Here is a 144,179-nt window from a genome sequence, read left to right on the forward strand (position 1 = left end):
TGGCAGGATAAGCATCTGCAAATACATTTTATTTGATGGCTACTTAACATAAAATACTTGAGTCCCTGAACCCAATGTCCCTGGGTGAAGTAGAACCAGGGTCTTCCATCACTCCCTGGCTGAGCTTCCTACTCATGAAACCAGCAAGTCATGCCACCACCCTATAACCCAATAATTACATTTGCAAAATAATGTGAGGGGGAGGAGGAGCACCTTCAGTATCCTCATAGAATAGTCTCAGCTTCAGAACACCGTATAGCTTGGAGCAAAAACATTTTCCTGGGAATAGAGTGGCATGGTTTTGAATGCCCTTCATCCTTGAGGCTGAATATGCTCCCCGTAGTGCTCATGGTGATGACTCTGCTGCCAGCCTGTTTGCTGTGAGTTATTCAGAAATGAAACTTGTCTTTCTTAGGTGTGGCCTGAACACGGCCGATTTATCCAGCCTCTGTGGCATCTGGGGCAGTAATGTCTTGCCTGAGAATTTGGGCATATTTTAAGTACCATGATCCTGGTTTTACCAAGATGGCAGCAATTCTAAGCACAAGCAAAACAGAAAGAGGCTGCAAAGCAAGGGACTGGCAGAACCTGGTGGCCTGAGGAAGCCATTTGGCAAAGCACATGCTGGGACTGGGCAGGATTTATGCACCTAAATTCTACCTAAATACCTAATTTATGGATCTAGGCCAATATAAGTCTAGCTGTGCTGCATGCATTTCTCTGCTTGTGAAAAAAATTGATTCTGCATACTGGAAGGTATCCACTGTTCGGGGGATTAAGAGCACTTGCTCTACGCTTTACTTAGGCTGTGTGGGGAAATATTAGGGCATGAGCACCTCAGGAGCCCCAAATGCACAGGATTCCCACCTTGCTGTTGTCAGGCAGCTTTCCACAGCCCTTCACAGGAAGAGCCATTACTCACTTCACTCATCATCTAAGGGCTCTTTCTCTTAGGAGAGAAGGGAACTGTTTATAGAATAACTTGTGTTTTCCCCAGAGTATTGTTCCTCTGGTAGTCTATAAATCTCAGGTGCTGTCAGTGCTGAGTGGAAATGAAAGGTATTGCTGGACAGGGAGGAATTCTTATCTTGCATCCAGTTACTTAAAGATAACTCCAGATCTTCTCATATGGCTGCTCTTCGTATCTGGAATATCTTGTGTGGGACAACAGGGATTTAAAGTTTTGACCACATGGCACGATGGGGACCAAACAACAAAACACAATTTTAGTTTTCCTAAGGTGTTCAAAATGGGAAAGGGGGCAAAACTGCCTGTGCAAAATACCGTGAATTACAGATGTGGACATGGGAATGCTGCAAGACTTCCCAGCTTTAGTGCTTATTCAGAAAGTGGTATTGCAAGGCAAGGTTCCCTTAGAAATATCATGGCCAGGGCACAGTGTTTTTTTAATTTACATTTGTCATGTATAAGTTAAATCGAAGGGGTGCATGGCTATAATACACGTGCAGTAGGGTAATTTACGTGCATTAAACTATACACAAGGGCACAGAGAGTCATTTCTGCAGTGGGTTTTACCTGAATTACTGCCACTTCCCTGAAGCACTGAAAACACGCACCCATGCCATATCCCAGAGCTCTTTCGCAAGTGGGGCACAAAGCACAGATAGCACGGTTTGCGTGAAGGAAAAATATGCCACTTCTTTATACTTTGAGCCTTTACGTAAGAAATTTCAAAAACGCCTGAAGCGGAGGGTGTGAGAAGAGCGCATTCACCCGGGGAGGAAATAGGACAAAACTTTCAATTTCCTTTGTCCTTACGGACCCGATGAGGGGCTGCCAGGGGCGCAGCCACGATTCTGGAGTTGGCAGCGCTGGGGTGCGAACGAGCGGAGCCGGGGCCGAGGAGCCGTGCCCTCCTCTGGCAGCCGCGCTCCGACCGGCCGCAGCTCCCTCCCTCCGTCCGTCCGTCCGTCCGTCCGTCCGTCCGTCCCTCCTCCCCGGCTGCCGGCCGCACATCGCCTCCCGGCCCCGCGGGACGGCCCCGGCCGCCTCCCGGCGCTCCGTCCATCCCCGCGGCTCCCTCCCCACACGCCGGAACCCGCCCCCGCCGGCCGGGCGCGCCCCCGCGGCCAGCGCGCCCCCGCGGCGGGCGGGGCGGGGCGGGGCGGGGCGGGGCGGGGCGGGCGCTGCTCCCGCCCCTCCCCAAGGTGTTGGCGGCGGCGGGGACGCGCTCGCTGCTCGTGCCCGCGCCGCCCCCCCGCCCGCGCTCCCCTCGGCTCTCCCCGGCTGCGGCTGCTCGGCCATGGCGGAGCTGAGCGCGGAGCGGCTGCGGGCGCTGCCCGGCAGCTGGAGTTACGGGATCAGCCAGGGCGGCCGCGTCTTCTGTGTCCGTGTGTCCGTCCCCGCAGCGAGGAGGCGAAGAGCACGACCTGGCTGCACCCGCTCACCGGCGAGGCCGTGATCACCGGGCACCGCCGCAGCGCAGGTAGGACCCTGCCCGGAGCCCTGCCCGGAGCCCTGCCCGGAGCCCTGCCCGGGGCCCCCGGCCCTGCCCCGGCTCGGCCGCCCCCGCCCGCCCCTGGCCCGGGCGGGCTCAGCCCGGGGTCCCCGCGGAGCCGCCGCAGCCCCCCGGGACAAGTCCCGATCCCGCTTTCCCCGCACTTCGCGCAGTTGTTCCCCCGGGGTGAGCAGCGCTGCAGCCGCCGGGCGCTCCTGCGTGTCCAGCCTGCTCGCCAGTTTCTTCGAGCGCCTTCTCCCCCTGCCCCCGAGTTGTGCCTGTGTAATGTATCTGTCTCCGCTTTCCCTCCGTTGCCTTGTATCACCCCTGCGAGGCTGTGTAGTTACCATTAGAGACCGCCTCGTTCCTCTCGTGCTCCTTGCTGGCTACCCCGGTTATCCACCTGCATAGCATCCTTCCTCACTTGAGCACGAAACCTTTCGCCGTATTTCTGTTTCCAGCGGTACCTAGATTGAACCACGGTAGGTGTACTAGAAATGTAGAGGCTGATTTCGCTAGTCACCTAGAAACCCTTTTTCTCCCTGCGCTTCCATCTAGGCTGAGAGTCTGTGTGGTTTCCAAGTGACTGTGAGAGGTGGAATAGGTAGGAGGAAAAGGGACTTGAAACATTAGAAATAACTTGGAGGGAGGAGGGTGGAATCGAATCTTTGCTTCTGCTGTTTGCTCCACTCTGGAGAAGTAGCAGCAGGAGGTGCTGGAGGAGGAGGATTTACAGCAGACACTCTGGAGACCCGGAGCCAACTCTTGACTGCTGGAATTGCACACAGGCTGCATATGCCACTGGGAGGTGGTGGAGTGTAGTAATACGTGCAGTTGTTTTTATGTGTATAATCACTTGGATAATCACGGGGAAATAATCTGCAAGTGAATTGGTCTGTATCAGATTATCTGCTTTCATGTTTGGTTAATACTTATGCATTAAGGAATCAGAAACAGCCTTTTAGAAAACTGTGGACAGCCTTTCTTTTTTTTTTCTTTTTTTTTTTTGTAGTTTTTGAGTTGGGAATAGTTTAAAAACCACAGGGTTCTGTTTATTAGAACTCTACAGTTTGATTTGCAGCAAAGGTTCTGTTGTTTAAAAGAAGTCATTTAATGCTTGGGAGTAGAACTACTGATTGCTGTCAGGCTCCTCTTCCTCCTGCTCTCAGTGCTCAGAGAGAGTGGCCTTCATCTACAGCAATATGCATGGGGGCAGATGTGTGTGAAGTGCTTTTCTCATTCAACACTGGCATTAGCTGAGTATTAATTCTTTTTTTAAACTATTCCCACTGTCTCTGTTGACTGATGATGATTTCCCGGTAATTTTCCAAGTGTCTCATTTGTTTCTGCTGTTAAGTGCCTTCGAAAGGAAATGCAGTTTGCTTTTGAGTGTCTGGAGTATTGTGTATAACAGAGTAGAGTTATCATCAGGTAAATTAAACTTATTTTTGAACACAAGACTGAGACATGACCTTGGATACATTGGCCATAATTCATCAATCAGATACCAAAGTGTCTAAAAACCAGATCTGTTCCTAATGTTTTCCTCATTCACAAGTATGTAAATGAATCTCTCCATACACAGATATAATCAAACAGAATTATTCTGAGGTTTATCTCTTCTTTTGCTCTGACCATTGTTTTGGAACCTAGTCAAAATATGTTCAAAATGCATCTATCTTCTCTTAAACAATTTTTGAGTGAATGGCACTTCTTTTGCAGATGTATATTATTGCAAAGCTCTCTGTTAAATAATTCTGTGAGGCATGTTCTAGACGGTGAGGAGAGCTTTGTCCTCCATTATGAATTGAAGTGCTTTTTATTCTTGCAGCTATTCAGCACTGGAAGGGTATTTTTTGCAAAGTTCTTATAGCAACCATAAATACTTCTGCTGGAGAGACTTCCTGTTTGCTGTACTTTGCCCCATTGTCGAAATACACCTTGATTTTTTGTTCTGCAGAAGACGGGAGCGAAAAAAAAAAAGCAGCCAGAGCAAATAAATAATAAGGAGGATAAAAACCACCACATAACCCAGACTGATTGCTTTCTTTTTCTTTAGGAATGCATTCTTGCTTTTATAATTCAATGAGAGAGCTCTATGTATCAATCATTATTTTTATTGACAGGGGCAAACTTTTAAGGGTGGTGGTGCATCTAGAGGTGCAATATCTCCAGAGCTTCAATCACACCAGGAAACTGTTAGTTGAGAGATTTTGACCATTAGTGGTATGGGTTTTTTTTATATCTGGACTCCTGACTCCAAAGAGTGGTAAAAGAAAGGAAGAGATATGCCCACATTCTCTACTAGATTTACATGGAAAATGATTTTCATGTAAAATGCAATAGAGTTGTAAACACTGCAGGAACACTTGTTAGTCACAAGAGTGGTGGAATTATGCTAATACAATGCTAATGCTCTGGTATAGTTGATATCGTGCCTCTTCAGGAGCTTCTGACTTGCATGGAACTCAGTTAGGTGGATTTTTGTTTAGATCTCTGCCTGCCAGGTAATGTGATGCTGCTCAAGTTCAAGGCAGGGAGATGTGGCGATGACCCCGAGTTGCTGGGCAAAGGGACCTTAAACAAGGGCACACTGAAGCCATCCTTGTTATTATTTGAGAACAAGAAAGCCCAATCAGATTTTCAGGCGTGCAGCTTCTCTTGGCTCACAGAATTCACACTTAGGCAGTCTTGTGAGTCAATTCTGAAATACTTGTTTCTGGGACTAAAGGTTTCGACATGTGGAATCAGACACCGTATTTCAACTCCCTCAGTGTTAGGGAGTAGACCAGTATGGCTAGCATCATTTCAGAAGGTAATTGGAATGTTTTGCTGCTTGTTTTCCAGACTTACCCACAGGTTGGGAGGAAGCATATACTTTTGAAGGTGCAAGATATTATGTAAAGTAAGTTGAATGTTTGTCACATTACTATAATTTTCAATTAGTTTGTCTGAATGTCACTGTAATTTTGAATGCGTTCCCAACTGAACTTGAGTGTTGTGCTGTCAATCCAAAAGGTGCATTTAAATTTGTCATAGGGTATGTAGCCCTTTTTTTACTGAATTCTGCACAGCTAAAACAATTTCTTGACTTTTTGTGTTTATTAAAGCTGTTTGAGGATGCAGATTCAAATGCAGTTTCTGCTATGAATGTAACCATCTGACAACAAATATCCTTGCAATTCAAGAATACCTGGAATTTGTCTGTTTGCTTGACATTTGTGTGCGTACCCTCTTGTGCCATAAATGCTTTCACAAAGGCAAGATTTTACTTCATCACTGGGAGAAGAGTTGATTTCAGCCCTGTTGGCTAATTACATTGTTTAAAGCCACACTGAAGGTTTAATTTGGCCATTTTCTTTGCAGACCTCCTGCTTCTGCTTCTAGCATTGATTTCCATTATTTCTTTCTTTTTTCTTCTGGTTTCAGTATGTTTTGAGGAGCACGTTCACTGTGGTAGCCTTGCTGTGTGTATTGTCTTCTTGGATGAGAGACATGAAAATCAAGCTCTTGTGTAGAAATCCAGGGGGTGTATTGGTTGGATCTGTACAAATTTCTTACAAGCTTTTCCCCTCCAGATAGTTAGTCCATTATTCCTTATCTGGAAAATTTTTAAGTGGCTAAAAATACACTATGTATATTTGGTTAATATGCTTCTTTTTCTTCTATTTAACAATTCACAGGCTTTTCTCAAATCATTCAGGAGTTTTTGCTCACTGCACTGTGTTTGGTTTGCTGTCTTTAAGTTAGTAATGTCATTAGTGGGGTAACTTTTATGAGTGAACTTTACAGATAGAGTTTATAGGCTGCAAGTAGGTTTTTCCTGTGTTGTAGTGTTGAGCACAAGGTTGCTGCTCTGTGTAAGAGGCATTGTAGGTAGCGTGAGGTGACTGTTACATGTGTGTTTCATGGTTTATTTTATATGAGTGTGTTTGATTTGGTCCTAAACAAAAGTTAAAATAGAGAGCATACAATAGAGCATAATGCTCCCAAAAATCTGACCAGAATAGGCACTGTGCTGTCTACGAGGGCAGATTATTTGTTAATAAGCAAGTTGTTTTTCTGTTCTGTTCCGCCTTCTTGCAATTTACATTGCAGGAGTGTTGTGTAGCAGTTGACAAGAAATACACCAATCTGAGGACAAGGATCCATTAAAAATTTCACCTCAGGAGTACTGTGCAGATTGTTAAATGATGACAAGTGAGAATTAAAGAAAGCTGTGTTTGTGTGTGTATACAATATGAAAAAAAAAATATTCTTCTGGACTTTTATCATGGGTTAACTTCACCTTTAAAACCGAGTGAAAAAAAAAAAAGAGGAAGTTGAAGCTACTGGTGACTGATGAGAGTTTTTCTTCTTGACCAATGATCAGTCATTTCAAGAATTGACAGCAGATCTGACCATTAAAAAGTGAATTCAACTTGTAAACACTCCCTTAAGAAGTACACTCAGAGCTGTCTCGTTCTCTTTTTGTTTCCGGCTCTGGAGAGGTAACAAGCTCCGTCTTGGCTTTCCCCCCCCCCCTCCCAGGCCCGGGACAAGGCCGCAGGGAGGGGGGGGAAGGAGAGAAAGCAGTTTAGCAGTTTTGTTTAGTTTTCAAGGTCTGTTGCTAGACTGAAACCGGACACTATGAACTTTTGTAGCTTTCTTCTTTTAACTCCTTTATTACCTAGATAAACAACAGATTACTCCTTTTTCTTAGAACAGACAGAGAAAGAGAGACAATTAACATGTAAGACATCATAAACTTACCAGAAACAGTGAAGAAAAGAGTTAAGTTTAAATAAGAAAGAGAGAAAAAGAAGATGCTTGTTGCTGAAAAGTCTTTCTGTTGCAGCTATGGAGATGGACAGTAGTTTAAAGACTCCTTTAATTCATAGCTAGAGTATGAGAGGAATAGAGTATTCAAAGTGTGGACTTTAAAGAAAAGAAAAATGATTATGATCCTGTGAGTTGCTGGAACTTGCGAGTGAAGATTTTAAAGCCTTAAAGGAGCCAGGGAGATGGCTGTTTTCCAGGAGAGCTCACAGAAACAACTGAAAAAGATTTCTGCTTTGAATCACTTATCCTTAAAAATAGCATCCCTAGATTCAATTTGACCCATTGCACACCTCAGAGTGGTGTGAGATGGGAGGAGTGGACTCTAGAAACTCCATGGATTAGCAGAAAGAGACTTCTGTTTTCTCTACGGGGACTGATGAAAAGACTCTAAAATTGAAACTGTTTTTGACCACCAAGATTATAAAACTTTTTTTTGTCTCTATGTTGTTATGTGTACAAAGAAATGATCAGGTAGTGAAAAGTAAAAGAGTTCTCTGAAAGTTTATTTTGGTATTTTTATTCTAGTAGTTTGTTAATAAACTGTCTTTATTCCTTTTAAGTTTTAAGCCTGTTTTGCTCTTATTTTAATCCATATCTCTAGCAAAAAATAAATAAGTTTTTATTACTAGCTTGAAACCACAACAACTTTGAGATGGAACCTTTTCTTGTAGAATAAACCCATGAACAGAGTGTTGGCTAGCTGTAGTAACTGGAAAATAGCAACTTGAGTTTTCCTGAATAAACAAGTGTGTGAACAGCTGTTGTACAGTAACTGATGCTCTTCTGGCCAGATTTACTGAGTGCTAAGTTGGTTGTGCACCCTTGTCCTTCCAAGATCTTGTGTTCAAGGTGCTGCCATAACTGTGAGGATGTGCATGGAGCTGATTGTCTTGCTGACAGCCAACAGAAAATAGCTCTGTTTGTGTTTGGAAGTTGTGCTGCCTTTGAAAACATGTTGCACAAACACTTCTGTGTGGTTTGAGAGCTGTAGGAGGATAGCAGGGATGGTGCTGTCAGGCCTGCTGAAAGGTTCACGTGGTCTGACCAGTTTGGCATCCTAAGTTAAATACTGGTTTGTTGTGTAGTGTCTCAGGCTGAATTTGAATTCCTGCCCGGTGATAGCTTCTTTTAAAGCTGTCTCGCATTCCCTCTCTGTGCTGGTGCTAGAGAGGATGTGAGAGCTAACGAAGACAGGGTGACAACGTTATAATCACTGTCTTCTAATCCCAGGCACTGTAACTCTGGGTGATGTGTTGATTATAATAATTCTGGTTGTCTGAATTTTAACTACTGTGGGGCTTCTGCATGAGGGGCAAACAGCACGGGCTGTTGTGACCTTCTGCTATACAAACACCCCCACATGTGGATTTTTAACCATAACCTGCTGATTTGTGTGTACTGATTTGCTGAATGTTATTAATACCCAATTACGGCGTAATAAAGCTATGTTAAAAACTAAAAATATTGAAATCTTGTTTGTGGTTCTGGAAGAAACAGATCGTTTTATGTTCCATATGAGTTACAAAGTTACAATGAAATGAATTTTAATGTCATGCTTTTGGTGCTTCATCCGCTGGAACCTGTCTGTTGGATTGCTGCAATGTTTCCAGTCAGAGTTAGACAAGAAGGATAGTCAAGTTTCCTGATCACATAAATAATTTGACCTAAGTTCTGAGGCACAGCTTCAAATATGTGGGTTGAATAGAAATGTTTAACAACCTTCCTTTGTGGTAAGTTCTTATGCTAGACTGTGTTTGAAAATAAAAACCTTTTGAAAATTATTCCTCTGGTTCTTTAATAATAGGTCTTCAGTGTTCCAAGTGGGTGTGTTGCTGAATCTATTACTGTGCTTTTTTTGGCTTTGATGTAGTAAACACTGTATAATCAAATTGGGATAATGTCGAGGAGATAATCGTCAGCTAAATCTTAGCATTCCTTGGACTGGCATTTCAAACAAATGACTCAGTTTACAGACTGCATTGAAATGTGATTATTTTTAAAGGACACTCTATTTTTCTTGGGATGTGTGCACTCGGTTTCAGAATAAGTAAATACCAAACGGTGACTATTTGACACTTTTTTTTTCCTCTCCCATGGCATTGAATTTGTTCTAGTTTTAAGCTGGAAAGATACACTATAACAGGGAGAGATAAGGGGTTTTTCCCTTTGTATACTGTGGTTTTCTTTTGGTGTAGGGTTGTCTTAATAAGTTGATGCTAGCTAGGACTTTGACCTTTTTTGCATGTTATTTTTTTGGGTTTTTTCGAGTAGTAGAATATTTGCTAATGACAGAACCATTTCCCCACATCCTCCTCACCTCTAGTAAACCTGAATGACAAAAGGTGTAGTTTGCTATTTGGAGTTAAAAAGAATGTGCAATGTGGTGATACCTTGTGTATGTTCTCAGGAGAGTGGTTGTATTGTTTAGGGGTTTTGTCCCTTTCAGAGTGAGAAGTCTGGGTTTGTTTAATTTACATTAGACCTGTGCACTGACACATTAGCCCTTCACTGGCACTTGGTGGGAACTCCAGCAATAAACTTTGCTGAAGTAGTGCTTGGTTTGGTATTTATACAACTAAACTTTTACCCAGAATATAGGTCCCCTGACTGTAGAACCAAGACATTCAATTACAACATTTGTTATTTTCAGTTAAGTATTGAATCTTCTGAAGTAAAACTCATGGGGCTTGAAAATTGTGATGCAGCAAACTTGATATTCCTTTTGTCCTGCTTTGGGTCTCTCACTGGCCTGGTTAATTGTGCTGAGTGTATTGTGCACTTTGAGCTCTGGAAAGTTAAGGGCTTTACTCCCAAAACACATCTAAGCTGGAGAGTAGTATGGGGAGCTTAAGTTACTTATGTTATTTATTAGTGCCTAAGGAAAAGGACCCCATGGGACAATCCCATTGTGATCCTTCCCAGTGGAGAAGACAGACCTGGTCACGGGCCACAGACTCCTCATCTAGTAAGATCATTGAGAATTTCCAGCTTGATCTTTTTAGGATTTTGTGATGACTTCATAATCTTTAGGCACCGAAGCACTGGGTTTGAGTACTATAAAATTACATAACTGTGTATGTGCATTTATGTATTTTCATAAGAAACCCCTTTTGGTGGTTAAAACGACCCAATGATCTAAACTCAGGCACTTGCTTCCTGTTCTTGCAGTTTTGGTTCTCATTGCAATAGTTCTGAATACATGTTCAATATTTATGTAATTTTTTGTTTTCCTTTCCAAACAAGGGTTATATTATATTATTTAAATTGCTAATTTGTCAAATAAGGTTGTTCTAAAAATCAATCCAAATACAATATTTGTGGAATTTTGCATCAGTTTGCCTAGGTTGGCTTGTACAGAAGTACTATTAGGTAAGCTGTTTGGATGTTAGAATTTGATTTTTCTCAACTTTGCTGTAGGACTGACACTTTTTGGGCAGTAAAAAAGCTGACTGCAGAAGTTCTTAAAAACTCAAAGAATTAAGAGGGTTGAAGTTTCATTTTTAGGGTTTGCTCTTGAAGTTTACCTTTTTCTGTATTCATCAGAACAGTTTTTTCCTGTTGCTAGCTGAATCAAGGCATTGGCAAACCCTGGCCACAGCCAAGGTGAATGCACTGTTGCATCAAACAGAGGTTTTGTGTGCTTTTATAGAGGCTTTTTGTCAGTGCAGGTTTGTTTATTGTAGACATGTAGCTTGAAAATTGGGAAGGCAAGAAAAATTTATTAAGTGATTAAAAGGGATAAGATCTCGTTCAGCTCTGAGTTTCTATTGTTTACTAAAATAAACCTGTGCTCATTGAGAATTCAGCTTTCATTTGAACCTTTGTCTTTTATGTGCATTCTAAAGACCCTTTCCCATTCAGATGAGACTTTCTCCAGAAAAATCAAAGAACAACCAGTAGTGTTTGCAGAGAAGCCCTTTCTTGAAAGGAAATTGGACTTTGAGAAAAATATGAACAGATCAAACAGTTTTTCTCCAGGACTAAAAAATCGCAGTGTTCCTCCTGGAAATTTAGTTCTTGTTACCTCTAACCTTTATTTTACTAAAATGAAGAATAAACTCAATTCTTTTTCTTACATGGTATGATCTGTAGGTCAAATAATGGTGTGTGGGTGAACTGGGACGTAGCTACAAGCTATCCTGTGCCTTTTGTAGTGAGCAAAGCTGTTCAGATAAGGAGAACTTTTTTGGGAATGCCTGCACATTTATTATCTGTTTTAACATTTGCTTCTTTCTTCCACTGAAATATTTTGAGAACCAAAAATACTGCAAAGCTCAAGCTGGGTGTGGAGGTGGAAGGATTCTAGGCACAGGAAGAGATGGGTGTGGGTCAGAGGAGAGGTGGGACTGCATCCAAAAAGCAGCTTCTTATGGGTTGGATGTGGAAGGACAAGGCTGTAGGTAGTGCTGTAGTGCAGGGGAAGGCTAAAAGGGTGGGAGAAGTTGCAGAAAGGGAAAGAGTGGAGAGACAAGCAGGCAGGAAGGAGCAGTGGCAAGTCAGGAAAAGGAGTGGGAGCTGATTTCCTAGGAGCAAACTTAATGGGATTTCTCCCAGAGGGAAGGGTGGCAAAAGTTCACCCTGCAAAAACAAGTTGTCTGACTCGTGTGCAGGTCTGGAAGGGCCCATTATCCCTGGCTTAGGAGTCTGTTTCAAAGTTAGTCTGGGAGGTGGAATACCAAATGTGAACGTTAGGAATTGCTGTGCTTCTAAAGGATCTTTTTGCCTATGACGTCTGTGGTTGATATTTGGAGCTGTCTCTTTCCTGCAGTGTGTTTCTAAATTGGGCAATACCTTAAATGCTTCAGTTTCACTGAGAAAGACTTGAAAGCATAAGAAAACTTACTGATTTTTTTTAAAATCTTTACCAAGTTTTTCAACACTTGTAAGAATTGACAAGTAATTATTTAAAAATACAAAAATACCTATACATGAGTAGTCACATGAGATACTGGAGTCCATGAGAAAGATATTGAAGACACTCAAACTTTTTTGATATTTGTTAACAAATTAGTAAATTGGTCTCTAGCTTTAGATCCTTGTTTTTGAAGTGGAAAGATCTTTTCCCTAGCTTTGGTCTTTTTTTGGTGATTAAGTACTACTGGCAGATAAAGTGGATATACTCTACATTTATTACAGTGAAGTGAATTCTTGCATGGTCTTTCATGTGTGAAGGATCGCAAAAAGCAGAGGAAATGCTCATCAATCAAAACTTTCATGTAGGTGGTTGCTGCAGTGTTTAATAAATACAGTAGTACATTTTTTTTCCCCAAGCCCTCCCCCCTTTGCAAAAAAAAAAAAGATAACTGATGTGCCTTCTTCAGACTGATTTTGGGGCACATACCTGTATTTCATCTTCCTGTTGTGTCTGGGTGCTGCACAGGTTCTTTTTCTCTTCCTCACCTTGGTACCATATCCTGCAGCACCCGGAGCTGAGGGACACTTCCATAAACCTCACCTGGTGCCTTGTGAACTACTCGTTGTAGCTCTGTTTGCTAGAGCTTTTACAGGTCCAAATTTTACCTGGTGCCTTTTATGTTCTGCTTTTGCTTTAAAGGAGTTGCACCCACTTTTCTTTTTTAACCCTGTGGTCTGACGGAGTTTTGTTGTGCTGATCAAACCCGGTGTCTGTTGTGGTGTTGCGCCAAGCCTGTTTTTCCTGCACATGTTTATGTTACCCCAGCTCTTATTCTAATGAATTAGACTTCATTAAACCTGAGATACACTCGGGCTGGCAGTGCAGAGCACTCCTCAGTTCGCTTCTGTGTGCTTGTGAGAGGGGGAGAAGGCTCTTGTGGAGCTTCAGGCAAAGAAATCCTTGCTGGAAGCAAAGCTCCACAGCCCTGACTGCTGGGATTCCTGCCAGCGTGGTGCCTGGATATGTGTTCTTTTCTGTGTTTCAGTAAGTAAATACCTAAATTTAAACTCTTTCCCCTTCTCTCTCTCCCTCCTCCCTTGCCTTCTTTCTTTGGAATGTGTGAGATAACCATGCCTTGCAGCTCTCTCCTTGCATTTGCTTGAAGGTGAGGTGTTCTCTGACAGTGATGGTGAGGAGGGAAGAAGCTGCATCAGTGGTGGCCATCAGAAGTAGAAATTTGGGGATGGGAACTTGACAGCAGAGGCACTCCAGTAAAACTCTGCTTCCCAGTGCTGGGTAGGACAGGGAGGTCTGGTTAAATGCTTGGTTGAGAAGTTTCATCTCTTCTTCATCTCTGCTCCAGACCTATGAAACTTGAATACTTATTTGAAATCTATGGGGTGGGGAAAAAAAGGGTTTTTAAGACAGTATTTTGAATTTCAGTGCGGCCTGTGATTGTCTTGAAGCTTTATAGAAGCAATTAAAAAAATACTTGCATATTCAGGAGGTTCCACAAACTTAATTCTTCATGGCTTTCTCCACTGTGATTTAGTAAGAACAATTATTTGTAAGGAAAGGTACATTGCCAAGCAACCTAACCTTTAAAATTGGCTCTCTGTTTTTACTTCTTCCAGAATCTATAAAAAATCATGTTTAATAGAAACAAGTGCTTTAAAAATAAATCTTGTGTTTTATTAACTGGAAATGTTTCAGTGTGTCAGACCATGCAAGAGAGGTCCTACTAGGAAAAGGTATTTGGAAGCAAAATGCCTGGTGAAAGCTCCAATTTTCAAATGTCATCTTTGCCATCTTTCCACTCCAGTATTTCCTGGAAGCTTTTATCATCTACTCCCTGAATAAGTAGGATACCGTAATTGCACAAATCCTGCAAAAATACAGCTTTGGATTTTGTTCTGAGCTGTACTACTAGCAAAATTCTGTCATTTTGGATTTTTTTTTATTCCCTATTTTTTTATTTAATCCTGAAGATTATGCAGCTCCTGACCAACGTCTGTAAGATTTATCATTTTTGAGACTATTTTTGAGATGAGTAAAAACATGTGATGTATAATCTAAAAATTTTTTTCAGTGAACTTGGTTTATAAAAAGGACAGAAATCTCTCTTTTAAATAAAATTTTGTGAGCAACAAGAATAAACACGTGATGCTCTCAAATGCTTACAGTGAAAAACAAAACCTTTTAATCTTATTTACTTGAATGCCTGAAAGAGTAACTTGGTTTCCTCTTGGCTAAGACTGTGAGGTGGAGGGTTTTGTTGTGGATTTTAAATTTTGTTCACACCATTTTGTAGGGTTACTTTTGTCTTTTTTGATGTATAAGGAAAATCCTCTAGATGAATATAAAACTCTTTGGTTGGAAATTTTTGTAAGGTTTGATGCAAAGGTTGACAAAGAAAGTTGCAAACAAAAATACATGTTTGAGCAATCAATGTCGTAAGATCAAGTGTTCATTTAATGATGAATTTTAATCAGAAGAATGATGCAAGCTAAACCTCATTAGATATTCATATCATCTGTTCTGATCTGAAATCTCTCTTGTGGTACAAACTCATCTTCTCTGCTTGATGTGGGGATCCGTTGCTTACATGGTCTGAAACACTGAAATATTTTCAGTTGGTAAAGCACCCAAATGTTACTATTTTTTTTTTTCAATTAATAGCATTTCAGCTTGTGCTGATTGATCCATCTTCTTTGTTGTATCAGCAGAGTTAAAATAATTTGATTTTTGAATCAATAAAATTTTAACTTGTTTAATTGAAACCTGAAAATATCCCTATTACAGTGAATTTTGGAGGAATATGGCACTAAAGTTACCCTAACCCACCTCAACCTTGCCTTGAAATGCTGTGAGGATGAGGCTGGAAGGAGGCAGAGTGTGAATTTTGCTAACCCTGCTGCAAAAAGTGTTTTATTTCCTTTGTACTCCTCTTCCTCTTGTATTTCTTCATCTGCAGCTCCTGTCTGTCTGACGATTCAATAACTAAATGAAAGGGTTTTTTCCTGTAAACTGAATTTAAAAGTTTCCCAGGTTTAGGATTGCCACATTAGTGATTGCCACAAGGAGGAGGGTTAAAGGAAAGTTTTTTGTTCTTTAGAGCAGATAAAGTGACAACAAAACCATTAAATTTGCCTACTTTCCTAGCTGAATATACTGCACAGTGCATAGTACACAGCATAAAAAGTGTCATTTTAGCATTATTTAGATGAGTGATGCCTAGTAGTATGGTAAAGTGACTTCTGTTTAAATGCAAATCTAATGAAAGGGTATCCTTTTGGTCTTCCTGTTACCACTAGTGTTTATATCTTACATCTATATGTATATATATACACACATATATATATACAGAACACATTGTTCTTTATGCCTCTTTTACAGACCACCCACTCCCAAGTTTCGTACCTGGAACATTTGCATTTTACTTCACTTTCAAGGTATAATAAATATCTGAACCTTTTCCTGAAGTGCTCTTTATTCTTGCATTCGAAGCTACACACTTTGCAATGTGCTTCAGAACTGAGCTCACCCTGTGGTTTTCATCCAACTTCAGGTGAAAAGTGCCAAACCTGTCTAACAAGAAATTCGGGATTTCTGGTGCCTCTGATTGCTCATTTTGTGGTTCAAAACAACAAAAAGTGCTATCAAATTCAGCAATTCAAATACCAGTCTTTTATCCTGTTCATTATAATCTTTTGTTTGGGTGACTGCTGCCTCAAAACATTTTTGAGTTCAGATATGTAAGTTCCTTGAAAATCTTGCTGTTTGGTTGCTGAAAGAGAACTAGAAGTGAGACATAAATAGAAAACAGTCTGTTGATTAAAGTGGTGATGTCCTATTAGGCTCTAAGTGGGGTTTCGCAGCCCTTGATGATTTAAGCAAAGATTGCATCAGGCTGAGGAGTTGGAATTATCAGCATCCTGGTTTTAAATAAGAGGGGGAGGAAGTCTTTTGCTCAGTAATGGAGTTGTTTTTTCTTTCTGACTTTTAGTGATGCTGTTTTTATGTCATTAGTGCAGACAGAGACTTCTCAAACTTTTAATGAGGATTGAAGGTACCATCATTTTTGTCAAGTATTGCAACCATTAACTTACACAAGAGCTCTTGCTTTTATTATTTTCCGTGAAAAACTGCATTGTGCAATTTGAAACAGGGTTTTAAAAGGCGTTCTGGTAACTTAAGGCTTTTATTTATTTTTTCAAGGAGCTGAAGAACTGAATCTGGCTCTGGTTCAGGACCTGTGTGTCTCATACACTTTCACCAGGCCTGATATACAGGAGATTATGTTGCTGGCAGAGTGAATCTGTAAAGAACAAACAAAATTTTTCACTTGTTTGAAGATGGGTTAAGCACCTCTAAGAAATATTGGAGTAGAATTTGTGGAAAATTGGCTCCTGTATTCCTGTCTAATTTCTTTGCAGCAGTAGGAACCTGAATTGCAGTGAATGGAGGTGAGCAGGTTTTGGATTTAACAGCTGGGTTCACCACGTGTCTCTGTTAGGAGTGGAGAGGGGATGGTCAAAAGCAGAGCTTATGGAGGATTTTATGGTCTGGGTTGTTTTTTTCTGTCCAAATTTGACATAGACATGTCAACCACAACAAAAAAATTCAACACAATGCAGACAAAGCTACAGTTGGCAGCTGTTAATTTGTTTTGATCAGAGGCAAATATTTCAAGTCTTCTGATCAGTTTATTTTCCTTGAGCTAAAGTAATTTGGTTTTTTAGTAGTCTGAAAGCCTCTCTGCACCATTGGTTTGGAAAAAAAAAATAAGGATTTATTTATATCAGAAAAACAACTGTCTCCAAGTCTTTGTCTCTTCAGTTCTTCTCCTCTTCTGCTGTTTGACCTTCTCTTTCTCTTCCTTTTTATTTTATTTCTGTGTACATGCCCTTACTGTTCACCCTACTATTTTCACTGTTACTCTGCTTGCTTCTAGCACTGGTAGCTCAAGTAGTGTTAGACATGATCTTCCCCAGTTGGACTGCATGCCAGATTTTCCTGAGGGGAATGTAAATACTGCGAGGTCAGTGCAGTATCAAATGCCTGCAGCCTGAAATGAACCCAGCAAGATTTTCTGCTGTTCAGTCAAAATTAAAGCCTGCTCAGGATACGCTGCTAAATGTTGAAGAGTTGAGACTTTGAATTGTATATTCAACTTTACAGATTTTTAATTTTATTTTTTTTTATTTTAATTAAGCTTACTTTTTTCCCCTAAAGTAAGTGTGCACTAGGGACTACTCACTAGAATTGTGGTAATTAACAGATATGTTTAGAAATCTCTCTCTGTAAATTGATGGATTAGATTACTTGATTTATTTCTGAAAATGAGGAAGAGGTGTATGTATGTGCATGCTCACCTGCAACATATTTAATACAGTGACACTTAAACATTCAACTAATGTGCTGTTAATAGCAAATAAAATCTTCAGCCCATCTATTCCTCTGTTTTTCCCCTCACCTCCTTCACTCTTCCCTTTCTCCCTGGACAAGGATGGAGAGGGGTAAACTCACATGGCAGAGCAAAAACAAATCGTTCTTTATGACTTTCTCCTGTACTTCAAACAACCTGCTGGTCATTCTTTCCAGGGAGAATTGCACCCTGTGATTCCTTCAGATCAGTGATGCTCTTTAATTTGCCATATGATAGTTTGAATTGCTTGCTAGGGGCCAGTACTTCTCGTTTTACAAGGAGTGGAAGTAGAGATTAACAATTGAACTTGAGGGGTTTTTGCTTTGTAGGGCTGCTGTCATTAGACTGACATACTTTAATTCTATTTGTCTTCCAGACTGTTGTCTGTGAAAGACTGGCTGCTATGAGTTTGGGGAAGAATCTGTCTAATTGAAGAAATTAGAAGAAAATAACCTCTGAAGGTTAATAGACAAGCCAGGGGTTGAGTTGTGTTTTGGTATTTTCTGTTGGCACACCATGGCAAGACTGATTCTTTCTCCATTTCTCTCCAGGTCTCTTAGATGTCTTGGTAATGTCACTGTGATAACAGAAAAATACGATTTGTGGTCAGGGAATTTTTGTTGGTTTTTTTTTAAATCAAAGCTGTTTTCTTTTTGGGAGGAGATAAATAGTGTTGTAGTCATTAGATAAGTCCTTACTGCTTCACAATGTTTTTGTTATGTTCCTGGTAGAGTTTCATGTTTTTGTCTTGGAGACTTCATGATGCTCAGATGAAGGAATATTTGGTTATTAAATACAACACTTTGATTTTCTCAGTGGATTGAAGTGGGTATTGAAAATAACTGTTAGAGGTATTGATGAAAAACTACAGTGCTGAACACAGAATAAAACAGATTTTAAAATGAAAAGCATTAGTAGCTGTCATGTAAGCAAAGTAGTGTTAAGTTCAAATGAATACATTAGGAAATACTCCTTCTGAAGCAAAGATGAATGCATTATGGAGTGTAAAACTATCTTTCAAGAATAGCACTAAAATACGTTCCTTGAACAGCTTTATTAATACTTAGTTTTGTGCCATTGGACAGCAGCATTTTTTCCTAGAAATGATTTACTTGGGAGATCAACATTTCATACCTTTTCTCTCTAAAAATTAAAAGATAAAACACCTGTGTGCTGATAGACCCTTGCTTAAAATATTCAAGTGAAAACTCAGGCTATTAGATGTGAAGGAGTAGGAACAGCTCATCTATCAGTTCTTTCTTTTAAAATAAAATTAAAAGCTATTGATGGTGCTTAATAGAAGAATATATATGTGGTGTTTTTGTTGTTGTTTATGTAATGATATAATAGGAATTCCCAATGTCCATTTGAAAACGATGGGAATTTCATCAGCAGGATGACAAGAAGTCTGGCATGTGGCTGGCTGGGATTTGTGAGGTTGGTTGGTTTGTTTTTTACAACACTGTTGAATTGGGTTTTGGAAACACCAGTAAGTGCCTGACTTCACCATCTGGATTGGCTGAGGTTTGGGTTTTGCCTGAGTGAACACCACGATGTCCCTTCAGCTCATCACTGCATCACTGATTTCCCTGGTCTGATTCTGTAACCCCAGCGTTTCTTTTGGGAAAGATCCAATATTGTTGGCTGAGATGTCTACAAGGGAATGTAGTTTCCAATGTTTGTTTGGTTTTTTGGGGTTTTTTTTCAATCAAGTAGAACATTGATCTTTTTTAGAGGCTTCTTTTGAAGTGTTTAATGATTCCTCCTCATGAGGTGTGATGATTAAACATAGCATCCCTGTGCATCATTAAAACTTGAAAAAAAAGTGCTGATACTTGTTTTTCATTTCAGTAGGAAAGGGTGGTTGCATCTGCTGTCTTTTGTACAGCTCTGTGCCATGCAAGGCACGGTTTCTTCTCATTGCTGAGTGAAAAATACCTGGTGAAAGGCTCTGAGAACAACAGGGGTTCCGTCAGCGCGTCCACTGAGCGGGCTTTGGGATGACTTTGGAGCATCACCTCTGTGGTTTTGCCTCTCTGCAAACCACTGGCAGCTCTGAATGCTCTGAAATCTGTGTTTAAGCAATTTGTCTGCACCCCTTTTCTGTAGGTTAAGCTTTTCCTGGTCAGTGAAGATGAATTCTGAGAGTTTTGGGAGGAAATTCTCATTTTCGAGAAGGTGGCTGCAGCACCTCTACTCCAGGTGCACTGTCAAGTTGCATCTGTTAGATTTTGTCATCTTAAATAATTGAATCCAAAAGGAGAAGAGTTCTTTAGCATCCCTAAAATTATCTGGAGCTTATTGGCAAGTACTTTCCTCATATACAGTTTTTTAATAAGTATAAACCCAGCTTTTTCTTTGGATGGGGAGAGTAAACTGAAAGCAGATAATTGTTTCAAATCCTGATCACACCGCAGGCAGTAAAATCTTATGTCTGAGCAACCACTAGAATATCATCATGGAAAAATTAAAGTTACAGGAAATTATGTTGCTGTGGAAAAAATAATTTACTTTATTCCCACAGGCACTAATTATCAGGGCTCTAAACTGAAACTTGTACTTTTCTGCAAAGGATCATTGTAAGGAAAACATAATCGAGAGCCACTAAAATCTCTGGTCTTGTTTTAAGAGGTAAGTTGTGCCATTTCACTGGTTGCTTTCCAAGTTATGTATTGAAATGGTAAAACAAAGCAAAAAATTTTTGCTTGACTGAATTCCACATAATGGTACATTCTTAACACCCAGCACTCAAATAAAAGAGGTGGAAATGGAGAAGAATGTAATTTCATAATAATTTCCATAATTTAGCAACTTGAGTTTACTATGTTTTTAAATATTTGATTTTTTTTTTTTTAATTTGCATACGAAACCACTGCTCGTGTTTGCTCACTTTTCAAAGCATCTCAGCTTTTCATGCTCTTTAGGCCATGTTTTGTATTGCACAAAATACCATGGAAATGTTAGTTCTAGAGTTCTCTGGTGACACTGCTTTGAGCTATTTCTGATTGCTGTTCTGGTGATTCTTTGGACCACCAAAAATTATGTAAGACCATTGCTAGTTTGTAAGTTATCCTTGGACGTTTAATAAATTTATATATATATATTTATTTATTTATTTATTTACTTGCTTGAGGCGTAATAAAGAAGAGTATATAAATATTGTGTGTGGAATGAATGATCTTTGAAGCTAGGATTTTGTTTTCAGTAATTTGCTATACTCTTCCAGTGCTCTTACTTTGATTCACCTGGTGCTAATGGCCAGGGTAATAATTTGGGGAGAGCTGACTCATGTAAAGCTGAGGAGGTGCAGCTCCCAAAAAAAAAGAGAATGGTATAGAGTAGGAGCTGATGTGCATTGGTAACTTTAGAGATGTAAATATTTTGTGAGTTACAGCAGTAAACAGGGAGCTCTTGGGGAAGAGGCAGCATCCCTCTGAATGGAGACATTTCTTCAAAATAAAACTTATAATGGAGGAAAGAAAATATCTACAAGAAAGATTGTTTCTCCAAATGCTCAGGAGTAGGATTGATGAGCAGTCCTGGCAGCTGAGGAGAGAGTGATGAACACCCTACATGAAATTAGGACAGGAATTTACATACAGGAGCTGTTTCCTTTAAGCTGAGAAGAACAGCAGTGTTTTCAAGATATGACCTGTCTTGGCAGTAGATGAACTAAATAGTGTGAATTCATCAAAAGTTTATGTATCTTTGTAACCTGTTTTGAGGCTGCTGAAGTGGTTGATGTTAAATATTTTACATGGCTCAGCTCTCCCTTTTAAAGGATTTTATTTTTATCTAACCAAAATTAACCATCTGCTTGTCAGAGATTGTTTTGCCACAAAAACAGATTAAAGCTTTTCATTGTGGTGCAAGATTAATAGGTGGAAGAATATGAAGTTAGAGGCCAATTAAAATATTTTCTTGGTTACCCTGTATAGGTAGTCAGCATTAAAAAAAAAATAAAAAGAGATGTGTAATGACATTCTAGAGAGAATTTATTTTGGTAAATGTTTTTTCCTCTTTATATACTTGTTCATTTTGACTACTTAATTGATTTTCTTCTATTTTCTTTATTTTTATTTTATTTTCCCATTTGCCTGGGGGGAGGGACTTTTTGAAATTAAAATAATAGCCAAAAAAAGCACATCTATGTAGTGTTAATACTGGTTCAAGGTTTTTCTCTATAGCTGACACGTAGGGTTCATTCTTTAGGTACTGACTTGAACACTGAAATCCCTTTCTTTGCAGATTTTACCACTGGTTTCTTTAGAAAAAGAATTAAAAAAATATAAGAATCTGTTTCTTATTTAAGATAACTAGGAAGAAAACTGGCCTCTCACTTTAAATGTGTCAAGGTGAATACTGAGTTCAGCAGTAACACAGAGTACAGAGGAGTATCAGCTCCATATTCTTTCAGACTTTCAAATTTTTCAAATATATCCCAACTGTTGTCAATTGTGGTACAGATTTTTTTGTGAAGCAGGCACTAAAATTAAAATTTAATTTTGAGTTAAACAACAGCTTGTGCTTGTTTTTGGGTTTTTTTGGTTTTTTTTTTGTTTGTTTTTGCCTGATGTGATTTGAACCTCTTCAGAGGCAACCTGCAGATAATAGATGCTATTTTATCACTTCAGCTTATGGAGCCACCAGGTCTTAAATTTTAGTGATGACTTTCCAAAGGTGGATGAGTTGGAGTTTGTGTTTTTCTTTTCTTCTTTATGTCTCCTTTTGAGCCGGTATCTTAATTGAATCTTTCATTTCTACTTTGCTAAAATTAGCTTGGAGCAAATGTTGCTTCTTTAATGGCTACTCCTCTGGTTTGAGCGAGGAAATTCTGCATGCATTTAAAAAAAAACTTTACATGCAATTATATCAATTTGTTGCCTTATTGGTATTTCTAGTTCTTAGAGAGTCCTAAGCTATTCAGATGAGTGGGGATTTTTAATAATTTCATTTGAGAAGTAAAAAGTGCTTTTTGATTCTTAGGTGTGCTCTTTTTTGTCACAATGCCACTGCTTTTCACTGACCTTTTCAAGCAAGGATTTCTGGCTCTTTTTAACAAGATTTCCTTTTCCTATTTGAAAGGCAGCACTACTTGCTCAAATTCGATTGATATCTTCGTGATGCTAAGCTTATGAATTGACAGAATTGCATGCCCTCAGGATAGGAAAAAATGTAATCTATTGATATTTGGATGATATTTTATCACTTTCATTTAGGAGAAGAAGCAGAAGCTATGGCCTTCATCCACAGTGCAGAGAGAAAACAGGCTTCTTAAAATCAGACTCCAGCTGGAAAAGCCATGTGGCTGTAAAGGCCTGACATCTGAAATAATATTGTTCCAGTTCAGCGAGCTTAGTTTTATGCTAAAGTAGTACTGGTTTAACAGGAAAATGATATAACAGGACTGGAGACCCAGAGGAGTTTGACAAGGGTGATCAAAGATGGAAGAGCTTCATTTGAGGAATGCCTGCAATTCCTCACTGAGGGCTGATGTGGAGAGTGCAGGTCTTCAAAGTTAGAAATAGTAAAGTGAAGAACAAGTAAAGAACATGTTTGCTGTGTGTTCCACTAAGAGAGCTACCAGGAGGAATCACAAATCAAGAAGAGCTGGCCCTTGTGGCTGGTGTTCCAAAGGTCTGAAAGAAATGCCTGTCATTCAGGAAAGTGGCTGAAAACACATGGAAAGTGTAGCTGGGGATGGTGTAGGCTGGAAGTCTTCAGTCATGGAATCCTGTGGTCACTCCTTTCGTTTGGTGTCCCACTTGTGAACATTGGAATTGCCAAAACAAGGCATCCCTGTGCATCCCTCCCATCCTGATGGGCTGTCCCAGGTGTTTGCTGCTGATCACAGCACTGCTGTGTGGATCTAACCTAGTTCAGCAGCTCTGGAGAGCAGTGTTAATTACCAGGGTATAAATATTAATTTACTAGGAGTAAATGAGAGGAATGTTGTTTTAATTATGGCGCTGCAGGTACTTAGAAATGGTCTTGCAGAGTATCTCTGGCTGGTATCTTATCACTAAAGCTTTGATGGATGCTGTGTGTGCACAAAGCATGGCTGCATGCTTAATAGTTTGCTTATAGTAATGTTTTGGCTTTAACTTGTTTTGAAAATAAACTGTGTAAACATGAAAACCTTACTGATCTTCCTACTGAAGCTTTACTACACACACAGATTTAATGAGAGAAACATAAAAGTTATGAAATCATTAGATACTGTCTGCTGGCTGAGTATTGATTCAGACTGGTGTAATTGACTTTTTGCACAAAGGGGTTTGGGTGAATGAGTTGGAACCTGGCAAAAAGGTTTTAAAGCTGAATTGTTTTTCAGATTATAAATGGATTTGAAGTATTAAACTTGTACCTGCTTTCAGAAATCCTATGAGATCATTTTAGAGATAGTAGGAGATTAATTTAGATGATACAAGCTTGGGGTGTGTAGAGTAAGATGCTTACAACAGTCTAAATGATGAAATATTTACTTACTTGAAAAGAAAATCTTCTCTTTTTCTCTCCCTTTCTTCCCAAAAGATCCATTTTATCAAAGCACATGGGCATCTGAAGAATGATTTTTCTTCAACTCTAGATCAGTACTTGGATTATTAGGAAGTAACTATCTTTTCTATATTATTCTCTAAAGAAATAAATTGTTTGGAAAATGTAACAAGTGGGATATAAATGTTGTAGAGGTTTAATTATAATTTAGACAACATTTTTCTCTGAAGTTATGGATTTGGATTTTTTTCCTTATAACTAGTGAAGCTATGAATTTATTTGAGTAATGAATCCAGAAGCTTTTTTACATATGGATCTCAATGTTGGTCAGCTCTGAAAATGAATTTCTGTTTTCCTAAGAAAATAGTGTCAGAATACAAAGTTGCATATTCCTAAAATCTGACAGCCAAATACTTACCTTAGTATTGCTAATAGTAAATCAGTGTGGGTTGTATACACACAACTCCAAAAGGGTTTGGAGGACAAGAACCCTCTGTTAGAAGGTTCTGTGAAAGGTTTGATGCTTTGGGCTCAATATTATTTCATGTTATCAAACAGAACAGAAAACCTGTGGTGTTTTTTCCTATTTAGATGTTTGGAAGAGTGGAAATACAGATTACTGGTCTGACACAGATTATGGGTTTTGTTGTTAAACTGTATTTGTGGGGATAGACTTGTAAACTTTCTCAAAGGATGGGAATCAATTCCTAAATTTGCTGGATGTGCCACTGGAATATCTTTAAAATATGAAGAAAATGCTATGAAGAGAATTTAGCTGGTAAAAGCTGCTTAGTGTACCACCAGCTGGATTCCCACTGTAGGGTTTATGTGCTTTTAATGATTTCTCATTTGGGTTGGGAGGAGCAAGATTAGGAGCAAGTATCTAAGAGTACTGGAAACCTGGGTTCTCATGTGATCTAGTAAACGAGAGAACTGAGTAACAAGAATATTGGAAACGAATACTTTTTAATTCAAGTTTGTTTCTTTAAGTTGTTCATCAGCAGAAATTAGGTTGTGAAGCTTCTACCAACACTGCCTGAATTAAATCCTACCAGGTATTCAGCAAAGCTTTTAAAGCCATTTGGTGGCTTTTTTTGCATGGTTGTCCATTTCTGAAGAGAGAATAAGAAAATAACAAAACTGAAGAATAGCCGAGTGAGTTTCCAAATGCTGATAAAGATCTTGCCATGCTTTCCCAATTTTCAGGCTCTTTAATTTGGACTGGTTTGTGACTACTCCTTATCCAAAAAGAAGCCTGTTTAAATCCCGAGGAACAATAGAAGAATTGTTTGGCAGAGAAGCCAGCAGCCAGTATCTTGGCACTACCTTCAGCTTTTTAAGCCAGGTTGCTGACAGCAAAAGCACGAACAGAACTTTGAAAAAAAAAAGTTAAAGATCTCCAGTCTTCCAGAAGCAAGTCTAAATGGAAAATGGACTCCACTCTAGAGAGACTACAGCTTTCTATGCAGTTACTTTAAAATTCTTCTGCATAAAATAATGACACTTGAAAAGTATTTTTATCTAAAAATAGTTTTTGTTTTATGTGCAAGCTTTTCAGCTCACATAATTGCTTGCACCTAATCTAATGTGATGGCCTGTCTGCATCAAAAATTATTGGGGTGCGGCTTTCTAATTTTCATTCTCTACAAAAAACTCTTGGGACCTAACTCTTTCAGAACTCTTTGTAATAGCTGAAGAAATTGGAATGCAGGAAACAACACAAGGAATTTGACATAACTTAGAAGTTATGTCAAGAGCTGCATTTGTCAAAGCAGCATTTGCTTTCTGCCACTGTTTGATGTGTAATTTTTGAGCAAGCTTGAAGCAATGGTGAATTGAGGCCACTTTAATTGCTGACAGTATGAAATGTATAATCATATTGAAAGACCCCCGAGCTGTTCACCAGTCTTCACAGAAGTAATTGTGAATGCCGTTTATTTCTGTCTTTAGCACACCTTTTATAGGGTTCTACAGGGTCTGCAGGCAGAGCAAGCTACTATTGGCTAACACACACAGTTTACATTTTTTCTCTTACACACAGGGATATTGTTTTGCTTTACTCTCTCTTCTGCATGAAGGTTTCAAGGACTTTAGCCCTTAATATCACGACTTATTTCAAAGGCTGGTTTGTGCATACAGGCCTTTACTAATATATAAAATATAGCAACATAATCAGAATAGGGGAAAGATGATAATGGATCTTCTTCAGGCTCTGCTGTACAATTATGTATTGTAGAATGGCTTGGGTTGGGAGGGACCTTAAAGACCATCCATGGCAGGGACACCTTCCACTGTCCCAGGTAGCTCAGGACTCCATCCAACCTGGCCTTGGACACTTCCAGGGATGGGGCAGCCACAGCTTCTCTGGGAACCCTGTGCCAGGGCCTCACCACCCTCATAGTAGAGAATTTTTTCCTAATATCCAATCTAAACCTACTCTCTGTCAGTCTGAAGCCATTCCCTCTTGTCCTGTCCCTCCAGGCCCTCCATCTTTCCTGTGGGCTCCCTTCCTGTACTGGAAGGCCACAATTCGGTCACACCTAAGCCTTCTCTTTTCCAGGCTGAACACTTCAAACTGCAGTCAGAGAAATAAATAGAGTGGATGTGGCTTTGCCAGGCTCAGGGTTAATGGCTCAGTCCAAGGGTAAAAGGTGTTCAGGGGTTTTTATTTGCTTGTATTTTCACTGTACCTTTGGAGCACTTTGCCAGGATTGGTTCATCTTGGCTGAGATTGGCTTGAAGCTATAAAAGTTATCAGTGCCACAGATTCCTTTTCCTGTGGTCATGAAGTCTTTCCTCTCTTGCAATAATTTTTGCAATCATGCAGCCATAGGGCAAGTCTCATCAAAATGAAAATGTGTCATTTGTAGTTTACAGTGAGATATGAGCTGATGTGGACCTGTATCACTTTCCAGAAGAGCTGCTGCAAATACCAGCTCCTCAGACAGTTTCAGCTATTCAGGGAAAAGACTTTTGTGCTGGCATAGGCTCCATCTGCCTAAAGAAGGTTTGTTAATGCTGAAATGTTTCTCACCAAATATCATGCTGCCTGGTAATGCTCTATGGGGGGAAAAAAATCTGACATGTAGATTTGCTTATAGTTTTTATACAGTATTTTTATGTGCATACTTGAGTGATGCCAGCTCAGTATTTCCCTGCAGTTCACTGGTGTTTCTATTTATGCTTACAGTTTTCTTTGATTAACTAAAACAGTAAGTAGGTGCTATTTCTAGCATAGAAGGCATATTGAAATAAAGATGTGGAGATATTCTTTGAAGTCTGCCTCCAAAATCAGCAGAAACTTTAGAACCCAGCAAAATTGCTAATACTGCTTATTGGGTTGAGCGACTTGCCTGTCCACAGAAGTTTGAAAAATAATGTTGTTGGGTACAGCTGAAATGGAAGCTGAATCAAGTTAAAAAGTAACTGTACTGACAGGAATGAATCAGAACTGTAGAATTAGCTGCTCTGGCTTAGCAGTGTGTGTTGAGATCTTAAATAACTAGAACTCTCTGAAACGAGTGTAAAACCTGTGGATTACACTTGCCAGGTGCAAGTCTAAACTTCTAGGTGCTTTCAAAAGTGAACTTTGGCACTGGGGGAAGGCTGATTCCCCTGTGTGTTTTCTCTTGGCTGTCACGTGTGTGCACGTGTGTTTGTATGCACATGAAACAAACTTTGGTATTTAGTATAGTTTCCTGCCAGTTTCAATATCAAAAATTCAGGTCCTCTCTTGGACTTACAGATCATATCTAGAGACTAAACTATTGAAGTTAACATAGGAAAATGAGTGCCAAGCTGACTGAGCAGGTAAAGATTTGTTTTTCAATCAAGGAGGGAAGCACCAAATATAAAATAATGGCAAAAGGAGTGTTTACCTTGGCAACAAGTTTCAGGGGGAATTTGAATCTTTAAGTTGTCTTTGATTCATTACTATATTTGATTAAAACTAAACAAAACAAAACCCCAAAATAACAAAAGAAGTTGACTTCAGAAGTGATTCAGCAAGTCATTTATCATGTTGATAAAATAAGGGAAAAGACCATTCATTTAGCTGACTTGTTCGTAAGCACTGTGTTTTCTCCATGGATTATTTGATGTGTCTGCTGCTTTTAAAGGCAGAAAACGTATTCTGCATTTGACCCACCTGTTATCACAGCATAGCAGTAAATATATGGACCTCTATGCCATGAAATAGAGGAGGTATTTCTGACTGAATACCCAGAGTTCTGTCAGTTTTGGCAAGATGACTTCAGGAAATGGTTGTGCTTTGAAAAATACTGTCAGAAACAGTTTTCAGTGCAGAAACTCTGTTATTGGGCATTGACAGCTGCTGCTGCTGTTGCTGCTAACTCTTCCAGTGCTATTTGACGTAGTAATATTAATATCATTTTGTCAGCAATGGCAGGGGCTTTTGCCAGCTCTTGATGATAAGGAAATGTAATTATCCTTGAGAGGAGCATAATCTGTGACCTGCTTCATCTCAGCTTTAGACCAGAGGGGCCGTGGGGTCTCTGTCTTTGAAGATTGTTGAAACTTGACTGCACAAGGTTCTAATTAACCTGAACGAGGTTTGAGGCTGTTCCTGCTTGGAGCACGGGGTCAGAATAAATGAGCTCCAGAGGTGGCTCCCAGCCTAAATCATTGGGTGATGTTTTGTCAGTGAAGCAGTGGCTCTTCCATAAGATGATAACATTACAGTATTTTTTCCCCATGGACATCAGCTTGTGGCTGAGATATGGAAGCACTAAGAATAAATGTGAGTGCAAACACAGATCTCAGTTCTGAGAAGTGAGTGATATCAGGGTGAGCAGAGATGGGGATTTTTGATGCTTTTGTGGTCGCCAGTATAGTTGTAGGTTACAGAGAGCTGGAAATGTCTCTGAAATTGCAGTTTGTTCAGTAATGATAAAAACTGAGCACCTTTGTGGATCTCAGTACCAATGAGAGGTGACTTTCAGTTTAGCCCCCTGAACTAAAAAATCAAGACACACCTTAAATGTAGACTTTAAAGTCTTGGCTGTGTGTACCTGGGAGGGAACTGAAGCTCAGACTGAGGTGGTTGACTCAGTTCTGAGCTGCCTGATGTGATGCAGTCTGGACTGGGATGAATACTGGGAGCAAGCACCATGCCCAGGCTTCTCACAAAAGCTGCATTTTGACTTTGTTTGCAGTGTTGGGGTTGGCTGTGATGTTAAGAGAAAGCTTAAAGACCCCCCCTCATATCCCAGTGGATGCAATGAAAGATTAATATTTGAAATACAGAATAAAAGTTAATGGAAGTGGGTTAAGGCACCGGCTTGTCCTGAGCTTGGTGAACTGTGAAGGAGAAATTTATGGTGCTTTTACTGTGTTTAGTGTTTTTAGTGGGTTTTATTATGCTTGTGGATTTTCTTTTATTTTTTTTTTTGGTAGCAAGGATTATTTCTACTTCATATTAATTTGTATATTTTGTTTGGAAGTGCTACAGTAATTATTAAGGAAAATCTTCTCTATATCACATTGAATTTGGAACGTAGCACTTTTCAGTTTATAAAAAAATGTTGAAATGAGTCTTAGTAATCAAATTACCTCTTCTTCCAGGATGCAGATGTGTCTAGGACAAGGCATTTTTCCTGCCTTGTGCTTTAATGGCATCTCAGGAATAAATAAAAGAGTAGAGGGAGCTTGGTAGTGTCTTTGAATTGTCTAAAAACAGCAGCAGCCAAACAAAACAATCCAACACTTGTGTACCTTCTTGGGATAGCTTTGTGGTACACAAATGAAAATATGCAGGAAGGTTGCAGAGCAGTGTTGTAAGTTGCTTCATTTCTGGTTTGGTCCAGTAAAATATTACTTCATAAGAGAGAGGAAAATCTCTTTTCAATCCCATGGATGATGATAATGATAAAGTGTTTCTCAGTTTGGTTCATGTTGTTTTTTTTACTTCTGGGTAGACAGCAAAAGAACTCAAATATTAAAGTTTGTTCTTTTACGTGTTTTTTTTTAAACTTGTAATTTGTTTCTGTGCTTTTATATGGGCTTGTCCATGAAGAATTTGATGCTAAATCATTTAAAATTAAATTGGAGGATAATTGAGTGTGACAGCATTTCTGGGTGTTATCACACAAAATAAGTTTGATTTGATAAAGCATAAATCAAATAAGTTGTTTGATATTTGTTGTTCTTGTTTGGTTGTTATTTTTAGTTTTGTTTTAAATTCAGTGGCAATTGAATATTTACTTGTAATTGTTATAGGCACAATGCTTGCCTAGATGTTTCTGGTTTGCTATGTGTAAAATAAGTAGCACTGCTAGTAAGAGTAGGGCTCCAAGCACAAGTGCAGATGTAAGCTACCATTATATGTTTATTTTTTGAATTGACTCTTGATAGAGTACATTCAAACAAACTGTATGTTATGAAGTCTCAGGAATGTGTAGGTTTTTAGGTACCAAACATCTCTCTCCATAATATGATTGTACTATATATCTGTATTTATATATATATATTTATATATATATACACCTATAGATGTGATACATAGGTGCTTTCATTTTTTTTCTTTCTTTTCTTTATTTTCTAGACCAAGAAGTCTAGAAACCAGTACAGTCTTATTTTTTACATTTTGCATGCCTGTTTTTGCATTAGTTTTAATTTATGTAGTGTAACTGTGAATGTTACTTGTAAATATGATAAAAAGAGGCAGAACTTCCTTAAATTTGGGGAGCCTAAATTTATAAATAACAACTAAAGTTGTTAGTACTTGCACTATTGAGGGGTTTTTTGGTGGTTTGAGTCTGTTGCAGTGTGTTACAAATAATCCTGGTTTAATTTATGCTTCAAATCTAATTTAAAAATTTTACAATTCCCTCTATTAAGTGGGAATCCAAAATGGGAAGAGAGAAACAGGGACTTTTGTAGAAATTACAGACTCATCTTTATTTTTTTTTTGTTTGTTCTAGAGCATCTGTTGTGGAAATTTGATAACAAATGTGCTTATTTGGGGAGTTTTGGGGTTTTTTTTAATTTTTGCTGTCTTTTGTAACTACTGCCTTTTCATGCCAGTAGATGAATTTCCTAATCTTATTTCACTGGGACGTGTTTCTTGAAGAAATAATTGCAGGGAGAAGCTTTGGCCTTGTGACTGTGATCCCACACAGACTTGTAACTCGGTTGAGGTCACTTTTTTGGATTGACTGGGTTTATGCACTCTCTGGAAGCATCAATTAGTGCAACTTTGCCGTGGCAAATGCAGATGACCTGAGAGAAAAACAGCTTTGCCTCTTTATGTGGGAGAAAAGCACCAAGTATGGGGTACAGCTACCCTCGGAAACTTTTGTCCTCTCATTGTCTCTGTTTTCCTTGGTGGTCTCTCTTGCCACTGCGTTTAAAACCTCAAACCTTGTAGCTGTTGTCACCTGGGCAAGGTCATTGTGTCAGCTTGAGAGCACTGTGGGGTTCTTAGTGGGATGTTGATTTAGGTGGTGTTATCCTCATCCTTGATTTTCAGCCCAGGGGAAGCCAAGCTAACAGGCACAGGGTTCAAATGTGACTGTGAAGAGATGAATTTCTACATGTTTATAAAGGCATTTATCTACTGTAAGTAATTTCAAACATGCCTGGTGTGGGTTAGAGCTCAAACATGATTAATCCCTACAAGGTTTTGTGTAAACAGATAGAAGCATTTATTCTGTGTGGAGAAAATATAATGGAGAACTTCAGAAATTAATTTTTGTGTGATACGCTATAGAATCCACTACTTAAATCAAGAAATCTTTCCTGAGTGAATTTTCTGGAGCATAAAAAGATTTTCAGATTGTTTGTTTTTCATCTCTGGCATACTTCTGTGCTAGTTCCAGACCAAAGCAGCATTGCTGCATAGTTCTGTGTTGTGTGCAAGTATTTCCAGTTTGATGGCTGTTAGAGATTTCCACTGTGCTTTCACAACTTTAACGTGTCCTACATTTCTTGACATTCCCTGGTAGAGCAGAGAGAAGGCTGCCTAACCAGATGCCTTCCAAAGTGTGGTGTTTTCCAGCCTTCAGAAAATAGAGCAAGCATGAACTTTGGGCACCTCCTTGAGTGAGTCTGTGTTGGTGAGATCATCGCTGCAGTTAATTTTAGTTCATGTGTCTGGAAAAAAAAACCAAAACTTGGAAGCAGGGATGAAGAAGTGGTACAATGAGGAGCAGACTGGAGGAAATGATAACTTTTAGGGTGCATGGAGTGAAGCTTCATGTTTTTGTGCAGGCAACCCCCAACTTCCTACCCCATCATGGCAGTGTAGGGGGAAATAAGTTGTAAAAGACACTGGGAAAATTCTATTTGACTGCCGTGGTTTCATCTGGACAGGAGAAACTATTTGCAAGAGTAACAAGGATTCTGTAAGCAGCTCATTTGAGGAGCAGGATATTGAGAACACCCTACCTGTTGAGTCTGCAACTTCTTCACTCGGTCAAACCTGTTTCTTTAAGAAGCAGAATGAATGTGAGTCATGGCTGCAGTTGTGTCACCTCATATGAGAAGCTTTGATCTTTTATCTAAATCATGCTAATTTCTTTGACAGTGGTTTTTAAAGCCAAATCAGTGTACATTTGTTGTGGGGTTTAGGGATAGGTGTTTCTCGTGGTGGGTTTTTTTTGAGTATTCAAATAGTGCCTTTCTATTAGAAATATTATTTAGGAAGAAAACTGCAGTAGTTAAAGCAGAGGGCAAGGAACCACTAATACTGTACTTAAAGGCTGTAAATGATGCAGGGTTATTGAGGCTTAATGGGCTCAGAACCTTTCTTCTAGACACAGAGATTGTAAAAATGAGGTTGCAGCCGCCTGTTCCTGGCGTGAGTGATGTCCCTGTACTAAAATAATGATCCAGTTCTGACTGTATTGGTTTGGGTTTGCTTACCTAGAGACTACTCTTAACTTTGCAGCTTGACTGCTCAGGAGGGCACTAATTGCCAGGATCAGAACTCTGAGCAAGAGTAATTTGGGAATTTAGGACACAGATTGTTTTTTGACTCGTAGAAGCAGAAGAGAAACAGAACTCGAGCTTCTTGTTGAAGTGACCCACATGTTAAACTATAGCCCTCACCTTTTCTCTCCTAGGGCTGACATAGGTTAAAAGGAAGTGGAATAAACACTTGTATTTTAGACTAATAATATGCTTCAAAGCATAAAGCAAGACTTTTCATCTACGGGAGAAGGAGTCCTGTTATTAAGTCTGTTGTGGCAATGTGTGAAAGTGCCTAATTTTTTTGAGCTTCAGAGAGCTATCTTGTAATATTTTCCTCTATTTTTTTATAGCATCTGGATGTTTAATCACTTTCCCAAATTAAGAGAAATTCCCCCAGATATCATTCTTAGACACCTCTCAAAAATGAGCAATCCTGTGTCCAAAACCTCAGTATCTTTCTCATCTGACATCATGAAATAGCAAGTGCCTGTAAAACGTCTTCCATAGGTGCTTAGCATCCCTTTGGATCCCTTATTTGCTCCAACATGAAAACCTCATCTTTGGGAGCAAGAAAAGAAGTCAGTTGCTTCTGTGGGAGTCCTTTTACCAGAACCACATCAAACAATGGACAACATTCATCAGCAAAGTTAATTTATTGCTTTTAAGACCCACAATATTGTAGCTATCAGAAATTACCCAATGCAAGCTGTGGTGAACGTGGGGTTGAGTGAGTTTTGTATGAAGTTTATTAAGTGTGTTGCACAACGTTGTCCATGTGATTTTGGCTCTCCTGGGCGGTGGTGCAGGTGATGAACTTAGAGTTTACAACAGTTTACAACCAGTTTAGGACCTCGTCTTTCAAGTGTAGTTGAACAGGTAATAGCAATAAAATGCTGGCTTAGGTGTTTGTGTTGCTTTGATTTGAACACAGTGTCTCTTAAGCTTTTCACTGTTTTGTTCCACTTCTAGCTTGAAACACATGAGTAATGCTGGGGTGGAGGAGCTTTGGCAATTAATTATCTTACCTCGATTATAAATGATCAAGGACTAACACAGAAGGAAAAAAAAAAACCATCCTTTCTGTGCACCACTGCTTAATTGGAGTGTGTTCTTCCATGTTAAACTATGAACTTTATGGTTGGTGTGGTCAACAAGAAAAACTTGTTTTAGGCCCCAGGGTGAGTAACTGATGAGTGCTGTGAAGCTCTTGAGGGTTTTCTTTTCTTATTTCTTTATTTTTTTTTCTCCATTTTCAAATAATTTAGGATTACGCAAACTTTAATGCTGGTGTTGACTTTTTTGCTTCATTGAGAAATAGTGTGTTATGCCAGTATGAAAGAGTAAAAATCTGTAGGACTTCACAAACACAGCTTTGTATAAGTGGGATTTATAATTTTCAGGCCAAAATATTTAAATAAATTTGGCTTAGGGAGATTAAAGTTTAATCTTTTAGGAAGAAGATTCAACAGTAAGATATAACAAAAATCCCTCAAGGCAGGAAGTAGTTTCATGAATGTGAATGTGTGTTGATTTTTAACATGGAAAATGGTGTATCACATTGGTACCTACCAAAAAAATTATAAGTTGAATTTATTGCATGACAACTCATAAATTAAACTAAATGAAAACAGCAACAACAAAACTAAGAGAAGAGCAAGAGCAGAAGGAATGACTCAATACAGTGCTAATAAAAGTTGTTCAGCATTAAGGATTTTTTAGATTTTGAGTTTGTTGCCTGGGCAATGGGGCAGAGTCAAGCATCTCCCAAGGCTTTTGGTGGTTAGAATTCACCAGCAGCAGTGATAAGAACATCAGAACTTCTGAACTAATGAAGTTGAATAGCTGTCACAAGTGGTAGGTACTTCAGGACTATTTGAAGTCGTTCTTCTGGGTGAGAAGGTGCTTGAAGTGGCAGATGCATCCTGAAACCCTCAGTGCAATCTGAATATGGCAGAAAATGGACTACACTATATATGTTACATAAATAAGTGTAAAGAACCAAGGTAGGGGAATAATGATTGGAAACTTGCAAGATGTGGAAGCTGAGCTGATCCTTTAATGAGTCTACTTTCATATAGACTTCAGCATTTTACAGTGGTTTAAGAGGTTTCCTTGCTTAGATGTTAAATTTAAGAGGCTGCTTTACTTCTACACTTTTACCAAAGGTATTTTTGTGTCATTCTCTTAGGAGAGTCAATGCAGCAAGAGATGTTCCTGTTATTTATAGCACATCATAAAGAAAATCTATAGCTTACAGTCCACAAATGAGCACGTATTTTAATGTGTCTTAGTTCTTGAATTGCCAGAGTGCATCCCTGAGCTGTCAGGTTATCAATTTTTAGATATTTTGGGAGGAGGGGATGCACAGAAGTGTATTTGAAAGTCTTCCCATAACCTCAAGTAACCCTATGGAACTAATAGTTTCTTTTTTTTCCAAAAGTAGACAGGCATTAATTGTGTATATAATATATGAGAGGATTTTTCTCATTTGTATTTTATCTTTAGTAGATATCAACTGGCATCTTAATCAATTAGTTACAGATCCTTATCAGCCCTTGATTCAAGTAGCTCTTACATGTGAAAATACTGAAGTGTCTCGCTTTTTCTTCTGAGAAATGTTAGGAACATAATTTTGCTTCTGCAAGAATTTCAAGTGCTAAAAAAATATAAAATCCTGGTAATTTTAAAACTGGTAGCTGCAATATGCATGCATGTTATGGATATGATTAACAGCCACCTTCTTCTTATCTTCCCATCGACTTGAAAGAGAATCTCTTGGAAGTCTTCTGTCTGTCAAAAAGTAATTTATAAATGAAGCCAGGATACTGAAGTCTGCATTTGAATTTTACTGCACCTTGGGGGCAAGAGGAAGAGCCCTTTTAATTTAAATCCACATCAAAGAGTTCTTTCACAAATTGTCCGGAGTCAGGATGGTCACAGCTTGACATTCACACTTGTGACAATGAATAATTCGCTCGTGTGGTTTCATATGGAATTATGGAAAAGGATAAGATTTAGCAGTGCTGTGGATTTTTAGCAGCTTTTAAACCCAGAAAAAAATTATCTTTTTTTCTTTTTTTTTTTTTCCAAATTAGTGGAATCACTGTGAGATGATTTTCAGCTTCTCTGCCTGCTGGGCAATAAGGGTGTCCCCTCTGCTGGTCTGTTCATGACCTGTAAGCAGCCTACTAATTGGAATAGATTACAAATTTTTTTTAATTTTTTTTTTTTTAAGTGATCATATTCAACTGAAATGTCTCAAATAAAACCAAACATCTTGCCACTTGCTTGCCTTAGAATCTTCTGTTTGTTGGATTTTTTATGAGATAATGTGACATTCCCCCATTTTTATATAGCCTGGCTGCTGGCATGTTTAAATTCTGCTTCCTACAGAAGTGAGAATAAGTTATTCCGTGTGGTTGGTTTACCTCTGAGTTTTATTTTGAGACCAGCAAGACTACCATGCAAGTTTGGCCAGCTCCCTCTGTTGGAAACTGGGGAGATTTCTGTGCTGAGCATCTCTGTGAGCACCCTTTCTTCCACAGATCATCCCTCCAGGAAAATGTGGGCCTGCAGCTCTACTCTGTCAGCCAAGAGAGGCCATGGAAGCAGAAATAGTAGCTTAAATTTTCCTTTTCCTGTGCTCTGTTTCAGGTGATAACCTATGGGAGTAATTTGTAGCTCCTCAGGAGTGTTTGAAACCAAAACCAAACCTAATGTGTAGTGTCCTTGGCACCAAGGGTTTTGCTTTTAAAGTTCTGTTCCTGTTTCTTCTACTTGTTTCTGTAGTCAATGACTGTAAAATGTGCTTGTTATGATCTTTTAATTGCTCACATGGTTTTAAAACAGGCTATTACTTATTTATCAGCAGGAAATGGACAATATTCAAAATAGTATAATCAGTTTCTGATGTATTTCCCTGCTTGTTTTCCCATCTGTTGAAAAGTTTTTATGGATTGTGTCTGCTCAGGATTTTAAACGTTTTGTGATGTGCCTTCTATCAATTAGTGAATCTTTTAATTGACACTTCTTTCCTTTTAGAAAAATCTGATAGTCTTTGGTCTTGGAAGAGTGCCTTCCATTATGTAATCCTTTGCTGCTGCTTTCTGCTCAGAAATCTCCAAGTTTTGAAATGCCAATTAAGGCAGCAAAGTAAAAATTCTTAGTTTTTTAAACGTTTACCTTGCACACCATTAAAAATGGTCATGAAGGCCTATTTTTCTTGCCTTTCCTGTTTTAATGAATCCTAGAAACCTTTTCAGCAAAGAGAGTCACACAGGATGCATTGCAGTTATACAATTGTTATATTAAACACTTAATATCCGTAATCTATAAATTTTATGCAACCTCTGGCTGAGCATAGGTGCTTAATTTGTACGGGCTTCATTTGAATATTTCATGTAGAAATGGAAAAATAATTCACTATCTTTTATTTTAGCGCATAAAGACTGCCAACATTAGTTTTAATTGTAACTTTTACAGCAAAAGTGACTATTGTGGCACAGACAGCTGTAAAAATACAGAACAAAAATATGAAATACGTCATATTTTTCTCACTTCATTATGAAGCAAATTGCTATGTCCATGGTATAGTCCATAATACCTGTGTTTTCACAAAGCAAACTGACTTTTCTTTAAGGAAGAATTTACTGCAGGCAGAGGAGTTGTATTTAAACAGAGATGCAACCAAACTTTGGCTGCTGAGTTCCTTAAAAGATTGTGATGTGAGCCCCAAGGTACTGGCAGGAAGGGCTTAGCTGAATTACTGTGTAGGAAAAGGGGTCCCTGCAGGTCTGAAATACAAGTTCCAGCTGTCACACAGGCAGGTGTTGGTTTGAATTTGCAGTGTCTGCGTTCTGCTGCAGCAGAATCACTGAACTGAAATGATTTGGACCCTGGACACAAACTCCCTGGCCAGTTAGATATTACTGGGAAACTCGCAGAGGCAAGAGGAATACACAGTTGTGTTTTGCAGGAAGCACATGGAACGTGTTTCACAGTAGAAAATATTTCTTTGAACCTTTCAATTTTGTAAATGGGAAAATGGTTCTGGTTTCAACTTCCTCAGTACAGGAACTGAACTGAAATAAATCCAGAAGGGAAACTTGTACATTATAGCCCAACTAATGCATTTCCACCAAAAAGTTGCTTGTACTGTGTGCTTAGCAATTACTCTGTGTTTAAGTTTTCCTTGGAAACATTTGGATTCAGTAACTCTTCTGATGGGAGCAGTATTTTGATCTCATCAGAAGTCCAAAACAGCTTAAAAATAACAATACTGTTAAAAAGAAATCTGTTTTGCTAAAGGTATAGTCAAGGTGCGTAATCCTGAGATCACGAGAACTGATTGAAGCTGCATTGTTCTCTGGGGATATTATTCTTTTCTTTTTTTCTGCACAGGAATTAAAACAGGTCTGAAACAGCTTAAATATGAAGAGTTTCTTAAGAAAAGTACTAATGCATTGAGATCTCTTCTTGCCTAAAGCATGCAGAAAGTTGATCGCTATGGATCCTATAACTTGTGGAAATTTACAATTTTACTGAAAAAATGGTTCCCTCTAAAGAAAAATAAGAAGCGCCTTTGTTTGTACTTCTGATCTTCATCTTCAGATGTATTTCATGTGCAGATTTTAACATTTTAGACTTGGAAGGTAGTCGTAAATGGAAATGTAAAGACATTCTGCAACCACATGTAGAATACTTCGATTTTTTTTTAAAGCTTGAATATTCCTGCCAGGTGTTCATCTCTACTTTATATCCTCAGTTATCCTCCTATGGTTTCCTATTCCCATTCTAAGCATTTCTCACATTTCCTTACCTCATGTGAGTGCATTCATTTCCCTACGACCCCCCACATCTCCATATGAAAAGACTGGCAAGAATGTTAATAGTTGTTTAAGCAATAAGCAATTTATGAGGGTCACCCCATCCCTCAGTATTTCAGTTTTTATTCTTGCCAGTAAAATGTTTTTTGTTAACTTCTTTTCCTTTTTTGTTTGTTGAGAAACAAATGATGGAGAATCACACATGAAAATGTCATTGTTTGGAGGGTTGGACTGTCAGTGTGTTTGAGTGTTAAACAACTCTGGTTTGTTATAAATGGAAATTCAAAAGAAGTGATAAACTTAAAATGCATAGCAACTCGTAGTTGCCATGGTGCTTCAACTTGAAGTAATTTTCTTCAATATTAAAATGCTTTTGGGGTATCGCTTTTGCTTTTAAGTAGTCACTCTTTAAGAAGGAAATGGCTCTGGGGAGAAGTAACGGGAAATTATTTCGGAATATTTGATGTGACAACCAATGAAGAAGTGTCAAGAAAATTCCTCAGTGTTCTAGAATGTTTGGGACCTGTGGTTTTTTGGCAATGGAGGCTTTTATGGCACAACTTCACAAAACTAAAGACATTAGTTCTAGACATTAGGTGGGTTAGCGCATTCTTGCTCCCAGTTAGGGAGAGGGTCATGAGTCAGTTCTTCACGAAACAAATACGAAGTTGAGTTTGTCAAATTCAGGAACCTCAGTCCCCAGTGTGTCCTGTCCCTTTGTGTCAGTCAGTGGATGAGCGCTTGTCCTTCTCCTCCCTTCCATCCACGATGTTCGCCTACCTGCAGCGCTTCCTTCTGCGGTAATCAGAAAGATGATTTGTCTGGATGTGCCACTTTGGAAAGACTTTAAACTTCTCCCAGAGCTGTGATGATGTCTCACCTCGGGAATATTCGGTGCCAGAGCTATTGAAGTGTTAGGCTTGGGTCCCCCATGTGGACCCGAGCTGCACTACGGCTCCAGCTGCTGGATTTACTCTTTATTTTTCCTGCCTCTCTTTGTTTCAAATGAGCACCTTCCATATGTTCTTCTTGCACGAGACCTTTGACTTCTTAACAAGATATAAATAATGAAGAATTCTATCAGTTACTAATCATTTTATTGTGTTCTTGGAAACAACAAAGGCGTGCAAAAGCCTCCAAAGTGGTGCATGACTTTGATACATAAGTAGTTATAATCCCAAACTGGCAGTGTAGAAACTGGCTGTAAATGAATTTGCATTGAATTTCATTTAAGGAGTTCTAATACTGAGCATTTCTCTCTGACTCTTTAGCTTCATTGCATGTAAAAATCAGTAAAAGTGTCTCAGGAAATAACTGCAGGAAGTTGTTGGTTTTCATCTTTCTTCCATAAAATACTTTCTATTTTAAAGGCATAACATTTGATTTTTAAAAAATAGAGTTTAAATCTGCTCCTTTGCTGTAGTCACACAAAGACTGCAGCTGGTGGAATCTTCCTGTACAGTGAACAGGCCAATTAATACAAGTTGCATAATATAAACTTCAGATTGCAGCACTGGCTTCTTTAAAGAGCTTGCATCATGTTCATTCAAATGATCAATGCTGTGTGAACCAAACATGTCAGTTAACTCAACATGACCATGTTCAGAGTTAATTTGGGCCTCTGTATTTTGACTCCTGCTGTATAGCTTGGAAACTCAAGAAAAAAAAAAACCACTGCAGCTTGTAGCTTAAAAGTCTTTAGTTAGGGTTCACTCTGCTTCTTAGGGAACCATCAGTAGAGAAGTAAAATAACTTGTTTTTCTAGGAGTAAAAAAAAATGTTGCCTTGGGTGTATTTTAGAGTATTTTGGTTTTTGGTTGGGGTTTTATTGGCTTGTAAACAACAAGCATCTTTCTTTTCTAATTAGTCACTGAAAACATAACAAACTAAATATAAACAGAACAAACTAAATATAGCATGTTTTGAATGCCATTATTTCAGGCTGAGGCATAACAGGGCAGTGATTTTCTTAACACTAAAAGATGACCTCTCCAAAAAAAGCAGCATTCTGCAGCTGTTCAAAGCAACCTAATGGGTAAAGCTGAAATTCGTATGCAGCTTTATCCAGGACAGTAGGGCAATGAGTGGTTATTTACTCTTGCTAGAAAGCTCTGTGCGTTCCAGCAAGGTTTTAAACAATTTCCTCTCAAAAACAAGCAATAAAATTTTGCATATTTTACATCTCCACGTTGGGTTCAGAGCTGAGAAATTATCTGGGAAGCAGTCAGAAAAGCCGTAGTGCACACTGCCTTCCAAAGAATGCCTTTCTGACCCTGTCACATCCCTGCAGCGGCTTGTGATGAGAACCAGAATGTTTACGTTCTGCTTCTCAGTCTAATGCTCCACCAGCTCAGGAGCTCTGTCCTCGTTTCCAGAGTCAGGAATAAATCACATCACTTCAGAGAGCAGGTCGGTTTTTGAAATGTGCCTTCAGATTAGTCTTTCTGTCTGTCAGCAGTCAGCACAACTTAAGTTGCTTTTTACTCAATTAAGGTGACGTAACCCAGCAGTGCGGTGGACGTAGCTGAGCAGTCTGAGAAGTTTGAGGTAATTTGCCTGCCAGCAAATCCTGCTGGAACCTCCACATCAACAATACTCGAGTTGTTATTGTGAATGGGATAGTGTTTTGAGTTAGAATTCCTAAGGGATTTAGTCTTGTAGCTTCAGGCACCTCAGAAGTTATTTCAAAAAGGTTGCCTGTGTTGGCACTTACACTGTGTCCTAGTGATTTCTGGGCTGACTTTTTAGACTTTCCTTACACACCAAAAGTGGTTAAACCAGAGAGAAAGATAGAACTTGACATGTTTTTGAAGCTTTCTTCCCAATGCCTCTGCTCTGCTTTCACCTCAAAATTCCCTCTGCAGTTCCTCACTGGTAATTCCTATGCTTTTATAGTTTCAAGTGTGTTACCTCTATTGTGTCAGATTTTAGGAAAGGGAATACAAGGCTCTTCTGTGCTGCTGCTGTTCCAGTGAAGCTCATAGTTATAAGAACATTTAGCAGCTCCTTCATTACCCATCTGAAGTTGTGTATTCTGTCCTGTTCAATTCCAAATGCTTCCATAGCTTTTAGCAAGACGGCTTTGTGTTTTGTGCAGTAGAACTGTAAATTAAATAATCTCATTCATGTAGCTTCTCTAGTCGAATACCAGATGCTTCCAAAAGGTGCTGTTGCTCAAGGAGCTTCTTACAATGAGAATTTTTCAATTTATCTCTTGTTCCTGCTTGCCAGCAGATATCAGTGATGACAAACACAACCTAAAACTGTGAGAGTTGCTACCAGATTGACACCACCGGAAAGCAGTAGATTTTTACCTAAAGAAATGTCAGCTAGGACATTAAATCCTGTGACTTCACTGTAGCTGCTGTGTGGAGCCCGTGGATCTCATTGTCCTAACAGCTGAGTCTGTAATACCCTCATGATTGGGTGTTCTTTACCAAAACAATCTGCAGTGTTAAGTGCAGCGTGTGGTTGTGTTGCTGCTTTAAAAACAGGCAGAATTCAGTTCAGGACATCTTCACATCAGCATCAGAATCACCATCAGTTTCAGGCTTCTGTTTTTATCTGCTCTGTGGATCCCTGTGGCACTCTGGTGTAACTTTGTGCAGACAGAAGCCTGTTTCCACATCTCCTAAGTGTGTTCCAGCTGGCTTTTGAAATAAAACTGATGCCTTGAGGAAGCTACTACCAGTGCCTTTAGGCTGTCACCTTGGATTCGTTCCATATGAAGTAAGACCTTGTGTCTTGACTTTGGTTGCTTTTTGTTTGGTGTTTGTGTGTTTTTGAGGTCCCACTGAGAAAAGATGCCAGAGACTTCTTAATGTCAGGGAAGGGGTGGGGGATGGTGTTTATGAAAGGAGTTTCATTTCTCAAGTCAGAAGTAATCATGATCTCTTAAGAAGTGTGTGAGGAGTAATAAATCTTAATTTGTGTGAGATGAGAGGCAGTTTTGGATGTACTCCAAGGAAAAATGGTACCTTTAAAATGAAATATTTACTTCTAATCTTTATTTTCTTTGCAAGGAACCTGTAGAGGTTGTTTGGATTCTTAATTTTTAATATTAGGGTGGTATCAAGAGGACTGAACCTGCTCTAAAAGGGGGTGAAGTGAGAAGAGGCAAGTTAATACAACTGTTTGTCTGACACAAAAAGGGATGCCCTAACTAGGAGAGTTAAAACAGTCGTAGAGACATGAAATGAAAAGTGAGAATTCAGCATATAAGAAGAGAGAGTGGAGAAATCCAGAAGGGAAATAGGAATACATGTTATTTTGTTAAGGTGACTCTTACAGGATATGTATAACAAGCATTTAATATCTAATGTAGTATTGGTAGGGGAACCCTGGACAAGGAAGTCTCTAAGTCTGGGAAAGGTCTTTGAAGCGTGAAATAATTGGGTAGTTTGGCTGGGGGAGCTCCAGAGTGTTTTGACAGCCTAATGCAGTCTGAACTAATTGGTAGTTTATGAGCTTGATCCTTGTTCCATTTGAGAGGAGGGACTGGCATTGAGTGAATTGTCTTTGGTAGTGCTTTGAACTGCCTCTATGACTTGTTGGAGTTCTTCCAAGTTATCTCCAGCTTATTTCTTTATAAATACGGCTCATTTTGTCATACTTGATGTCCTCCTCTGAGAGTGTATGCATTCTTGTTATGAGATTTGGTGCCTCAACTTGGAATTAGTGGCAAGGCCAGATTTGCCACTGGTGTAGTCTGGCACATAACCCATTCTTCTTTCTTTGTATTCATTTTATTCTTCTCTTGCTCTCCCTGCCTGGCATGTCAGGCAGGAGAAGGGCAGGAAAGCTTTCAGATGCAATGGATTGCTTCAACTCCAGTAGGGCCATAATGTTTGGTCTTTTGGAAGACTTTTGAGTCTGTTTCCTTGCTGAAGCTGCTCCTCTGTCATTCTTAGGAGCATCCTGGAAATGGACTTCTCTGGTCAGCCTTGGTTGCTGTAGAAGCTCATATCCAGTCAATTGATACTCAAGTCCTATTAAAACCAGTCCTGTCTGAAGTGCTTTTGGCAGCAAAGAATCTCTGAGTGCTGCAGGGGTTGGTACTGAAGATTTCTGTGTCTAATTTTTCCCTGTATTCTGGAATTATGAAGCACTCACATAAATATGCAAGTATACATAGGTAAGCTGTAAAATATTCCAGTAAAGAGGAAATAACTCCTTATTTAAATTGCAACATTATCTTATTAATAATTTATTCATTACATGTAAATTGATCCTATATTATAACTCTCTCCATGGACAAACTGTTCTCTTCCTTTTTGTTCCAAAATTAATTTTTTTTTTTCAATACTGAGGCACTGGTAAAATGGACAAGTTGGATCAGTACCCCTGTTGCTCCTTTCCAAAAATACTATGCCTACAAATTAATATTGGAAAAGCTTTTTTTGTCTAGTGCTCATTACAGTTACTTAGTTCAGGATTGACAGTGGTTATATGGGGGAAATTATTTGGTATTAAAATGTGCAATTACTGTAAGTTCTTATTAAAAATATACACAGGATGAGTAAAGAAATAGATATAATTAGATATTCAATCCAGTTAATGTTTTTGATGCCACAGTTATGAAGCAAAGCCCATTTGGGTATGGACCATTCCCAGTCCATCACGGTGGCTTGTTTTCAGTTCTCCTACAGTTTTATGGTTTCTTCATTCTCAGAAAACAGCAAGGAAGGAACCTCAAAAAACACTCTATCTGCCTCATTAATGGAAAGATTTGAGCCGTGACAAAAGTGGTGCAGATGAGGAGGCTGTTTTAGATGTTCATGCAACGATTGTTGCTTTGGAAGGAAACTCTGAGGCAGATTTTTGGGGCTTGAAGGATAAAGTAAGTATTTCTGTACAAAAGGGAAGTTTATTCCCAAGTTGTAAGTACTGTGGTGACATGTTTGCTTTGCTTAAAAGAAAGTGTTGGTATTATTCTAAGATCAACATGAGATTTCTCTGTAATACTCTATCCAGTAAGATTTCCTTGTTGCAAGATCACTTTCAAGCCCATATGTAATTAACTGGCTTACAAAAGCATCTTGATTTCCCTGTCAGCAATGCAGTAGTTTTATGATAAGAGCTTGCTAATTCTTATGTCCTTGCTGGAGGACAATCTTGTTCTTGCATTCTCTCTTGCCAGGATTTGGTCATCCTGGATAGAACTGGTAACTGAATCTTAGGGGTTGCTCTACAATTGATCTGTTTTATTGTGAGAGTGCTGCAGAGGTGCATCCTCAGCCATAGAGATCAACTAAAAATACCCCCAAATACTTAAATACTGAAGATATGGAGTGTGCCTGTTGAGGATGAGCAGGGCTGGTGATTTCATCCATACTAGGAATTTTGGATTGTGAAAGCCCGGTGTCCCCAGTTCCATTTATTAGAGTGGAAACCTGGTTAGGGTGAATGAGCCCCTGTTAAAAGCAGTAGTGGATTTCAGAACATGCACATTTCCACTTTCTTCAACTGTCACACATCAAATGTACTGCAAAAAATAGTGAAAAGGTTGTAAATCCATGGGTGTACCACATTTAAGCAATAATCCGGTAAAATCACATGCAGCGGGTGCAGACTTTGAGATAACAAAAACTGTGCAAAGCGATCAGAGAGTCAGGGAAACACAACCTGTAAGGAGAGATTATGTAGCCTACAGAAGAGGGAGCTGGAAGGAACTCCAGAAATACACTAATAAGAGCTGCAGCAAAGTGAGAGCAATTGGTTTTCTGTGTCTGGTAGCTGGGACAAGTACTAATGCTCTGAAGCTGGAGCTGGGAAATAAACAACGTAAAAAGAAGAATATTCCTGATAGTTTCAAAAGCCTTGGTGGGACAAATTACAGTTGCAGTCTGTGTTTGTAGTCATGGTGTTAACACACATCCAAATGATTGTTTTGTTTATTAAGCATGTGATCAAAGCATTCAAATATCTAGCTATAGCCTAGATTTATTGGCTAAGAATGTGCTCTGCATGAGCATTTTTGTTTTTATTTTGAAATTATTATGTCACTAATAAGTTGACATGTGTTAAACTTTCACATTTATTTTTGAATCAGTGTTTGTTCAGTCTTGAGATTTTTTTTTTTTTGTTTGTTTGGTTTTTTTGGTGCTGCAGTCTGCATTGTGAAAGACTTTACAGATGCGTATTACTTTTAGGATGGATTTATTAGCTTTCCAGTAGTAATTAATCAGGTACATTCTGTTGCATATTGTCTGCATTTTTTGGTCTATTTTTCCCCTCTCTGAATGTAAATCTCATTGAAGTTTCATTCTATGCTTATATGGATGATAAGATATTAATCCTTGACTGAGTTTTCCTTTATCATGTGTAGCGCACAAATCAAAATACCACTTGGTTTCTGGGCTAAGAAGGGGATTTTCTCAGGTAAAGCTGAGGCAGCTGTATGTGTTTATAATGGTACCAGGTATCAGAGCAGCTGTATTATGTGGTAGCTGTGTTCTGTGGTATCTATTCAATGGTTATTAAAGTGGTTATTATATAAATACTGGAACCAGTATTATGTACTATAACCCACTGTCTGTTACCTTTAGGAATCTGCCTTGCTTTGCATGCTAAACCAAGTGCTTTCTTTGGGGAGCCAAATTTTTTTTATTTTCCTTTGTTCATCTAGTTACCAAGATTTTACAAGTAAATGCTCCTGCAGGGAAATTAATTTTGTCTTTTGGGAGTTAATGCTGTGTTTCTTAAAAATATGTGTGTAGCAATGGCTGAATGGACTGCCTGGGAAACGAGTAAAGAGTCTTTTAGTGCTTTAGCACTCAAGAGTTGTTTTCTGTGATTGCTGGCAAAATTCTTGATGGAAGGTGAAGTCAGTTCACCTGAGTTAGGATGTTAACCTTGCTGTGATGTAATGTGGGGATAAAAGGGTTAGGCTTGAAGTTTGGGTTGATGCCTGAAGTGCCATTAGTAATTAAATTTGTGGTGCAGTGTGAAAATATTGTTGTTGGGAACAATAGATTTTTTTTTATTTGTTAATAAACTAGTTAACTGGGAGTGCAGGTTCTGTGCTCTGGCATTAATATTGATTAAACATATTATTTTTTAATAAGTGGAGGGGAGAAAAGCCCCACAAGCATCAGTTTGTTCTCATAAAGGATTATATACCTGTTTCAGAACAATTCTAATGCATTCCCTAAGTGCATATTCAGGGTAGGATTTTATTGTAATCTTAAATGTTCTATTTTGTTATTACACTGATACCCATGTTCCTATGCAAAAAAGCATTAAGGCTGCCTTTGGGATGTTTTGTCAAAGTGGTTGAATTTTATAGCTCAATTTTAATTGTCTAGGAAATGGGGGGTTGCTTTTGTTTTTGTTTTAATCAATGGTCATCTAGAGTATAACCTCAGAATGGTTGTACTAGGCAGACAGACCTAAAAGACCTGTGTGTGATGAATGTTAAGACCTTGAGGAAAAAATACAATGAAAATAGGGTATCTACTGGGTGTGTGGGTGTAGCTAAATGCTGCACCAAAGCATGTTGTGGTATTTTAGTACTTTTAGTCTGCATATGCATGTGGGTTTTTTTGCTCTCTAGGATACTTTATGATGGAAGATAAAGAATGTGTTCCATTTGTTTCTTTTGATGAGCAAAACTTGCTTTTCAGTGAAGCTGCTCATCCATCCATCCATCCATCCATCCATCCATCCATCCATCCATCCATCCCTCCATCCATCCCTCCATCCATCCATCCATCCATCCATCCATCCATCCATCCATCCATCCATCCATCCCATCCCATCCCATCCCATCCCATCCCATCCCATCCATCCATCCCTCCATCCATCCATCCATCCCATCCATCCATCCATCCCTCCATCCATCCCTCCATCCATCCATCCATCCATCCATCCCTCCATCCATCCATCCCTCCATCCATCCATCCATCCATCCATCCATCCATCCATCCATCCATCCATCCATCCATCCATCCATCCATCCATCCATCATGATGAATGATGATGAGTGCAGAAGGAATTTTCAGTATCACTTTTCAGTGTGGCTCCCCAGTTTGTCTTTCTGCTTTGTCTGTGCCATTTCTCTCGTGTGCCTCCTCCCCATTCTCTGTGCTTGAGTGCAGGTGACCGCGGGCTCTCAGAGACCCTCCGTGTTCATTGCTGTCCCTGGGGCTGGAGTAGGGCACAATGCTGCATCTCCATGGCCCCTGGAGTTCCGTGGTGACAGGGTTGGCTGCTGTTCCATGTTTGCTTTTTGACTGCCTCTGGGCTTTTCTTTTCCAGCCCTTTTCTGAGAGGCAGCACCTAATCCAAGCCTGATGCCTGGCTGCGCTTCTGTTCCCTGTAAGAATCCCTTTTCAATTAATGCACCCCTTTCAATTGCTATCTTGTATCTCAGGCACAGGCTATTGTGGGTTTTCTCAGCAGCCCTCTTCAATCAAATTTCCCTGTCCTGAATAATTTTATATCAAGTGCAAGTTATTCCTGTGCACTTCACTTGCTTTTTCAGGGAGTTTATGAATATCTTGAGTATAATGGGTCCCGTATTCTGCATATTCCTACCTGTACATACACGGGGCTCAGGTTTTGTTTCATTACTGTGAGACTTCTTTAAGAGATCTGAGTGAAGGACTTAAAAAAAATAAAAATCACATTTTTACAGATAACCATGTGGCTCTGATTAATATGATTCCATTACAATAAATGTGAGAGGCTTTCCCCTGCAGAGGTGATACTAATTTTCTTCACGGTATACTCTATACATTGAAATTTCTATTAATTATGTTCTTCTCTGAATACCTGATAATTATATTCTTCTTAATACCCGATAACCACCCAATAGAGGCTGAACTGGGAAAAAAGCAGAGAAGTGAATAAGCAGACAGGATCACCCTTTGGTATCCACATTCTTTGGATAAAACCATCCTCTTACATGTGAAGAGCAGCCATTATGTCATATTACTAATTCTTCTCCTTATTTCCTTAGAATAATTAATATTACTTTAAAGTAATATTTTTTTTTAAAATACTAATTTAACCAGGTGGTTTTATTGCAGTTCACTTATGAGTTCTCCAAAATAAAACTTCCTTAGTGACATGCTTTGGGACGCTTTATAACTCTCTTGCCTATAAAGAAATGCTTCAGTGCTTCTAAGGGGAACTTGGTTTCTCCAGTGAGAAAAACGTGTTTTACTGTGGTTTTGCCTGTCTTAAATGTATTTTCTGCCTCCTCAGATCAAACCTCTTCTTAAGATTCTAAGAGAATTTTGTCTGTTTGGAGCAAGCCTCTGTTCGATTTTTGTGCCATATGCCAGAGGCAATTTTTCTTGGCCTGCTGAAATGCAGCTTTACATTTTTGCTTTCCATACTTGGACCGGGTTCCACCTTTTGGAGGGTCTTTTTTTTCTTGTGGATTTTATTTAGTGGCTTTTATGTTTTAAAGATTACGACTGAATAAGAATTGGCTGCTGTGTTTACCCAGCAGCTCCTCTGCCTTCCCCCCAGCTCCCTGCTTTCTTACTTGCAGCTGAAACAGAAAACTCCTGACTTTCTGGTAGATGGCAGCATTTACTGCCTGTTCTCCTGCCCATCCCAGTGCTTGCTGGAGGAGCTGGATTCACTTAATATGTGGGCAAACACATTAAAGCCAAGAGGGAGGAGGGGGGGAGATTCTTGTCAGCTTTTTCCCAGACTTGGAGCAAGGATGCCATCCATACCTTTTGGGACGTGGCTTATGCTGAGCAGCTTGGCTCAGGAGAGGTTTTTCTTTTTCAGATCCTGGTTGTGTGGAATTTCTCAGAGGAGATTGAGTAGCTCAGCCTCTGAGTAAGAGGTGATGCTTCTCTGTTGCACAAGTCTGAGTACTGGATGCACAACCTATAAATACAGGGTATATAAATAGTATATGTTAAAGATTACTTAAGGTGAATTTGAACATAAAGACTAGGATTATTCTAGGAAGAAATCTGTCATTAATGTTGCCTGGCTTTAATAGCAGAGATTATTCAGGCTGTTTAAATCAGGTGGTATTTCCAGTCTTTCTTTCAAGCTCTCAATATTCTCTTCTCTTTGCAAATTTTCTGTGAGAACACACTTGATGTCCAGTTTAACATTTTACTTTGGCATAAATTTAGAAGTGAACTGAGAGGACAAAAAAGCAGTGTTGGAGTAGGATGTGGAATAAAATGCAATGGGGACACAAATGAGGATGATGTGGGAAAAGTAGGTATGTCAGGGGTAAATAGAATTGCAATATTTGGTGTTTTCATCCTTCCTGTGGAAAAAAAAAGCATGACTGGCTTCATTGGGTAACTGTGCTTTCAACCAGTTAGTGTATATATATCTAAAGGGGAGGCAAGTGTCAAAATATTTTTAAATGTTGCTTTTTATGTCCTTGAAATGATTGAATGTAGGGGAGGGAATGGAAATAGTTCATTGCATTATGGAAGTGTTGACTTTTGTGTCCAAACCAATTCAAGGAACATATTGAAAATGCAGTTATAATCTGTTTATCATGTTCCTCCTGTTAACGAAAACATTTGGATATTTTTTGCCAATCATATCAGACACTTTAAAGTCATCAGAGTATAGATGGAAATATCTTCTGAAGAATATGTAACTCACAGACTGGTAAAAATATTAGCCTTTATGGAAGAACTTCATAATACCTGTGCTGTGAATGTTAAATAATATAGCACTTTTCTAATGAAATCTCTAACTCACTGCATTTTTGGGCTGTAAATCTGCTGGAGCTGACTAAATCCTTATGTGTCTTGAAGGCCCAGGTCACTGGTGGGTTACAGGTGTATCAGTGTGACTAAATCAAATTATTGATTCAGAAGAAGAAAGAATGACTTTTGTAATGATACAAGATTTAAAAGGTAGAGTAATTCTGTTATTGCTAGGAACAGAAATTTTTGACTGTTTAATCCATTCTGGCTCTTTCCTTCTCCCTCCTTTCTGTCCCAGCCTGAGTAGATAGCCCAGAGGAAAGAAGTCTCTTTCTCCAGGAAACCTACTATTTTTATTTTCCATGCTCTGAAGGCGAATTCTGTTCTTCGTATAAAAATTTATGTAAAGGATTTTTGGGGATAAACCACAGCAGTCCTTTCTCAGCATCTTTGAAACTTGAGATGAAGTCTAAACCAAACAAACGTGAGACTGTTTGGGGGGTTTGGTTTTTGTTTTTTTTTTTTTTTTTTTTTGAAGGAATTTACCTCATGTCTCTTTTACTACTTAAAAGGCTTTTGCTTAGGGTAAGACCCATTCTTGTAGCAACCTTCCTGCTCTTGCTGTTCAAGCCAGGAAGAACATTTGAGGCTCATTTTAATAAATGTAGACTGTCTTATGTTGTGAGATTCATTTTGTTGGGACAAGCTAAATACTTGGATAGGATTAAGTTTTTATTTGGTGGGGTATTGTTATTTTTTTTAAAGTTGCATTTGTATATTAGCTTATGCTGCAGATCAGGTTACTTCTTTCACATGCTTCTGTGAATAAGCTGTGCATGTTCCACATTAAAATATTAATGCAGGACATATTTGACTCCTTGGCACAAGAATAAGATTTTCCAGGTGAAATGACTTGAAGTTGTAAAAACCATGCCAAGTACTGCAGTGCCAAAGAGCACTAGTTTATATGTAATTATTCTCAGATGTACTTCATACAATTAATAATTATATTGTACTTAGCATCATGAATAAAACCTGTTTTTCCAACTGTTTAGGTTATTCATATCTGAATCACTTCAACATGGGTTATTCTGGGGAAGGAAGTTGGCACTAAGTAGAATTTCTTAATGTTTCCAAGAGTGAAGAGGAATTTGGGACTGATTTTTAGAATGGACCTGTTGCCACACTAACCTGTGTTCATCCACAAACAGGCATAAATGTTCTGTACACAATTTAAACCAGAAAGCTGCTGTGAGGGGATACCAGTCAGGTCATCTTTCTAAAGCTGCTTCCAAACTTTAAAACTTGGATGAAGTATTTGAGGGTTAATGCTACTTTTGAGTTAATAAAATCAAAAGCTTTGGAGGAAATATGTGTTACAGGCAAGCATAAATGCTGACACTTTGTTTGGAGGATCTCTTACCAGGTCTTAAAAGAGCAGAAATGCTTGGTCTGGTCTTTAAAATAAAAATTTAGGGTTTAAAATTCATATCCAGAAGGAATAAATGTGATAATCATCAAAGGTAACTTCTGTCTTCACACTCAAAAGGAAATTCAAATGCCTCTAAGTCAACTTGCACTCAAGTCAACTTTCTCAAGCACACAAAATCTAAAACAGTTTGTCTAAAGAGAATAAAAAGGAAAAATGTAGTAGGCCACAATGTAGCTCTAAAGAATCAAAATACCCCTGTATGAAAGTAAAACAAGTCACTTTGACATTCTTTAATACACTCAGGACATTCTTTATCACATTTGAAATGTGAAGTGGTGATGTAATTTTGATTGATCATACAATAATGACACTGAAAATATCTCTATGTGTGCAGTTCAGATATTGGTATTTCTAAGAAGCTTTTGGTAGCATTTTTTATCTGAATGTGCTCTTTGGACGGTTCCTATTTCCGTGGGTTGGCAGTGGAGTACTAGATTATTGCTTGTGGAGATTGATTTTTTTTTTTTTTTACCTCCTGATATAAAAACTAAAGGAAATTGTAACTCTAAAATCTGGGAGCAGTAAGTAAAGGATTTCTTTGAATATTAACTTATTACAAGCTATAAAAAAATAAATAAAAACCCAACCAAACAAAACCAACCCAGAAAACAAAGCAACAAAACCCCAGCACAAACACACCCTGCAATTCCTATATTTAACAGAATTTAGTAATACAATGTGTAATACTTACCTGAACAAAAAGTTACTTTCAGACTATGGTAGTATTTTCCCTTAAATACATTTAGTAGGAGCACCTGTTTTAAAACTTACAGCAGAATTAACTTTTTTAATACTGTTCATAGATTGTTTTTGATGTTTTGGTGCAGTATGAACACTGTATCTTATTTAATTTAATCTTAAAAAATAATACAAGTGTGAGGACACCTTGTGTCAGAGAGAGAGAGAGAGAGATTAGGGTTTTAGCACATTAATTGAAACCTACTTTTTGGGAAAGCACTTTTTTCTTTGTCTGTCAAACTTCCAGTTCTAAACAAATTACTGAACTTCAGACCCTGGGTTTTCTTGAGCAGGGAGTGTTTGGGTGAGGAGTTTAGAACAGGAGTTGTGTTTTATTTGTTTGCTTTACACATTGAATGAATTATTCAAAACAGGGGAAAGATGTCAGTGAATCTTCAAGTACTGCTGTGCAATCCTGTGTATCCCAGCACATCCTGATGGGCTGTGGTGTGACTTCCTGGGAGCTGGAAGCTGCAAGTATGTGCCTCAGGAGCTGTCCTGGTGTAGGTGGACAAATAAAAAAATCCTGTCATACTCAATTAATAATCCTCAATTAATAGCTGGGGGTTAGTTGACGCTGCTGTCTCATTAGCCCTTGCAAGTACAACATTTGGCAGATGTCAACACCTGTAAGGCACCCTTTGCTATGGAAATACAACAAATTCTTGTTTTTCTCTAGTGGCAGGATGTTGCCAACCTATTTCAGCTCTGTTGGCATCGCTCTGCAGTTGAGAGCACAATGATTCATTTGGTAGTACTGTAATATCTCAGCATTATAGTCTCAGCAGCTAAGGATTTACCAAGAAACAGTATTAATCCATAATTAATGCTCTTTTATAATTATTCTGCAATACTACATGTTTATATACAGAGTAAATTAGATTATTATTTTGAAGGTTTTCAGATATAATTTGCTATTTGAACTGCAGCATAGGATATTGCCTTGTAGCTCTATGTAAATTGTTTAAAGGCACCTAACACAATAGATATTTTTTCAGATGAAGGAATTAATGTGATAAAAATGTTAAACTTTTATTTGTCTGGAGATGGTTGCTGGAGAGTTTTGTAGCTGACAATAAAGATGGTCCAGGAGGGTTTGCTCTGTGCATGGTTGAGTTGTGTAGGTCAAACGTGGTGATTTTTGTCTACAGAATCATTGTCTGTCAAACTGCACATTGCAGTTACAGATTTCTTTGGGTACAATCCACTGCAGAAGACAGAGCTGCTGTTGGGCGGAGAAACTTGGAGACAAGTTGGAATAAACACATTTACAGGTTTTGTCCGTTTATGCTGTTTGCACACTCACAATGTGCCTGAACTTGAACTGTACAAACTTCTCTTTTTCAAACTGGATTACTGAAAGTAATTCAGTCTTTTTATATAATTTTCTTCCTTTTCAGTTAAGAACAAAACCAGTTTGTCATATTTTCTTATTTTATTTGAATTTATGCAATTGTTTAGGGATTTTTTTCTGAGTTTCAAGCAGTTTGCTTTGAAATCTTGGGTCACAAATGGCTTAAAAGGTGCAGAATCAGCAGCAGTTTCGAAACACAAGCAAATTTTGATTTGTTCTTTTCATCTCTTCAGCAGAGGATTAAAGTAATCATGTTCTCATGTAATAATCAGTGTATAATAAAGCATTTGATCTTTCTTTTATTTTTCTGGTTTTCGAGTAGGATGTCAGAACATTTTTTTTAAATTTTCACTTTCAGTGCTGCTTTATGACTGTTTGTATTTCAGTGTTTGTGTGGATATTTCTAAGTAATACCTTAGCCTTAAGAAAAGCCCATCAGAGGCTGATGAAAAGAACAAGCTGTGAATGAATTGCCTCTGGCTTTCACTGAAGGCTGTCTTGCTCATTAATTTTTCTCTTTTCTTTTTTGGGCTAACTGGGTTTTTGTACTTTGGTTTCAGCATGTAATATACCGTACAGTTTACCTCTCAAATTTCCTGTGATTTTTCTTTTTTTTAAGTTCTTTGGATGATAATGAGCTTTTTACTTACAGGAAACCAAAGCTCCAGTATTTACTATTCTATTCTTAAAGGTACTGTAAATACACATGAATGTACATCAGTGTTAGTAATTTTAAAGATGGGTATTCTAAGAAAATATAATCACTAAATATTCTTGGTGTATACTACCTTAAAAGAATTTGTACTGGAGGATTCAAAACTGAAGAGACTTTTATTACTCTTGTAAATCCAATTGAATTGTTGATTTTCTTGTGGTTTTGTTTTTAGTTTATTTCCTGTGAATCATGTTTGAATAGTATCCTGAGAATAAATTGTGTACTTTTTGAAGGACATGAAATATTGGAGTGATAATGAAACTTCGTCCCTGGACTGTTGTCCCGAAAGCAAAAGTCAATTAAAAAAAGCATTTTCAAGTGTTGCTCCCTCTAGTTTTTATTGATGTATATAGGCTTTTTCCTATTGAGGAGAGTATAAAGCTCATTAAATCAGTTAAATCTGTTTTAACGAGAGGGAAAGGCAGAATGTGATGATTTTCATCTGTGCTGGTTTTATTTGAACTGTCACTGAGATTAGATTTGCTTGCAGCAGCTTTAGGAGGTTGGTGTCTGACGTGGAGTTCTTGGGGAGGGTAATGCTGAGCTGGTGGCAGCTTGGACAGAAGGAAAGCCTGTGCTATTAGGGGCTAATCCACTCTGCTGGATCCTGTGATTCAGCTGACAACAAAATTAAACAGCTACACCCTGGCTGGTGAATTTTGTTGTCTGAATATAATAAATAGTATCCCTGTTTCAGGCATCTGTCTGTGAAACCCCCCTAACACAGACTCGTATCAAGTATCTGATGGAAATTTATAATTACAGACCTGTGTTGTGTAGGGAAGTTCAACTGCAAATTAGCTGTGGATCGTTCAGAGTTTAATTATCCTGTTCACTGGTTTCATAATCTTTCAGTGTCTGTGGCTTGAGAATTACTCTACTCTCCCTTCCACAATCCATGCTGCATCAGTTTCCAGGGAAACAGGGAACAGAGGGTAAAGCTCTGGCCTGCTGGAGGGAGATGTTCTTATTTGGCAGGCTTGTGTAATAGGCAGTGAAAGTCAACTCTGTGTCACAAGTGGGTGGATCACGTCCTGCCTTGTTGAAAAGGTGAAGAAGCCAGGGGAATAGAAAAAACTGTTGGAAGTTAGTTTTAAAGTTTGAAAATACAAAACCCTGGTTTCTAATCCATTGATGCTGTATCATCATTCCCACTGGGCTTCATGTAACTGTGAAAAGCAGCCAAATGTAGGAGAGATTATCTCCCCTACATTTATTATTATATTATATTATTATCCAGCAGTTTGTCGTGTGCTGTGTTCAAGGTGTTTTGAACAGTGTATTTAGTGGTTTTTGCAGCATTTGACAGAAACAGATTGCCAGAGGTGAGGATTTGTTTTGGAGGTTTTTTGGAGAACCTGCACAAGAATTCCTGGCCAGCAGCTGTCTGTGGTTCAGTGACTTCAAGAGTCAGAGCTCATATCTTTGTGTTTAACTGCACCTGATGGGTTTCTGTGTTCACCCCTGACCCCACACCAACTCTCCACAAGTTGTTTTAAAAACTAATTAAAAGCTCTGTGTTGTTTCATACATGCACACAAAACTTTCAGTGAATTCTCTGAGATGACCAGTCTATGAAATGGTATCTATTACTAGATTATATTACTGTTACTGCTAAGGTTTTATTCCATAGTAGAAATGGTCGTCTCAGAGCCCCCTCTTGGATTTTTCAGAATCATGGAATGGTTTGGCTTGGAAGGGGATTTAAAGATCATCTTGCTGCCATGGGCAGGGACACCTTCCACAGGACCAGGTTGTTCAAAGCCCCATCCAACCTGGCCTTGAACACCTCCAGGGAAGGGATGTCCAAAGCTTCTCTTGTCTGTCTTGTTCCAGTGTCTCACCACTCTCATAGTAAAGATTTTTTTCCAATACCTAATGTAACTCTACACTCTTTCAGTTGGCAGCCATTCCCTCTTGTCCTGTGTAAAATAGAGAGGGTTTTTTTTCATTAGTACCACTATGAAATACCACTTGCTATTTTACTGCTTGTGTTCCTAATCTTGTGTAAATCTTCTGTGATCCTTCAGCTGGGCCCTTCTTGTCATCCTGAATGGCACCCATGGTTCTGGGAATACTGCTAAGGTTTAACTTGTGTATTCACTCCCTCTTTGAAATCAGGGTGAAGAGTTTGTGAGCTCAAGTCCTTGCAGGTTTGTTAATTTGCATCCTTTCATTGTTGTGAACCACTACCATCTCTTCATTTCTGGCACCTTAGTTTCTTTCAGCAGCTTTAACAAGTGACCTTATAGGGTACTTTCAGGAGAACCAGATTCTCTGTGAGCTGAAAGGCCTGTTAGATGTTTTTATTATTATTTTTTTGGTTTTGTTCATTTTTTCCCTTATTTGGTTTATGGGGTTCTTTTTGTTGTTGTTAGCTTGTTTTACCCAATAGTTCTCTGTGCTATGGCATTCATTTTCAAAAGCTGTTGTGAATGTTTTTATTTCTTTTTTAATTCATTGGGGCTTTTTTTTGGTTGAAAAGCTTTCTGATTTTGAAGTTTGAAATATGAGCTGTGTTAGGTTTGAGATATAGGCCTGTCTCTCCCCTTTTTACTCTACACATTTGCAAGTGATTCCTCAGAGCCTGCAATGTATTTATATTTAGACTTGTGACTTTTCATTGAATTTTGTATTCCTTTTTCCATTTGATCACTTTGAGAATTTTTCTTTGTTCAGTACTTCTCTTACTTTGCTATTAGTGATGCTGATCTCTGTTTTGTTTTAATTAATTTGGAGTGCTAGTCACGTTTCCCTTGCAATATATTAAACTTCCTCTAATGCAGACGAGTTTTGCTGCCACTGTTTTATCACTGTTATTTCATCAACTTAATTTTTGCATATTGAGAGACTTGAGAGATGAGGCAGAGATCTTGTGCTTCTTCAGATTGGTTCAGCCAGTGCTCATGGTTGTAATTCTGCACTGGCTACACAGTCAGCAAGTTGTCAGAATAGCATGTTCTTCTAAGTAGTTAATTTTAAATTCATTAAATTTGTTTTTATAAACTGATAACTCTACAAAAGGGTATTGTAATTTCTCTTTCTTTGCCTCCCTTGGGCTCTATTCTCTGTGTCTACAACTTTTCTCTAGTCTCCCAGCCTTCTTTGGGCTGAATTCTTTTGGGATCCTCCCTCGTGGGGAGTTCCACTTATCTCAGTCTTTATGATTCGAAGAAAACTCCTGAGCTTGTTAGAATCTTGTTTCTTGTGTTTATTGAAGGATCCTTACAAAACTTAACAGGTCTCTCCAGGCTGGTTACAAGGTTAATCTTTGCAATCTGGTACATTTCTTTCTTCTGATGGTACAAACAAGGCCTTGTGGCACACTTCGTGTCTGATACACAAAATGGCCCCGAACTACGCAGTTCTTTTATCTTTATACCTATTTTTACCCAATTAACAATAGACACGTATATTATTTTTCTTAATGACCCAATGACCCATCACCTCTGTGATGCACTGCGGCATTTTCTATCCAATCACTAACTATTACCCAAAAACCTCCAGGAGAAGAACATGAAGAAGAAAGAAGAAAGGACAAGGGACAACACCCTAAATCCTCCATCTTGTCTCCTGTTCTCTAAACTATTTTTTTTCACCCAGTGATTTAAGAAACTTTCTAATCTACACACCTACACTTTTAGCTTTTTTCATCTAACTTTATCATTTGTTTTCATGTATCACCATGAAAACATGCTCATGAATTTCATATAATATGAAATTCAGTGTTCTCTTGAATCCCAGAACTAAAAATTAAAAACAAGGGCACACAGTCTGTATCTCAGACTCCAACATTGGTGTTACACCTTTACAGTCTTGCAGATTTTTATAGCTTGGATTTATTTGCAAACAAACACAATGAAAGATTTAAGACAGTAATTTAAATTGGGAGTAGCTTCTTCTTAAGGAAGTAAAAGCCTTTATTTTTGGGTTAATAAAATTACTTCAGAATTAAACACAAATAGAATTCATTTTAAAACTTTAGGATTTTTCTGTTACCTTGATCACAAGTCCATTCAAGCCATAAAGGTTTTGTAAAGTGCAAAATGACTTTCCCAAGGTACCCTTTGATTTTCCTTCTGCCCTGGACTATGGACAAAAATAATTGATTTTTTAAAAACTTTTAATAAGAATAAAGAGGGAGTTTGCTGGATTTCAGAACTACTTATGAGTCTGCTAGAAATCTTACTCTGTTTCTATCCTGAACTATCAGAGCAGGTACTCTTTGCTGCAAAGAGAGAAGTTCCACCTGAATATGAAGAAGAATTTCTTTCCTGTGTGGGTGACCAGAGTCTGGAACAGATTGCCCAGAGAGGGTGTGGAGAATCCCTCACTGGAGATGTTCCAGAACCATCTGGATGCAATGCTGTGCCATATGCTCTGGGATGACCCTGCTGGAGCAGGGAAGTGGGGCCAGATGACCGCTGTGGGCCCTTCCAGCCTGACCCCATCTGGGATTCTGTGGTTTTGGTCAGGTATTCCTCATGTTAACCTAAATTTATAAATAAGCCAGGGCAGACTGAGTTAGAAGTGATCACTAAATGTGATACTGTAATATGACAGAAGTCATAATCCTTAGTAAGAAAAATATTTCTGATGTTTCCTCCATTCTTTATTTCAGTGCTCAACTCAGAAACCCTAGGAGAGGATTAGTTTGCCCAAAACTTGGGGGTTTTTTGCCTGCTATGTCTGTTGTCTTAATAAAACAGTTTGCTTCAAATTCCACCTACTTATGATTTTAAAAGAGATTTTTTGCCACGTTAATCCAAGCCCTGTTTTTGCACTATTACAGTCAAACTGCCACTATCACTCCTTGTTCCTGCTAGGAAGTGTCTAGCAAAGTACAACTCTTTCCATTGCAAGTCTTGCCTCAAGAAATCCTATGGTTAAGCAGGCTCTTCACAAGAAGAGAAATTCAGCTCTTGTGCCAATCAAAAGAGAAACCGACATAAACTCATCATATGAGCTTTTTTGATTGTTTGGTGGCATAACAGTGCCTCTGCAGATGGAAAACTGGGACAATAGTGGGATTTGGAGCAGCCTGTTTGCCTTTCCTCAGCAAGGGAGGAGGAAGGAGGGAAATGTCACCTCTAAAGTGGGGGAGAAAAAAACCAATAATCAGAACTACAATGTCTACTTGGAATTCAGGTGGCTGCACATCAAGTTACCTCTAACAGTCTGACTGCTGATTGCTACTATTCATGAAAAGGGGCTTTATTTTAGTTCTGAAATAATCCAGAGCAACAGCTCCCCCGTCGAGTTTTCCCGTCTGAATCTCTAAAATGTTCTCTTTTTTAATTTTCTCTCTTGACCCTCTCCTCCCACTCACCTCTTTGAACACAGATTTAAATACATTCAAAGAGATAGTGAGGAAGTAGTTTTCAGTCCATCTCATACAGCCAAAACACTGCTGCAAAGTGCCTCCCTTAAATTTTGGGAGGAATCAGCTGACAGAGGAAGGTTAGTTGGCTGAAGGCAAGGTAACATGAGAAAGAGCAGTTCAAAAGCACAGTGACAGTTTTACCTGACTCCTTTTCAGTTAATCACATCCACTTCTGGACACCCATGTCCTGTTAAACCACATTACCTTTGGAGCCTGTCACCTCAGCCTGGTTCCTTCCTTTGTCTGAAACAACTAAAATCAGTTGACCTTCAAGTTACAGTGATGTTTACCTATTCATTGAGAAGTGGAGATCTAGATTGCACTTAGGATCCTGGTTCCTTGGACTGGGACTTAGGGCTGCATTTCATTCTCCCTCCTGATTTTTAAGAGATGCTCTGTTTACTGTTACTTGTAATCCTCAATGAAGTTTTAGTACAGTCCTAAATCAACAGAGGTGGGTTTTCAAGTGGACAGTGTAAATTATAAATCCTGCATTAACAATGTGGCCACATTGGAAAATACCCTTTAGTTCCATTGCCCTTTAATGGCTCTCTTACATTGGCTATTGAATCCCATCTATCTAAATCCCATGGGAATTTTAAATCAGATGTGCTTTGGGGAACTTAGCAATAGCAATATTAATCACTCCCATAGTGCTGACAATATGTAATGGTTTGAGTGGGGCATCCTTTGATGCTGTATGATGTTAATGGTAGCAAGAATCAGCTTTGCAGTAGACCACATCATTTGCCTTGAAGGATCATTTCAGATAACAAAAACCAGAGGTTTGTTGTGCAAGAACTGGTTGTTCACACACACAAGCACTGTTTTCCTTCCCAACAGAGAAATTATTTATTGCTAGGAGACAGCAGTTTCTTCTATCCCAGGGATATGTTGTTGATAATGCTGTAGAAAGCCCCACATTTCCAGACACATACTGTGAATAATCAAAATCTGAGAAATTTCTTCATCCTGAGCCAGGTGTAAAACTACAACAGGAGATAGAAATGCAAGTGCCTGTATAATCCTTTGGGTTCATTGGCTCCAAATGTTTTAAGTTCTCTTCTTTTTGCCTGTATTCTCATTTGCATCATGTCACTGCATTGCTTGGGTGCTGACAGGCAAACTTCCTGTCTAAAATGCTGATTATATGATCAAAATTATTGATATTTTGATACACTCCATTTTGTGCTTTCTGACTGTATACTGTGTAACCAACACAAGGGTTTGTATTTAATTATAAGCCAAGCATTAAGTGACACGTGCCTGCTCCGTAGTTTTTAATTTTTATGTTTCTTGTGTGTTCTTTTGAAGCCTCAAGTAATAGAATGTGTTTCCTGAGTAATTGTAATCTGCTTTAGGAATGACTTTACAGCTCCTCAGAAGTTATCAGAAAATTCTCCACCCACCAGCACTGGCTGGTGTTGATGACTGAGCCTGGTTAATAGATTGTCTCTGATCTCGAGTTGCTGCCGTATAAGATGGAATATCTGGAATATCATTCAGTAACCTGAACTGGAAAATTAGAGATTGCAGCTGTGTGATGGGTGAGATCAGAAAGGCTGCTGTAAGAATCCTGTTCTGCCCATATTGCTGCAGGAAATGCTCCTGGCTCTTCTATAGCAATATGTTTTACAAAACACCCTTAGAAACCATCGGTCTCCCCAATATCAGCACAGATACTTGGGGGTTAAAATCAGTAGGAGCTTGCCATCTAAAATCCAGTTCCTATGCCTTGCTCTGGAAAGTGGAAAGGCCAGACTTTGTATCAGATTAAGATGAGTTAGAGTAGATTGAGGCTTAAGGATTTTTTCCATCAGAATGAAAATATTAAAGACAGATAATTTTACCTTGTCTCTGTGTTATTTAATTTTTATTTTCCTGATTCCATTTTAAGCTGAATTCTACTAATGCTTGTTATTCCACTGGCGCTCCAGTTTAGCCCAGAGAATACTGAAAATGCAACATGTTTTTATGTCTGCTAAAAACACAGATTTCATTTGGTACTTTTTATTTGTTTTCTTTGCTAGAACATGGACACTCATATTTATGACCTTCTTGTTTTCCAGCACCTCCCAGATGGCTCTGCCCCAAGTGCACACGCTGAATTTTATCTTCTGCCAGATCCTTATGAGGTCAGTCGAAGGAAAACAAGAACAGCTCCAAGAGGCTCTGACCCTACTTACAATGAACTTGTGAGTACCATTCACTTTCTTCCACCCCTTCTTGTTTCATGGAATCATGGAATGGGTCAGGCTGGAAGGGCCCACAGTGGTCATCTGGTGCCACCTCCCAGCTCCAGCAGGGCCATCCCAGAGCACGTGGCACAGGATTGTGTCCAGATGGTTCTGGGATATCACCGGTGAGGGATGCTCCACAGCCTCTCTGGGCAGTCTGCTCCAGTGCTCAATCACTGCACAAGGAAGTTCTTCCTCCCATTCAGGTGGAGCTTCCTGGGTATCTGTTCCTCCTGTTGCCTCTTGTCCCATTTCTGGGCCTCACGGAGCAGATCCTGGTACATTCCCTGACCTCTTCCTGCAGATGCTGACAGACATGGATGAGGTCCCCTCTCAGCTGTCTCTTTTCCAGGGTGAGCCCAGCTCACTCAGTTTTCTCATGAGAGGGATGCCCCAGTCTCCTCACCATCTCCATAGCCCTTCACTGGACTCACTCCAGTGGTTCCCTGCTTTTCTTCATCTGCTGAGCTTGGAACTGAACACAGCACTCCAGATGTGCCTCACTAGGGCTGAGTAAAAAGGCAGGGTCACCTCCCTCAACCTCCTGTCAATACTTTTCTTGATGCACCCCAGGGTCCCTTTTTGGCCATGAGGGCACACTGCAGGCTCATATTGTCCACCAGAACCCCCAGGTCCTTCTCTGCAGAGCTCCTTCCCAGCAGGTCACCTACAACCCACACAGGTGCAATTTGTTCTATTTGCTTTGCCCTCTCTTGAAACAAAACAACAATACAACATTTTTAGAGCCGTTGCAATGAGGGTGACCAAGAAGAAGGAATGTACCATAAGGAGAACCACAAATGGTGATGACTGTCTGCTTTGCATCTTTCTCAGAAGTGAAACAGCGTCTTTTATGTCTCTCTGTTCAGGAAAACAGTTGGATTTTTCACAGTGCCCTGTCTTACCCCATAACCACAGTTACACGTTAGCCAAATGAGATCAAGCATCATTGCACCATAACCCAGCAGTTCTGAATGAAGATATGCACAGTAGCATGAAAAGTATTAATTGAATGGATGCTGTTATTCAAATTAACATTTGAAAATTGGCTGTTACTGTCCTAAATGATAACACAAGAATGAATAGCCAGGTTCTTTTCATGTTAAAATGCCATTAGTTCACAGCTATATATGATTCTTTCACACACCACTGAAGTGCTCATGCCTCTGGGGTGAAAGGAAACATTTGTATGGAGAAGCATTTATGGCAGAATGGGAAGTGGTATAAACTGTGTTCATTTGTAAGGGCAGATGAGATTGAAACAGTAGGTGGGATTGGAGATTATAATTATTACATGTAACAAATCTCCTAAAGATCTCAAAGCAATTTACAAATGCTCTTTCAGCAGGCTATAAAGTAGAAGGTGTGGAAAATATTACCACTCCACCCTGTTCCATAGATAAGATATGATGAAGGTTAGGTTAGTCAGCAGAGTCTCAGTGCTTATCTCTTCGTTTCTCAGTCCTGGAGTTGTAATATTTCTCTTTTCCCACATCTGTTAATTACAAAAGTTGCCTGCTTACACTGATGACTTCCAGCGTTCTGTAAGAAGGCTCCCTGAGTAGTATTGCTGCTCACAGCTGAGACAAATTTCCCTCCCTACAGTACTGCAGTGGAATAACAAGAAACTAGGCTTTATTTTTTCTGTTCTTTCCTTCTTTTTTCGCTATCAGAGTGGAATAAATCTAATTAATCTGTCTAAAGAAATTCCTTTACATTTGAAAGATATTTAAAGCAAACAAACATAATATGATTATATCATTACATTCATTGTAAGGTATCCAAAATGGACAACAGATAAGAGCCAGCCAGCAACACTGGAAGACAATTATCTTTCAAATTGCTCTTAGAAACCTTTGAATGCAAGGAAATCCAAAATCCCGTCTGCAGTTAGTCACTAGTCACTGGGAGGAGATTTAATTGTGGTTCACGAGTATTCCGCTGCTGTTAAAAGAAATCCCGTGAAAGCTTTAATGTCCTTAATCAAAACGGAGAGCCTTCTTCCCAGATGCTCAATCTTTTTCACTGGGAAGTGCTAATCACAGTGGGGACATATGGTTCCACTGAACTTGGCCCCTTCCAACCCGATGCCTGTGCTTTAGCAGCTCTGCTCCTCCATATGTGATGTCATTCTGGATGCATTTTTTTGTCCAAGGCTGGTAGACTGAGGCAGAAGCTGCCCCAGGGAAGCAAAACTACTAAAAATATAAGTCAGCTGTCTCTTAAGTTAGTTGCTGTCCAAAACACCGTGTACAGAAATGTAGTAGCCTTTTTTATGAGTTCATAAGTTTTTATTAAAGCCAAATGGCTGGAAGGAAGCTGTATATTAATTTCCTTCTTTGTTCCAGACTGAGAAAAATCTGAAATGTGCTTCTCTTGGGTATTTTTGATTCTAGTTTTGTACTTCTATTGCTTATGACTGCCTACAGCAAATTATCAACCTTGCAAAACTGCTTTTTATGTTTGATTTTTACTCGGGTGTGAGAGTGAAGATGTGAAAGTCCAGGAGGGCTGACAATAAAATGAGTTACAGCAAATGTTGTGGAGCTGCTTTTAGCAAACAAATCCTTCTTTTCTCTTGTGCCTGTGTTTGGATTTTGGAATTTGTGGCACTCATAGCAGTTAATGTTATATTGCATTAAGAAATGGTGGTAGAGAAGAGGAGAAGGAACACAGAAAAGTGGAATGCAGTGTAAAGAGAAAAGGAAGGCAGAGCAGCCCCAGCCAGTCTGATGAAAGGGGAGGAGGGGAACTGCACCAGGAGCCACGGCTGCTCCCTCCAGCACCATGCATCAAAACTGCCTTGGATTAATTACCAAATCTAGGAACTGTGCCATGGCTACCTATGGAGAAGCAACTGTCCCTCATTTGTGATTAAAATGTCATTAGACTCCTGTAGGTCAACAGTGTTTCTCTTTTTGCAGCCAGCAATAGTTGAATTCCAGCCCTAACTGTCCCACTGATTTGCTGCATGGCCACATATAACTCACCTCCATCGGATCTGTCTGTGTAAAAGGCAGGCAAATATTCTCACAGCACAATCATTTCAGGATTTAACTGTTCCCAAATTCTGGAACGTGTCATTTGTTTTATCCACACCCTTATTCAGCTTTCTCCAGACCTTTCTTCTGTCCCTACATCCTGATAATAATCCTTACTCCAGCTGAATTTGCAATACCATTTTAGAAACAGTTTACTGGGAGAATTTGAAAACCACCTACCCTGCACTGCAAAAGTCTGTCATTGCTCAAAGATGAAAGCCTATTTTTGGCCAAAGATTGAAAGTTGCTCATTACCCCAGTTCAGTTTCTTAACATTTACAGCTGATATGTGTAGGTTTTGGTGATTTAAAGCAACAGCTGGTACCTTTAATACATTGGCAAAGAAACAAGGCAGCTTTCTTTGATAGCATTAGCATCACCTCAGCATCAGATCACAGACTTATTCTAAATTATATTCTGCTTACTGTGCCTGTCCTTGCTTTTCAGATTTTCTTCATCATCTCACTTTTATTTTGGTGAGGAAAAGAGAAGCTGTGGAATCTGTAATTCATGGACAGTCTGGCAAATTAGGCACAGTAAACATGAAAACCAAAAAGCACCAGGTGCAAATTTCATGACAGCCATCCCAATCTATTATTTCCAAAGGCTTCTAAATGGAAAAGGCAATTTTAACCCCCTGGTAAGACCTTTCTTGGTGTCCTGTTGGTGCTTTCTGTGAGGATCGCCTGGTGTCCTGTCCATTCCATGAATGCAATTGCAAGTGGAAATACAGAGAGGGTTTATCAGTCCAGCCCACAGAGGTCCAAGCCAGAGGGGCTCAGTCTGCCTCTCCTTTTCCTCAGCAGTGCCATAGGTAACAGCCTGCATTCAGATTCCATGGAAAATCCAAGCAGGCAAATGACTTTAAGGCAGTTTCAGTTTTCCATTCTCCTGAAGTGAGAGAATGTCGCCACGTTTGCTTTTTAAATGGCATAGAGAGATTAAAATTTAAAGCATTTTTCCACTGCAAGTGAAATAGCAAAAACATTTCCAGCCATACAAATTTTAGATTAAATGAGCTTCTCTTAAGCAAACTTACCTTTCAGGCCCGCTCTGAGAGCATTTTCCTTCATATTTTTATCAGCCCACATGCAGTTTGCTCAACAGTTTTTGATTAATGCAGGGACTGAAGCATGGGAATTTGTTCTAAGTGCAATTTATTCTTGTTAGGCTATTGCTCCAGATTATTTGGGGTTTTTTTAAAATTCAGAAACTACACCATTATAATTTCATACTTTATCCCTGTGTGTTCTCACAATATTAAGGTAATTTAAAAGCTATTTTAAATCTATAGACATTAATAATTGTTTAAGACATGCTAAACTACCATTTAAACATCTCATTTATTTGGAGAAGTATCAACAGCATATCTGGAGTATCAGATATATCTAAATTTAGTAACTTCCATTTGCTCAACTGGGTCCAATCTTTCCCAGTTTTCACAGGGAAAATTATGAATACTGATTTTTTTTTTTCTCAAGCATTGTTCAAGACAGGTTTCAAATTTATTTTAAAATGGTAATCAGATTTCACGAGCTTAAGCTCGTGATTCTAAGGTAGAATCTCTTTATATAAACTAGATAAGGTCAAATGTATTTCTGAGGTAAATTCACTAAGTTAAGTGAATTTGGCTCATGGTTAATAGCTTACTATTCTGGATGGAAGTTTAAAGCAATTATCACAAAGTTGGATTAATCATCATCCTATTTGAAGTGCTTTGCCTGTCAAATAGATTAACAAACTTGTATTTTTTTTTTCTATTTCACTAGATATTATTGCAGATTGTATATGACAGAGTCCCAGAGCTCCAAGGCCGTGTACTGAAGCTTGTTGTGAAAAGCAAAGGAACATTTGTGGGAGCTGTTAACATTCAGCTGAGCAGTGTCCAGTTCAATGAAGAAAAGTGGTACTCCCTGGGAAACAGTGTAATTTAAATGCTCTCCGAGATGATTCAATTATTTGCCCACTCACTAATGTTTCTTTATCCCATTTCCCACGGTACATTTTGTCTCAGTTGCCCTTGAGAATAGGCAGTCATCTGCTGAGCACATATCCTAACATTTCATAATGCTATTGTCTTAAATGTGCTACCATGTTCCTGCCACAGATTCCTGACAGCGTGAGTTTAAGGAATCACGTGCTAAGGACTTGTAGCAATATGCAGAAGTTCTTATGACAGCAATGAAGGGCTTGGTTTTGTTAATATTAAATAGTACAGTAAAAATACTAAATTCTCAGTGTGTGGGGCCTCATTCTTTGCCCATTAATTCCACTGATGGTGTTGAAACAATGCTGGTAATGATGTAATTTATCATCATTGCATGTGATGAGTTCACCAGAGGACCATGGGATGGTTCCCTGCCAATACATTTCCCTGCAGATGTCCAGCAAATTTCATATTAAATCTTATCCAATCAATACTTTGGGTTTTTTAAAGAATGTTAGAAGTTTTGATACAATGTCACATTTAATCCAGGACATTAATTTGTCAACAATATGTATCATTGTTTTTTTATTCTGACATCCAAGAGGCAGATATAACTGGTCATTTGTGTGAAGAGAGAAGGGGGGAGAAGCTGATGTTCATGAATAAAGAGATTATATTGAGTGTGAGCTTTCAGGGGGGATTTATTTAAGCTCATGATGCCACAGATATTTGTTCAGCAGTCTTCCCACATTGCACTCCTATGCTGCATAAGGGGTTCAAGTCAATACATGCATTGAATAGATTTAGAGTATTTATATATTAAATAATGAACATGAGTGGTTCCTTTAAGTTCACAGATGCTAATTATGGGCCCTGTTTTTCTCTAATTTGAGGAAGCACTTAAACACCTCTTTAAGCATTTGGCATATGAGCAGCCACAATGAGCTGTCCATTACTGCCAGACTCTTGCACACACCCACTGACCATGTAAATAAACCTTTCCAGGGCCAGGGGCACAGTTTTAAGGCACAGGAGATGTGTTGATTTGTGGTCTGATCTGCTGTAAATTTTAAGTTCCCTTATACTGGGCAGATCTGACATTTGTCCTACCAGGTGGAAAAGTGGTCAACAGAGGGGTAATAATCCCAGAAGTGAAGATAATTGCCTTCTTCTCCCAAAGGACACCCACAGCAGTCGTCAGAATAGAAAGTTGTATAAAGCTCCTGAAGTGGGACTTGGAGTGTTAGGAAATAAAATAAGCTGGAGTTTTTCTCAGCATCAAACAAATGGACTTGATCAGGTTTTATCTAAAAATACTTTCCCTAGTCAAACTGATGTACTAAGCTCCTCCTCAGTAAGGGGAGGTCAGGGGAACTCTGTTTGGATATTAATATTATTCATCTATTCAGAGCTGTGAGAAACTGTAAAATATTCGCCACATGCAAAGGATATTGGCTGGCACACAGAATATCATCACTACAAAGATCAGGACACCAAACATTTTTGTACTATAGGGTCTCATGGGAGACAAATCAAGTGCCTTGTCATTCAAGCACAGAAAACACACTGAGACCAGCTTACAAAGTTATGGAATCACCTGACCTTACATTCCAATATTGATTTTAGATTCCTCTTAGTCTACTGTCTCAGTTTCCTTATTAAAACTATAATGCAATTTTCTAACAGTGTTATTTCCTGTGACATTTTCTAACACTTGTTTACCACATGCCCTGATTTTCCATCTTAGAGCAACATTTAATGAAACAGCATTAGAATAACAATAAAGAAAAAGAGCATTACAATCTATCATCAGAACTGTCTGTAAACTTAAGCAATATTATTTGATATTAAAGAAACTTGTTGATAAAACATCCTTTTCTAAAAAAAAAATCATATTTGAGTGACAAATCTGCCATTAGTTGTGTAACTGTAGTCCTGTGGAAGGTCAACAATGCTTCAGTTCTGAAAGGAAGATGGGAAAATTGTGTCTTATGGGTAAGATCTACACTGATGTTAAGCAAGTAGTTGTCCTCCTAGATTTCACACACATAATCAACCCTTGATTTTTCTAAAACTCTCCAGTTCTCCTCGGAATACTGTGTTTCCAACTTTCTGAGTTCCCGGTAAGATGTATCCTGAGCTCCCTGCTCCTATGAGGAATATGGTTCTTTACAAACTCTCCATGAATTTTTTTATCTTGCTTTAGCAGCAGAACATTCAAGACTAAGCTAAGGAAAGGTACCAATACTAGCATATGATTTTTTTATGATTTTAATTTTTTTCTGAAAACTATTTTTTCAGGTAAGAAAATGACAGTGGGCACTAAAGAGGAATAATTCAGTCAGAGCCCACTTTTTCCAAATTTAAAGGGAACATTGTATGTATAATTTTTCCTGTCCCCTTGAAAAGCTACAATGGTAAGAGATGTTGTTCAATACAAATAAAAATGCCAATTTCACATGCTTATATCCTAAAAAATTAGCATGATCTCTTATATGTATTGGATTATTATTCTCACTCAATAATTAATCATAAATTTGAAATTAGCTTCAACTGACATTAACTCAATTTTTAAAATATTCAAAAGCATTCAGTGTTTATTAATTGTTTCTAAACATTCATAGAATAATTGAATCACAGAATGGCTTGGGTTGGGAGGGATTTTAAAGATCATCTCATTCCAACCCCATGCCATGGCCAGAGACACTTTGTAGGTTGCTCAGAGCCCCATCCTACTGGTTTTGAACTCTTCCAGGGATGAGGAGTCCACAACTTCTCTGGAAACCTGTGCCAGTGCCTCACCACCCTCACAGTAAATAATTTCTTCCTTATACCCAGTTAAACTTACAGTTTAATTTACAGTTAAATGTAAATTACAGTTTAATCTTTCAGTTTAAAGCCATCCACCCTTTTCCAATCGCTACATACCCTTCTACTGGAAGGTTCTATAAGGTTTCCCTGGAGCCTTTTCTTCTCTAGGCTGAACAGCTCCAACTCTCTCAACCTTTCCTCACAGCAGAGGTGCTCCACACCTCTGATCATTTTCATGACCCTCCTCTAGACTCTCTCCAAAAGATCAACCTCTTTCTTGTGTTGGAGGCCCCAAAGCTAAATGCAACTTCCCAAGTGGGATCTCCTGAGAGCAGACTAGGAGGGTAAAATCACCTCCCTCAACGCTGATTTTGATAGCAGATGTGGGCTATGTTTCCACTTTTTCCATCAGTGGGAACTTCCCCAACCTGCCCTGACTTCCCAAGTGAGGGATCGCGGCTCAGGCCAGTTTCCTCAGGACCTGTGGATGTTTCTCATCACGTCCCATGGACCTGTGCACCTCAAGGCTCCTTAGGTTTTCTCAGACCCAGTCTTCTCCTACAGAAAAACAGCAGTAGGGCCAAGGACAGCAGCCCTTATTTGGGATACCCCCTCCATAATATTCCCTCTGGCTTCACAAAATCATTGTGAATGTGCCTCTCTGGGAATCAGGCCACTGGGGCTGTTGCGAAGCCAGAGATGTTATTTTATTGGAGCAGGGGGCAATCCTCCAGAATGATTTCTTCTGTGGAGCATCAGTGATAATACCAGATATGAACAAACAGTGATGCAGGTTCCAGCTTGGTGCCTTCTTTGGATATCAACGGAATGTTACGGTAACCTGTAAATATAATGACACCTTTATTAGCGTATAAACCACAAGCACAAATATTATGATGGAGTGTTTTTATGATCACCAATGCAAACAAGGCATAATTTATGATTCTGTAAGTAGCTCTTTAAAATAAAATGAAATTATACTAGAACTGAATATCATTTGTGCTGGTTTTTCTCATTTATATATATATAGTATTTCAATTCTGGTATTTTTGGTGTCAGAGTGAAAAAGCCCAGTGTTTTGCAGGATGTGATATTTTTTCAAATGGAAGACTTTCAGCCCAGTGATATTTAAACATGGGCAAACTTACATTGTAACATCCCAGGTTATGTGCTGCACACATTGTTTTGAGAGCAAATGAAAGAACTTGTGAATCAGCAGTGATAGCACCTACAGAACGGTGCTGCAGCAGCCATGCACTGTGCAGCTGAGGCAGAAAAAAGTGAAGTGTAAGACTTTCTACCATGACTTCTTAAAAAGTTAATTTCATATGAGTAATTCACTTTATCAGAGATAGGTCATGCCATCATGAAGCTACGTGTTCATCTGGTTATTGAAGCATTTGGAAAAGCCATAGTTCTCAATTTCAAACATAATTCACTTACCTGCTTAGAAAACAAAACAACTTTTTCTTAAAAATCCCGGCCTGTACTGCTTTATATGACTAAATGTCCCTTATTTAATAACAAGTGACAATGTCACTTATGGTTAAAAAAAATTCTGTGTTTTTTCTATGTATATATGTAAATAATTCCAGCTATTTAAGTAAGTCTGTTTTGTAGAAGTATCCATGTTCTGAACTGCAGTTTTCAAAATCCCTCTTTAGCTGTGTGTGGATGCCTGTGGAGTCTTTGGGAGCCACATTTACCTGGGTTTGGAATTTCTTGCTTCTTTCATACAGAATCATAGAATTGTTTAGATTGGAAAAGAGCTCTAAGATCATCAAGTCCAGCCTTTGACTGAACACCTCCTTGTGAACCAGGGCATGGCACTGAGTGCCACATCCAATTGTTTCTTGAGCACCTTCAGAGATGGTGGTTCCACCTCCTGTCTGAGCAGCTCTTTCTAATAATGGACAACCCTACCAGTGACAAAATTCTCCCTGATGTCCAACTGAACCTTCCCTGGCACAGCTTGAGCCATTTCCCCTTGTTCTGTCACACTACACATAAGTTCCTCTGGTATTTAAGGTTCAGATTCTAGGCAGCAAATATTAAAGCTGGTTGTAGGCAATTTACATTTGAGATCAGTTTTTAAGGCATGCACACAATATGTGGAAGGCTTGGTTGATTTCTTATCCGAAGATACACTTCAAAGACTAAGACTAATTTCTGAAGACTTGTGTTCTAGCCCCTACCTACAGAAGATTCTACAAAGTTTCCTGAGAGAAGTAAAACTTCTTTTTTATTATTGAAATTGCCCCAATTTGCATTAAATAATTAACTACTCTTGGATCCCATGATAATAGAGTTAAAAATTGAGTTCCTGTCCTGTATTAGTATTCACCATGGCAGATTCATTGGCACAGGGACTGTAAGAGAGGACTCCCCCCTCCTATTTGCCTTTAACCACCCAGGTAGAGAATTTTTCTCAATTTCAGCCCCTCTGAGTATAGCTACATAATCACTACATGGAAAATCAAATTCTGCTGCAGCTGGACAGCGAGCATTCCTCCCCAGTGGAGTCTACAGGTAGTTGGAGTCTGCTGCTGGGGAAAGGAAGGCAGTGTGGATATAGATTTGAATCCTTTCAAAAGAAAATGCAGAGGAGGGAGGAAATGGCACAACCTTGCCCCTCTGGCTGTCAAAGAAAATAAAAGATGTAAGCACTGCTCAGCTTTTGGAAGCAACTTGCCCTCAGGGATATGAATCCTAGGGACCTGGGGACAGTCCTGTAGTACAGATTTAAGCAATTGGAATGCTGAAGACTAAGACTGAAATCCATGCTCACTCTCCAGCATATTAGGCAGTTCTTGCCTTGTCTTCTGCTTGTTGTGACTCCCTCTGCAAGAACATTATTTTCCTATTTCACTGTTTAGAGAGTACTTGGGTACCTAAAGCAAAACCATCGTTCCAGACCTGCTTTCAGAGATCTCAATGTTAAGCATTGCAATGAATGTAATAAATTGTAATAAATTTTGAAATTATTTATCACTTTACCTCTTAGAAGCATTTTATTTATGGCCTCTGGGCATTCTGATAGCAAATTACTTTTTTTATATTGTGTTAAGTGGGGATTGGGGCAATTTGTTTGGCATCATTTATAATTTTTGTACCTAGACTCACTCCCTAGAATTTTAATTATTGCACTGAAAATGTTTCCTCAGAAATCTACTGCTCTTACTTTTCCAAAATATGAATCCCTCATTTGTAACCAAAATTATAAAGACATTAAGCCTCACTGAAAATTTGTATCTAAAAAAACCTCAATCAATAATTTTGCAAGTGCTTGTAAGCAGCAGTGCCTGATATTTGAATTTGTCTCAGATATTGTGAATTGTTAGGTTGAGTGTTCTTTCATTATCCTGAAGTATACAAATAAAAGGAAACGAAAAGGTTATCAGTGTAAAAATTCATGTTGTAGAAAAACAACTGAGCTCTAAGAGTAATGTCATTTTTCTTGTATAACTCCTCAGCCTCAACTAAGAATCACAAGCAGCTTTATGACTTCCAAACATGAGGGAAAAAAAATGCACCATTTCAAATCCTGTTAAGCTTAATAAAAAAGGTGTGGTGCCTGTTGCCAGCTCCAGTGTTTTGCCTTGCTGTCTTTATTCACTAATAAAAGCTGTTTGTTTTGTCAGAAATGGCTTTGGAAAGCCAGTGTAGTAAACAGCCATTTTACATAAGCCTTTCTCCTTGGCCTATTGGCTTCTGTGTCTGCTCTTTATGAGCAGCCTTTTCATTACAAAAGTTCCAGGAACTCTACTGGCTTAACAAAAGAAACTCCAGCAAGAAAAATACCATGAATATTTTGCCCTATTTTTAACCATTGTTCTCCACTCTGAAAAGTTGCAGATAGGTTACCTGAGGGGGTTTTGGTGGTTGATTTTGTTTTAATTTGGTATTGGGTTTTGAACTTATCTAAGTGCACAAAACCACTGTCTTCATAGCAGCTCTGACTAGTCTCACTTCTTGCAATGAATTAAAATACCACCTGAGCAGTTTCCATCTAGAATGGAACACTGCAGTGGGAATAATCACCTGCCATTAATATTGTTCTGATTTCAACATCACGGATTTGCATTCAGAGAATATGTTTATTTCAAACATAGAGAGTGCCATTTATTCATTTTGTTACAAAATCGTGTTCTAGAAAATAAAGGTGGTGCTGAAGTCTCTCAATGCTACAGTAACAAAAAAAGCCTGGAATGTTGCAGATTTTTTTGAGCTGTTATAAGTGGTTGACATAAAAATATTACCTGTATTCAGGCTCATCACAGGTAAAGTGTACTGGCCAAGGAATTCGTTGTTACACACAGAAATCTCATTCTGCACGCAGAAGCGTATCATTGCCAGTTCTGGAACTTGGATGTTAAAAGAGAATGTTTCATTCCATTTAGGGCTCAAAGCTAATTAAAGGAGAAAAGAAACAGGATTAAAATATGATTTCTTTTTTTTCTACTCTATAACTAAGCTGCTATCACTAGTCTGAACTGGTAAAGAGTTTCTTTTACCCTAGGTATCTGTGCCCATTTAAACAAATAACTAAACTCCCACTGACTGTAGTGGGGCAAAAGCCTAAGATAGTTGGTGTCATCCCTTAAAAGAGAGAAAAATGAGACAAGGATAGTCAGGTTAAGAACTTCTGCTCAGCTTAAATTTTCCTATAGCCATACCAGTTTCATGCTTTTGTCAAAGTTTCTCCTTTCACAGTGTTGGAAATGAATAAATTCAGGTAGTAAAACGTTCACTTGACTAGAAATACAAAAAGAGAATGTGGAACAGGAGGGGTTTGCCTGGTCTTTAGCAATGTTCATACAGGGAAAAGAAATTCAGGGGCTGATTTAAAACAGCAGCTATCTATAAAAAAGAAAAAGGAAGCATAGAAGACAGAGGCACAGACAAAATGAGATCACAGAAAGCTTGTAGTCTGAGACATCAAGAAGATCTGTATTATAAAGATAAGGGAGTGCTCACAGACAGCTACAAAGAGTACACACTTCACCTGTCAAGCAATTAAGGGATTACTCCTACCAGAGACTTTAAATGAGACGAGTGATGAAGTTACAGCAATTTCTTAAGAAAACCTCGTCATTAAGTTAAGTGGTTAAGGCTGGGATAGGGTTAACTTTCTTCATGCCAACCCCTATGGTGCTGCATTTTGGATTTTTGACTCAAACAGCACTGACTACACCCCAGTGTTTGAGCTATTGCTGAACAGGGCTTCCACAGTGTCGAGATTTCTGTCTTTCTCACTGCAGAGCAGCCTCCCCATCCCAGTGAGGGGGCTGGGGGTACCCAGGAAGTTGGGAGGAGGCACAAGTGGTACAGCTGACCCCAGCTGGCCAAGGGGATGTTCCTTACAAATGGTGTCATGCTCACAGCTGGGGGGAAGGAGGAAGAGAGGGCATTCAGAATTGCAGTGTCTGTCTTCCCAAGTAACCTCAGAGCTCCAAAATGAAGCCTTGTTTCCCTGGGAATGGCTCTACACCTGCCTGCCCATGGGAAGTGGTGAATGAATTCCTTATTTTGCTTTGCTTGTGTGGGCAGCTTTTGCTTTATCTATCAAACTGTCTTCTTCTCTACCCGAGGGTTTTCTCATTTTGGCCTTTCCAGCCCTCTTCCCATCCAACTAGAGGACAACAAGCAAGCAGCTCTTTGGAGCTGAGCTGCTGTCCAGGATGAGCCCACAGCAGTGTGAAAAAAAATAAATTCCACCTTCCTTTAGAAAGGGGGAGTGCTCCCAGCTGTGTGTTTGTGCTTCCTTAATCTACCAGTCTAGAAAAATGGCACACACAGCATGAACTTCTGCTACAGATTTTGTGCCAGGAAATCCTAGTCTAGAGAGAAATAATTGCATTTTCTATAACTCCTTGGGATGCAAAGTTGGTGTTTCCTTATAAAATGTTGTTGTGCTTTGTTCACAGCCTAGAGAAGCAGACTGATGCTCACCATTGCTTCTTACAATACTAGAGTTCTTTCTTGCTTCATCCTCTGGTACACCATGGATTTCTATCTGTACCATGGGGTTAGCTTTGTTGCTCCTTGACGTGCTGCTGCGTGGTAACTGATGGCCACTGATGAGCTGGAAAATTAAAGTTATATTGAAATAACTGTAAGAATGAACTAATTCACCACAGCCATATAGTCACCATAATAGAAATAGCTTTCAAAAGAAATTACTTTAAGTATATGCCAGTCATAAACTGGTGTAATAAACACAGTGGAATCAAGAATATGGTGCTTCCTATCTAATTTACTTATATATATATATATACTTTTTTAGAAACATTGTGGTTTAGGAGCATGTTTTAACTAGATCAGATTGGTCTGAGCCCAGTCCAAACTGACCTTGAATGGTTAGAGGGATGGGATACACATAACCTCTCTGGGCTGCCTGTGCCAGTGTTTCACCACCCTCTTTATAAATAAATAAATATAGAGATAAATAAATAACTGAAATAATATTTTAAACAATAATTTTCAGGTTTTTTTATTCAATAGCTATACATAAAAATTATATATTGCTACTGTACAAAATAATCCTATTGGAATCAGCCTACAGTGATTTTTACATTTTCTGCTATCGAGCTCATGAATTCCAATCTGTGTGGAGTGGATCAGCATCAAGACCCACCGTGACATCAGCATTGTGCTACAGGGTATGTAGCAGACTGCCTCACCTGTGCCTCATCTCTTGCACAGTATTCCTTAGTATTAGACAAAAACTCTTCATTCAGTGAGCTTCCTGATGTGTTTTGACCAAAATTTCCAAAAACAGGAAATTTTGTCTCAGACTGCCCTGTAATCTGGCACCCAGACTAAGACAGGATTTATGAAAGTCACAACTTTGTCTGCTTTTTATCTATATTTCAGGGTAGCTAGGAAAGAGTCAACATCTGTGCAGTAATCAGCCTTTTAGGAATTAGTATATAACATGTATTGAGAGAGATATACAAGCCTGAAAGTCCAGGTGAAAGATATGACTCCCAATCCTGGTCTCAGGCCTAAGCATCATAAGAGATTCTTATTCCCCTGTCAACCACCCCAAAAATCAAAACCCACAAATCCCACACTTTGCTTTGATATTTTCCAGTGCTTGTAGCACCTTGCCCCAAGAGAAGTTCTAGCCTGAAATACTGAAGAGCAGTGGCTTGGCAAACACTGATGCTCTTTCTTCCTAAGGAATTGCTGCTGCCTTCACCAGGAATCTTTGCAATCACTGATGGGCTGCCCACTAAGGACATGGGAGATTCCTTGCCATTTCCTGAGGGCCATTGCCAAGGCCTGCATGACCCACTGCTAGACCTAGCCTAAGCCTCCCCTGGCATGGGAAAAGAGTGAGTTCTTTCAAGCACACCGTGACCCAAAGCCATAAATCAAATCAATTTTTGAGATCCAAGGTGAAGCAGACATACAGAGTGATGTATAAATTTAGGAAGCACCTTGAACATCCCTATTTCTGCTTCAAAGGCTCTATGCCTCTTGATGGGAATTGTGGCACATTAGGTTGAGGATAAGGAATTCAGTAAAATCAGGCCCTATGTGATTTTTCTATTCTTCATTCGTTCATTCATTCATTCATTCAGAGAGATTTGCCCCTTAGATGTTTTCTATCTTTGCTTTCTGTTGTCATTTCTGCATTCATCTGGTTAGTAACTTTTTCAGCAGAAGCTGCTTTTCCTTTGACTCCTGCTCCAAATTGCTTTTGTCTTCAACCACAATTTCCTGGTTTTTGCTGCTGGCTATGAATGGGGCTCTCTGTGCCCTTCATTCCCTCAGCCAGTGGGATGCCATTGCCTCTCTGCAGCCCGCACTATCCAGCCTGAAGTCTCAGTCTAAAGTCCTCAATCTTAAACACAGCCTTTCTCTTCTCCAGCTCCTTCCAAACTCAGACACTTCCTCTGCATTGACAATGGTTTTGTCTGTCTCCTGCATTACAATTCAGGGTTTCTCCTCATCCTAATTCCAGCTTCATACAAATTAGGGCTAAAATAAGTGATGTATTTGCCTGGCTGCCTGAAATCATCCAGCAATGTCTATTCACAATTGGTATGCTCACTGTCAGGACACTAGAATGTTCTTGATTAGGTGCGTGCATTATGTAAGTATTTTATAATTGTCACTAACTATTGTTTTATCTCCGCTATTTATTACTCTGAAAGAAACAAAATAGCAATTACACACTAATTATATGCTAATTAAATAGCATTTATGCAAGTGGTATTCTGTGTAATCAGAAATATTACCTTTTCATTGGGAAAAGGGACTTTTCTAATTAGTGAACAATTATAACAAATCTACTTGACCTCAAAATAAAGGCCTTATCTAATCATTTATTTGTAAATGGCATGCATTTCAAGTATTTTTGGGAAGTAAATCACATTATAATTTGGGAGAAGTAGAAATAATTCAAAGACTTATTAATTCATCCCTCCTTTCACCCTTATTTATACCATTTAAGGATTATAAATAGTCTTTTATATATGCATAGAAAGATAATGAGACTTAAAAGAAGCATGAAGCTTCCTATCTTATCTTTAAAAATTTCCATTTGTCAATTAACATTATAATAGTACAGGTGGTATTATTGATAGTGAAAGAAATAACACCCGAAGTGCACATTTGAATTCTGTGTTTTCAGTTCAGCTTCCACATGCACAATTGTCTGGCTCCTTTTGCAGCTACATTATTTATATTTATTTGTACAGCATCATTAAAAATCATGTATTTTTACAGTCTCCTGGAGGCTCTGAACCCCTACATATTTTTAGCAAGCATAAGTGAAATACAGATGGGAAAGCACCCAAGCAGCAGTTGATACTCTGTGAGAGTTTTACCAGCTTGTTGAAAACATTAGTTCCCAACAAACAGGAATAGGAATAAAATGGGGAAAAAAAATAGATAATAATTGCATCTGAAATACATAAAATTTGCTTTCCCATTTTCATGGAACAAAACAACACTTCAGTCATCTTACCCTTATTGACAGAGACATTGGTTTGCTGTATCCTCCCACATTTCGGGTTGTAAATGTGGTATTGCGATCCCTCAAGAATACAGGTTTCAGCACATAGCCACAACCACCATTGTCCAGGAATTTTCCATCTTGCAATTCCATTTGTGTTCCCGGTGTTTGGAAGTTTAAGGCCACTGTAAAATTATATCAGTATTGATTTTAGTGAATTAGATTTGATAACATTTTATAAAAAAAATGTTAAAAAAAATTTCAAATGAGCTTAAGATATCTACATCTTTCAATTCATATGTAGGATCCTGTTATTTCCCTTAAATTAAGTGATACTCAATAACGGATTATTTGTGCACAAAAACAGTACACTCTTTAGAACTGCACCCTGTTTTAAGAACTAATCTATAGATCTTTTTTACATTGCTATACCTCTCTTCCCTTTTCTTTCTAAATTAGACCTTGGAGAATATGAAATAAGAGATCCTTCTCTCTGCAAGAACTGAATTCACATCCTAGTTTCTCTACAGCAGCAAGACCCTGCACTCCAAACCTGCTATCAAAGATCTGGTGCAGAAGTCAAAACCTCAGGATTGTATCTAACCTTAGTTATGGTGCAGAATTCATCACAAAAACATCTCACCCAGAAGATTAAGAAGCTTTAGTTTAGTTAGAATACTCAGTGAAAATACATATAAATTTATAGAACTAGAAGCAATTTTAAAAGTGTTCTTAAATTTATGTGAGCACACACTCTCTTGGAGCTTAATCCTCAGGTACTGGTGATTATTCTAAGAATACACCTGACAGATTTTTTCCTTTCCTTGGCAGTTCAAAACATTTTCAGTTTGCTGCAGCACCAATAATAAAATATCACACTTCTCATCAACAGGATATTGTAATTCATGAGATAAAGCCAACATTGAAATAGACCTGTTTAATGAAATTTCCCCCTATTCCAGTGCATTGGAGCTTCTTGTCACATTCCAAATAGAAAATGCAGAAGTCAAATCAGCAATGAATTATGACATTATGAACCCATGACATGTGTTAAACAGAGAATGATAAGAAGTCATTTACTTAAAAGGATGGTTAGGTAGGAATGAAAAAAGAAGATTTTAAGCAGTTCAAGTGACTCATAATAATTCATAAAGAGGACCTTATTACATTTTCCTGGGAGATAATATGAATGTGTTGAATGAACATTTGACATAATGCAAAAATCCTTATTGCAAGTGGAAAACACACAAAATTGTTTTCACTGCAAACATTACTCATTCCTTCACTGCTTTGATGATCATTTTAAAATATTCTGAAGCAAACAACACAAATAGGAATGAAGCAGCTGGTACAATGGACCTGATATTTATAATATGATATATAAACACATGTTTTTGGTGGGGTTACTTCTGAAGAGCTCTGGTTCCGTAGTCTCAAAACCAATGAATGGGTGGAATATATGAAGTGCTCCCAGAGTGCATCATCTGTTTAATCTGAAAGGAATCCCATCTGTGCTAGCTAAAATTGCTCTGCATCATGAACCAACATGCAGCAAGTAGGAATAACTGGAAACCCTGTCTAGAAAAACCTCAAACAAACAAAAAAAGCCTCCAAAACAAAACACAACATGTACTCCTGCTTTGATCTAAGTGTTAATGTAAAGACATGATTTTATGTTAATATACACAGGAATTTTGTTTTACCTTTAACAACAGAAACCAAACTTCAGAGTGTTCATATTGCCCATTGCCCACCATTGCCTTTTTTAAACAGGGTTGGTATTTTCTTGGTATGGTTTTGGCAGCGGTTCAAAATTTTCTCTTTATGACTCAACCCATCATCCAGAAACAGCCCCAAATTTGGTGCTATATGATGCTTGTATATTTTAATGCACTGAATCAAGCTGTGCAGAGGATGCTACAGGAGCTGCAACCCTGTGGCCCCTGGAAGTCTGAACTACAGATAAGCCAGGATCTCTCACTCCTCAGGTGAGTCCTAGGCCACACTTTCAGGATACGTGGGTTTAAAAGTGCAACTGAAATTAGGCACATCGAACAGTCAGCTTCAAATAGCAGCTTCCACATGATGAACCAAATTACATGATTGCACATAATGAGACTATTGCTAAATTTACCAAGCTTTATAGGCGACTAAGCAGGAAAATCTGATGTAACAGCAGCAACAAGCAAACGAGAATACTTTATATTTTATCACATTAGGAAAATTACTTTTGCAACACAAGTGAAGGGCAATGTTATTATGGGTTGATATCTCTAAACATCAGCACTGTGTTTTCACTTAATTTAATTTGACCTTAAGAACAAGTTAAAAAACGCATGGAACAGTAGTTTTAATTTACTTACTGGTTTCTTTGTATTGCAAGTTTTAAGGTGATTAAGCAAATGTGAGATTTTGTGTCATATTCTCTGAGATGCAAACCTCTACTAAAACTGTTTACAGGGCTCATAGCTGCTTGGAGCCTCCCAGGGCACTACTTTATGGTGCATTGATGTACAATTTTTCTTTTTAATCAGGTGCAGTATAGCCCTAACACTTCTTGAGAAATGGCAAGGATCATAAACTAAAAGCTATGCCCAGCAGCTTGAGCTGAGCAATATCTTTCTGCAAACAATCCTGAACTTCTACCCAGTGTTTCATTTTAGCTTTGGTGAATTCAAGAGCAGAACTGTTCAATAATATTCTTTGTACTTTTGTTTTATGAAACAGTATAAATTTAATGCATGTATGAAGAGAGATTTAAACTGACAGTTTATTTTGGAAAGAAACCCAAATGAGCTTGCAATGAAACCATCTGAGCAGTACATACTCTTAATGCATGGTTTTCATGGGGAAGTAAAGGCATCTGAAGTTTAACACTGTGTACGTTAAATTTTCTCCTCAGTCCTTTCATTAAGCACCAGAAGAATTTTAATATTGACATCAAAATCAAAGCAGCACAGCAAAACATGGGCTTGGGGAACAACCTGAGCAAAGCAATTCTTCACTGTGATTCCTGCACCTAAAACAGATTTAACTATTCCTAGAACCATGAGGCTAAATCCCCTTCAGATCAGAGTATTGAATACTCAAATCATCTTGCAAAGTACCAAAGCTGCCATGGCAGTCCCAGTAAGCCCCAGGTGTAAATAACTTCATATGGCAAATTGAGGTTAGGAAATAGACTAGCTCCAAAAAATGAGCCAATCCATAATACACAGAAGAATATTATTTTTGACCCCAAACCTCTGTATCACAAGCAGTTAACTGAAGTCAGTTCCACCACTAATTGCAGAACTAAAGACACTCTAAATATTCATACACAGCACCTTCTATAGGTGCCACCATTCAAGACATAATTGATTTGTGGACTAAAAGCAAAAGCTTTGTAAAACCAAAATGAGAATTGTGACTGTGATTTGAAGGCATTGAGGAAAACTGCACATCTTTTGATCCTGCCTCTCATTAATATTCCCAGTGGGACTTTTAAATTGTAATTTTTTATTTTTTGTTCTTCGCTTCCTGGTTCTATCAGCTACATCACAACCATAAGGTTTAATGCATTTTCCCATTTAAATGGGAAGATTTTAAAATAGATAAGGACACATTTGTCACCATTTTTTCTTGAAATGAGTTACTTAATTGCATTTTATGCCATTTAAAAATGCATCTCAAAATGTATCAATTTTACGCCCTTTCAAAAAAACTCATATTCAGAAAGCACTCACAGTGCCAATGTTCCTATCCCCATGGTTTACCTCACTCATTTGAATCTAAAGAGATGTAATAGATCACACTTCTATCAGCCTTCTTGTCTTGCTCTCAGCTCTTTCCAGTTGTCTGTGCTCTTAAAGTGGGCCACTCACAATGAATGCAACGAAAATCTGTGCCTCAGATATCCCAAATCTGAGCTGAGTTCCACCCAGCCTGGGAAATGCTATTGCAAACAGGAGCGTATCCTAATGCTCTGGAATGTTGCCATTGCTTATGAGATGATCAATGTGATTGGATTTGAAGCCACTGCTTTCATTCCACACCAGCACTCCAAGCTGGGCACAGACTGTCTAGGCTTTCTTCTCACATGCAGGTCACAGCTGCACTCAATCCATCACTGCCCAAATTTACAGAAATATTTCAGAAGTCCAGGAAAGATGGAGCGAGACTATTTACAGGGGCATAACAGGACAGGGGGGAAGAGCTTCAAAGTGAAAGAGAATAAACCTGTGAATAGGTGAGACCCCACACAAACTTTATGAGCAAGGACTTTGGTCTACTAGACCAAAAATAAAGAAAAAAAACTCTTTTTTTTCTACCATAAACAAAATAAAATATATAATGATTGATTTTCCTACAACACAGAGCAAGCTTATATGGACAATATACATTTTGGCATAAAAAGTATCACCTCTCTTCCTGGCAAAAAAAAAAAAAAATCAGTAAAACTGTATTTTTTCTCTTCCCTAACAGACTCCAAATTGTATTAATCTTAATGATAACTTCTGGCTTCATTTTTCACCTGCACATTTTGAAATGGTTGTTTTCACTCTACAGAAGCTTGATTTATGGCTTACAATGTGAGGGATTCTGCCATAGGAAGAGGGACTGCTCCTCTGAGAGCTGAATAAATGCATAACTGCATGACATAACATCCTTAAAATGTGCAGTCAGTCTTTTTTGTATGGTCTTTGGGCCAGTTTAATACTGTGGCTCTAAAGACACTGTCATTAGAAATGTGAAGAATCCAGTCACACAGTTCATAACTGCTGACATTGCTCCTACTTCATTACAAGTGGTCCTACTGGAAAAGAGATGTCAGGTGATTAAGAGTCCTCCATTGTCCAAGTAAATCTGCAAAGGGTTTAAGTAGAGATCCTCTCTTGTGAGATTCTCATGGGAAAAGTACCTAAAGCATTTCTGATCAATTATCAGATCTAAAAATCTAAATTGATTTTTGCTGTCTAATTAATGTGTCAGTCTGAAAGTCACACTTCAGTGTAAGTCTGAGTATTTTTGGTTGTCATTTGACCAATTTTACACCTGAAACATTTCCAAAATAATTTTTAAAATTTACTTAACTTGTGATTCTTGGCAGAAAAGTGAATATTATCAGCTTCCCTCTCCTGTTTTAGTCTGGAGTCACTGACAGGTTTTAGAACAAGATCAGCAACTACTTCAGAAACAATTGTGTTCCTGCAATTTTTTCCCATCTTCCTTTAAAATTTATTAGACTTCACATAAATTATTTACTATTCTATTGGTTGTCTGCAGTGAAGGCAGCTGGAAAAACTGATAAAATGGAATTTCAATGTTTCTTTGCTTTAAAGTGAAATTCCAGTATCTATGACACACACCAAAAACTGCCTAAAAAGAAGCAGAATAGCCCAAGAGCTTTTTCATAAACCTGGCAGTAGAAGCATTTCTGCAGAAGAGACATAAAACCTTCATTCAAAACCACTCCCAGCATTTGGAGCCATTCCAAAGGAAAGTTGAGTGCATTTGGAGAGCTTCAGATGTTGAATCATATTATCCCACCTATCTTGCAGGTGTCTACACCTGAATTAGCTGTACCACTTCACTCTTTGTGAAGACTAAATCAGTGAAATTCAAGGGAAAACATTAAAAAAAAAATTAGTCCTCTAGGTTTCACTTGCTAAGGAGGCATTTCTGGACTATTAAAACCAGTAGAAGAGAGCAATAATATAGTTATTGACACAGAACCCAAGCAGGGTCAGGTTTGAGTCATTTTTATTTCCACAGGTGAGGCATACCAAGATCAAAATTAGTTGGTTTCTTTTCCCTTGGTTGCTTCAGAGGTTAAAATCAGAACTAGTTAGAGAGCTCCTTATCACTCCTCTTTTCATGCATCATTTTTTACCATATTTTGTCATATTATTGCACACAAGACTGAACCACAAAACAGATGTGACAAAATTGCCAAGCTGCATTTCAGTGTCACAGTCCAAAATAAAACCTACAGAAAGTAAAAAACCCATCATACAAGTACAACTTTCACAGCAGCATATAAATTTATGCACACCCCAAAAAGCACATATGAGATATTCTGAAATAAAATTCTCTACCTACAACACCATGGTTTTCTCCTGTAAGTTATGGCATGTTTTGGTCATTCCTGCAGAGTGCTTTGGTACATGTAGAACATTTCCAAATGCCACATTCAAAAGGTTATTTAAGTCTTTTTTTATTATGATTTTCACCAAGGCTTTCTTTCATTTTGGATTTTTGTTGTTTTTTTCAGTCTATATAAAACAACTGATATCAGTTTATTTAAATAAATGTCCTGAATTTTATTTCCCTGCATAAATCTTTCCATTTCATTTTATTTCCTAAATAAAAAGGAGACATGGATACATCAAACCAGTTCTTTCCAGTGCCTCACTGCAGTTGTATGCAGGAGGCATACTAATTTTCACAGACTATGAAAAGTGAGGGTTTTTCTCCATAAGACCTCTTTTTTCCCAAAACCTCCTGTTCTTGTGAGTCTCAGTTTTCAGAGAATGGACAGGGAGTACACAGTGATATCCAAAAGCTATTTTGTGGAAACTCTGTACTTTTTACTGAGCTTTTTAACTTGCCTTCCTCTGGAAATTAGGTTTACACAATTACATGTCTTGTCCTCAGCCCCAAAAAGTCTTGAGCCTGTTGGACCATTTCATCCTGCTTTAGCTGAGTGCCAGGCTGCTCCAAGTTAATATGTTCCAAGCAATTCAGAGAAAATTGCTGGCAAGGTACAGAAGAAAGCACTGTTTTGAGTCAATCACTAAGGGAAGTGAAGGAGTAACTCAGTTCTCATAATTACAAGATGCAGAGGCCTGGAAGGCAGTTTGAACAAAACCTAATATATTTTCTTTGCCCAGCCAGAAAGGTTATGGATGTTAAAGGAATGTAAGCTTGCAGGTGTGGGGAGGAGAAGGGAGTTAAGAAGGGGAATAGGTGGCAAAGAGAAATCCAAGAGTCCTTTGAAGAGTTTCAGGGAATTGCAAAAGGGATCTAGAGGATTCACTTCTGTGCATGGGGTGTAAAGCACAAAGGCAGACAGGAGGGGTGTGTGAATTATACAGACATGGGACAGATATAAAAATCAAAAGTCTGTGTTAAATCAGTGAAAGGACATCAGCAGAAGATTCACTGAGATACCCTCACTTTGGGAGTTGCATTGTGAAGAGCTGCTATATTTCTGCCAAACAGCTATCTAAAGCAGATTAGGGAATTAATAGATCTAACATAGCTTGGAAATAATGTATGTGGAGAATTGTTTTTAATCAGCCTATTCCCATGTGAAAAATAGAGGGGTTTTTAAGTGAAGATGCAAATGAAGTGACCAAGAGGGCAAATCTAACCACTTCCTGCATATTTTTAATTCTTCCAGGAAGGGGCCCAAACCCCCTATGCACCAAAAGTCATATGTTTTGCATATAAATGTTTAGACTGACTTCTCATTAAGGCACACTTTGAGTAAACAGCCAGTGTAGTAATTTTGAAAGATTTTGGCGCTGTCTGTGATCTAACAAATGGCTATCCTTTGCAGAGATAAGTGTGGAGATTCACAGGCTAGAAAGAAAACTAGTAAATTGCAGTATGATAAGACTGGGAGATTAATTCAATTTTAAATTAAGGACCTCTGGCGAGTGCTTTCTCTAAGAATGAAACAAACTTCCTAGTTTTTAATGGCAATGTATAGTTTAGATAGCAATGATAGCACACAGGGAGGGCAGCACCCCAGGTAAATAATCCAGACATGGCACTAAGTGTGGATGAACCACAAGGACACAACATAATCAAACCAATTTCACACAGTATGGTGATGAGAAGATACTTGGATAGTCCAGCACAAGTCCAAATCTGTACTGCAAATAAGCATTTATGAGGACATAGAAGCAAGTCAAATTTATACTAAATAGTAATTTTTGTACTCCTTATGTAGTTATGTAAAATAACAGTCAGGATGGAGAAAGTAACTTGTCACAGAAGATATATGGAGAGCTGAGAAAGGAAACAAGTGGAAAAGGAAGCCTGGAACAAGGGTGACATAAGCTCCAGGGCCCTACAGACAGAATGAAATCTGTGCCTGTCCTTGGATGAGTGTGTATTTCAACATAACAAGGTGAATCCACACCTCTCACCTCTCAAAACCGAGAGCCTAAGGCAAAGTGCCCTGCTCGCCCCACAGTCTCCCTCAGGTGGCCTTGGCAAAGACTCAAAGACAGAATATATACCTGGGTACAAAAACTATTCTGCTCTACTTTACCTAGGGCTGAAGAAAATTTAGCAGGCAGACATAGAAATATGTTCTGGAACTGAGAATCTTTTAAACTGAAGAATAAACACGTGAAGGTAAGATTGTCTCTAAAGCCATTAAAAAGGACAAAATGCTTACAGGTGAGAGGTTTTCCAAAGCCTGCTGGGTACAGAAGTCATGCCATGCTTATTTTGAAAAAATTCAAATAAATAACTTTCAATGAAGAAGCAGAAGTTACCACTTTTTTTGTTGCCCAGGAAACGAATATGTTTTGTACTGGAAATTAAAATTCTACATCTGAATAAAGACTGGAGACTCCCAGCAGCTCCCAGCTGTCTCTGGATGTTGTGCTGACCAGGAATGTTTGAGTGCTGCCTTGTGTAGCATATCCTGTTCTGGGAATTTTTGGCACTACTATCAATTGTTGTGCTCACATCTGCACCTAAGCAAGTCACAGAGTGCCACTGAAAACCCACAGACCCTTCAGAAGAAACTTGCATTGCTGAGTAATGGCAACTTAAAAATGCTGAGTTTGTTATTAGTGATTTTCTTAATATCCAATTCAAAGAGGTAGTTTAAAGAGATTAATAAAATAGAATAAATGGAAAATCTGGCATAGGAAACAGCTATTTAACACAAAGTGATATTTACAATTACTAGTGAGAAAAAACTGGTGGAATATGTGGGTTGAAGGAAAATTTTATATAACAAAAAATTAAAATAATGCCACTGGGGGAACATACGTAACCTACATAACACCAGAATACTATAGGAAGCAAGAAACTCCTTTATCTGTAAAGCCTAGAATGCAATAGTTTCTGCAAGGATACATACCCATCTGACACCCCACATTCCAGAACTCCTGAGGATTATAATTTGACGAGCTCATTCTTGTTCCCCTGGGGTAAATTCTTGTAATAAATCTTGTAGTATGTGAAATAAACTCTTTAGCTGATAAACAGAAGGATAAAATCTTGGTAAGAAAACCTTTGTTATTAAAGAAATACTATTTGAACAAATAATAAAAATACAGTAATTTGATCCAGCAATTTTTTTACACAATATTATGCCAATTTATTCTATTTTAACATCATTTTATTTTGAAATTTATTCATTTGTTCATTTAATAATTAATTTTTAAACCTTAATATTTTGTGTGTATTTGAATCTGACAGTATTTCTGTATAAAGAAATATATATTCTTTTGTAAGAAGTTCATTATCCAAAAACCATCCCTTCACTGAAATATTCTGTTTCTTCACCTTTTTGCAGGGTAAGCTTATGATTTCTACACTAAAGCCCACTGTATTCTCATGGGAAACGAGACACAGGAAACTGCACAAAAGTTTCCCCCTTCTATAATAGCTCAAAATGAAAAAAAAAAGGGGAAAAATTCATCTTTAGATGATCTTGGCTTGTTTGTTGTTTGGAGGTTTAAATAAAATGGCTAAATAATATTAAGACCAGAGAAGAGCACATTTTCAAAAGCCACTGAAATTCTTGTTATGTAAGCCTCAGAAGATAACTATCATGTACATTGTTTTTCCTTCTGCTGGCAGTGTTCCCTCCTTTCTCATATGTAAGCATTGACTGCAGGGATGTGGGAAACTTCAGATGACTTCTATCTGCACGATTCCTTTTTAGTGATTAAACAAAAATCTACATTTCCAGGGTCATCTCTCTGATCTCCATTTTCCTCTCACCTCATTTTTTGTTTGTTTAGCGGTTTTGTTTGGTAGAGTTTGGTTTGCTTTGTTGTTTGGGGGTGGTTTTATTGAGGGGGAGGAGAGGTTCTAGAACTATTTTTATATCTCCTAGAGTGCTGGAGAAACCAAAGAGAGGACTCAGTGGCTGGAAAATCCTACTTTGTGACACTGTTCAGCATCATTCACCTCGCCAGCTGTTGCCCTGAAAACTAAAACCTTCTGATAATGTTTTCATAGTTTTAGTTACTTTCCCATGGAAGTTCTATAAACAGAAGTTGTTTATCACATTCCTTCTAAGAAACATCTTTTGATGGACGTTTCACACGACCAGTGTGCTTGGGAAGGTGTAACTTAGTTATCCAATCCCTGGTCATTGTTGAGAATCTATAAATACTGGAGTCAGAAAATAAAGTTCCTTCCTTCCTGTTCTACCACTGGAAAGTGTTCATGTGAATCATTTTGTGTCCTTTAGCAACAGCCAGCCACTGAATCACCTCCACAAAGTGAGTGGGCATGTGGCAGCCTTCATTGTCATTGTCACTGTCATGCTCGGTGATCTCTGCTTTTAACGCTCCCTCGGGGCTCTCTGCAGGCAGCTGGAGCTCAAACAGCAGAGGCTGCACCAAATGGAGCTGCTCCAGCCCAGAATGGTTTGGATAATTCAGTTTGGCTGGGATGGAAGGTCTGCTCCAGTGGAGCAAGCTGCCTGCTCTGGGGTTTATCCATCCCATTAATGAGGACTCTCTTATCTGCACTTGTCACCAAAGCCAGGCGACTGCCGAGCCAACTCCGCTCAGTTCTCAGCCCAGACATGGGGGTGGGGAGGGAGGTGGTGAAATTTATTCCACGCTTTTTCAAGTGCTGACTGCAATTCCTAAATTACTTGATGCAGAAAACAATGAATCGAAAGGCAGACGTACATTTTGTAGACTGTGTTAATATTTGTTCTTATAAAAATACACGGAATTAAAGCAAAGTTGAATTCCAGTTTTCCTCCCAAAGCCAACAGAAATAAAAATATTATGCAAAGGACATATCTAAAACAGTGTTATACAAAGAACCAAATAAAATCAGACAGCAGGTGTTTCATGAAATTTTAACCCTTCAATGCCTAAGCAGTGAAGCAATCATAGCACCAATGTAACTTTTAACTGATTGACTCAAAAGAAATTACCTGAAGATCTTAAAAGTTTTTGTGCTGCACTCTCTTCAATTGAATTATTTTCATAACACTGCTGATGCTGCAGGGACTGCTCAAAGCTCACAAACTTCTGAGATTTGGTATAAACCACGAGGTCTGACAATGCAAGGGCAATCTTTCCCTTTCTCACCTAAACATCATCAGATGAATAATGGAATTTAAAAAGTCACAATGATGAGTATTTCATTATTATTAATATTAATAATTCAGAGAAACAATCATTTTGGATGCATAAAGCATGAAAAAACATGTCACAGTTAATGAATCTAATAAATATGACCTTTAATAGTGAGATCTGATCTGCTGAGAGAAAATTGAGGTTATTGTGCCCACGTTTATCACAGCAATCATAGGGTGAGTGGAGAGATCCTTCCTAGCAGAATGTTCTTCTCGATAGCTTTACAGTTTTCCTGCTCCTAAGAGTGGTTTGCAAATAACATTATTTTTCATGGCTTTTAACATTGTTCCTTAAAAATATACCTCCAACTTTCTATTCATAAATATATAAAGTACTAGAAAAGACCAACAGAATAAACTCATCTATAAAATGTAGAATAACAGGAAAATATTACATTGCGCCAAGAAAATTAATCAAAGGCCTATTCCTTTAAGCATTGCCCTGAAGTTAGGAAAACTCTTTTCTTCTTGATTAAGGTTGAAAGTTCTCTCACCAAAATCTTAATTTAGTCTTGCTCAATTACCAAAATAAGCCAAAGTGACTGAAATTTTACCAGGATCTTCTCTCTTACAGAGAAGCACTGTGTGACCACTTCATTTTCCTCAGCATAACTTCTGAGCTAATTGGGGGCAGTAGCCAGCAGAGAGCTGCTGATGCTAATCATGTTTACATTCCATTAAAGCTTTTGAAGGCAAATTCTCATCCCACAAAATAATAGAGATTGCCTGCTCATGGCTCTTAAACTATGCAACGTTCAAGTGCATTAATTATTCTGGGGCTATGTCCCATGAGGACACCAGGAGTCTACTGCCATGGAAATCCTGAAAAATACAACTCTGGAGGCAGGCAAAGCCAGCAGCATCACTGGGGTATCTTGGCTGTGGATTCAAATGCTCTCCCACCCTCCCATAAAGCAATACAGTGGGACATCAAGGCAAATATTCCAACAGAGTGGGACCCTGGAAACCACTTTCTCTTCTGCCTGGGAAACATGAGCAGATCCTTTGTGTTGCTGCTGTTTAAGAGTCTGTGGAATTCATTCTAGTCCGTTACATGGTCCTACAAATATTCTTGAAACCTATTGTCTAGAGAGCTGGTCCTTCCTGGTCAGAGTCCATCCTTCCTCAGAATTTTTTCTTACTATTTCTCCATGTCAGTTGGAATGAGAAAGAAGAAAAAAACTTTCAAATCATATAAAAAAAAAGAGACACTGCTTCTCAGCGAGAGTGCTGGGCTCTGAGGAGCACTGCTGGTTTAGCCACATTCAGGCAATCAGAGCATGATGTGCAAGAGTGACTGGGTACACCAGGTGCTGCCTGACATCCTAAAAAAGCTGAACAAGGCAGTTTCAACCTTGATGAAGCAACAGATTTTCCGTGGTAGAGAATTATAGTTGGTTAAAAAAACTAAGTTCAACTTGACTTTCAAACACCAAATTTTTACACTTTTTTCAGAAATAAAGTTAAGTCTCTGCATGATAAATCTAAAAACACCTCTTCAGCTCCAGGTGCTGAAAAATGTTCCAGCACAACCAGGAATGTGCACCTAATTTAATGCAAAAAAATCCAGAACAGAAGAAAATAGGAGACTTTATCTATCTTAAAAATAGACTGGAAGACCTGGGGAAGAAATGGTTAACTCTGCCTGTTGTCATCAGGTACTGCTGTAAGTGTTCTCTATACATAGTTCCAGGAGAGCCATGGCACCAACAAAACACATCTTAAATCTACTGTGGGACCGAGAGCCTGGGACAAGCACAAGTTTTGAGAGAGGAAAATGCTGAAGTTCAAGATGGGAGCACAGGAAGGGGTTGATTTTTAGTTGGGTACTAAAATGTGGTCCAGTCTGACTTTTCTTATAAGAGCAGGAAAACTCTGAAACCTCGAGCTAAAAAATGTAATTTCCAAATGCACTGATCTTAGTAATTTTAAAGTTTTCTCTTTAAATTTTAAATTAAATTTAAAATATAAATTATTTTAAAATTACTTATTTATAACAACTTTTCAGTTTAGTCTCTATTTTAAGATAATCGAGTTTCTTTAAAAAAAAAAATCTGTGTGTTCTCTATATTCAATTGCAGCAAAAGTTACCTTTGGTTTTTTTTGAGGTGGGAGAGAAGGTCTATGATTTCTTCTTCTTCTGGTGGGACTCCTTGATGGCTGAAGAGGTAACGTGTCATCTGCGTCGTCATCCTCAGACTCAGATTCAGAGTCACTCAGTTCCTCTATCTCACCACCATATTCAGCATCCATCCTGAGCAGACCTTCCTCATTTGTTCCAACTTTTTTATCTTTTATCAGAACTTTGAATTTTAATGCCTATAGAAAAGAGGTTGAACAATAGTAACTAGAATTACTTAGGTTTCCATCTCTTGGTGTTATTTAACCAATCTTCAAAGTTGTTTATTAAATATAATGATGTGAGGTTGCAAAATGAATTAAAATAGAGTGAGGCAGAAGCCAAAGCCAAAGAAACCAAACAGAATCTGGGGATCAATGTACACAACAGAATGAGCCTATCTAACACCATGACAGGAAAAAAGGCTCTCTGCCACAGGAACCCAGATGCTGAAACTATGAAAAGATAAAAGTAGAAAGCTAAGTAAGAGCCAAAAGTGATAGCCAGGCAAGACATAGAAGGTATATTTTTTTACTTATTTTTTTACTTCTATTTTAAGCCTAAATGTACTTCTATGTGTATATACACACTTAAAGATGTGTCTGCTATTCATTTGGAATGTTTTCATCTATCACTAAGCCTGCAGGAAATTTGTTATTTGATTAATGCCTTTGTGCATATCTCTCTGGTGTACCAAATGAAAACTTTTGTTTATAACTTGTGTTATTTTACAGTAGAACCTTATGCTGGTCTTACCCGGCCAGGGAAACAAAAGTTTGGTGATTTTGCCTAAGCAGTTTCTCTATTTTTAAATAGACGTGTATCAACCTCCATAATATGTAATGTAAAGGGAGAAAAACATCATTGAATTATATTGATTCTAACAGCATGGCTTTCATCTATGGAACAGAATCCTATGAGTATATATTTCACTTCAATTTACAAAACTATATTAATAGTAAAGCTTCTATTATGCAGCAGTACATCTGTACACAGGAGCTGTCAGGGAGTAACAGGACTTACTGTCACTCTTGAATAAAGTGATCCACAAAAATGTTCTTTGAATTTCCTATGCTCTAGTGGAAAGGAAGATTACACTACTGGGAGTGTGGCGGGAAGAGGGAACAAAAAAATTCACAATAAATGAAAGGTAACTGAAATGCTGTGTTTTAAGGTATCCACGAAGTAAATATGAAAGGTATGGATAACAGAAATATATAAAGCCAAAGTTTTTTAGTAGAAACCAGAGCCATAGGCAAGGATAGAGACATTCCATTTATTTCCATTGCAAGCTCCATTGCTCATAATCCCCCTATCGCTTCAGATCTCGTGTTGGTAGTTTGCCAGGGTGCCAGTGGAATGAGACATCCTATGCCCAATATCTATCAATGCCATGCTGCTGGAAGGTTTGATTAGTCTCTCTGCACTGGTGACTCAGGATAAGGATGCCCTTTAACATTGCCTTCATTTCTTATTAATGCACTCTTTTTTTTATTTTTCTCTGGTATTTTTAGAAGAGTTTTAATATGATTAATGCTACTCATGTTTTTTAAGAGTTCTGAATTTTGCTTTGCATGTTCACATTTCCCAGTATCTAAAAGCAATTCTATCCACTTTTGATCTTGTATTTTGTTATTCATGGGAAGACTTCATTCTACAAATAAAAAAAAAATAAAATAAAATAAAAAAAGACCTGGTATACAAGGGAAGAAAAAACTATCTATGGTTACATTACTGCCTCCTATATGCAAACATAACTTTAAGTAAAAAAAGACAATAGTGTGTGTGTGTAATGATATAAAAATGGGTCATGGTGTCAATCAGTCTCTAAAATTCTGTTTGCGAGCTGTTAGCAAAAACATAAACATCCTGAGGTAGGAGAAGTTTTTTAAGGTTTGCTTTGTTTTCTACAAAGATAACATTCTAAAATCATGGTTCTTTTCAGAAACAGTTACAAAAATACTCCAGAGAATTTGCTATTTTTTGGCCAGAAGCAAATGACAATAATAGTTACCCCCAATCACTGAAAGTGAAACACAGAGTGAAAAAATGGCATAGGCTTTTGTCTGAACTTCACACATCTTCAAAAAAACTTATAACAAATATATGGTTACAAATTCAGTGACTGTGTGAAATCTGAGTTCTTTAATTGGTAATCAGCACTGCTAAGCATGTGACACCTTCTTCTCTACATGTCCAGGTCTTCTAAGAGAGCTGAAAAGCCTTTTAATGAGCTGAAAGTCTGAGCATTCACTATAACTTCTCCTTTCTAGTTTTATTATGAAAGGCAAAATATGTTAAAAATACATTTGCTGTTTACTTCTATAAAAACTGCAAGCATACTAAAAAATTCAAATATGTAAAACATCATAGGACCTCCCTAGAGCATAGTGGGACTTCAAGACTGGCATAAGCAAAAACCTCGAAGTGCAATCAACTGGAACAAATATTTACATAATTAAATGAACAAAACCTTTTTCTTGTGCATTCTGGTTAATGGGATGTATAACACAAATCAGCTGAAGTAATGCCAAGTTTCCAAGATAAAAATCACAAGCACTTTGGATCGGGCAAACCCACCTATTGATGACTACAATTAATGTGAAAATTCAGTGCCCAGAAATGTAAGGAACAAACCCTGGATTTGAGACAGAAGTATTAAAGACAGAATAGCTTCTCCTGTTTAAATTGAGCTTGTTGTTCTCCCTTCTTCTCTCCTGACCAGCTGTAGGTGCTCAGTTAGAGGAATATCAAGCCTTGAAAATCTTGCTAAGTAACAAAGTTAAAATCTCTTCTGAGTTTTACATAATATTCTATTTCAAGAATTATACTGCTGCCTTAAATACTGATATAGGGTTAAGATACAACACCTCCTGTGAAGTCTGACACAGGGAAAGGTTTTGAGACAATGACAAGATTTGTTAAGTACAACTGTTAAAAAAACCCAACACCAGCTATCTTTAACGAATCACACTTAGTGAAGTGTGAATGGATGTCTTTGTGGCAGCCTTATAAATCGCAGTTATCATCTACAGATACTTTATATCAATACTGTATACTTATTATACAGATATTTTTAATCAATACCACCAGCAAGGTCTGAGCTCTAGGCAAACAAATATTAATTATATCAGGAGCAGCATTTTAGCTACCTCATAGCAAGTTTTCCTACAACACATTTACCCAGTGAGAAGCACCCTACCCTGAAAATTCCATTTCTGTGTTGTGCTCTGTAGTAGACTTCAGGTAAGTCTACTTACCTTAAGTCTACTTAAGGATAAATAGCTGTGCTATAGCTGAAACTATATTCTACATGGGCAACTAAATCTCTGGATGCATTGGAAATAAGTCCAGATGATTGCAGAGAAAGATGGTTACAGGTTGGCTCAGAGTCTTCATTGCACAGATTCCTTACCAAAGTTCAATGGTCCAAGAAGATGCCTTACCAAACAAACCACATGATTTTTATACACCAAATAAGCCATTGACCCAAGACCTACCTGGGTAATGATATAAAATATGGCAATGTCTTGTTTTTAGTTACCTCCTGAAGTCGCTTTACAATGCAAAGAAGCTATTAACAGATAATGACTGTCACATGTTTACCACATTTCTGGGAAAATCATGTTCCCTCAAGAGTGCAATGCCTAAAAATAGTGAAGGAATTAGATGAGTCTTCTGTATGTACTCACTACAGCCTAGAGATTCCAGATATTTTATGAGAAACAGTATGGATTTTTTTATTATTATTTTTGAGGTCATCACCAAGACATACCACATTCTCTTTTTTTTTTTTTCATATTTTTTGTAAAGAATAGATGCCATAGACTGATCGAAAGGCATAAGAGTGACTAGAAACATTTTGACTTGCTAAGAAACAAAAGTATTTCTGATGCAAAGACTTGGTCAAGACATTTGCATATGTGAATGTGTTGGTCAAAATAAATAGGAATTAATCTCATAAATGAAGCAACAGAATTAGATGTGCTTAATCTTGAATTTCTCACTGAAAACACTCACTGTGTAGAGAAAGCTCTCCTTTTTATACTGAGTAGATAAAGGTGAAGAAAAGTGTGAAGGATGAGTCCTGGCTTATGGAGTTAGCTGGTTTTCCCCATAATAGCAGAATTTAAAATATCCATAGCCCATGAAGTTGTACTGGAGACCTTCTATTGATCTTTCTCAAGGATCTCATTAAACAGATCCTTTTATTTGGACACCACAGGTTTAACAACCATAGGGAAGCCTTGGCAATCCTGGCCAGAAATGCTTCTGAGACATCACAATGCAGTAATTGATCTTGCAGCTGTGTGGTAAACATTAAAGAGAACTTGTAAAATCACAGTAGTTGCCACTTCACTTTCAGTTAATCACACAGCAATATCTCATTCCAGCTTTGTGACAGGAAACCTGCAAATAATAAAAGATTCCTAACTATCTGATATATCTATCCTGTCAGCAGTGTAAGGCAGTTCAATGCTCTACAATGCAAAATAATTGAGGAACAAACTTTCATCAAAGCATCAATGTGCTTACATTCTTTTCTGTGTTATATTGGATGCCCACATGCTCCTTTCAATTGCTGTCAGATCTCTTGAGAGGAAGAACACAGCAGGGTAAGTAAAACCTTATCTCTTCTAGCATCCTGATATTTTCTAAGTTCATCTACAAATTGCTGCATAAGGCACTTCATTCCTTCACTTTCTATCAGCACATCACCACGAGTGCTGGTACAACCAGCAGAGATGTCTGGCGCCCGTCACTGATGTCAAATCTAATTTAATGCAGGACCTGACTCAAAGGACCTGTTATTCCAGTGAAGATTAGAGGGAGTTCATGAAGTCTCTTTAGAAGCACCATGATGGCCAAGACTGGGAGCAGAGAATTGTATCAGGTCTGTCGCTTTGGGTGGCAAAACATCTTCTTGGGAAAGAGATGGGACAGGTGAAGCTTAAAAGCAGCCTCAGTTTCTCATGGGATAAAGTTTGTGGGAAAGAAAGAAGTAGTGCAAAAGTCTTCTCCTTCCTCCATATGTAGAGGAGGAATTGTGTGCTGAGATGCCACAGGATACAGGAATTGCAGGGAATTAATAATATCAATATAGTCAGATGGAAGTGTGAATATATGACTGAAGGCAAAGAATTAAAAAACCTTTAGTCCTGAAATTTTCTGGGGTTTGTTTTTCAGATGAAGCAAGTGTTGGGAAAAGCAGAGAGAGGAAGTGTTCAGTGATCCTCCGCTTTTATTTCCTGCGCCTCCATGTGATTTTCACTTAGAATTACAATGGTAGGAGACATCATTGCAAGGTGGTCCAAGGAACCACCTAAGAGTGGGCGTGTTCCTCATTTTAACCTCCTTCCACACACACACAATCATCTCAGTTGACAAAGGTATAGTTCAAGACCTACTTAAAGAAAGAAGTAGAAGATTGACCATATAAAAGAAAATTATTTCAATGGAAGCCTCCAAAACTCCAAAACCTAAAAGGAACCTGTAATTGTCTAATGTTTCTTTGAAGTGTTTGGAGAAACTATGTGATTTCCCACTTCATGTACACACAAAATAACCATTCAATTCTGATCTTGAAGAACACTGAGGTGGCTTTTTCCCTTTTCTTGCTAATGCTCCATCTTGAAAAAAGTGGACCAACAACTTATATAGGTGACAGCTTTTTTCTTTTTCACACTAACTGAGGATCCTTCCAACAAAGAGCATTTCAAATTCATCATTTGTGGTTCTGTAACATCTCTTTTGCACAGCTTGAGTAAAGCAGTCTGAAGACTAAATTCAGAATTTGGTTTTCTCAAATGACAATGAATTTACCCAGGCCTTGAAAATGCACAAGGTCCCAAGCTTTAAAGATGTGATGTCACTAAACTCCTTTTTTGGCTCTTCAAAAAGATGCCAGCCAAAGTCAAGCTTATAACTGAATTTACAAATTCAGTCATAGCTACATATTTCCATTGCTAAGTAAAGTCCTACTGACTTTTCTTACATGCATGATCAGAAAACCTAGGAGAAACAGAGAAGATCCTCATTTGTGTTCATTCTCAAGATAATAATTTTCTGAATTAAAACTTTTGTAATCAGGTGACGACAGTGGCGTTATTTAGGTAATCCTTACACCTTGCACAGATGGGAAATATGTCTCACAATACTTTAATATGTTAAAAGCTCAGGAGAATTAATCTCAGCTGACAGCATTTCCATACACAGACCCAGCAATCCATTTTCAGGCAAAACTCTACAGAGCTGACTCATGAAAACTCTAAGCTGTGGAAATATGAAGTATGAACTCCCTGTATCACAGTAACCATATGCTAAGGGACATATATCATAGAAATTAATATTTTTAAGTGTGTGATTCAGTGATTCCATTTCACTGATTTTGTGCTTGCTTCAGAGGACATATGATCCTTGCACATCTCCTACACTGAATCCAGCTGTGATTTGAGAAGCTTTACAACAAGCCCTCCTGTTTGATAGAGTTTAGATTTTTTCCTAATTGAAAAAACAGTTTTCAAGGCTTCAAAATTATGTTGGAAACCATGATGCAAAAAAATATATTGCTACAATAAGAAAAAAAAAGGGTGGAGAAACGTGAACATTAAATATTACAACATTGTTATGGAAATATAAGAGTGCGGTAATACTTCAGCACATCTTCTTGCACAGATCACTTCAAAAATATTTTTCCTTGAGAAATCCTTAAAAAATTATTTTAAACACCTTTTGTGTGTTGTTTTTCCTTATGACAGTGCTTCCTTCCCACATTTTCATTTGCATTTTTTTAGCTACTGTAAAAACACAAGGAATAAAATATGGCTATACTGGCAACAGCGAGAAGCTGAAATAAGTATTTTGTATGTGTGCACGTATTTGTGCTACAAAAGACTTGAAAAAAGTTTTTGTCCTTGAAAGAAAATTATGTGCAAAGACTGGAACAAAGGAAATGTATTTGTTTTAGTTTGCAATAAAATTTTCAACACCCATCTAATTGCCTTTTCTGACTTCATGTCCCAGGGGTCTCGGGCCATCCGCTGAGAAACGCTGTCTGAGGGAGAAACACACTGAGAAAGAGAATGGCTTTGCAGTAGCAGAGGACCAAAAAAAACCTCCATCATCACTGTTATTGACAAAAAATGTAGGCTCAGGTTTCCATTTCAATAACATGTTTAAATTTCAGGAATTTCCTTCAATTTAAGCAACAAAAAAATAAATCAGCAGATAACAGATATATTTTCATGTGTTTTTTTGGTGCAGTTTAAATATTTTTAAATTTTAAATTTTAAATACTACCTGAAGTCTATTTCTGACACCAGATGTGATCCATAAATTCAGTCCAAGAGGACTGAAAAAAAAAAATAATGAAGAACTCTGTCGCTGCCCGCTCGGCCCCTTTTGCCTCGGCTAGCTGTGGCCGATGTCAGCGGCAGGAGTGGGGAACCAGGCAAGCACTGCGAGGCTCAACCTGGAACCTCCAGAGCTCCTCTGCGCTCTGGCGTTGTGGCTCACAGGGCGACACGGGTTGTGGCGAAGGGAGAAAGAGTGCTCAGGCTCTCCCGATTTCCCAGGAACAAGTTTATTCCAACAGGTGCAGGGCTGGGATCACAGGGGAGAGGTCTGAGCCGAGACCCTGGGCACCCCCATGCGCCAGGTTTTAAGGACCGTGGGCGGCTCGTATGGTGACCAATGGGACAACAGCAACAGAGGGGTTATGGGTGGGGATTACAATATGCAGGACCAGTGGTAAGGACCCGGGGGAGGGAAAGCAACTGTACAATCAATGGGGCGTCGAGGAAGGGATGATAGGCAAGGAAAGAACTGGAACAAAAGGTGGGGGTTCACATAGATTGATAGGGCTTAGGGGCAGGATTGGGGTGATGGATGGGGAACAATCTGGAAAAATGGGAAGGGTTTACAACGATGGGCAACTGGGGACAAACCATTCTTTATGACAGGGGAGCAACTGGGGTAAACCACCTCTGAACTTAATAAAACCAAGCAAATGGGCGGCAACAGAACTCCACCATTTTTTTCATTTCTTTCATAGAGAAAAATGAAAAGTTATTACCTCAGGAGAAGGCAGTTCAGTCATATCTACTGCACCACCAATTGGTGTAGTGAGAAGTTTGTCACCTAGAATACTTTTCAAGCAGTCTGCCATTACTTCCTGCTGTTCAGGGCTGCAGTGGTTCTCCAGAGACAGTATAACTGGATAGGCAGATAACTGGAAATATAATTTTAGGATTTTATTATTAATAAATAAAAATATGAATAATTGCTTTTCCAAAATATCTTACAAAAGTCCCCTTGGCCATCTGTATTTACATTCATTTTCAAAAACTTCAGAATATAGATCACTTGTTCCAGGTTAGTAACACAATAAAACAGGTAACATTTGTGGAAAAAAGAAAGCACGATTGAAGAAGAAAAAAGAAATGCACCTTCAGAAAGTTAAAACAGAGCTAGACATATATGAAAAAAGGACTGCTTTGTTTTGGTTTTAAAAGCTAAAATCAGATTCTAAAATTAAAATTGAAAGCATAAATCAGAATTAAATGTCTTTTGCTTTAGTTTATGACAGATTTTTTGACTACTTTTCAAATAGTCTATCAAGACTCTGATAGTCTCCCCAAAGCTTGTTCAGAAATGATTTCCTTTACATGAACAAGCTATGGATATTTTTTATTTTTGATAATACCACAAACTTTTCTAGGGACAGTATACACTTTTCTCATCACACTACTCAAGCAAGGGTAATTGAGTAAAAATTAAAGCTAAAAGGTGAAAAAGAGAAAATTAGTAAAAATTAGAGAAGAACTCAAAAGAAATGCATCCATCTAGACTTATAAGTAAATCTCATAAGTTGCCAATAATACTGGTGGATACCAAAAATATAGTCTGAATGAAATCTTTGCTCAGGCAGAGCCTAAATTGTCAATAAGGAAAACACCATTTTATGTTTTTCCTGTCTTTACATTTGTCTCCTGAGCACTTGCTATTGACTTTTAAGAGAAGAAAAGCTCAGCCTGCATGGACAGCTGGTACCAACCATGACCTGTTGTGATTTTATCATCTCATTGGCACTTGGGCTTGAGAACTGAAGTTTGAATTAGAGTTAAGCACAATATGCTGTGTGTTAGCAAGAAGAGGAAAGTTTTATCCAGTGGGTTTTGAAAAACAGTGGAATAAAATCATGTTTTTAATTTCACTTTTAAAATCAGAGATTAATTAAGTTTTATATAGAAAACAGAAAAAAAACACAGCTTTGATTAACACTGAGAAGGCTATAAATACATATGCATGAAAATCCACATAAATTTATGATCGTGGATGTATATATTCACACACATAATGCTGGCCTGATTCTGAGATTTATCTTAATTGTCATTCAGCACTTCCTTTGAGCAGGAGTTTCACCAGAAGCTTATACAAAAGCCTGAGACGGTGCAAAAACTCTCCAGATTTCAGTGTTTTTCTAGAGATAGGTAAAAGGAACTTTGCTCTGATGGGTCACCTGACCAAAAAACATCAGTAGCTGCTAACATTTATCAGTGTCAACATTCAAAATCAAAAGAGAGGAAATGGAAAACACAGTCTCAAACTCATCTATTATCTAATATTTTTGTCTATTTTATAAATTCACACAGAGGATACAAGACAGACTCATAGCAGCAGAAGAGTAAGTGACAAAAAAACCTTTAAGGGATATAAAGAAGGAGGAAAACATCAGAAAAAATCTGAACTAGGTCTTCAATATAGATTCAGTCCTTGTTTAAATTATGTCAGGTGAGAATTCCACCTAACAAGCTGAGTGAGATCACCTGAATCCTTTGCACTAAGTTTGGTTTATATTCATTATCAGGAAAAATGATTATGATTCCTTTAAAAAGATTTTAAAATACTTTAAGAACAAATAGCACAATTGCTCTGCAATTAATTTTTAAAATACCCATTGCCACAGTCTCTGTTGCATTTTTTTTTACCCTGGAGAATTTACAAGAGCCATGTCCCCACTTAGTTAAAGCCACCATCCCATTCTAACCAACTCATGTATACACACACAGATCTGTACGTACCATAAATGCATACTTGTCAATCACATGAATTACAGAGCGAAATGGAATTTTGCTTGTTAAAGCGTGACCATGATACACAATAGGTTCGTTGTTGGTGCCATCCCAGCAGTCAATCTCCAGGCAACGGCATCCTTTTAACAGAGCACTTCAGAAGAACAAGAGAAACAATTTTGCAGCCAAAAGAAAGATAGCAAACTTTTTTATACAAGTTGCTGTGTTTCTGATTACAAGCACAGGGATTAATTACAGAAAAAACACCTCATTTTCACCATAAATAGAAATCCTACAGAATTATATGAGACAGACATACTTTCTGTTTCTGCCTGTTTTAGGTGTGTGTTATTTAATAAACTTTATTAGACCTTTAAAGAATATGGGATTACCTGCATTATTTTCCTTAAAAGGCTAAAAATCAAAGATTTCAATAAAGGAATTCTGGAACAAAGGCAATTTGCCACTTAAAATAAAAGAATAAATATTTTCAATGCTATTTTGTGCTACTATTCCAAACTTGCTTAGAATTTTGAGAATCACTATATTTAAAAATCTATAGTACTTGGAGAATCAGGTTGCGCTTGGTCTTTACATAAAACAGTTCCTCTCCCCAGACCACATTTCTAAGAGTGCTAAAGTTTCTGAGACACCCTGACTTTACTGCTTTAATCTGAATATGTTAGTGTCATCCCTTAAATTCTTAGGTTTCTAATATTTGACTTGCAACTAACTGAAACATTTCTTATAAACTGTTTTACTTAATTACCAAGCTGTCTTTTACATCCTGCTTTTCACACATTAACAATATGTCAAATATGCCTTTAGCTGATTTTAGCATTTTCCTCACACATATAGGAGATAAAGAGAGAGGGGGTTATACCTTCTTTGCAATTACTTTCAGCAAGGCAGCATTAACATAATGGAATTTTAAATACTGTTAGAAATTCAGTACTGTTTCTGATGGTTGCAAGTCACTAAAGAACATCAAGAGAGCAACCAAAAAAAAATTACAAAGTGTTCAGATAGATGATGATTCCTGCTGCTTTCTCTTCATTAAAGTAGTACAAATAATTCTGGACACATCTCCTCCTAATTCTTAATACATCCTGCCCTCTCAGTGTTGCATTTACTACACAATTAATTTCTTTCTTCCCTGTCTTGGCAATAAGGCATCCTGGTCATCATCCTCTTGGAGTCACACACTGCACAGGTTCCTCTCCCTGCTGCCTACTTGAATGCCCATGTTTTGTTGTTTTTGTTGTTTCTAACCTGCCCACACTGCAACATGCACTGAACACAGATATCCTTGACACAGACATACTCCAACACACATCTTCTACATTGAACAGATCACAGCTTGCCCAGGAATTTTACATTACTTTCAGGGAGTTATTTATTTTTTGCATGGCGTGTTGAGATTAAAAACTGATTTAATCGTGTACTGTACAATATACTATAGATTCCATTTGCTGCAAGGTTGATTTTCTGAGATGTAAGTGAAAAAAATAGATTGCTTCCAGACTATGAACAGATGGTTTGGCAAATATATTGAAAAGTGTACACACAAAATAAAATACCACTCTCATTTCAACTTGTATCTTTGATGGCTTTGTCCCTTATTTCCAAGTAGGATTGTATGTGACTTAGCATTAATTAAAAAAAAAAAAAAAAGCCAAAGAAAGTTTAAAATATTAAAAAATTATGTCTATATACCTGATATAGCCCCATAAGTGACTGGGTCCCATTAGCTGGTCAGCTATCGAGTAGGTGTTGTGAGAAGATGAAATAAAATAGTCACATAATGGCTGGTTCATATCTTGATAGACGGTCTTGTGCTGGCTTTTAAATATTGAACATTCGTCTGAGTTCATGTATCTTATAAATCCTTCAAATGACAACTGCCTTTTCTTCCTCACTGAACAAAAACAAAAGGAAAAAAAAATAAATCTCTGTTGTGAAGCCACTCTGATGCACTTTCTGAAATTTTTAATAGCCAATTCTGAACACTGCTAAAGGTTATACAGCACAAAGCTTTCCTGCAATTTTAAAATTCATACCAAATGTATAAACAACACAAACATCAGATACGTGTGACTCTGGAGCTGAATTGCTGTGGTTCAAACTTCTGAGAGGAAAAAAATGTGTTTTGACACTTTTATTCTTCTATGGACAGCACTAAGAAGAATTTTCAGTAGTCCTAATTAAATATAAATAAAATATTTGTCATTTACTTTGGAAAGTAACATGCCAGACAACGTGTTAAGGGAATCTTCTCTTTTAAAAGAACCAGGATTGTTCTCTAAAAAGTCAGAAATTCTCAATATAATCTTGCAGAAACTATGACTTCTAGCACCAAATGTCTTCGCCAGGGGTGGAAAGTTCCAAATAAATATTGATCAAATCATGTTTAGAAATACTTGAAATAAAAATAGCATTTTAACCAAAGAAATAACTGTCTACACAGATGAATTGCAAATCAAGCCTATTACACTACTATATTTATAACAAAATGAACTAATTGAGTCCATACCAGTGATAGTCATCCCATTTGTTTTGGTTTTGACTGATTTAATGGCAAACAGAGCCATTACACTGCCAGCTACTGCTCTCAATGTCATGTTTGTAATGCAGTCATTTTACAAATGATATAATCTCAACAGTTAGATTTGCTTCAAAATATAGTTTGAATTAGTGAGGGATTTTGCTCAGTTCTTACTCTAAAATAATTTTATTGTCACCGTTAGGCTAGTAGTTAACAATAAGTAAATAATCCAAGATTATTTTATGTTAATAATAGTTTAGAAGTCGATGTATACAAACTTGGGGACTGGAAATACCAGTAGGAAAACCCCCTTTTCTGCCCTGGTAATTCTTACTGCAGCTATAAGAATCAGAATGTACAAGTTAGAATTGCAATTATCCATCTTTGGTGTGTGACAGACTGGAAGTTTTACACCTGGATGAGAATTTACAGAAAATAATTGTTTCTCAATTACACAGGTCTTTGAACTAGAAAACTTGCAATCTTACAATGATAAAGAAAAACAGAAGGGCATCCAGACATCAAACATACATTCACCCAACAACTTATTCCTAACAGAAGTCTTTCTGAACTTATTCTTCCAGTCTTCCATTGATGAAGAATCCACAGACAACCCAATAAAACCATTTCAACAGCTAAATAAATTTGTTAGGAAATTTTTCATAATTAGGAAACAGAAATTTACCCTGAAACTTCCTTGCTGTCCAAAATATTTGTTCTGTTTGGTATTATTCCTCTCCTCTTTTTTCACACTTTTTCTCTTATGAACACTGCTTTGGCACTTCCCACTTTCCACTCCTTTCTTCAAAAAAAAATCCAATCCAGGGCATTTTCTGTTTCAGATTTCTGATAATTTTCGTTTTTCTGCTATCCATCTGTATTGTTAATCTTTCATAGGAGAAAACAGGATACTATTTCTTCATGGAATGTCCTGACAAACTGCAACTCACTTTTACCGTCTTAGAAGGGTTTACGTATTTATTATTTTCTCCTTTTTTTTTTCTAGTCACTGACAGTGACTAGTTCTTTAGATGTTCCCTTTCTAAAACAAATATTACATTTGATCTTTTCCAGTCTTTCAATTCATCATTCATTTCCCCCCTGTTTTCAAAAGTAACCTTTGACTTGTACTAGTCAAGCTTGTTACAATTTTCTAAGAACTTGGATTTGTCAACCTGTCTTCACTGACCTGATTACATCATTTAAGAAGGTCCTACCCTGTTCCATCCATATTTTTGACTATCTTACTCAGATTAATAATATTAATAGTATTACAGAACCGACTGTACTTGTTGCATCGGGAATTTCTTTGGTCTTCTTTTAGCTGAGAGATTTGCAGGATGACTTCATGCAACCTTGATGACTCTTGAAAAGTGAATCCTATAGATTTATCCACATGCACGTAGTATATTGTTCTATACTTGTAACAACTGGATTAAATTTCTACTGTCTGGATCTTTAAAAAACATTTTGAATTTTTTCACATTACTCAAAACAGAATACACTCATCCTGTATGTTTTGCCTCTAATGAATTACATGAGCTGTCTGGATTTCATTTTGGATTATTTTATTTTTCATGGTCTATAGATTTCTCTGAGCAATTACAAGTAGAGCTAGTAACTATTTGTGTGTGTGTGTACATCTTTTATGTTCTACCTTTTCTGCATTTATTTATTAAATTAGTGAAAAAATACTGGCTTTTCAAAGTCTTGCTTTTTTTCTGAATTATTTATGATGTTTTCCTGGCTGTTCTTGTCATCGACAAAAGTTAACTGCAATATTCTCAAGAGAAATTAATGTTCAAGCAAATATGCTAATGACCATAATCCCCAAAAAATGAACATCTAACATTGTTTTGTTAGTCAATATGTAAGCTCATAGACTTCAGTAAAACATTCAGCTCATGTCTCCAATCAACAGACTAAAAATCTTTGTATTTTTACAGAGCTTACATTTCTGAGGAATAGCCCAGCCATGCTATTTTCTGACCACTTACAGACATTTTCTGCTTCTACATTAAAGGAAATGGGAATTCATCTCCATAACTATTCCACAGTGAAAAGACTTTCATCAAGACCTTACATTTCTCCCCTGGAGGAACCTCAGTCTTTTTCTCCATTAGGACCTTTTAGCAGTAGTTAGTGTGCACACACCTATCCATTTGTTGTAGAAAGGGAAGGCAAGAAAAGATTTCTGTCTTCTCGTTGCCTCTTTTTGTTCACAAAGTTCAATGATTTCTTTTGTCTTGCCCTCCTCTTTTGGATAGTGTACAATTCATTTTATTAACAATATTCCTTAATATTGTTTGGGGTTTTTTTTAATCTGATTTAAGACAAAATTATTTTTCTCATTCCTCCTGTTAGGGTAAACTCCAGCTCTGCCATATATACAAATACTGTCATATCAGAGAGGAATTATGGATATTTGAACCTGGGTATTTGAAAAACTTGGATTACATTATACATTATTTTCAGAGTTTATTACATTCCATTTTTCTTATTTACCTTGGAATTTCTTTGAAAGTGTTTCTCTTCAGAAAGAAAAAATGGAAAACTATCACAAGATGTTTGCTGCCCTGAAGGCCTTTGGAGTACCCACAATGAGGCAGACAAAACAAGCAAGAAATCACTCTGCACTGGCCAGAGCCTCCTGCAAGACCCATTTCCTCCTGAAGGGACTGAGTACAACCTGCAGCCCTGCCAGGGTCTGGGAGAGGTGTCTGGACTGAAATAGAGACTCAGGAGTGGGGAGGAGAAGAGCCTGAACGGAATGTGAGACTAGGAAATGTGGAGAGAGAGATGTTTCCCATGTTTTTAAATGTATGTGAGTGCTCTTTGCTTCCAGAGAGCTAAATGAGTAATTAAATGTCTATGGTACTTGGGACAGACAGAGTGGAGTGGGTACAGATACATTTGCTGGGAATTTTAGGGGTGAACCCATGAGAAATACTTGCAATCACAGACAAGGGTTTTACTCCGCTATAATGGAAGGAGGAATCTTTCAGTCATTAAAAGTCAGGCAGAAACATCATCAGATGGAATTTCATACTATGAAATTTGACTACATCAGTATGAAACATTCATGCTCTAAGGGAACAGTAAAGAGAGAAGTATTTCCTTGACTAAAGTTATAATACACTTAATTCTTTTCTAGTCTCAGTTTATATTCTAGGGAGGCTTTTTCTCCCTTACCCACACTTACAGCTGGTGCATGCTGGAATAAAGTATCTATCTGAGCAGCAGTTCACTTTTCTAAGGGTTTATATCTCATAATCACCTTGTCTTGAAAATTTTCCCTGAGACTAGACCTTTACACATCTTTTCATAATCTGATATATTGTGTCTCTCAAATCCAGCCACAGCCATTGCCTTAGTTGAGATTTTTAAGCCATCTTTCTTACTCCACATGATTTTTTTATGAAATCTGTGGGAGTTTGGCAGAGATGTCTCCTTTATTAAGTTTGATTTACCTTGGCCAATGGGATCAAATGCTCTCTTCTGCAAATTTGTGCTCTACATTCAGCTCTGTCTCACATACATCAAAAATCCAAAAAAAACCTTCACGACTGTGAGCACTAGGAATAAACTGTGAATGGTTTTTTTTTGCTTCACAAATACATTCTGGATTACTCAAAGTCCTTGTCTGACAGATGCACCAGGCTTATATTGTTATTTACAAAGCAAGCTGTTTTTTTAAGACAGGATTGCATTTTTGCCCTGTTTTTGTATTGCCTAGCAGGAAAATAGGCAGGAATAGAGTCCTTGAATGGCTCTACATTGTAAATAATACTGGGATGCACTTTCTTATCCTCACTGTGCCTCTAATCCTATCTATGTAAATGAGAAGTATTTTAAAAAAAAAAAAAGACATATATACCAAGCTTAAAAAAATATATTTAGTTAGCATGTTTTCTTTAATCTCATTTAATGAGTTGAGTCTTCTATTCAAAGCTAATAGTAAAATGGGAAGATAATGGAATGTTTGGGAAGAATAAAACTCTCATTGGGGTGCTAGTAAGACACAACTGTCAGGTGTGAATCACATATTTTGTGATCAATTCCATAGCAATGGCTCTTTCTACCAAAAATGCAAGGTTTTAGCACACACGTGAAAAAACCTGTTAGTGTAGTATTTTGACATTAGGCATCTAAATTGTATAACAAGAATGAAAGATTAGTTTATTCCATACTGTCCTGAGCTAGCTACAGTACCTACAGAGAGTAAATTCAAAGTTATCTGGCTCAATAGCTTTGAAAATCTCTCTGCAGAAATGTTAGGGATGCACTGGATGCTATAAATGGATTTATTTAAATTAGATGTAAAATGTAGTCATTGTTTTCATCCTAATCTTGACATAGCAGTGCTATCACATTTATGAGAGAATGGTCATTACTATTAGCAAACCTGTCAATCAAATGTCAAAGCCTGGCCTTTTCCCTTTTTGTAAGACACAGGGAGGGCAAGGGTGACAGATGAGTCCAACAGATCATCCTGATGAATAATGTTCTGTAGCAAATTCAGAACGACACTTACACAAAATGGTCTATCACAATACCATATGAATCATCTCTCATGTCAATCATAACTGGAACTTTTCAATAAATATGTTTGAGTGGGAGTATGAATTCACTCAAAGGAGCATGAACAATACAGAGGTTATTTTGTTCAGCAAGATTATTTCCAATAACAAGACAAACAAATTTATCACAGGTGAAGAAACAAACAAGAATTTGTCTCAGCATCTGAAATTTGAACCAGACATTAAATTAAACCTATAGAAACTTCAGTTGATATTTATAAAGGTGTTTTTAATGGACTGAAGATTATTCATTGTTTAACTGTGCTATAGATTTGAACTTTCCCATCAAAACAGGTGACACAAAATAAAAGGAACCTTTTAAGCTGGTAATTTGAACAATTAGTAAACATTAGCTCCTCTGAAAGAGCAGAATATGTTTAATAAAATACAGTTAAATTTGAAAGGCAGCCTTAAAGAGTAAAGGCATAAGGAGTCACATGTTTTTATTACTGGACAGTAAGTGCCTCTAAATGAAACACCCAATGTTCTTCTGTTTCTCATTGAAAAAGTGGCATTTTCCATTTTCTTCTTCCACCACAGGTCACCATAGAAAATCCAGTGCTATTATCCCAGAAGAAATATTTTCCCCTTGGGTTTGTTTTTCTTAACCACTTATCAATTCCACCCGTTTTCAACGACTGGGAACCAAGGAAACGAAAGAATTGAACATATTCCACTGAATAAAGTAACAGCTTGCAGCAAAATGCAGTTCTATCCTTTTCCTAGCTGTAAATTTTGCCACAAGTTGAAATCAGTGATGCTCAGCAGAAGTGTTACACCCCAACTTGAGGCACCTTTAAATAGGTGAAGAACATGTTACAGATTTATGAAGCCCTCCTCATCTCAGCATTCTAGTGATTCACAAAAGGTGACCAGGCACCTACAAAAATTTTCCACAGTGCCCCTGCAAGGAAGTCAGAAGGACATAAAAGTCTTGTCTGAGGCCTTGAATTTTCACTAAGTTACTCAAGGGAGAGAAGACAGTGTAACGAGCAGAGAAGAAAAATGGCAGATATGGACTTTAAGAAAAACAAATTGAAAATGGTTTGTAATGAGCTGAAGAACAGAATTTGTAGAAGGACTAGAAATAAAAATATAAAGAAATGACAGAAAAAAGAACAGAGCAAAGAAAGGAGGGCACCATAAAAAGAAATTAAAACACAGGAAGAAAACATAATAAATAGATGAAAAGACATGCTTTTAAAGAAATAAATATATGAGGTTTAGGACAACACAGTCATTGAGAGAAGCACGAGAAATAAGAGCTAGATATCAAATAGTTAAACTGTACATACCTTCATCAATGGGTTCATACTTCATAATAATTTCTAAGGCAGTTGTTTCATTAGCTTCAGTTTGAAATTGTTCTTTTGTAAGAAATTCAAGGAGCTGGCTGTCAGGTAGAATTTTGCCATCTGTCGAGTAAGCCTTGAATAGTTCTTCAAATTCAGGCCTGTGTACAAGAGCTCGATAAATTGCTCTGAAGTCGTCCATGCCAATAATATTTCCTGACTGTTTGTCCACAGTTTCCTGAGGGAAAAAAGCAACCAAAATTTATTAAAAAAAAAAGAAATTAATGAAACAACATGCAATTATACAAAGTTATGCACCAAACACGCTTTTATAACTGACCATAAGAGTGAGCATCATAGAAGAATCCTCAGGCAACAGTGACTACAATCAGATTACACTCCTCAACTTTAAGATGACACTTTGTGTGCTACAAATATTTTATATAAAGTAAAATGGACCATATGACACAATTAGCATCTAAATAAGTGCAATAAATTTAGATTTAATGCATTTTTAATATTCAAACACATTGTTGAAAATCTTTAAAATGCTATGCATTAAAATAAATGTGCAGCATAAAACTTATCAAGTGGAAAATATATTTAGTATAATACCTCTCCAACAGCAATTTACACCATAATGTAAATACTGTCAGTCAAATTTGCACACAAAATCAGCAACCAGTAATCTTAAAAATGAAATAAGGATGACCAAATTACCAAGAAATACAAACCTTTCAACACTTCAATAAACGAAGTTTATTGTTTCACAACGAAACAATATTCAAGTTTGAAGACAAGATATTTTGTAATAACCTATGACACCATGTTCTAATCTTAACAAGCCAGAATGTTTAACTTAGATTAATTATTTACACTTTCAGAATTCTTGAATTGTAAGCTTGTTTTCATACAGCTTACAAAATGTTAGCATAGTAATTAATTTCTGTGTTTCAGTATAAAAGTCACTAGAAAAGTTAAAAGGCCACAAAAGAATTTGAGCAGAATAATGCTTTTTTACCATTTCTGCTTTTTACATTTTTCACAGGTTTAACAATTCTATTTTTCCTTTAAAATTTTCTACTTAAAATAAGTAACTGCATATATATATAAATAAGCATAGAAATAAATATATGAATTGCACATATATATAAATATAATAGATATATAAATATGATATATATATTTATATATAAATATCTGTAAATATAAATTGCATTTATATACAAATATAAATATAAATACAGAATATATTTATATCTAGTAATCTATGGAAACATTAATGTATGCATAATATAATATAATATAATATAATATAATATAATATAATATAATGTAATACGTAATATGTAATATGTAATATGTAATATGTAATATGTAATATGTATATTAAGGTATAATAGCATATATATAATAATATATAACATACAATATTCTATTATATGTACTATATATTATATATATTAATATTATTTATTGATATATAATATAAAATACAGTATATACTATATACTATATGCTGTATATTGTATATATTATGTGTTATATATTAATTAATTAATTAGATATTGATTGATTAATTAATTAATATCAATATAGAAATATAAATGTTTCTAACATTTTAGCCTGATTTTTGCTTAAAACCTGCCAAATCAAGAGAAATCTTCTGACAAAATTGCTCACAAAAACCACAAATGGCAATCCACTGCCTCAGTGATTATGACTGTAAACTGATGAAAATTCTCAGTTGTTGGCTCCTTAAACTGAGATGCCAAAGACACCACGTTCCAGCATCCAAACATCCAAACATGGCCCTTACTATGGCTGGTTTGGCTTCCACAGAAATGTCTAGAAGCAGGAAATTGCTTACTTGAGCTCTGGCTGCTCTTTGATCAAGAGATTGGATTACTGCTAAATTAGATTGGTTTTGAAGCCATACCATGAAAGCCAAAAGTTTAAAGATCTGGTGCCAGTTCCTTCCTATGCAGTAAAGTTCTTTCTGCACTTCTGAATAAGTACAATAGGAGTAAAAATATATTAAATAACTGAAACGAGTACAAAATTAAATTTCATGAGGAGTTCTAGTGAAAAAATCTTACAAATGAGTACTTCAGTGTTTGCTTTGAGTTTGCAAAAGAGAATAATAATGATCATTATTAACAGAAATCACCAGCAAGAAAATATTTCTGTACAAATGCTAATTATACACATTTCATTACTGCTGAGAAATTCCCCATCTAAGGTTGATTTCTTCCATCCAATTTTTAATGTTCTTAACAGTGCTGCAAATTTGCTTATAACCATTAAGCAGGAAAAGAAAATACCAACTTCTTTTGAAAATAAACAGTCTATCAGGACTTGGAGGATGTTCACTTAGTTACTGGCACAAAGAGAAGCTGGACAAAAAAGTAAAGTTTCTATTTTAGCTGCCTCCTGGTGAAATACAGGCAATAATACTACACAAAAGAACTCTTCAAATTAAAGTGATAAAAATCATGTCACTATAAAAAGATATTGTAAATTTTTGGGGTAGATTTTTATCATTCCTATTTTTATTAATGCACATCAAATTTTTGCTGTTCAGAAAAAGAAGAGACAAAGTCTTGAGAGAAATTAGATGAAAATTTATTATTCCTTAAAACCTTAATGTTCATAATTCTGATACTGCTCAAAAGAGTATTACAGTAAAATAAGCTCAAAGAGAACAGAGAAGAAAAAAAGCTGATTATTCCTTAAAATTAGCTTTCTATAAAATGTATTTTGCTATGTATAACCATTAGATTAACTGCTGATGTGCAGTTAATTACAAAGATGTCAGTAACATCCAGAATGCTTTGGATTTTTACATATTATTTCACTGATGAAATATTTGAACCCCCCAAACTACTGAACCCCTGTAAATCTTTCTCAAATAGCATAGGGCACCTAACAGTACTGCTATAAATAACTAGATCAGGCTATTGGGTATAATATGTTGTTAAATACAACTAGATCAGACTTCTTCTTTGCAGGTCACTTCCCTCAAATCTCCTTTTCTCTTCCCACAGCTGACCATCTCTCACATTCCTGCCAGAAACCAAAGCAGGGGGAAGATAGAGGGAACAACGAGAAATATTTTTAAGTTCTCAAGAGATCCTCTAGCTTTGAAACTTTCTCCATGCAGTGAAAGTTCAAAAAACCACAGGAAGCCTCTTTAGCCAGGGTTGAGCTCATGCTGCTGGTTCTACCTTGGTTTGAGAAGGCAAACAATGAGAGAGGAAGACAGGGTGAGGAAAGCTTAGTGCCTTCCTTCTTATGACCTTTCTGACTTGCCATAGTTAATTGTCTCTGCCAAATCAGGACAAAATTTGCCAGCTGGTTGCAACATTCTCAAAAGAATCATATCTATAAAGGTGAAAGTAAGTAAATATACATGTATTTATATAAATATATATATATATATTTATATATATATACAGACTTGTTTTCATTCCCTTAGGGAAAAAGCATTACCAGACGGATGGGGTTTTTTGGGGGGGAAATGATGTAAAAGGGAAAATCTTAGATATTTTGAGTCATTACATGAAGAAAATATGTATCCAGTACTCATTTGTTAGTATTTGCTCACTGAGACAAGATCTGCTTGGCAGTAGTTTGCTTGCCTACACTAAATGAACTTAAGTCCAGCTTCTAGCTGTATCATGTCATCTTCACAGAAATATCTTAAAAACTGCCACCTCTCAAGGCCAAATCCATTCCCAGGGAGTTAGAGAGCGATTCCCATCCATTCAGGCACACCTCTTAAATATTACAGGAGAGGTATAGTGGAGAAAGGAATGAATGTGTGCTGGATCTAAAGCCTGAACAGCTCAGAGAAATCCCAATTGTCCTCCTGGAAAGAGGATTTTGAGAAGATTGCTCTCATGGCTCTGTCCAGAATCAGACAGACATGTCTGGGCTCATTAGCTTGACCAGAGAAGCTGAATAGGATGAAACCAGAATGCTTTAACTTTTCTCAAGCACAGACATGTTACAAAAAAAAACCTGGGAATCCAAACCAACATATTTTCCATCTTACACTAATTTGTTGTGGAGAAAAGACAGAGTTATGTGGGTGTCAGTCTCTCCGAGTAACAAGCAGTAGGACAAGCAGGAGTGGACTCAAGTTGTGCCAGGCTATTAGGAAAAATTTCTTCACTGAAAGTGTTGTCAAGCATTGGAACAGGCTGTCCAGGGAAGTGTCTGCGTCACCATTCCTTGAAAGTACTTAAATGCTTGCAGGTGTGGTGCTTAGGGACAAGTTGCAGAGGTGGACTTTTCAATGTATTAATGGTTGGACTCAGTGATCTTAGAGATACCTTCCAATCTAAAGGCTCATGATTCAAATTCAAACCCTGGGTTATCTATTTTACACAGACATGAAAGACCTGGAGGAGGAAAATTCTTTGCTGATTTTGCACACCACACTAGCTTGAAATACATTTCCCAAAAAATTAACTTGAAAAAAATCAGCAAACATATGATGTGTGTAACTGAACTTCTAAACCATTCATTGCTTAATGTACATACACCTTACCTTGAAAATATGTTTTAAATGGTCTTCATCAAATTTTATTTGCATTTTTTCAAGCAGCCTCCTGCAGCCCTCTAAATCAACATTCCCATTCTTGAAATCATTCTGAATTGTATTCCAAAACCACGTATGAGACGTCAGGTTAAGGAAGATTCTGGCCAATTAAATTGCCTTTTAATGGAGGGGATGAGGGGGAAAAGTTTAATTTCATTAAACCTAAGAAGATTGTGCTTCCCTTTCTTCATACTCTAGAACATCCTTGCATTCTGCCCTCTGAGAATGCAGCAGGCCCCAAGGTGTGCAGGAAGAGATTTCTGCTCTGTCCTCAAAGTCCCAGAGAGCAGTGACAGAAGGGCCGAAGGGAGGGTGTGATCAAGGGGTGGTCAGGGTGCAAAAAGGGCTGCAGTGAGAGGAGGGAAACGTGGGGAAGCCGAGGGGATTCAGCAGGCTCAGGGAATGGTGGGGAGTGCCAAGAAACACCAGGGAACGAGTGCTCCCAGCACTGTGCCCACCCAAACATTATCAACCGGCCCTGGCTGACAGGACTGGCTGCCCCAGGCCCTCCAGGGCATCCCCTGTGTGCCCAGGCCTGAGGGGAAAGGGCCATGTCAGGGGCATCCCAATGGCAGCTGTCACAGGGCAGGGAGAGCAGAGGAAGAGGAGAAGGTAGAAGAAGAAAAGGATATCTGTTCTCATCCATGGTGGCTGTGCACCGCCTGCTCCAGGCCCCTCACTGCAGTGGCATAGCCGAGATCTCACTTGGGCTCACAGTGGGCTCCTCATGCCACTGTGACCTGACAGAATGGCATGGAATGTTCACTCCCCCATCCTTCCAGTGTCGCTCCAGTGTTGCTCTGGTGATGTCACAAACTGCAGGCGCCCAGCACAGGCCCCTTCCTGCCCCCGCTCCACCACCCTGCCACCATCCTGTGCCTTTTCCTTCCAGCACAAAGTGTCCCCAGGCCCTGCCCCTGTCTCCCACCCATTGCTCCACCACCCTGCCACCATCCTGTGCCTTTTCCTTCCAGCACAAAGTGTCCCCAGGCCCTGCCCCTGTCTCCCACCCACCGCTCCACCACCCTGCCACCATCCTGTGCCTTTTCCTTCCAGCACAAAGCGTCTCCAGGCCCTGCCCGTCTCCCACCCTTAGGATATCCCACACCCACAGCACGTGTGCTGGCAGGAGCTGTGTGGGGCAGAGCAGGCCTTTTGCAGCCAGCCGTGCCAATGTCCTCCAGGGGAGCTTGGCCAGCTTGGCCGAGGTCTCTCTGTCCCGGTCCGAGGTGACAAGCTGGTGAGGCAGAGGCTGCCAGCACAACATCTTCCCCCAGATAACCAGGAGCACTGTGCTACCAACCCACTGCAGAGACCTGGGGGGAAATCCCTTCTTTGGGCCTTGGGGAACCAGCTGGCTTCACGGCACAGGGTGATGGTGGATGTTGAGAGCTGTGGGATGCCACCCCAAAGTGCTGGGAGGCCACCCAAGCTCCCACTTTCCTGCTGGGAACTTCTCTGTCCTCAAAACCAGCCTGGGCAAGAGCAGCTGTCCATGTCCTGCTTTGAGGCACACCAGTATCAGCCTTCAAATCACTGGGACAGCCCTTGGAAATCAGGCTGGACTTACACCCTGACTCCATTTCCCACTCGTTTTACAGGAATTCTTCCCCAGGCAAACTGCTTCGAAGTTGCCAGCTTCCGTGTAGCTGTCAGCAAGCCTGAGTGAGACTCGAAATGTGACAGACCAAAGGCAGTTTGCCACAGATTTTATGCTGAAGTGCCTCAATGCTTACTGAAATACCAGCTTTGATACAATGACCTAAATAAAAAATGGGGGAAAAAAGACAAAATGGAGTTGTTTAATTGATTTATTTCTGGATCACTCAGGAGAGTACAGAGACTTCCAGCAGTCAATCACCACTTTAAAAATAATTCAGGTCTGCAGTGACTGGAAATAATTTGTTTGGGTTTTTTTTTTTTCACTTTCTTCATGTACTTTTTAAGTACTTTACCAGGAATAGTCAAAATGTCAAAGGCAGCAGAGTGCTCCAGCTGAGATAGCAAGCAAATTCTTACTTTCCTTCGCAGTTTTAACCAAAATTATATTCATTTTTGTAATTTCACACCAAATGAAGCATTGATTATAAGGAATCTAGTAAGGAAGATCAGCAAAGACATTGGGACATTATATCTAGATTTTTTTTTTCATTGCTACTGAAACCTTGTAAATTCAGCCTTCAGGCTTTGCTTGTGCATATATCTCTGAATCCCTTATATAGATACATGAACAAAGAGAAGATCAGGACACTGGAGGAATAAATTTCTTATAGCTAGTGCAGAAGATATTTCAGGACTGACCAGGGATGTAGGCTGGGTGTTGCAGCATTAAAGAATAAAGAAATGCTATTCCTCTCTCCCAGTATTTATTACAAAGGTCAAAGGAATGCGTGTGATTTTGGTTTACTTTCAAACTATGATAGTGATTATTTCGTAACATTTATCACAGATTATTACAAATGCCTACCATCCTTGCTGTTTTCTGTAAACATAACTTTTAATTAGAGTTTCAACAGAAACAAAGTTTAATTGCAAGAACTACTGTAAATACTACACTTTAAAAAAAAAAGGTGTAAACATTCAAGCATTATTCTTGCACATATTAGATGTTTTCATTGTAAGCATAAGATTTTGCTGTTGTTCATCACAGCTGGTGGGAATTGCAGTGCCACATGGGTCAAACACACCCTTTTGTAAATACTCATTTGTGGCTTTATAGATTCACTGCTGACTGACCATGATTGCTCTCATTGTCTTGGTTTTAAAATGTCATAAAGAACTATGCATTGATATGGTTTCAAGGAGAAAAAACTGTGTAAAAATAGGCATCTTCAGATTACTCTTCTGATGACAAATGAAGATTTTGCATACTTACTGCCCTCTGATTTGGGAGGTTCCTTTCTCTATGTATCTGGATATGATAATAAATATCCCAGAGAAACCAATGCAGTTGAATAGAGAGAAAGATGGAGCACAGAGAGCATTTTCTGTGCTCCCTCCGTTCTTCAAAGAGAGCTGCATTACCTTTGGGTCATTCTCTTTTCACCCCACAGCTGCTACTGAGATCCATCCAACACCAATCCAACCCTTTAGTGCCTATTTCCTGCTGGAGACCATTCAATGAACAAGTAGCTGTCTTTACATGAAATTTGGTTGAAAAAGTGATTATTTCTTTATTGAAAGTAGAAGTAATTTTATTAAAAATGTTATACAATCCAGGGCTGCTATAGTGAAGATGGCTTATTGGGAGTGTAGTTTATATCTTTATATCTGCAGTACCAGAAAATAGACAAAATTTTGGCCATAGATGTAAGTGCTCACAGAAACAGATATAACACTAGAAATTCTGGATTGGAAAAAAATCACTTTTTCACAAATATTGAGCATGAACAAATAATAAGGAACAACAAAGAATGATGAAAAAGATGGAACAGTTAAATGACTTTCAGTTTCAAGATTTATTCCACCAGATCAATCCCTTATGAGATATGATTTTGCAATACATTGTTTTGTTCTGTAGAATTAAATTCTGTCAACTTTAAAATGCTGTTTCTATATAGAAAAACTGTAGCAAAGAGTGCAATAATAAAAAGCATTTAATATTGTAGTATCAGTCTATCAGCCTACCTTTATGAACTTCTCATTTTCTTTCAATTTCTTTTCTCTAGAAAAGAGGGGATCTATGATACCAGAATTTGTAACAAAAGCTGCTCAGAAGGATGAAATTTCAGCAGAATAAATGTTCTGATGTCACTGAAAATGCCTACTCATTTTTAGCAATGCTATGAAATTAATTTGAAGAAGGTAATTACAAAACAGGCTTTGCCAATTTTCCCTCTACATTCTCCAGGATGGGCTTTGATTTATTTTATTTTATTTTATTTTATTTTATTTTATTTTATTTTATTTTATTTTATTTTATTTTATTTTATTTATTTATTTTTTTTTTTATTTTTGGAAAGTGGAAATTTGAGAAAGAATAAAGATTATGAGAAGAAACTAAAGGTGTACAACTCCATGGAAAACTTCACTGAACTTTTATTTATACATTTTTATGGCTCTGAATGTCTTTGAGACTTAGTTGCAACTGCTCCCTTTTTTGTCTGTAAGTGATTTTTTGTTGCATAGGGAATATGCCAACTTTCATTATTTTTATTCCTGAAATTGCCTCCTGTTCTCTCTAATGCTTTGAAAACCATTCACATTCTTATAGCTGCTTGTGAACCCCTCTCTTTTATTTTTTTTTTCAGTTCCCTGTATTTTAAAATTTAATGAAGGATTGACATGTATAATATATGCATATTTATATACACAACAAAAACAAAAATTCAAGTTTTCCACTGCAGTAAGGAGTTCAGAACACCTTTTTTTCAGAACACAAATTTCAATTCTTCAAGAATGTCTCGGGCCCTTCTCTAGTTAGGATGTGATTAAAAATGTATTTTTGTAGTCTCTACAGGGGAGGCATTGGAGATGGATTCATATTCTGAGATTCCATTCCAAGCATCATAAACTCAGCAGTGCTGGTATCCAGGCTGCCTGGAAAAATTATATTATGGCAGCTGCATGTACACACTGTGTTATTTCTAATTCATTCGAGTTCCCTTCCTTAGGATAAATGGCAATTACAGCGGCTCTCTGGCTGTCAGTAGTACATGACACCACTGTCATTGTGTCTGCTGAGCAGTTATTTTAGTCTCTGTTCGCTCCAGAGGTTACACATTTGGTTTCTTCAGAAAAATACACCCAGTGTGGCTTATTCATTAGAACAGCCTCATGCTGCCTCCTGTGCTGAGCCACAGAGCAAAGGCTGAGCAGAGGGAGTTGCATTTCTTGCTGCCACCGCCCTGGCTGTAAGAGCTCTGGGGCACATGTGGGGAGGAGAGGACAAGAGCAGGACAGGGAGTGCCCAGGTGTCAGCTGAGGATGAAAGGGACAGGTGGGAACCCTCCTGCTACCCTGGGGAACAGTCCTGGTACTCCCTGAAAAGCCTCCTGTGGCAGTGCATGACCCTGGCGCGTGGTGGCTCTTCTTACGTTCTCATCATCCTTTCCCACTGCCTCTGCTTCTCAGAAGATGTGTTTCTATTTAAAGAATTAATTACCACTCTATTGTCTTGTCTTGTGTTGTTATGTCACCCTGCAGCAGGTTCAGGGCTGCTGTGTCAGTGACAGATCCCAAGGTGCAGGATGGAGAGCAGCACTTCTCTGTCTCAGGTCTCTGTTTTAACAGGGAGCAGGGAGAGCAGAGCCCAGCTCATGAGACATCCTTGTTGTGTTGTAAGCCTTGCAGGATTGAGTTCTTACTTTTTTGGGTAAATTGTGGTTGTAATACAGCTTTGGTCTAGTTAAATGTAGCCCTATTTGCCTGAATAAAACCAGGCAACTTCACACGGGCAGTGTCTGGGCTGTCCTCGCTGACCAGGTGGTGCAAAATGGCTCAAGCCCAGCTCCTCATCCCCTGCTCAGGTGAAACACCACAAAATAAGGAGGTCAGATGGATATTGAGGAGAGGTTTTGCTCACCATTACCTGATTTACAGTGGTAAAAGGCATCTTTTCCCTGCTGTGATTCCCTGCTGTCTCTGCAGGGCAGGTAAACCACATTACCAGCTTCAAGGACACACCTTTCTGGCACTGAAGACAGCTGCCTCAGTGCCTCCAGCAGAAAGATGGAGCAGGATTTGCTTAGTCATTTCTTCCACGTTATGAGACTGATTCTTCTTGCTTGGAAAATGAAAAACAGCTTTTTTCAGTGGGAATTGTATCAGACTCCTAAAGTGCATCTTAGTAGAAAAATCTATGAAAGCAATGGGTTGCATGAAAACCAACTTGGAATACATAAAGTAGAGAAAGAGGAAGAGGGAATTTATATGTGATGTTGTTTCTCTAACTTGTTTTGGAGCTGGTCAGGAAACTTGCTCTTTTTTCCCTTTGTTATTTTTCCCTTTCTCTTGGAAACTGGAGGAAAAAAAAAATAAAATCCAGTGTTTTTGACCAGACAGAACTGCAACAATAGTGAATAGTGTCATCAGTGACTGCCAAAAAAAAACCACCCCAATTATTTGTCACTCAAGCATTAATTTGCCACTAAATGTCAGACTGATGGCAATTAGTAAACAGAAAATCTCACTGGCAGTTAACAAACAGGAAGGAAAATGAGCACTGCATGTCAGACCACTTTCTTCCATCACACTCCTTATCTGTGTTTTTTAATTTCATCCCTGATTTAAGCATGGAGCAGGTTTTAATATGTTAGCTAACATGTATTTCAATATTTTACAGATCTGCTTCCTCTAAGTTGTTAACTAAAAATAATCAAGCTGTCTGGCCTTTTTTAGGTCCTCAGTCAGCTGGTCACAATCCTGGAGTACAATTGGTCATATCCTATGAGAACAGCCATCTGACAATAATGCTGAAACACATGAGGAACCTTGTGAGTATTTTTATCAGAATGTGTAACCTGTAAGTCCTTGCATTTGCAGAGTACTGTGAAAACATTAATCTTCAAACAGCCTTTCTGGGAGAACTAATTTCAACTCAAAGTAGTGATAGTGCTGCTCTGTCATGATTTAACAATTGGTTTTTCCCTTTGAGATCACTCAGTATGGTTACAGGTGTGAGACAGATACAGAAACTGGGTTTCCTTAATGGCTGGTAATGGCCTTTTCCAAGAAAACCAATTTTGATACTGTTTTGGCCCTCTCAGCAGACACATTTTGATAGCAGTCAGACATAAGGCATGGTGCAGCAGCATGACTTTTTGCAGCACCTCAGCCTGGAGCTCTGGGTTGATTATCCAGACATTGCTTTCTAGTCCAGCCTGTCTATGAAGAGGGAAGAGCTCAGCAGAGGGAGCAGTGGTGAATTTTAAGGAGCAATGTCATTTGGAGGTGTGATGCTCAGCTTTGTAACACTGTCAGGAGGCTGAGAGGTAAATGTTGAGTGCTCCTGGAGCCAGGCTACGGGAGGGGAAGCTGGCAGTGCTCCTGCAGCACAGAATTCCTGCAGGTGGAATTGGCTGCTGAGGGTGACTTCAGAGATGGAGCTGGGGCTGTGTGTGAAGTGTGATCTCTCGGTGCAGGAGCGTGTCAGCTGCTCCATAATGAATTCCCTGCCTAGATGTGCTCTCGAATTCCCATGGCTCACGTCTCCAGCAATATCTGTGGCAAGAGAGCCTTTACTTGTCTAGCCTGGGGATTAGAGCAGTTATGAGCTATTGTGGGTTCTCAGTGCATACTCTATTCCACCTCCATCCCAAACTGGATTACAATCCTTTTCCTAAATGGGGCCAGATTGAGGGGCTTATGTGGGCACCAGCCAGAAATAAAATGAGGCTGATGGTTTAATTAGTGGGATGAAGCACATGAGGCTTACATAGCTCTGACTGTTTTCTGCTGGCCACTCTGGCTTCTCATTTGCAATTCAAGCATCTCCATTCTGGTCTGTAACATTCAATACTTCTCTGTCCTGAGGCTTGTTTTCTGTGTCCTGTGTGTCACTTTGACAGGTGAGATCAGCCTCTGCTGACAGGCCCAATTTATACAAACTTTACCTTCAGGATGTAGCATAAGACCCTCTTTATTTTTTGTGTTGAGCTTTCTAAATCTAAGTGACTTTGATAAACTTCTGATAAAGTTCTAATTGGTGAGAGGGGCATATCAAAGTGATTGCCATGCTGATGATATCATTGAGATTTCAAGCAGGTGGTGTGGAGATGCACACAATTTGCAGGTGTTGGAATTAGTCTTTGTTTCTCCTTGTTTCCATCTTTGTAAATGTGTAGGTTCCTAACTGTGTTCTTAGGAAGTTCTGGTCATTTAATTAAATGAAAGTAAATTACAGCATAGATAGCTGTGTAGTGCAAACATAAAATCCAGGGTTCAGTTCACTTCATTATGGAAAGGGTGCTGTGGATAGACAGGGAAAGCCGATCGGAAGATCTCGCGTTGTACGCGAAGATAGGGCCCCTCCTTCTACAATGTTCTATAACCCATAATACTACGGTGATTACGTCATCATATCTCGGTGATATAAAAACCTAGCTCACCGGAAATAACGGCTTTTTCACCGTCCACCAGATTGGTGTTAGCGCGTGATTTGCCAGACAGGCCTGTAAGTTCAGCCGTCGTGTCACCCACGAACCGGGTCGCTACGCCTCACCCCGAGGCGACAAGTGCTGCCGAAACCCGGGACCGCTCCCCGATACACGCGGGTTCGAGCGGCCGGAGTTCAGGAGTCTCGCCGGACGCTGAGTGACGGCTGGAGCGGCAGGACCGACTCCAGCGGGGAGGACGCTCCCGTACCGCCGAGATGCAGTCGATCAGCAAGGTAGATTCGCAGCTGCATAAGCAGAGCGGTATAGACTGCAAAAAATCAAGGAATTTTGAATGCGTGGTTGTCAGATTGTTAGAATCGTGTTACCGATGATCCCGTAGATATTATTCTCCCAGATTGCTGGGATAGGTGTTCCGAGGCGCTCACAAATGATGTCTTGCGCATTAAGTCCAGCAAGTGCCTTAAAAGCTGGGTGAGAGTTACGCAAGCGCTGAGAAAAGCGCTTCACGAGCAGAAAGTTTGCAAGGCAGCTCAAAGCTGTTTAAGGGTTACACCACGGGTGGGGGTAGGAGCTGCCACTCAGACCACGTGTATTGATTACCCCACCGATTTTAACGAGCCATCTAATGATGACGGCCGACCCAAGTCGCCGTCCCGCCTGCCCGGTCCTAATGCAGGTTTGGCCGCGGAACACACTTTGCCGCCGGGGCGTACCGATGCCACGGAGCCACGGGGCGCACCCGACACCGCGGGCCCTGGAGATGTCGGGGAAAGGCCCCCGCCATATGCGCCGCGAAATGGCGCCGGGGACACGAGCAAGGGGCGGAGCGAAGGGTGCCTAACACACGCGGACATACGCGATCGGGAGTCTAAGGGGAGGCGGGCGGACAGCGCCGAGAGTGAAGGGGAGGAGAGCTCACGGTCCAACCGGAGAGCATGCTCTAGAGTGTCTCCTAGTAAGGAAAAGAGCCCGCTGGAAGGAAGGCGGAGAAAGGGAGGGGACAAACCCGTCCCTGGAAAAGGGAGAGGGCGAAGCCCAACAAAAAGGCACCGCAGCCTGGAAACCTCGAGTCAGTCAACTTGCGGCACTGATCCAGACACCGGTCAGAGCAAGCGGTCAAATGACGAGCCCACAGCGCAGGCTTGCAACCGCAGTAAACTAAGCCCTTGTATTTACACCCAAGGCTTTGGCTCCTCTGCTGACTCTGTTGGGAGATCCACGTCCCTTGTAGAGGGAATTCCCTGAAGGGAATTTGCCCATTCACGTGGGGTGTCCTAGAGAAAAAACCTTTGGATCCGTCACATCCACACGTGCCAGATTTGCTGCTGATGCACAACTCTCACCCCTGGATCAGCTTCAGAGTGTCCTCTCCCTCACTGCTGCAACATTTCAGTCATGTGTGAAAAAAGCCAGTCCTGACTGAGGGAAACTCTACCAAAATTTCTGCAAAGACAAACAACGGAGAACAGCCCTATGGATTTTGTGACTGGAAAGGACCATTAATCTGATCTAACCCTCTGCAAAGTAAAAGCTGTATTTTTTCACTAAGGCAATACTTGCAGCCAAGGAAACTGTTTGAACACAGAGATGTTAAGACTGGTTGGTAATGTTTGCCTACAGTTTAAGGCTGTGGGTGCACAATGAAGACAAGTTCTGTTAAACAGATATTTAGAAGATACTAAAAATGTTTCAGTCTCAAGATTTCCCTCAGCAATTCATAGGTTCATTTGAATCCTGAGATTCTGTAAGTCAGATGGCTCACTGCTTCTGCTTATGATTTGAATGGCATCACCACGATTGCTGAGGAAAATAACTTTAAATTCCATTTTCAAATATAGAAAAGCCATGATGCCAATAAAATGCAATTTTCCAAGCGTGTATTACATAACTTGAAGTCAGCTTATTGGGGCACTGCTCGCTCCTCTCAAATACAAACAGTGCAACACTGGGCACTTTATGCATAGGGTTTACAGTCAATATTGCCTTAATAAAGTGAGGCTGGGCTAGAAGGAAACATTTGTGTAGGGGTGAAAACCCTGGAGGCCTGGAGATTTTGCCTCTGGAGTCATGGAGGATGTGGCAGGTGGAGGGGTGAGACAGGGCAGGTTTATTTTTTAAAGACAATAGCACAGTACCTGGCAAAGTGCACTGAATGGTCTTAGGAGGAATATAAAGGAGCCCCAGAGGAGGTTTTTTTTTGCCTCTGAAAGAATTTGTTAGCTTAGAACAAGAATAGTCCGACTGTGGCAGCACAATACCCAGAAAAGCAGCAGTAGGCAGGAACAGAACACAGGGGGAATGCTGCTCTACTGTAAAAATGTAGGCTTGTGCAGATGTGGAGATGAATTTATGAACACTGAAATACATGTAGGTTTTGAACTTGAACAAGTCCAGTTCTGTTCACCTTCATTAACCAACACAGAGAGTGGGAGCTATCCAGAGCCCACCAGGTCTCACACAGGGCTGGCTATGGGCTGGTTTAGCTCCTCACAGGCAGAAACAGCCAGGCTTCCTACTGCTGGGCTTGCTCACTCCTCAAAAAATACCAGAGACAAGAGAAACAGCCATTGCTGACATCCAGAGAGAGGTTTCTAGCATATTTCCTTGCCTGCTTCACGGAGAAGAAAAGGGAACAGTGGCTCAGCATTGGCTCAGGAGGAAGCCTGTTTTTGCCACTGACTTCATTGCCATGACTTCAGGCATGCCCTGTTTTCCTAGATAAGCAGCTAAACTTTCAATCCTCACTGATAAACATTTTTGCCCATTACTTCTTGTGGACAGAGTAACTCCTCAGGGGTAGAGGGGAGGAGAAACAAAGCCAAGTTATCCTGAACGTCATGCCAGTAAATGTAAAATATTACTAGAATTCAGGAAAGCGTGCGTGGGCGATGAATTCAGAACCAATTTTACAGGGGGAAAATTTGCTGCAAGAAAAATAAACTCCTACAGTTCTGTGCAAAAGTACTTCCAGCTTTCCTTTTATAAAAGCTCTGAAGCTGTCATGTACCACTCCTGGTGATTAATGATTCTGGGATAGCTGATATGTGGGTGACAAATGAGTAATCAGCTTTAGGCTTACACAGACATCCAGCCTCTTTCCATTTCGTGTCCTATGCCGTGAGAGTACAAATTGCTTTCAAAAATGTTTGTGAGATGCGATGGTTTAAATGTGCTGGGACGAAAGGTGGAAGCCAATCTTTCCCCAATCCAAAGGGATGAAGTCTAAGCCTGCAGCACAGGGCTATAGGGATGTTCCCACCTACAGTACAGGTGGATTCTCTGCTGCCTTTTCTGGCATTTCTTTCAGCTTGAGCTGGGAAAGGGTTGGAGATCGTTGTTCAGTCTTAGCTGGTTCCCATCGTTCCTCTCATGGGCTCCCTAACTTTTACACTTTATGATTATCCTGATATAGATTTAAATGGAAAATATAGAATACCTGCCAACAACGCAGTGCCTGCCAGTGAAATAAAAAGCCACATTATCCTTTCAGAATATTATGAATGTGTACTGCTTTCCTTACTGCAGCCAACAGGGATGGGAATGGAGGTGCACAGGTAGGCAAGGCAGGGATGGAAAACAAGTGGGAAAAATATCACTTTGAGCTGAACAAAGTTATCCAGAGAGTATCAGTAGCAGAATTAAATCAGCAGCTTGGCTGACAGAGGGGAGGTAACATTCAGGTGAAGTTCTCCTTAGTCTGGCACAGGAAAACAAAACAAAAAGCCATAGGAAAAAAGCTCTCATACTAACTATAGCTTATAAAGCATTTGTATTTAATTTTATATTCATAGAAAATTCTTTTGAAGTGAAAGGAAATTAGCTCTGATAAGCTATGTTCTCCTTGAGACTCAAAATTAGCTGAACATCTCTAAACAAAGGGTACTACAACTCAGCAGTAGTTTAAATTGGAAAGAGATGAGGTCTGTTCTTGTGGCACAGGGATTACTGTTGGATTCAAACATATTTGTTTTGAAAGGTGTTTGACAAATATGTTGTACAGAAAGTTCTGTTATTATTTCTTGTTAAACACTTTAATCTGTCACAGTCACAGTACTGCCTCAGCTCTAAATTCTAACTGCTCATTTTTAAATAAGTAATTCCCTACATAGTTGATATGTGTTGAATAAGAAAAAAAAAAAAAAAAGACAAGACAACAAACAGTGAGTTCTGTTTAATGATAGGAGTGATCTGGGAGATGAAGGTGAACAAAAATTAGATTTGCCACTGGTTGCAAATGAAGAAAACATTAAAAATAATAGTGCAGACAGAGCAAGATCAAGAGAATAAAAATAATTTCCAGAACCCTACGACCGGCTTAGACAAATGAAAAATATTTCCTCAGGGAGGGAGAGATCTATATCCCAGAGAAATGGGAAGATAAAACAAGCCCATGGTGAGACATGAGGTTGCTACAAGAGATGCCAATGAGAAAGGCCAGATCCTGGTGTCATGGGGCAGAAATGAAGTAGTTCATCTTTATAAGGCTTTGATAATAAACTATTTCTCTCAGGATGTTTTCTTAACTAGAATACAAGTTCAAAGAACAGTTCTCAGTAGGGTTGCTGGGGAGTGATTGATTCTTCAGGAGTGATTTATTGTTACTAAAACTTAGTTAAGGACAGACTAACAAGGACACGAGTCAATTGTGCAAATATTTAAGGGAGAAGACAGGAAGGTTCAAGAGGAATTATTTAGAACATTGAGCAAGAGCGTAAGTAGAAGTAATGAGAGCTAATTAAGGAGCAGAAATTGCAAGCCTCATATAATGAAATGCTTTCTTACACAGGGAGATGGCATGCTGTAGAATAATTGAAGGAAAAGTGCAGAGAGATTGTACAGTTGGAGAAATTAAAGATAGGCACATACAGACTTTTGTAACTAATTAAGAAATTGAGAAGAAAAATAGTGCAGAATGAAGACACAGATCACAATCTCACTGTTTCTTTACACATTTTTATATTCACTTACTATCTGGGCCCAGGCAAGGAGAGAAAAGAATTTGTATGTGGCAGAGAGATAGAAACAGAACAACAGCCTCTGCTTGTGTTTCTTTTCTCAAAGGCTAATTTATTTTCATGCCCTCTAACAGGCAGCAGTGCTCTTAATCCTGAGTGATTTCAAAAAGAAAGTGAAACGGGGATTTGTCTAAAGTATTTGTTCTCCTTTGTGTTTTATTCAAAAGAAGAAATTCTGGGATCTATGTTTCTAAGGGTCAAAACAAGATCATTCTTATCTCAGCCAGTGTCATAGACTTTGTGACTGAATGTTCATCTGAAAGTAACATGTTCCAAGCACAGCAGTAATACAAGGCTGAAAGCAGTGGAATTTAGTTTCCTTATGGGCTTGGTGGTGATTCTGAAATAAAAGCTTCTAAGACTTCTTTATGAAATCTACTCTCTGCATTCTTCACCCTGCACCAACATTGCTGATCCACAGGATAATAGAGCATGACTGAGCCTTGATTCTTGATTTCTCTCACCTATTAGAAAAAAACCCAAACCAGTGGAGTTAATTGTCTCAAAGATAGCAATGCAAACACATTGCCTTTTCTTTCAGGAAAAAAAAAAATCTATGTGATTCTCACTCAGCTCTTTCACTGGGAGTTGTACGTTTATTCCATACATTCCCACTTCTGTTTTATATTCTTTTTTTCAGCCTTGGTAACTTTTTTATGCCCTCATGGTGCCACGTGGAGCACACAGTGATCGAGTCCCAGGCATCAGTGAAGATCCTGTGGATGTACAGACTCTTCCCCATTCCATTCCATTCTATTATTTTATATATATATATATATATATATATATTTATATTTATATTTATATTTATATTTATATTTATATTTTATTGACATTATATCAAGTTGGGGTTGTGTCTCTCCTTATCTCTTTGTGGATCATCAGGACAATAAATTATTCTTTTTAAATGGGTCATCAGAGATACATTTCAGTGCATTTCTTCAACTTTCTGGTTTCAGAGCACCATAGAAATAAAGGCTTGAATAAAGGGAGAGAAACCCATGTGAGCTTCTGGGTATCCTAGGCCAGCTTTCATTTTATATAATTCATTTAAGCAGAGGTAGATGGGCTGTCCTCTATAAATGACTGAAGCAGATGAGAAGCATTTTGCATAATTCTTATAAAACTGGGTCTTTTGGGATCCAGTCCATTTTCCAGAACCATCTCCTTTAAAAAAATTAAAAAAACAAAACCAAAAATTTGTTTTTTTAAAATATTTAACAAATAATTCCTGCTCATTTTGAAAATCCCAGTATCTCTGTGCCTTGGGCTCAGTTTGAAACTGAGATGCGCTGGAATCACATTTCCATCTCATTGTGATGGATCACCTGCCTGACCACGGCTGTTTTGAACACCATGAATTATCTTGCCTAACCTCCAGTGGTCACCCCAGAATGGACCATTTTCCCTCCAGTTTCTGGTTCCATACACACATTTTGTCACTGGTGATGATACAAAGCAGCAGGATCAGCACAAACCAGCTGGGGCCAGGCACCAATGTGGGGGCAATTCAACCAAGCCAAGCCAGGAGATGTCCCCAATATGACAGAGTGAACCTCTTGCTGGTTTCCCCCTTGACAGGGCTACTTTTTCCCCATTTGACAGCCAGGACCCCTTGGAAATTGTTGGTTGACTTTTTAGAAATTTTGTGTCTCAGGACAGCTCTAACCCTATTTTTGCCAGCACAATTGTTCCCCCTCAGGAATGCTGCATAAGCAGCTGTTCCAGCCAGGCTGCTCCAGTCCTGGCCACTCTGCTACGGGCAGGTTGATGAGGATGCTGAAGGTATTGGACATAAGCTATATTTGGATATTCACATCAATAACGTGCATAGAGCATCTTTACATTTTTAGCATGGTAAATGACAAAGCCATCTGGAGGCTCGCTCCACAGACGCTGCCAGATTTCTGAAAGGTAGAAAATGCCTGCTCAAAAAAATGCTCTCCAGAATTTCCCTGACAGCAAAATATTTCTATTGTCCTGCATGAAGTTGAGATAAATGCAATTTCTTCTTTGGTTGCCTTGCCACTGACCTCCATGGCAGTGATCTCTGTCAGTGTGTCTTCTGTCTTCATGCACATACCCAGATAACCCAAAAAAAATTGGATCAGGAAATGTAACAAAAAAAGAAACTGCTGCTGAAGAGAAGCAGTTAAATATTTTCAAATTTTAGGTAAAAAAGGCAGTTGTTTGGGGGAAGAAAAATGCCATATTTCTGCAATCACTTTTGGCCAGTTGCCTTCCAGTTTTGTCTTGCCGATAGCAGACAGTGCAGGGTGTACCGTAGTGACAGAGTGGGTTATCTTCTTTTGTAATTATTATTGAATTACTGCGATTGGGATTTTATTTTCAATTTTCTTCGAAGCAATTTGGGTCTATTCTGCAAGAGGAAAATGAAAGTAGCAGGGTAGAAGAGAGGTGTTCATGCCTTGGTATATGCTCAAAGGAAGAAGAAGGAAGGGTCTTGGTACCACATTAATATTTGGGAAGCAACCATAACCACCCATTTTTCCTAAAGTTTATATATCCTGCTTTTGAAGGAGCCTCTTGCTTTGTAATACTAATTTCTCAGCTCTGCAAGCTTAGAAGTAGCCCAGAGGATGTTCTCTTTTTCCTGAGGCAGAGGCTGTATTTGCTAATTAAGCTGCAGCTTTGACAGACAGGGTTTAGCCTTCCTCTGCTCAGTTACACAGGGACTCAGAGGAAGTGAAAAGCAGCAGCAGTGATGGCTCTTCCACGTTCCTTACTGGTTTTAATTTAGTCTAGAGGCAGCCAGTAATTTACAGAGGTTGCTGCAGTGCAAGGATGATTTCTTCTGTGGATTTTTTTTCCTAATCCTCCTTTATTGGATAATAATCAAATCCAACTAATGTCTGTATATAATATATAGATATTTTGTCTTGTTGAAGGTTTTTTCCTAACCACTTACTATATTGATTTGCTTTCAAAAGGTGTATGAATATCTTGATATTAAAAATTAAGAAATATTTTGTAGTCCTTTCTTCGCTATGTAAATAAAGTCTTACAGCAGTGTATGTAAGAGAAGAACATAAGGATGGTAAAGGATAGGAAGACTAAGAGAACTACTGAACAAAGTGAATTATTTTTATTTGAGGACAGGAGCTGAAATGGGAGTCTTTCTAATGTCTGGATATATATATCCATATATATATATCTATCTTTATATAGATATATATTATTTCTTTTTCCATTGAAGAAAAGGAAGAGAGAAACTGAGATTTAAAAATGTCAAGGAAATTAATTTTTCAGGGAAGAAAAGTAGTTATTTATAGAGGAGGAAAGATGTCATTGGTTAATACAAGTTGATCATTTGTTTTTACTGTCAAAATTGTTGAAAATGAAAAATGGGAAAAAGAGAACAGCAGCTGGAACTATCAAATGTTCAGGAGCCACCAATCTCTAGGACAAAAGGTGATCTGCATGTCTAACACTAACAGAAACTGATGACATGATTTAAATTTGAGGCAAAAGTCTCCTAAAAAGAAAATTTTACGTTGCTTAGGAAGACGTGAGTTTTAAAAAGTTTTACAATAAATAATCCTTAAAATGCATATTTTAAAAATCATGTGAGTATGGCTCAATATTCATATTGGGTGCTAAATCACTTAATAGTTGAATATGTGGCAAATTTTTCAGTAGTTATGCCTATAGTAATGCTAACAAAGAATGCTTATGTTAGGAGAGCTGAGGATCATTAGTAATGATCATGGGAGAAAAGTCATTAGGATAAAATATTTCTTGTGGAAAAATTAATTGAATTTCATCCATTATATCCCAGCCACAGCTACTATTTTTAAAATTAAGTTATATAGGATGTAACCTATCTGTGTGGATTTCTGTAAGCAAATATCAACATTTTTTGGTTTTGGAAAATAAAACTGGAGTGGAAAATGGAACAGTCATAACAGATGCAGGCTCTGTATTTTAGGTTTTCAGTATTGAATTAGACATATGAAAAGAAGCAAATCCAGAGTATTATTTTCTCTCCCTCATTCTCCCTCATTCTTAAAGATTTTCAGCACCTTCTGCCTGACTTTAGAAGAAAATAATGTTTCCAAAGTAAATTCGTTTTTTCACATAAATACAGGCAATTGTAACTGAGTTCCTTAAAAAACATCTGTCATTATCAAGGTCAAGTAGGCTGGTCATTCTCTGAGAAGACAGTTCAATCATCACCTGGCTGTTGAAGAAAGAAAATACAGTCAGTTTCTAAATTCAATTTGAGCCAACTTCTAAATTCAGGTTTTTTTATTGGCAGATCAAAATCATCAGTTTTGTGGGAGTTTTGTCCCTAAGCATATCAAGAGAACCTATGGCATTTTTGGTGGGAGCTTGGTGTTACACCTTTACAGTCTTGCAGATTTTTATAGCTTGGATTTATTTGCAAACTAACACAATGAAAGTTTTAAGACAGTAATTTAAATTGGGAATAACTTCTCCTTAAGGAAGTAAAAGCCTTTATTTTTGGGTTAATGAAATTACTTCAGAATTAAACACAAATAGAATTCATTTTAAAACTTTAGGATTTTTCTGTTACCTTGATCACAAGTCCATTCAAGCCATAAAGGTTTTGTAAAGTGCAAAATTACTTTCCCAAGGTACCCTTTGATTTTCCATCTGCCCTGGACTATGGACAAAAATAATTGATTTTTTAAAAACTTTTAATAAGAGGGAATTTGCTGGATTTCAGAACTACTTATGAGTCTGCTAGAAATCTTACTCTGTTTCTGTCATGAACTATCAGAGCAGGTACTCTTTGCTGCAAAGAGAGAAGTTCCACCTGAATATGAGGAAGAATTTCTTTCCTGTGTGGGTGACCAGAGTCTGGAACAGATTGCCCAGAGAGGGTGTGGAGAATCCCTCACTGGAGATGTTCCAGAACCATCTGGATGCAATGCTGTGCCATATGCTCTGGGATGACCCTGCTGGAGCAGGGAAGTGGGGCCAGATGACCGCTGTGGGCCCTTCCAGCCTGACCCCATCTGGGATTCTGTGGTTTTGGTCAGGTATTCCTCATGTTAACCTAAATTTATAAATAAGCCAGGGCAGACTGAGTTAGAAGTGATCACTAAATGTGATACTGTAATATGACAGAAGTCATAATCCTTAGTAAGAAAAATATTTCTGATGTTTCCTCCATTTTTCCTTTATTCTCCATTCTCCTTTATTTATAACTCAGAAACCCTAGGAGAGGATTAGTTTGCCCAAAACTTGGGGGTTTTTTGCCTGCTATGTCTGTTGTCTTAATAAAGCAGTTTACTTCAAATTCCACCTACTCATGATTTTAAAAGAGATTTTTTGCCACGTTAATCCAAGCCTTGTTTTTGCACTATTACAGTCAAACTGCCACTATCACTCCTTGTTCCTGCTAGGAAGTGTCTAGCAAAGTACAACTCTTTCCATTGCAAGTCTTGCCTCAAGAAATCCTATGGTTAAACAGGCTTTTCACAAGAAAAGAAATTCAGCTCTTGTGCCAATCAAAAGAGAAACCGACATAAACTCATCATATGAGCTTTTTTGATTGTTTGGTGGCATAACAGTGCCTCTGCAGATGGAAAACTGGGACAATAGTGGGATTTGGAGCAGCCTGTTTGCCTTTCCTCAGCAAGAGAGGAGGAAGGGGGGAAATGTCACCTTTAAAGTGGGGGAGAAAAAAACCAATAATCAGAACTACAATGTCTACTTGGAATTCAGGTGGCTGGACATCAAATTACCTCTAACAGTCTGACTGCTGATTGCTACTATTCATGAAAAGGGGCTTTATTTTAGTTCTGAAATAATCCAGAGCAACAGCTCCCCCGTCGAGTTTTCCCGTCTGAATCTCTAAAATGTTCTCTTTTTTAATTTTCTCTCTTGACCCTCTCCTCCCACTCACCTCTTTGAACACAGATTTAAATACATTCAAAGAGATAGTGAGGAAGTAGTTTTCAGTCCATCTCATACAGCCAAAACACTGCTGCAAAGTGCCTCCCTTAAATTTTGGGAGGAATCAGCTGACAGAGGAAGGTTAGTTGGCTGAAGGCAAGGTAACATGAGAAAGAGCAGTTCAAAAGCACAGTGACAGTTTTACCTGACTCCTTTTCAGTTAATCACATCCACTTCTGGACACCCATGTCCTGTTAAACTACATTACCTTTGGAGCCTGTCACCTCAGCCTGGTTCCTTCCTTTGTCTGAAACAACTAAAATCAGTTGACCTTCAAGTTACAGGGATGTTTACCTATTCATTGAGAAGTGGAGATCTAGATTGCACTTAGGATCCTGGTTCCTTGGACTGGGACTTAGGGCTGCGTTTCATTCTCCCTCCTGATTTTTAAGAGATGCTCTGTTTACTGTTACTTGTAATCCTCAATTGAAGTTTTAGTACAGTCCTAAATCAACAGAGGTGGGTTTTCAAGTGGACAGTGTAAATTATAAATCCTGCATTAACAATGTGGCCACATTGGAAAATACCCTTTAGTTCCATTGCCCTTTAATGGCTCTCTTATGTTGGCTATTGAATCCCATCTATCTAAATCCCATGGGAATTTTAAATCAGATGTGCTTTGGGGAACTTAGCAATAGCAATATTAATCACTCCCATAGTGCTGACAATATGTAATGGTTTGAGTGGGGCATCCTTTGATGCTGTATGATGTTAATGGTAGCAAGAATCAGCTTTGCAGTAGACCACATCATTTGCCTTGAAGGATCACTTCAGATAACAAAAACCAGAGGTTTGTTGTGCAAGAACTGGTTGTTCACACACACAAGCACTGTTTTCCTTCCCAACAGAGAAATTATTTATTGCTAGGAGACAGCAGTTTCTTCTATCCCAGGGATATGATGTTGGTAATGCTGTAGAAAGCCCCACATTTCCAGACACATACTGTGAATAATCAAAATCTGAGAAATTTCTTCATCCTGAGCCAGGTGTAAAACTACAACAGGAGATAGAAATGCAAGTGCCTGTATAATCCTTTGGGTTCATTGGCTCCAAATGTTTTAAGTTCTCTTCTTTTTGCCTGTATTCTCATTTGCATCATGTCACTGCATTGCTTGGGTGCTGACAGGCAAACTTCCTGTCTAAAATGCTGATTATATGATCAAAATTACTGATATTTTGATACACTCCATTTTGTGCTTTCTGACTGTATACTGTGTAACCAACACAAGGGTTTGTATTTAATTATAAGCCAAGCATTAAGTGACACGTGCCTGCTCCGTAGTTTTTAATTTTTATGTTTCTTGTGTGTTCTTTTGAAGCCTCAAGTAATAGAATGTGTTTCCTGAGTAATTGTAATCTGCTTTAGGAATGACTTTACAGCTCCTCAGAAGTTATCAGAAAATTCTCCACCCACCAGCACTGGCTGGTGTTGATGACTGAGCCTGGTTAATAGATTGTCTCTGATCTCGAGTTGCTGCTGTATAAGATGGAATATCTGGAATATCATTCAGTAACCTGAACTGGAAAATTAGAGATTGCAGCTGTGTGATGGGCGAGATCAGAAAGGCTGCTGTAAGAATCCTGTTCTGCCCATATTGCTGCAGGAAATGCTCCTGGCTCTTCTATAGCAATATGTTTTACAAAACACCCTTAGAAACCATCGGTCTCCCCAATATCAGCACAGATACTTGGGGGTTAAAATCAGTAGGAGCTTGCCATCTAAAATCCAGTTCCTATGCCTTGCTCTGGAAAGTGGAAAGGCCAGACTTTGTATCAGATTAAGATGAGTTAGAGTAGATTGAGGCTTAAGGATTTTTTCCATCAGAATGAAAATATTAAAGACAGATAATTTTACCTTGTCTTTGTGTTATTTAATTTTTATTTTCCTGATTCCATTTTAAGCTGAATTCTACTAATGCTTGTTATTCCACTGGCGCTCCAGTGGAATACTGAATACTGAAAATGCAACATGTTTTTATGTCTGCTAAAAACACAGATTTCATTTGGTACTTTTTATTTGTTTTCTTTGCTAGAACATGGACACTCATATTTATGACCTTCTTGTTTTCCAGCACCTCCCAGATGGCTCTGCCCCAAGTGCACACGCTGAATTTTATCTTCTGCCAGATCCTTATGAGGTCAGTCGAAGGAAAACAAGAACAGCTCCAAGAGGCTCTGACCCTACTTACAATGAACTTGTGAGTACCATTCACTTTCTTCCACCCCTTCTTGTTTCATGGAATCATGGAAGGGGTCAGGCTGGAAGGGCCCACAGGGGTCATCTGGTGCCACCTCCCAGCTCCAGCAGGGCCATCCCAGAGCACGTGGCACAGGATTGTGTCCAGATGGTTCTGGGATATCACTGCTGAGGGATGCTCCACAGCCTCTCTGGGCAGTCTGCTCCAGTGCTCAATCACTGCACAAGGAAGTTCTTCCTCCCATTCAGGTGGAACTTCCTGGGTATCTGTTCCTCCTGTTGCCTCTTGTCCCATTTCTGGGCCTCACGGAGCAGATCCTGGTACATTCCCTGACCTCTTCCTGCAGATGCTGACAGACATGGATGAGGTCCCCTCTCAGCTGTCTCTTTTCCAGGGTGAGCCCAGCTCACTCAGAGTTTTCTCATGAGAGGGATGCCCCAGTCTCCTCACCATCTCCATAGCCCTTCACTGGACTCACTCCAGTGGTTCCCTGCTTTTCTTCATCTGCTGAGCTTGGAACTGAACACAGCACTCCAGATGTGCCTCACTAGGGCTGAGTAAAAAGGCAGGGTCACCTCCCTCAACCTCCTCTCAGTGCTTTTCTTGATGCACCCCAGGATCCCTTTTTGGCCATGAGGGCACACTGCAGGCTCATATTGTCCACCAGAACCCCCAGGTCCTTCTCTGCAGAGCTCCTTCCCAGCAGGTCACCTACAACCCACACAGGTGCAATTTGTTCTATTTGCTTTGCCCTCTCTTGAAACAAAACAACAATACAACATTTTTAGAGCCATTGCAATGAGGGTGACCAAGAAGAAGGAATGTACCATAAGGAGAACCACAAATGGTGATGACTGTCTGCTTTGCATCTTTCTCAGAAGTGAAACAGCGTCTTCTATGTCTCTCTGTTCAGGAAAACAGTTGGATTTTTCACAGTGCCCTGTCTTACCCCATAACCACAGTTACACGTTAGCCAAATGAGATCAAGCATCATTGCACCATAACCCAGCAGTTCTGAATGAAGTTATGCACAGTAGCATGAAAAGTATTAATTGAATGGATGCTGTTATTCAAATTAACATTTGAAAATTGGCTGTCACTGTCCTAAATGATAACACAAGAATGAACAGCCAGGTTCTTTTCATGTTAAAATGCCATTAGTTCACAGCTATATATGATTCTTTCACACACCACTGAAGTGCTCATGCCTCTGGGGTGAAAGGAAACATTTGTATGGAGAAGCATTTATGGCAGAATGGGAAGTGGTATAAACTGTGTTCATTTGTAAGGGCAGATGAGATTGAAACAGTAGGTGGGATTGGAGATTATAATTATTACATGTAACAAATCTCCTAAAGATCTCAAAGCAATTTACAAATGCTCTTTCAGCAGGCTATAAAGTAGAAGGTGTGGAAAATATTACCACTCCACCCTGTTCCATAGATAAGATATGATGAAGGTTAGGTTAGTCAGCAGAGTCTCAGTGCTTATCTCTTCGTTTCTCAGTCCTGGAGTTGTAATATTTCTCTTTTCCCACATCTGTTAATTACAAAAGTTGCCTGCTTACACTGATGACTTCCAGCGTTCTGTAAGAAGGCTCCCTGAGTAGTATTGCTGCTCACAGCTGAGACAAATTTCCCTCCCTACAGTACTGCAGTGGAATAACAAGAAACTAGGCTTTATTTTTTCTGTTCTTTCCTTCTTTTTTCGCTATCAGAGTGGAATAAATCTAATTAATCTGTCTAAAGAAATTCCTTTACATTTGAAAGATATTTAAAGCAAACAAACATAATATGATTATATCATTACATTCATTGTAAGGTATCCAAAATGGACAACAGATAAGAGCCAGCCAGCAACACTGGAAGACAATTATCTTTCAAATTGCTCTTAGAAACCTTTGAATGCAAGGAAATCCAAAATCCCGTCTGCAGTTAGTCACTAGTCACTGGGAGGAGATTTAATTGTGGTTCACGAGTATTCCGCTGCTGTTAAAAGAAATCCCGTGAAAGCTTTAATGTCCTTAATCAAAACGGAGAGCCTTCTTCCCAGATGCTCAATCTTTTTCACTGGGAAGTGCTAATCACAGTGGGGACATATGGTTCCACTGAACTTGGCCCCTTCCAACCCGATGCCTGTGCTTTAGCAGCTCTGCTCCTCCATATGTGATGTCATTCTGGATGCATTTTTTTGTCCAAGGCTGGTAGACTGAGGCAGAAGCCGCCCCAGGGAAGCAAAACTACTAAAAATATAAGTCAGCTGTCTCTTAAGTTAGTTGCTGTCCAAAACACCGTGTACAGAAATGTAGTAGCCTTTTTTATGAGTTCATAAGTTTTTATTAAAGCCAAATGGCTGGAAGGAAGCTGTATATTAATTTCCTTCTTTGTTCCAGACTGAGAAAAATCTGAAATGTGCTTCTCTTGGGTATTTTTGATTCTAGTTTTGTACTTCTATTGCTTATGACTGCCTACAGCAAATTATCAACCTTGCAAAACTGCTTTTTATGTTTGATTTTTACTCGGGTGTGAGAGTGAAGATGTGAAAGTCCAGGAGGGCTGACAATAAAATGAGTTACAGCAAATGTTGTGGAGCTGCTTTTAGCAAACAAATCCTTCTTTTCTCTTGTGCCTGTGTTCGGATTTTGGAATTTGTGGCACTCATAGCAGTTAATGTTATATTGCATTAAGAAATGGTGGTAGAGAAGAGGAGAAGGAACACAGAAAAGTGGAATGCAGTGTAAAGAGAAAAGGAAGGCAGAGCAGCCCCAGCCAGTCTGATGAAAGGGGAGGAGGGGAACTGCACCAGGAGCCACGGCTGCTCCCTCCAGCACCATGCATCAAAACTGCCTTGGATTAATTACCAAATCTAGGAACTGTGCCATGGCTACCTATGGAGAAGCAACTGTCCCTCATTTGTGATTAAAATGTCATTAGACTCCTGTAGGTCAACAGTGTTTCTCTTTTTGCAGCCAGCAATAGTTGAATTCCAGCCCTAACTGTCCCACTGATTTGCTGCATGGCCACATATAACTCACCTCCATCGGATCTGTCTGTGTAAAAGGCAGGCAAATATTCTCACAGCACAATCATTTCAGGATTTAACTGTTCCCAAATTCTGGAATGTGTCATTTGTTTTATCCACACCCTTATTCAGCTTTCTCCAGACCTTTCTTCTGTCCCTACATCCTGATAATAATCCTTACTCCAGCTGAATTTGCAATACCATTTTAGAAACAGTTTACTGGGAGAATTTGAAAACCACCTACCCTGCACTGCAAAAGTCTGTCATTGCTCAAAGATGAAAGCCTATTTTTGGCCAAAGATTGAAAGTTGCTCATTACCCCAGTTCAGTTTCTTAACATTTACAGCTGATATGTGTAGGTTTTGGTGATTTAAAGCAACAGCTGGTACCTTTAATACATTGGCAAAGAAACAAGGCAGCTTTCTTTGATAGCATTAGCATCACCTCAGCATCAGATCACAGACTTATTCTAAATTATATTCTGCTTACTGTGCCTGTCCTTGCTTTTCAGATTTTCTTCATCATCTCACTTTTATTTTGGTGAGGAAAAGAGAAGCTGTGGAATCTGTAATTCATGGGCAATCTGGCAAATTAGGCACAGTAAACATGAAAACCAAAAAGCACCAGGTGCAAATTTCATGACAGCCATCCCAAGCTATTATTTCCAAAGGCTTCTAAATGGAAAAGGCAATTTTAACCCCCTGGTAAGACCTTTCTTGGTGTCCTGTTGGTGCTTTCTGTGAGGATCGCCTGGTGTCCTGTCCATTCCATGAATGCAATTGCAAGTGGAAATACAGAGAGGGTTTATCAGTCCAGCCCACAGAGGTCCAAGCCAGAGGGGCTCAGTCTGCCTCTCCTTTTCCTCAGCAGTGCCATAGGTAACAGCCTGCATTCAGATTCCATGGAAAATCCAAGCAGGCAAATGACTTTAAGGCAGTTTCAGTTTTCCATTCTCCTGAAGTGAGAGAATGTCGCCACGTTTGCTTTTTAAATGGCATAGAGAGATTAAAATTTAAAGCATTTTTCCACTGCAAGTGAAATAGCAAAAACATTTCCAGCCATACAAATTTTAGATTAAATGAGCTTCTCTTAAGCAAACTTACCTTTCAGGCCCGCTCTGAGAGCATTTTCCTTCATATTTTTATCAGCCCACATGCAGTTTGCTCAACAGTTTTTGATTAATGCAGGGACTGAAGCATGGGAATTTGTTCTAAGTGCAATTTATTCTTGTTAGGCTATTGCTCCAGATTATTTGGGGTTTTTTTAAAATTCAGAAACTACACCATTATAATTTCATACTTTATCCCTGTGTGTTCTCACAATATTAAGGTAATTTAAAAGCTATTTTAAATCTATAGACATTAATAATTGTTTAAGACATGCTAAACTACCATCTCATTTATTTGGAGAAGTATCAACAGCACATCTGGAGTATCAGATATATCTAAATTTAGTAACTTCCATTTGCTCAACTGGGTCCAATCTTTCCCAGTTTTCACAGGGAAAATTATGAATACTGTTTTGTTTTTTTCCTCAAGCATTGTTCAAGACAGGTTTCAAATTTATTTTAAAATGGTAATCAGATTTCACGAGCTTAAGCTCGTGATTCTAAGGTAGAATCTCTTTATATAAACTAGATAAGGTCAAATGTATTTCTGAGGTAAATTCACTAAGTTAAGTGAATTTGGCTCATGGTTAATAGCTTACTATTCTGGATGGAAGTTTAAAGCAATTATCACAAAGTTGGATTAATCATCATCCTATTTGAAGTGCTTTGCCTGTCAAATAGATTAACAAACTTGTATTTTTTTTTTCTATTTCACTATATATTATTGCAGATGGTATATGACAGAGTCCCAGAGCTCCAAGGCCGTGTACTGAAGCTTGTTGTGAAAAGCAAAGGAACATTTGTGGGAGCTGTTAACATTCAACTGAGCAGTGTCCAGTTCAATGAAGAAAAGTGGTACTCCCTGGGAAACAGTGTAATTTAAATGCTCTCCGAGATGATTCAATTATTTGCCCACTCACTAATGTTTCTTTATCCCATTTCCCACGGTACATTTTGTCTCAGTTGCCCTTGAGAATAGGCAGTCATCTGCTGAGCACATATCCTAACATTTCATAATGCTGTTGTCTTAAATGTGCTACCATGTTCCTGCCACAGATTCCTGACAGCGTGAGTTTAAGGAATCACGTGCTAAGGACTTGTAGCAATATGCAGAAGTTCTTATGACAGCAATGAAGGGCTTGGTTTTGTTAATATTAAATAGTACAGTAAAAATACTAAATTCTCAGTGTGTGGGGCCGCATTCTTTGCCCATTAATTCCACTGATGGTGTTGAAACAATGCTGGTAATGATGTAATTTATCATCATTGCATGTGATGAGTTCACCAGAGGACCACGGGATGGTTCCCTGACAATACATTTCCCTACAGATGTCCAGCAAATTTCACATTAAATCTTATCCAATCAATACTTTGGGTTTTTTAAAGAATGTTAGAAGTTTTGATACAATGTCACATTTAATCCAGGACATTAATTTGTCAACAATATGTATCATTGTTTCTTTTATTCTGACATCCAAGAGGCAGATATAACTGGTCGTTTGTGTGAAGAGAGGAGGGAGAAGCTGATGTTCATGAATAAAGAGATTATATTGAGTGTGAGCTTTCAGGGGGGATTTATTTAAGCTCATGATGCCACAGATATTTGTTCAGCAGTCTTCCCACATTGCAGTCCTATGCTGCATAAGGGGTTCAAGTCAATACATGCATTGAATAGACTTAGAGCTATAAATATATATTTATATATTAAATAATGAACATGAGTGGTTCCTTTAAGTTCACAGATGCTAATTATGATCATTTTCATGACCCTCCTCTAGACTCTCTCCAAAAGATCAACCTCTTTCTTGTGTTGGAGGCCCCAAAGCTAAATGCAACTTCCCAAGTGGGACCTCCTGAGAGCAGACTAGGAGGGTAAAATCACCTCCCTCAACGCTGATTTTGATAGCAGATGTGGGCTATGTTTCCACTTTTTCCATCAGTGGGAACTTCCCCAACCTGCCCTGACTTCCCAAGTGAGGGATCGCGGCTCAGGCCAGTTTCCTCAGGACCTGTGGATGTTTCTCATCACGTCCCATGGACCTGTGCACCTCAAGGCTCCTTAGGTTTTCTCAGACCCAGTCTTCTCCTACAGAAAAACAGCAGTAGGGCCAAGGACAGCAGCCCTTATTTGGGATACCCCCTCCATAATATTCCCTCTGGCTTCACAAAATCATTGTGAATGTGCCTCTCTGGGAATCAGGCCACTGGGGCTGTTGCAAAGCCACAGATGTTATTTTATTGGAGCAGGGGGCAATCCTCCAGAATTTTGCAGAACATCACCGATAATATGAAACATGAATAAAGAGTGATGCAGGTTCCAGCTTGGTGCCTTCTTTGGATATCAACGGAATGTTACGGTAACCTGTAAATATAATGACACCTTTATTAGTGTATTAACCACAAGCACAAATATTATGATGGAGTGTTTTTATGATCACCAATGCAAACAAGGCATAATTTATGATTCTGTAAGTAGCTCTTTAAAATAAAATGAAATTATACTAGAACTGAATATCATTTGTGCTGGTTTTTCTCATTTATATATATATATAGTATTTCAATTCTGGTATTTTTGGTGTCAGAGTGAAAAAGCCCAGTGTTTTGCAGGATGTGATATTTTTTCAAATGGAAGACTTTCAGCCCAGTGATATTTAAACATGGGCAAACTTACATTGTAACATCCCAGGTTATGTGCTGCACACATTGTTTTGAGAGCAAATGAAAGAACTTGTGAATCAGCAGTGATAGCACCTACAGAACGGTGCTGCAGCAGCCATGCACTGTGCAGCTGAGGCAGAAAAAAGTGAAGTGTAAGACTTCCTACCATGACTTCTTAAATGTTAATTTCATATGAGTAATTCACTTTATCAGAGATAAGTCATGCCATCATGAAACTACGTGTTCATCTGGTTGTTGAAGCATTTGGAAAAGCCATAGTTCTCAATTTCAAACATAATTCACTTACCTGCTTAGAAAACAAAACAACTTTTTCTTAAAAATCCCGGCCTGTACTGCTTTATATGACTAAATGTCCCTTATTTAATAACAAGTGACAATGTCACTTATGGTTAAAAAAAATTCTGTATTTTTTCTATGTATATATGTAAATAATTCCAGCTATTTAAGTAAGTCTGTTTTGTAGAAGTATCCATGT

The 144,179-nt window shown here is 38.6% G+C and overlaps 2 protein-coding genes across 2 annotated transcripts; one reads left to right on the forward strand and one right to left on the reverse strand.

Annotated features, from left to right (window-relative positions):
* The first annotated feature begins 2,130 nt into the window (after positions 1–2,130).
* LOC131586214 (pleckstrin homology domain-containing family A member 5-like) lies at positions 2,131–62,432 on the forward strand. The gene is given in 4 exon segments (XM_058853103.1): positions 2,131–2,350; positions 2,353–2,446; positions 5,306–5,363; positions 62,213–62,432. Coding segments are annotated over 4 exon segments (369 nt in total). The 5' UTR covers positions 2,131–2,263; the 3' UTR covers positions 62,343–62,432.
* Positions 62,433–66,961: 4,529 nt separating this feature from the next.
* LOC131586099 (1-phosphatidylinositol 4,5-bisphosphate phosphodiesterase zeta-1-like) lies at positions 66,962–116,947 on the reverse strand. Its single transcript, XM_058852838.1, has 13 exons — positions 116,793–116,947; positions 115,630–115,780; positions 111,078–111,312; positions 104,374–104,575; positions 102,667–102,811; positions 100,659–100,814; positions 92,557–92,784; positions 90,262–90,418; positions 88,216–88,332; positions 79,140–79,312; positions 76,112–76,244; positions 74,419–74,568; positions 66,962–71,000 (listed from the first exon to the last, which is right to left on the reverse strand). Exons 1-13 carry the CDS (start codon positions 116,945–116,947, stop codon positions 70,915–70,917), a joined length of 2,088 nt encoding a protein of 695 aa, XP_058708821.1. The 3' UTR covers positions 66,962–70,914.
* Between the last annotated feature and the right edge of the window lie 27,232 nt (positions 116,948–144,179).

This window comes from Poecile atricapillus, chromosome 18 (assembly GCF_030490865.1).
Source record: "Poecile atricapillus isolate bPoeAtr1 chromosome 18, bPoeAtr1.hap1, whole genome shotgun sequence".
NCBI lineage: Eukaryota > Metazoa > Chordata > Aves > Passeriformes > Paridae > Poecile > Poecile atricapillus.

What these genes read in the sequence shown, in the direction of transcription:
- LOC131586099 (XM_058852838.1), bottom strand. Translation starts at nt 116,947, where the DNA reads ATGTTGTGCTGGCAGCCTCTGCCTCACCAGCTTGTCACCTCGGACCGG. An exon ending in CACCTCAAAAAAAACCAAAG is followed by an intron (nt 90,419 to 92,556) that starts GTAACTTTTGCT and finishes GATGATGTTTAG; the next exon opens with GTGAGAAAGGGAAAGATTGC. An exon ending in TGTGATGAGCCTGAATACAG is followed by an intron (nt 71,001 to 74,418) that starts GTAATATTTTTA and finishes TTATATTTACAG; the next exon opens with GTTACCGTAACATTCCGTTG.